Here is a 127,699-nt window from a genome sequence, read left to right as displayed (position 1 = left end):
TTTTATATTTTTTCGATTTTAAAAATATTAATATATAATTGCACTTGGCACTAATTGAAAAACATATGTCGATTTATAAAGTACATATATGAAATAGATCAGCCGGCGATTTAATTGACTACAAATACTTTTATAAATTTACAGCCAAACTCTTGCCACATAAACTTTAACAATTGCCAAAATATAGAGCGTTATGCAATTTATATTTAGATTCATAAATTATAATTAGATAATTATAAAATTATTTCTAAATATTTTTAAAACAACTATTAATTTTATGAGTCAGAAATTCCAACCTTCGTCATGTATATACATTTTTTTATCTAATTATTACAATCAAAATGCTTTTTAACTATGCTAATTTACCAATAATAAAACTACATAAACTTGAATTTTTTATTAAAAAATCAATTAACAAAATTATATTATTTAAAATTTAATTAAACACAAAGGCTTTGAAATTTTTACATATCACACATATATATATATATATATATTTAATTATTATATTAGAAGTTCATTTCAATAATGTTTATATTTTAATTTAACGCCAACAATCTTTTTGTTTTCGTCACAAGACAGAACTAATATTCGCGTCCCAGTATTTATCAAATATTATTTCAAAACAAATTGTTAATTAAATACAAATGCATTAAAGTGAAATAAATAAAGACATGTCTTTGTGAGGTATATATTTTTTTTTATGTAACGTTACCTAATTTACAAAATTACTCATAATATTGCATTGACGTTGTAAAAAAAGTATTATCATATTCATAAAAATCAACACTTTAGTTATGAATGAAATTTGGTAGGTAATTCTTTAAATTATAGTTTTTTTTTTTTTTTATACGACCTTAGCTCACCAAAATGACCATTTTGCATTCATGTTTATTTCGTCATTTTCATTCAAATTTTATACACCTGTTCACGTACTATGTACCGTTGAAAACATAAAAGCAATATAAATGTCTTGATATCTTGTGCAACACGTATTTCTTTATTAATATTGTATTTTTTTTCTTGTAAGATAAGAATAATTTTTTTCATGGGTATATACGACAACGTAACATTAAAATTCAAAAACTAACAACGAATACGATAAATAAATTTAAAGAACGGAGACGAAGTAAATATTTTGGCAATGTATTAAGTTTAAATTACATTGTTACTTTTGATAAATTTTAAATATTCTATGATTTATTTTTATTATTTACGTTTTTAAAATATTATAGACTCTATAGAGGGTTTTAATCAAACTTTTAATTGAAAATTATATGAACTATGACATCGCAAATATCTCCCACGTTATAAATACTCAAATTCAGTTGTATTTGCAATACATACATTTAGTACTCGTATTTACTTTTAATCAAATATATTTGAATATTTGAATTGAATATGTATTGCGGAAGAAGTAGAAAGTTGGACAATTTGTTTGTTTAAATTTGAATATTTTAACTGTTAAAAATTATTTCGAAAATAAAAATTGATTAATTATGACCTGAATAAATATAATTTTTTACAATTTATCTTAAGTTATATTTATAATTTTTAAATTGTAATAAAGTAAAATTATAAAGAATCCATAAAAAGCATAAAATATGATATTTAACAACAAACAATTTTCTATATTTGAATGTAAAATTTGTAACTAAAATATGACATTGACATTACAAATTGTTTACTAGGTAATATTTTCACTTAAAATGATCTATGCTCAAAAACAATAAATTCAAAAAGTGTAAATAGTATATGTATACCCCATTATTCCAACACCAGATTTAATATTTTAGTAAATATTTAATTCATTCAGTTAAATGCATCGGTTATTAATTTAAATTTATTTGTAAATTATCGACATGTTTAAATAAATAACTTGTAAATATTATATATTAGACATAGATTAAATTTGAAAAATTTATCAAATCTGGCTCTAATTGTCAAATTTAGATTATCAATTATTTTTAATGATACTTTTATTTTTTAGTAAAAAAAAGTTATGGTCTGTATTTTGGGATAAGGTTCGAGGCTCTCAATCTCTCTATAATTATATTTCTAATAAATATGATATATTAACTTAAAATCAACGTAAGTAAAAATGAAAAATAAGTGATATTGTTTTAACATTTTATCGAATCGTCAACATTCTTCAAATAAATTATTTAAAAAAAATTTTTTATTCTGTACGTGGTTAACTAATTGTAGTACTTTAACACTCTGGTAAACATTAAAGTCAAAATTTTTAAAATAAAAATAAAGCCTTATATGTTTAAAATGATAAATCCTTGAAAAAACTAAATAAATTTTAGAATTAAACACGATTTATGTAATTTAAATAAAAATTCTTTTAAAATGTGTCGAAAATGAAAAGACGAAAAGATTTGTTTAAACAAATGATTTTTTCCTTCTCTAGAAATTTTTTTTTTATGATTTAATATCTCTTCCATTTTATCACCTCATTTACTAGGTAACTCATTATAATTGCAAATCAATGGAAAAACTAGGGTAAATGGAGATATATTCGAGAAAGATTTTCGTTGCCTTCTTTAAACGAAAAAAATTATATCATTACCATGTATCTCTAATACACACCTCTAAAATATATATAAGTAGTTGTTGAACTCAAATCGAGTCCATAATTATATAACTCTTTAACTGTCATAAAAATTGCAAAGCCAAAATAAAAAACGGAAAATGAATAATATTAAAAAAATAATTCTTAGTAAATTACCGCGGGAATCCTAAAAGGTCAATGACGATCATGATGGAAATACGTTCCATTACAGTAATTTTCTATTTTTAAGAGTAATAGGCATAGGCATACTTGTTTCCAAACAGTGAATAAGCTCCCAACCCTCCATACCAATTTAGAGAGACTTGTAACAGGGTAGTAAATTGAAAATAAAATTGAAATTTAAAAATCTCTAGGGTCCCGAGGAACTATTACAGTACCGAACACTGCTGCGATAGACCTTTCTTGACTTTTTATGGAGAATCGAAATACGACAAGAGAGAAAAAATAATCTTTTAAAAATCAGGAATTCAATTAAAGTTGATCTGTAAGAACAAAAAAGTAAAAACTGCTTCTTAAAAAATCATTAGATAATTTAAAAACCTTAGTGTTAGGAATGACACATCTAATAAGAATCAGGTGCGGACTGACTAGGATGCTACTATTCCTTATTCTCTCAGCATAAATGCTGTTTTAATTAATCTACTTAAAATTATTGTGAAAATTTAATAAAAATCTAGTTATACTCTAATAGAGATGTAAATCTATTATTGTAAACTTACTGTAATCATCGTAAATAATAAATTTGTAGTAAAATTAGCTGTATCCCGTGCCGATTTTTGCCAGTCAACGCCTGATTATAGTATTAGTGATACACTTTATGAGAAATCAACAAGTAGCTCAAGGTAGATAAATCTTAACCTTTTGGGTATAAGAGTTAAATGATCAATTGAAATACCTTGTTAACTAATCACATTACATTCCCGTGAAACACTGATTTATATTAAAAAATATGCGTGTAGAGTTCGTAAAATGGACCACAAAGACTAAGTACATGAGCAATGTCTATGTTCATTTTTTAACTACTTAAATTAAGTAAAAAGTATTACTGCAATATAAATTTATCTATTATTTAAAACATGTATTCCAGTACAAAAAATTTAAAATTTTCACTACTTAAATATATTGTGTACCGGATAAATAAAGATTAATAAATTAAATACTTGATATTTTTAAATAAATTTTTAAGCAGTTTTAAAATAAAATAATAAAAAAATTATAATTAAAAATTAATTCTTTAATTAAAATTAAATTTTACATTAAATAGCTTTTTAATTAATATTATACTAAAATTTAAATGAACACCAAACAGCTTTTCATACGTAATCTATGTGTGGCTTAATTCTCACGCTTAAATCAATATCATAAAAATTAATTAATACGAAATAAAGAAATTAAACATTAAAAACTTGACCTTTGGTAATATGAACATTTTTGTCATGTATTCAATGAAAAATACATTTACATACATCAATTTTGTTTTGATTATACTTTAAAAATATCAGATTAAAGAAAAATAATTTTTTTACAAAGTCATACAGAGAATAAATATTGATAAGAAACTTTATTTTTAAAGTGAGCAGATTGTATAAAAAAAATTTTTTATTAAAAAACAATATGTAATAAGTTTCTCATCTAGGAGTATACATTTTAAGTTCCTCTTTTTTGCTTAAAAAATACGAATTCATAATTCTATTAAAAATAAAAATCAATTTGATCAACAAAATATTTTATTTCATTATATTAGCTAAAAATATTTTGTTAAAATAAACATATTTCAAGTAAAAAGACTAGAGATAGTTGACACGCTTAAAACTTTCTTTATGCTCAAGCAATTATATTTCATATACAGCGATTAAACTCTACAAATAGCTTTAAAAATGCATAGGCTTTAGAGTAACACATTTATTTTTCTTAATTATTTGCTTTTTAATATTTACCTTAAATGTATCAAAATGTGTTAATCTATCTTATCTATCCTACTGAAATTATCAGTATTTTTAAATAATCATTGTTGATATACTAAAAAATATTTTAATACTAGTATGCTAAAACTAATTTTTTTTGCCTTGGTATCCTCAATGAATAACATACATTTGAAATATAATAATAATATAATAAATTAGAGTGAAAAGAAAATTGAAAAATATAAGGTATATAGTGAAAAATATCAGTAATATTTTTTTTATTATACTATAATAATTATATAATTACTATATATAGTTCTATACTATTTTTTTTGTTTGTCAAACGATTGGGATTTATATATATTTTTTCTTTTAGTTAATTATAAAATACATCAGCTTATCCAACTAGCCAATCTACATTAAAGTTTTTTTCATGTTTCTGGTTTTGTAAATTTATTTAAATTACCAGAATTAACTGATTAATATTTTAAAATGTTTAATGTTCCTTTGGTTATTAGAATGGATAATTGAAGGCCGCATTTAGAGAAGGTTAAAATATATAAGCGACTTTTATTTTAAAAATCACAAATTTTATTAAGTAATTTTGTAACTAGTATTTTAGAAAAATTTTATTAAACACTGTTTACCATCCAGTATGAACGAAAACAAACAGTGATTAACATAATTATCATATTAACAGTATTTAGTGCTCAGATTTATATGCATTTATAAATTTTATTAAGTTATTCTAATCACGCCAACAAGAGTCAGTGCAAATTTTTATTGACTTGAAAACATAGTAATAATTTCTTATCGAGGTTAAAGTATATAGGACGATTAGGGGAGATTATCCCCTGCCAACCTAAAAACAAAAAATGTTTACTATATCCATGTGCACAACTTTTTCTTACTTCCCAGGATATCAAAAATAAAAGTTATTCTCTGATTACATCCTATATGTATATCAATTTTCTAAGTATTTTAATTTAGATTCAAACCAAATTATCAATATTTCGATGAAAATTATTATAATAAGAGTAAAAAATAAATATAAATATATAATAATCTCAAAGTTGACTATTTTGCGTTACTACCTTATTCGTTATACATAGCGATATAATCCTATGACAACGTTGCATAAATTTGGAACCGTTCAAAATGAACCAAACAAAATCTACAAATGCAAATAATTCTTATCCCTACTAAAAGCCCAAGTTTTGATAAAAAAAAAAGTTTTATTTTATTTGTTTATAGATTTGTGAATACACAAATGAATCAACCGAAAAGTAAAACACACAATTGCAAACTTTATACGATATCATAGATTAGTATCTTGTTTTTAAACATTGGAAATAAACTGAAAACACCTAAAATAAAACTATAAAATCTATTATTCAAATTGTTTTAAATATAACACAATTTCATCCACTACTAAATTTTTTTTTTTTATTTGAATTTGCATATTAATTAAAAATGTTTGTCCTCATGTCCATTGAAATAGACAAATTTTCAATACATTGTTGCACTAATCTATTATCAAAAATCATGATTTAAATTTTCTTTCATTTCTGAAGAAATTTCATTATTCCTTTAATTTTTCTGAACATCTTATTTTTTATACAACTCATTACTAAAATATCAAAAATAATTAACTATATATAATAACTATGACTTAACTTAACGTTATTTGTAGGGAGAGGGCTTTGCACATAATGTTCAACTTGATATATAAGTGTTCAGTAAGTAAGAAAAAGGGGTTCTATTGTTCTTGTTATTTGTAACAATTTACCTGTTTCCTTACTTTATAAACACTCTATATAAAACAATATATTATAATGAGCAAAAAAAAATTGTATCTTGAAAATTTTCCAACTATATTATAATTGACAAAACAGCTTGCTACAATAATTCAATCAGTAAGAAAAAGGAAAAATCAACTACACGTCCTTCCATCGTTTATGTATTTTCCTTATTATCTGAGTGATAATAATATTAAATTATATATTTAAAAATATAAGTTCTCAACGAATGACTGATTGGCCAATAAATTGTTAGAGGAGGCCCTTTTCTATTCTAGATGTTTTCAAACATAATATGAGATGCATTTTATATTAATATTTATACTATGCATGATACTTATATTATAAAAAAATTTTAAGTGCAGTTGTTTCCGGGGAACCAGCACTAAGGACAGTATGAAAATCATCTACAGCATTATTATATTCTAATATTATTAGAAATAGTGTATACCCAGAAATTTTTATTAAAGAGACGAATCTTGTCTAATAATTAAAAAAAAAAAATTATTTACAATCGACTGTAATAATTGACGATTATTTCAAAAAACCCTTTTTATGTAATTACAGTTTAAATTGAAAATATTTAAGACTATTTTTGCTAAAAATAAATGTTTATACGAAACACTATTATTTAATATTGTATATTGTATTAATATTAGAATTATTTTTTAAATTATTTTATGTAAATAAACAAGTTCATAATGGTGCTTAAATATATTAACTATTACGCTTACTAAAAAATCTACGTCTAGTATCATACCTCGTGAGAGTGCAATATAAACCAAGAAAATCTAAAATATTTACAAAATTATGATATACTTTTTGACTTCAACTAATTTATTCTAGTCACAGCGGTTTCATTAAATAGATTAATATTTATTTTTTATCAAACATTGATTAAGTTAGTTCAGTGTTTCTTATGATAATTTAATGAATTTCAATTATAAAAGTAGGTTTATACTAAAAAATTAACAAAAATTAAAAACAAGATTAAATAAATTTTCTTTTTTATGTAATTATATTTTTTTGTTTTAATTTTGTTTGTAATTAAATCATGAATTTAAATATAAAATTCATTGTTGAATTTTACGATTAATCGAAATGGATAAACCGGTTTTCCTAATAATTGTTATCTAGCTAAAAAAAAGGTTACTGACCTAATAAATAACTTAACCAATTTTAACGATAGTTTGCATTTATTTAAAATTATACCTATATTATTTATATTTAAAAAAAATGTAGGTTTTTTACAAATTTTTATTTTTAATATTTCGTACTCAAGTCTTACTATTTTATTTTCTTATAACTTTATATAGCCAAAAATAACGTAAGAACTTCTACTTTAATTGTCCATTAATTGTAACAATGATATATAATGAATCGTTTATCTTTGGGTCATAATAGGGTTTTTCGTTTCTGTGGTTCACATTCACTTTTGAAATTCGGTATCACATAAGTCATATAATCTACTTTATATCTAGTGCAAAACTATCATCTCGCTTTCGACAGTAGATGGTCAAAAAAAATTTTTAACAGCATCCCCAAGGATGACTCCTTTTTTATACCTACAACATAGTGGTTACTGACCTTGTATTTAAACAAAACAGCACAAATATCTCACAAACGCTCATCTGTTTTCTCTTTTATAAAACATCACACTTAAACTGAATTTAAAAGAACAGACTACAGCTGCATAGGATACAAAATCGTTATATTTTTACAACGTTACTTTTCTAATATGCGAGTTGGAAAATATTTTTTTCTCGATAGTCTTAAAACTTAAATCTATTAACGAAAATAAATCAAGTACACGTTTTGTCTGTAACCAATAACTTCAAATTAATTAAATTGCAATTAAAAATAAATCCAATTGACATCGCTTTCGAAATAGACACCATTACAAAGAAATAAAAAATATTTAGCATGTAAAAATCATATAAAAGTGACACATATATTAATTAATAAATCGATTTATCATTTTTTCTATAGTTTAAATTATAGAACTTAACAGAATTTTGTTGTTATGAAAATAGAAAGTAGGAATTGGACTTCTGGTATTACTCTCATACAAATAAGTTATTATTATAATGTTTAATTAATAATAAGAATAATATTTTTAACTACAGAAATTAATTGAATTTTTTGTAGATAAGTGAAAATACTATCTTTACCTATGTTTATTCAATGGTCACTTACAATTTATCGATGTGCATTTTTTAAATTAGATCATATTCTAATTAAATGCATTTAATTACTTTTATCACATAAAATATTTCCACGGATAGGATAGTATGGTTTATAACAAGCACACTATTCATTAATGCTTAATCAAAATACATTTTTCTGTCTGATTATGAGTTTGATGGCGCCCATAACTGCACTAAGAACAAAAACTATAAATATCTGAAGGTCTCTGTTAACCAAAATGTAACCTTGCACTAGCACAAGATATTGTTGCTTGTCGATAGTATGTGCTCTATCTATGATCTCGTTGCAGCGGTGAATTGAAAAAAAATTAGAAGAAAAAATGGCTCACGACCATAACCAGACCGATTGAACAAGTACTCCGCATTAAATAATATATAATAATGATAAAAAAACAGCACATAAATGTGACTAAAGGCATTGTTCCAAGAAAAGCAAGTTGGATGCCCTCGAAAAATTTAATGCAAAATGTTGACTGCAATAAATTATAAGAGCAAGTCTTGAGCTCCCAGCAAGTCTTATTTTAAAACGTTACCGTTTCGGATCTTCGAAAATTTATGGTCTGAACGCATATAATAGTTACCCAGTGAGACCTTGTTTTGACCTCATACCCATCATGTGTCTTCCATCGGAGCTTTTCATTGTTGCTGTATATACATTCGTAAATTACCCAACAATACATCGCAAGAATCAAGCCTTACTTATGAGTATTATCATTTTTTAAATATTACCTCACTCAGTCAATTACAGTAACATCATACAAACTTACGAACATGAATTTTTTTTTTACATAAAAATTAAATTTTGAGCCGTTTAGGTATTTTCTATTACGCGTACCAAACTCTGGATACGAATCATAAATTACTAAAAGGTACAACAAAATAAAAACGATTTATTTACAAGTTACAATCACTCCGTTTTTTATAGTGTCCAACGTCGTAAAAGTATAAAAGATGATTGTGTTTTCAATTGTTCGCAGTTTAACAATTCACCAGTTTTTATAATAACTATAACTGAAACGATTTACGGAACGAAGTCGTAATTGGTTATTTTAAAGAATACTTCTTGTGAAGTTATATGACTTATTATATACACCCTTTCCACTAGAATAAAATTTAAATAATCATTAAGCATAAAAATAAGTAATCAACTGGACAATAACATTTTACGAGCTTATTTTTTAAAGATAATTGATAAAACTAAACGTCGAGCTCAACATCTTACAATGGCGTAGACTAAACAATATTTTAATTGATGTGTAAATAATTTTTATCTCGTATTTTCGTATAATGAAAATTAAAATTGATACATACAAAGGCAATTCTTAGAAACAGATTTTTTCAATTTCACTACTCACAACACCAGTCATTTTTTTAATGCTTAAAAAATTATAAAATTCGAGACTGGTATGACAAAGATAGCACATGCCATAGAGACTCCGATGTTGAGTGAAATCGTAATTAAAAATAAATCTAAATTCTTCAACATAACTTTTGTATGTTTAAAGTGTAGTTATTTTTTTACGAAATAATAGAATATTATTTGAGGGTTTCAAAAATGTAAAATTCAACAAGCTGAACAGGATTTGAGCAATAAACTATAAATAAATAAACTATAATAAATTATATATAGTTTTAGAAGAAAGACCAAATATAATTTAAAAAATTCTTAAGGATGAGAAAAATGAAATTTAACACCCTTCCCCATACACGCATAAACAAAATCTCCTATCAATGATAGAGTATACATATCTGTTAATAATTTTAATATTAACTAAATAATAAAATATTTCTCTCACAAATTTATTTTACAAGTAGATTGCGTACAATGGTTCTAGATTATACGATTATTCATAGGTTTGGATAGATTTTTACATAATAGATACTACATCTATTCGCTGAAAAAATATTTATCAAATATTATTCAAATTTAAGAACCATTAAAATACAATGATGTTTATTTTATTTCGTAAAATACAATCAAAACTATACTTAATATGAAGTTATCAAAAAAGTAAGGGAAAAAGATTCATAGATGAGATTGGACTTGATGAACTTAGTCTCCCCAAATAAAAATATTATGTTTATTTTTATCGCATGCTAGCTCACTAATCAATTAACTTTGATAAAATAAACTTTGGCCAAATGATAATTTTATTGCTCCAATATTTTGACTGAGTAATATAAGCCCTCGATACCGGTTCCGGCGCCACTTATGATTCTACCTTATAGAATCATGATGTATATGTGTACTACAGTACACTTTAGTTAAGTATACATTTATATCAACTTGTAATAAATTTTATAGGCAAGTACACATTGTACTGTCAGATAATATTCTCAGAAATTTTCAAAGAAGGATAGTATGAATCATTATTTAGTATAAATAAATTAGTACTGACAGTCAACATGACAACTATTGCTATGCCAGATATCATTCAATAGGTAAGAGTGGGGTGTATTTTGTTTGCAATACTAAAAAATATATAGAACCTACAAATCTACACAATTTTTAATGGCATTATAACTAGTTGCTTAAATAGTTTACAAAAAACTAACTTATTATATAAACTTAAATTTAATTATTATTGATATTTATAATATTATAATATTTAAAATAATAATTAATAATAATAATTATTTGAAAGAAAAATCCTTAAAGATGAAATTTATGGATGTATGCTATTCGGCCACTAGGAAGGCTGGACAAATTCTTTGAGGACTCTACTCTTATTTAAATATACCATGTGAATAATACATTGTAGTGTTCCATTATGATTTTTTCCAAAATTTGTTACTAATATATACCACATTTTTTTGAATATAATAGATATTATAAAAGATAAATTAACCCTTTCATATATAAGGTTATTTACATAATCCTTTATTAACATATATTAAAGTGCACACAATGTAATGAACTTCTTCGAATGTTAAAGTTATTAGCAGTAAGTTATTTAAGAATAATAAAAGCATTGACTTTCCCAGGTGCTACTGGTATCCGAGACCAATCTAATAAAACTTCAAACTATATAACTCCATTCGGAAGTAAACTTATTTTTGTTATATTCTAATGTTGTCATAAACCTTAAAATTTTTAGAAAATCAACACTTATCTACACCCATAAAACATTACGAAATACTTTCTTATAAGTATAAACTATTTCGCAAGTCCAAAAGCCTAAGTTTCTGGAATCAAAAATATTTTAATAGTCAGTATAATACATTCAAATTTTTGGGGATTTGGTATTTTTTACTTGAATTATACTGTTTTGACCATTTTTAATTGTAAAATTATTATTAATTGACAAAAAAGCAAATAATATGTTAATAATATTTGAAATAAATGTTCTTTTACTCAAAATATTATGTACAGTAAGATATTAAACAAGATTACATCTCAAAGAAAATTCCATTGATTTCATGAGAGCCACTACTGTGGCCGTTCATTACAATGACCCCGAAAGCAAGATTACTTTGATAGTAAATATAAAAAAAAATAGAATGTATACAATAGTATAAAAAATGTACACGGTATTTTATACATGTATAAAGAACACAAAAGTTAGCTGCGCGCGATCAAAGATGAAAATCGAACCATTGAATTACGTATCTATATAAATGTCAAGTTCGAAGGTTATTATTGCTTGGTAAATAAATAAAAATAAATTCGATTCTGCATAAATTAGTAGGACAAGTAAATTTGTTCTTTATTTCAATGTAAGTAGGTAGGTACCTTCTTATTTTCTTTAGCTTAATACACAAAGGGTCCGCATAAATTGAGTGTCAGAAGCAAAAATCCGTAACTGATCGATTGTATCTTGTAGACAATGACATTATGTTTTACAGATCTTTAACACATTACATAATTTGTACCGAAATAAAAATTGTATGTATGCCATTGCGTCGTACAGTTCAAATTCACAATGGATCAATAAACGAACCGGATTTGAACTGCTGCCCATCTATGTAACTTTAAAACATATTATTTCGTTCAGCTCTATTTGAATTACAAATTTAATTCCATCAGTCAATTCACATTACGACTACGTTTAGGTTTCATTATTTTACTCACCATGTCGTAAAACGAATCTTTCACTGTATTTAACTTTTTAGTCATAATATTTTTAACACAAAATACTTATAAATAAATCATATGATGATTTATTAGCACTAAAGTAACACGAGTACAAATTTATATTTAAAAAGAACGGTCCATTCCACTTTTATTAGGTTTTGAAGTATTGTTATACATATTTGGCCACGTATCTTTTTATCGAAACTTCTTTAGTTTTGAAGTACATTTGACCAAACTAGCTTACTCGGGGATAGGACTTCATACATAATACGAAGTGTTTACATTCGCGTACCTAAAATGTATTATCATTTTCGGTCTTTAACACAACGGTAATTTCCCTGTTACCACCAAGTCACTTTTTTTTCCAATTAAAAGATTGGTTAAATAATGAAATAGTTTTCCACTTCTTTTATCTAATTTTTTTGCTTTATCTGTCATATTTTTTTCATTTACGAACTAAGGCAGTCATATAGAGTAAGACCAGGGCAGTCTTTCTCTTCCTGGTTGGTTTCCCATCAACCTCTCCTTCTATTATTGTAGCTATCCAAGCGTTATTTCTTATGAGATAACCTATCCACTTCTTTCTTTTTTCTAAAATTGTTTCTCATATTGATGTTTTTTATTTTTTTTTTTGATATACCTACCTTTTCATATGACATGTTCTATCCAAAAATTTTTTAAAATTCTACACCAGACCACGCTTTGAAAGCCACTGTTTTTCTGCTCTCAACTCTTACAATTTTTAACCATTCAGCTCTATTTAATATAGCATTCCATACAAGATTTTTTTAATGTTAATATTTATTGTATTTGTGGTAAATAGTTTTTTCTTTTTATAAAATATATTTTTGTTTGTTACCATTTCACTGATCCTTAAAAATATATTGCAGTCTCTGCAATATCTCTAAATTTCAAAAAAAAAAAATTAAGAAGGCACTTCTGAACCCTTATAGCAAAATCTAAACTATTCATAATTGAGATGATATTCGATAAATAGATAATTTGACTAATTACTAATAATATTAATAAGTCATATTCAATAATATATAGCCATAGTCAATAATTATGCCTTAAAGTAGCAGGTAATGAGTACGTTCTATAAGGCAAATGATAATTTAAAATTATTAATAAACATATTAAAGAGGCCAAGCTATCAAAAATATGCAGAGACAATTTTTTATTTGCGTAGTAATATTATTGTCTCTCAAAAACAGACAAAAAATAGAAATTTTACGCCAATAGAGGTACTGATTGGATTTAGTTCATAAACTATTTAAACACGCGTATAATACAAACCGAAAAAAATTATTTTCAAAGCTACTTGAATTAAATTTAATTTATTAAGTTTTTTTAAAGACATAACTTTGTAAAATATTACACCATAAGAAATGTATGCGAAAATGGATTCCGTAACCGGAGCGATTTCGCAGAATGAATAAAAAAGGGATATCACATCCTTATAACATTTATTAAAGTCATTCCATAATTGTGAATAGTTACGCCATAAATAAATAATTAACTACCTGTATTTGTAATCGCTCTTTTATAAAAGATGTATATTAAACTCAAAGATGTAATAATTTAAAGTTTTATATTTAACTTACGAATATAGTTCTGTTAAAAATTCAATTTTCATTTCTTTTAGTTACTTATTATTCTTTAACTATTAGTTATGTAATACTTTTTAAGTTAATGCCTCATGCCTTGTGAAGGTGCCAATTTTGTATTTTCAAATAGGAACACATATTTTGAATTTAATAAATTGTGTTAGGTTTTATTTTAATAGAAAATGACAATTGAATTTTTAACATAACTATATTCGTATATTAAATATAAAACTTTAAATTTTTACATCTTTGAGTTTAATATACATCTTTTATATAAGAGCGATTACAAATACAGGTAGATAATTATTTATTTATGGCGTCACTATTCATAATTATGGAATGTTTATTGTTAATTATTACTATGCACAGATATATTTTCTGTATTGCCAGTTGGTATATTTATAATCTCACAACAATATGCCTTAATACCACATATTAATCATATCTGTTGATAAAGATAAATAAATTAAAGTTGACATCACTTTAAGACATAAGGGATGAGCCTAAAAATTATTTTATTATAGATAAATGGAACAACATATGTAACGAAACAAAAAAAATTATTTTTTTAAGAGAAATTGAGTGGCTAACATTAAAAGAATCATCTTGTAAAAAAAATGTGTGTAGTATTTATTTATGATTCTCTATTATATTTATATTTAACTTTTGTTTTATTTATATTTATATATTCTAATTTAAATATATCATTGTTAAAAATATATAAGTAGTCTATTTTTTTAAAAATTACCTTTTCTCTAAACTAATCAAACAAACTAATTATTAATGTGTATTCCTGTTTGAAAATACAAAGTTAACCTCTTACAAGGTATAAGAGTATTACATAGCTAATAATTCAAGAATAATATGTGACTAAAAAAAAAAAAATTATTTTCATTCTATAAGTAATTGAATGGGATTTAAGATAAATAAAACACTCTATATACGTATGCAGAAAACGATAATGATTGTATTGCATTGTATAATGATTATAATTTTTGTCTTCATTAAAAATACCTATGTTAGCGATACCAATGTTCTGTGAATTATACCTCTTTACAACACTCTGAAATTTTGGTTTAGTTGCATTTATATATACAATTGATATTTTTAAAACAAAGAAAAAGTTATATTCTATACATTAAATCTAATTATATAATAGAACTACGATAATAACATTAGTATCAACATTTTATTTTAAAGTATATTATACTGTTATTGAATTTAATAGTAAAAACTAAAAGGTGATCAAGAGATGAAGACCTTGTTTATTTTTCAAATTAAAAAAAAAAAAAAAAAATTGTTGGATAAAAAAAAAAAAGATTTAAACAAAATTTACTCCTTATTTGAAAACCTCTTATTATTAGTAATAATTATAAAGTTTGCATTTCAACATTTTTACTACTATATACCGTATTTAATATCTTATAATGGACTAGACAATTTGACTACATTTTAATAGAAACAAAGAAATTACATACAAATTTTTCATAAAAGATAGTCTTAAAACGTTAGTAAGAATATTTTAGACTACCCCCACAATAAAAAAAATTAGGTTACGTCACTGCACATAACTTAAAATCACGTAATATCTAATATTTTCGATATATTATACTGGAAAGATTATATCTATTAAATACTTGTGTCAGTATAGAATTTGGGTAAAATTTTTCAATTTATCTGAAGACGATAGCGTCTTTGATCTCAGATCAATACTAGCTTTATATTTTATAACACTCACAAAAAACATAACTATGTAAAATATATTCTAGTATTAGAATATCTTTCTAAAAAAAAGTATGCCTATTAAAGTAGTGATATCTACATTGCGGTCAAGTCTGTTTATTTTTATTTAATTTATAAACTTACTTTATACGAAGTTCGATAAGCAATAATGCCCTTTTATTTGTATCGCTTAACACTTGGTCAATTTTTGACTAATAGACTTAGCCACAATTTCTAATAAAACCTATTAAGAAGAAAATCTTTTTTTTTCTGACTTTTTTATTCTTTCCATCACTTGTGTAATACCTTAGTGTGTATTGAGCCAATATTTGGATATAAACTGGTTAAGTGTTAAGCGATACAAATAAAAGGTCAGTGTTGCTCATGGAAGTACGTAAAGTGAGTTTAAAAAAATCAAAGAAAAGAAACAGATTTCACTGCAATGTAGATACACTTCTTTGATAGGCGTACTTCCTTTTAACAAAAGGATATTCTAAAACGTTTGCCTTTTTCACAGTTGTTTTTGTGGAAATATTATTTATTTTTGTTTGTTTTATCGTCTAAAGCGATTAGATTAGATTAGAATTTTAATTTTTTACCAGTATATTATACATTATAATTATATACAAAGTGTTCAAAAAGTTAGGGAATAGGTTAATTGTTACAAACAACGAAAACATTTGAAACCTGTTTCTTTACTTACTGAACATTCTATATATATTACATATAATATCTAAAACATAATTTCAGAATTAAAATGTTATATGAATTGAATGTTGAGTATGGTTAAGCTTAGAAACCCTAAAGCTTTGAATACGATAAGATTTCAGATAAGAAACAAAACATAAAAGAAATGTTTAAAAAATTTACTAGCTTTTTAATATGAACATGCAATTCCGACTTTAACGATGCACAAAGAAATACTAATATTTATAAAAAAAAATATCTATATTGATAACGAAAAATATTTTTTAAAAATTAACACATAAATATGAGGATATTTATAAAACGCATTACTACAGTTCCATTTAAAACAAAAATTTACCTTTGAATACATTATAAAATTTAGATCATTGGATATTTATAGAGGTCGTTAAAGTAAATTCACGACCCTTAAAAAAATTTTGTCAGCGGTCACAAGTGCGACTCTATAATTACGCCTACACTTGTAAAAAGTGCTTGAGACATGGTTAAATAATATAACATCTTAAAAACGTTTTTATAACGATGTAATCAGAGGCTTATTTGCATACAGTATAGGTAAGTGTCTATACTGGCTTCAGAGACAAATATTGCAACTGCGTCATTTTTTTTTTTATATAGTAATTAGCGTATTAGAGATACTTTTTTTATTAACAATGCAAAAAAAATAAGGTCGCGCAGAGGCAGGATCTTTTGCCAGCCACACTATAAATGGCGTCGATTTCTACACACAGAAAATAATTAAATACGCCCCTGGTTTTTAAATATAACATTAAAACATAAATAAGATTTTTTCTGTAATATTATTTTTAAAAAATCATATTCATTACGGTTCACTAATAAAAACGTTATAAAAAACAAGTAAAAGGTTAAACGAATTAAAATAATTATGTAAAATGTCATTCATTTATATTATCTTACAGGTTAATTCTATTAAAAAGATTGCAATTAAGGTAACATGGAAAACTTTTCTTAGCTCACGTACACACAAATAAAATAAATGTCATTTTTTAAGAATACATGCAATAAGAAGTATAGATAAAGAGACTGAGTTATCAAGTCCAGAAAATTAACTTGAAAAATAAGTTTGAAATAATCTGGAACATTTATTTTGTAATTGTGCGAGTAAGAGTAGTAACTGTTGTTTATTACTTACTAGTTATTATTTTTAGTAATAACTTAACTATAAAATACCAGAGGCGGCTCGTGGCTTGGACGATCGCACCCCCTACTAAAGTTAACTAAAAGAAGAAAATTAATTGTTTATTCTTAATTCTACATTTTTATTAAAAATGCAAATTTTTAAATAGTAAAATAATAATAATTTATAATACATTTGTCGTATGCGAACATTAAAGTTGTTTACCTCGGTATATGCGGGCACACAGTGTTTGGACGACCAACAGCGTCGCCCAAACAATATGTTGAAACGTTTATTTTGAACGAAGCACCAATGGACAATTGGCAATGGTGTACGTGCGGGTACGGTTTAGCTGCAATCTTATGTACGGTTTTTGAACGACAGGCATAGTCGTCCTCCATACGGTAACACATTAGTATACTACTATGTTGGGTAATTTATTTTTAGAATTAATACGTGTACGCTCGTCATTTTCGGTTGCCATAAATAGTATAATCGCTATTATTATTATTTTCATTTCTATTTTCTACTGCAACCTTTAAAATAATAATATGTGTATTATGTTTTATTTTATTATATTTAATTTGACAATTTTTTATACCTATAGCGGTATTATATTTAAAGTCGCACCCCCATCACTAGCAGGCACGTAGCCAGAAAATGTTTATTAGAGGGGCCAACAATTTTGGGCCCTTGTATCATTTTCCATAATTTGTTTCCCATGAAAAACTTGTGGGGGGCTCCCTCCACTCCTCCTTAGATAGTATCCCATACTTTGAATCTTACAAGTCCAAAATTTTACCATTGGTTGGTCAAAAACAAATTGTTTTCGTATAAAGTAAACTAATTATTACAGTATTATAAAAAATGCATGGTACCTATAATTAAAAAAAAAAAATACTTTCATTTTCACTATCGGGATGAATTTTTCATATGGTGAAAAATAAATAAAATAATGATGTGAACATAAGCTGATTTAATTTTTCAACTTTTAAGCTATTAAGAAAAAATAATTTATACCTAAATTCTAATAACAAATAAGTTATAAATCATTTTTAAAATAAATATAAATTATAAACAATGTAAAATTTATTTTATTTTAAATTAAAAACAATTCTTGCCTTTTTTTAGTCATATTTTTATTACTATTATTTAGAGAACGCAAATAACAAAAACAAATAAATTACCTATTGTAACTACTAAATTATAAAAAAGAAACAGATTAAAGATAAGATTTATCAAAAAATATTTCATAGAGTATTACTCAATCGAATTTTGTAATCAACTAGATTCTAATCAATGCAGATACTTGGTAGTTTGTTATCATTTTTTGAACCAGAATTAAAACAAATTTACCTACAACCACATTTGGAGTAACTGCTATTCCATTTATTAACGTCTAGAACGTTATATTTTTCAAATAACGTTTTCTATAAATATAAAAATGAAAATACAGCCATAATAATAACTGTATTACCCAATAGTAATCACAAATTAATAATAATTTCAATGTATATAAGGCCTAGCACGTTTTTAATAATTCGTAAAAATAATTGAATTTTAAATTTGGGGGGGCCGGCCCTGGGTCACATTCAATCTAAGGGGCGCCAGGCCCACCCATATCTACGTGCCTAACCACTAGCACCCACGAGCCGCTAATGTAAAATACCCAACTTTTATTTATATTTATGTAATAAGGTTAAACAGGAAGATAATAACTTTTTACAGGTATACTTAATGAACAATGGCGCAATTAGGGTTTCATCTTAGAAGAGGGGTATATATAACAAATTTTTCACTTCCCCTACGAACGAAAAACAATTTTATCTTCGTCGTATAATTTTATCATAGAGGAAATTTAATACCCTTATCCTTGCATCAGTGGTAATAAATGACCATTGTATAATATATAAAAAAAGAAATTACTAAAAGACGACTAATGTTTTGTATTAGAAGTAGTGAATAAATTAATTAAATTGTAGATGAGTAAAACCATCGGATTTTCTCGAAAGCCTCTACTTAGTTAAAAAATAAATAATGGAAAAAGAAGACTAAAAAAACATTTTAAACGTTTCATAATACAAATTTTAATATCCTCCCTATTTATCATTTTTAATAAAATTTGAATTACTTAAATATAGATTAATAAATTTCAGTAAGATATATAAAATTACTAAATTTACCTGAAGTCTGAATTATTTTAGTTTAAAAAATCTATTTTGTGATATAAATAATTTTACGATAATGAAGTTAATATAATTTTATATAAATAAAGTTAATGATGTATAGATAACAAAAAAATTGAAAATTTGCATTGTTTACAAAAATAATTATACATATAATAATTAATATTAACATGTGTATTTTTTAACTTAATTTTCATTTTATGCACCTGCCAACTTTGCCCTTATGTATAATTTTTTTCTTTCTTAATATTCTACGTTTACGATTCAGAAAAAAATGTATTGATTTGTTTACAGATATGTTAAAATTTATATTGTTTATTCATCAGTAATTATTTATTAACGAAAAATTAGTGAAATTTGAAAATGTTAAGCGCAAAAACTATGCTTAAGATTTTAAATATAAGTTTTTACCCTAGTCTCAGAAAAATTGTAAGCAAAAATACTTCTTCAATAATACAAAACTGAAAGTAACTAACTTAAGAATAAAAAAAACCCATAGTGGGACGTTATGGCATAGTGGGGACGTTGCATAGTTGGGTCCAGTATAGATTTAATCTGACAGTGATTAAAATCACTATCATAAGAAACGCTTCGATGCAAATCAGTAGATAGTGTTTAATTCTAAGAAATTGGTGGATAATTACAAAAGCTGCATGATCTGCTAGTTCCTTATTAATACCCTGATTAAGATAAAGAATGTCGAATGAAAAAGGGATTATTAAAAAATATTATTTCTCATAAAAAAATTGTGTTGATTCATACACTTTTCAATGAGTTATAGCATTATAAAGTTAAAAATGTAACCAACCCAACCCAACATCAACTCCTATTTCCTTAATTATATCCAGATTAGTAATTAGTTTAATTATATATTATATAATTTTTATAATTAATTATTTTCAAATTATTATTGATTTTTAATATGTTAAAAGTAATCATTTTGAACCTACTTCTTTTTGTTCTTTAAAGTGAAAGTTTTAATAAAAAAAAAATGAATTTATTACCATAACTTTTAACTCAACTTGCAAGTTTGAAATAAATATTATTAAATAGAAAAAAATGAAATTGGTAGATTATTTCAAAAACAACAATAACACTTATTCCCTTAATTTTACCCCGATTTATAACTATAATATATGAATACATAATAATTACAGTAATTAAATTGAGTATGAAAGTGGTATTCAATAATATAATATTGTAATTTTTACGGAGATATTATAAAAATAAAAAGGAGTTGTATATTCATATACTTTTAATGCGTATACAAATTTAAAGGAATTTATGCAATACTTTTTAATAAAAAAATTTTGTTACTTATGAATAAATACACTAAACAAAAGGAACTTTCATCAGAAAAAAAATATACTTTTCTAAATAAACTTTTCGTGATGTTTTCAAATGTGCAATTAAACTTTTTCTATTACTTCTAAGTTTTAATATTATTACTTATTATTAAAAAATAAGTATTTACATATAAAAAAAAATAATTAAGAACAAAAAAAATTGTATTAAATTAATACTGATTTTGATTTTTAATATGTTAAAGGTAATCATTTTGAACCTATTTTTTATTGTCTTTTAAAGTGAAAGTTTTAATGAAAAATACCTTCTCAGCTTCGAATCAAAGCTAAAAAATTAATTTGTTACCATAACTTATAGTTCAACTTGCAAGTTTGAAATTGACATTATTAAATTGAAAAAAATGAAATTTTTAAGATTAATATGCAATCTGGAAATTTTATAATTACTAATTACAGTACATTTGTCAGAAAAATTCGATTTTTTTACATTTTTATCGTAATAGATAACTGAAATAGAAAGAATAGTAATCATATCCTAATAACTTTTGGTGTTTAAAAAAATTCTGCAATTGAAATATTCAGAACTTAATTAATTTTAATAATTTACTTTAATTAAATGAACCAATCAAACCAAAGTAGTTAAAAAGATTTACTCAATTGAGCATATTATCAAAAATATAATTATAATTGTAAAACTCCATCGTTAACTTCAGGTGAAACTAAAAATCATTTTTTTTTTAAATTTATGATTTATATAGCAACATATTACAAAAAAATTTGGCATATTATAGACTGGTAGTAGCACACATAAATAGAGTTAAAAAATTAATAAATTATAAAGTAAAATTATTTACTTTTGTAGTTGAATACTTTTATCATATCAAATCTAATTCGACAATAAATACTTTAAGAATATTAAAAATTAATGATTTTAATTGTTTGTATGGAAAAATCTAGTTAAGCTACTTTTTATTTGAATAAGGAATATTTTTTTGATTTTTAAGAGTAATAACTTAAACTAATCATTAACTTAAATATCATAAACTTAAATGAATCATTTGACGTATCGTTGAAAAAAGTAGGTCTAGTGAGGTTTGGCAAAATAAATTGTAGCCACAAAAAGAACCACATAGTAAAATAATATTAACATGAATATCAATTTCTTCTCACGAGGGGAGACTATAGTGATAAGATCCCTTATATTTATTGAATCTAAATGAGATAAAAATCAAATGATTTGAAAATTCTATTCTAACTAAAAAAAAAAATTCAAAGTTTTGGAAGCCACAGACGGATGTGAACCTCGTACCCTAGGCGTGAAAGATCAAGGTGTTACCCATTCGGCAACTATTCGTTGCTTATTGTTGCATGATAAAATTGGCTATTTAAGCTAACTCAAATTTAAAATTACTTTTTCAACTTTAAAAAAGTAAAAAAATTTTAATAAGTATAATTTCATATGTCTTATGAACTTTATTCTATGTCAATGAATTATATAATATTCATGAAAGTTAGTTTATTCCCCTAATAAGATATTTTAAAATAAAATAAAATACAAAACCCAGAATTTTAATAAAAAAATAGCATATTTTTAAATACGGTAGCCTTTTGCGCATAGAAGATAGGTCGTCGGGACAAATTTTTTTTTTTCATTTAGTAGTACATAAAATAAGCTTTAATTTGATATATGTTTAAAGGACGCAGTATTTCCGGAACATTTTCAAAAATTAAGTTGAAAAAGTTAGTTTTTGTAAAAAAGTTGCTATTTTAAATCCCCCCTGTGAGCAGAATAAGTGTTAGATTTTCAAAAAAAAATGATATCAAATGAAAGAAAATTACCTAAGGTTTCAATATAAAGAAATATTATTTTGATTAGTTAATATTTGAAAAAATTAAGGGAGTTTTAAGTACAAAAAACATTCCGATAGGAGGTGATTTTTATCGTAAATATTACATTTTTTTTATAATTTCGACTGCCATTTGCACATAGAAGATAAGGTGTCGGGACAAATTTTTTTTTTTCATTTTATAGTACATAAAAAAAGCTTTAATTTGATATATGTTTAAAGGACGCAGTATTTCCGGAACATTTTCAAAAATTAAGTTGAAAAAGTTAGTTTTTGTAAAAAAGTTGCAATTTTAAATCCCCCCCCCATGAGCAGGTTAAGTGTTAAATTTTCAAAAAAATTATATCAAATGAAAGGAAAATATCTAAGGTTTTAGTTAAAAAAAAAATTATGTTGATTTGTTGATTTTTGAAAAAGTTATGGAAGTTTTAAGAAAAAAAAGTGAAAAAAATGACAAAATTTGTCGATTTTTAAATTTGTATTTTTTTTGGATATTTCCCCCATTTGCGGGGAACGAGGGAAAATTTATTAATTTTTAAGGGTAATGTCTTCAACTATATACAATTTGTGATCTTTTGACGTATTGTTAAAAGAAATCGGTCCAGTGAGAGCTGAGAAAAAGTAGTAACAGACACAAAAAAAAAAAAATAAATAAATAAACACATCATGGTAAAATTAATACCTTCTTAGCTTCGCATCGAAGCTAAAAAAACAATGCATTTTATGTAGTCTTGCAGTTTAAAATGAACAGAAATTGAGAAGTCACAAAATAAAGTAAAATTCAACAAAAAATTTAATAATGCGATTATTAAAAATAATAATTTATTATAAAAAATATGATTGATAATCACTAAAATCATTTTTCGATTAATCACATAATATAGACTTATTAGAATGCTTTTTTAGTCTTCAAGCGGGGAGAGCTTATAGTGATTTAAATACATCTAAAATAATTATGAAAAGAAATTATAACTATTAAACATTTTTTTTTTTAATTTATAAAAAAAGTATACTTTAATCATGCAAGTAGTAAGAATTACGTTTTGGAAAATCTCAAAGAAAATGTCACCTCTTTACACAAAATAAAAAATTTTTAATTTTTCAGAGATGGCTAAGTTCCATTCCATATACATCTGCAATTAGTATTTTAATTTAAAAAGAAATTAGATTATCTATAAAAAATACTACTTCAAAATTCAATACCTAACACTAAAATATAATTCATTTAAAAACTTATACCATTTTTACTATTTTCCTTTTAAAGAAAGTGCTTCTAAAAATTAACTAGTTCAATAAAGGTTATTTAACGTATGAACTAATTCATCATAATAAATTTTTCTTTTAAAATTAATAGCAAAATTTAAAAAACTTTAATAAAATAAATTATAATATAATACATTTTATTTATTTTATACTGGCAGTGGTAATTACTATCTTATTATGATTATATAATTTTATATAATTATTTACAAAATATTCAATTTATTTTATAAATATTTATTTTTTATTAAAAAGTTAATTAGTAGAAGCTAGATAATTTCTTATAATTTAAATAGGTTAACATGAAAGTATTTTTTCTAAAACTAGAAATAAATTGTAAAAATATTTTATAATTGTTAATTATACTTTTTATTAAGTACAATGTCTCACAATAAGTTAAGATTGAATAAATGATAGTAAAATAGGTTCAACTTCATATGCAATACATAAGTTATTAAGAAGTACAATATCAAGATGTGATCTTTGTTTCACAAGTTGCTGAATTGGCAGCCAAGAAACTAAGGCTAATTTTGATCTTGTATAAGAATCATTTCTAGGTAAAATATATTTTAACACTTCACTTAATATATTAAGCCAATTTTCAAGATTTTTAAATCCAAAAAATGCAAATGCATGACCAAAGTTTCGATCAGGCTTTATTATTGCAAATGTATCAAACATACTAGCAATTACAAAAAAACATGCCACAGCTATTTGGGTGTATAATGGATAACCAATAAGTAAAAAATCTTCTGATTTTTGTTGTAATGTTTCAAGAATATTAAATAAACAGCTGTATTGTAGGATAACATTATTATTGCGATTTTTAGCATATGTGTCTGTGAGATCACAAATATTTATACCATTCTTTGAATAATTTAGTTTGGTTTTAAAGTATAATATTCGTGATTCTGAATTACTCAAACTATCAATACATGGGAATTTGTTAATTATCTTAATGCGGTACTGAAGTAATGAGTCATTACAAAATTTTGAGCTTCTCACTTGAATTACTGGTTTTCCCAAGCAATATTTTACATTTGAAATATTTAAACTTACTTGATCACATCGTCCCCATAAAATTTCATGACACTCATTGGTTTTACTATTACTGAAGTTCACTATTTCTTGGTATAATAAAACAGCTTCTTCTTGTAAACATAAATCACGACGACGCAATTTTTCTGAATATGATATATTAATTTTCCTTTTATTATTACGAGCTCTTGACCAATTACTCGATGAAATAACATCTTGATCCCAACGAATTGGTTTTAATTTGTACCTGTTTACATATTCTTGACATATAATCCTTTGAATTTCATTTATTTCTTTATATGATTCATTTTTATTGTTCCATGTAATAATATTTTTTTCTATAGTCTTTATTTGTAAATCACAGAAATAACTAGAACAGTTATATAGTTCGTCAATAAAATTATTAGGTATTTGACTAAGGGGTAACAATGCATTGTCATGATTTTTACTTTTAAAAAACATTTGGATGTAAGGTGTTGCTAGTGATCTACCCATATAACCTTTACAAACTACATAAACTTCTGAATTACCAGATTTACTAGTAGCTGGTTTTTGGATCTCTACTGATTGAAATAAACAACACAATAAATAAATTCTACAAATAGTATTGCACTCAAAAATTGTGAACATTTTAAGGACAAATGACCCTCCATTTTGTATAATATTTAAAGCTACCATCATTTCATAATTATGCAAACTCATAACAATATTTTCCTGTTCTCCTGGATCATCTGAGCAATCTATACTACCATCAGCAGTTACTAAACTTGCACCATTATCAAATTTTTTTGAAATTGTTTCATATAAGTGTTCATGATACCTAGGCTGAAAAATATCTCCTGTATAGTCTGGCCCAAATTCCCATTTGTCAATTGTACTAAATATTAATCGATCATCACTTACAGTATCAGGATGGCCATTTGACTCGTGATAAGGATTTAATGTCATTGCTAACCAATCAAATTTTATAGATTGATGATTTAGAGCCATGAAATGATTAAGTGCTGAAATGAAGGCTCCAGGAGCTTCACATAAATGAACAGAACACATATTACCTGTCAATAATGATTTTTGTGAAACTAATGAAGAATTACACATTATTTCATAAAATTTACACCATGCTTGAGTCAAAAAATCAGGGTGTATATGTTTTCTAACATGATTTACAACTAATCCAGATGGATTCATTTTTGATGTGTGCTCATGCCATTCTTCTAGAATAAAATCATTTAACTTATGTTTAACAAAGTTCAACTTTGTTTTCAAATTTTGGAATTGATCTAACTTCCAGGAAGTTTCAGAAAAGATAAATTTTGGATCAGGGAATTTTTTTGAGGTATTTAATACCACTTTTTTTGAGAACTCTATATCTTTTTCAAAATGTATTATGTTAGATGCCATTTTTTTATTTATTAACAGTTTTTGATTTATTGACTTCAAAATACATAAGATAACTTCTTGTAAATTATTCTTATTAAATAGATTTATTTGATTTACTGCTGATCTAGAAACAAAAATAAATAAATATACATGTACATGTTAAAAAAAAAAACAATTAATTTATTAATTTTGACTACATTATTTAAAATTATATTATAATTTTGTCTTACTATATAAAAAAAATTAATTTGTATGCCTGAGGTCAAATTTTATTTCTTTTTTCATATTGTAAGTTGAACATTTTTCACTGTGACATTAGAATATGAAGCTTAGTATTTTCAATAAAATTCCAAAAATATCATAATTACAATTACAAAAAAAAGGTATAAAATATGCCTTATGAGAATGTTCTAGATTTTGTTATGATAAATTGAAACATCCCAGTTAAAACATTAGTATACTTTTGTTAGATTATTACCATCTTAGATCCTTTTTAATTTTATTATTTACTAATAATTTAAATTAATGTTGTCAGTAATATAAATAATATAATTCCATATAATGAATAGTTTAACAATCAATTAAAGCTTTTATGACATTTAAATCATAGAAAACTAAAATTATTAATAGAAAGAATATTCAAGTTTAATGAAATACATATAAAAAATTTGAGCAATAAATTTGAATTAAAAAATGTATAATTACTGATAAATTTAATTAAAATAGGCCAACCATTAAAGAAAATATGTTAGCATTTTGTTAGATTAAAACAATTTTCTGCTCAATAAATTTTTAAGACTTATAAATGTCAATAATTCATATATTTGATATAAATGAAAAAATAAAAAATTGCTCCATTTAATTTGCTTTTCAAATAAATTTTATGTATTTCAAAATTTTTTAAGTTAAATATTTAAAAATAAAATTATACGTAATATTTTTATCACTTGAGTTTAATACATCACAGAAATAATTAAAAAAAAATTTCTATACTAAAATAATGTACACATTTTCATTGCAAAATTATTAAATCTTATTATAATTTAAACTAAAATGAATAAAAATACTTAATGCAAAATTCATAATAATAACTAATATTAGTATAAGTAAAAAATTATCACATTACTTATTTACTGATAATTTATCAGTGGTCATTTTCAACAATTTTTATTAATGATAACATGTCCGTAGCATCATTAAAATGTGACATTCAAATTCATCTTATTTAAAACAAAGGTTAATTTTTAATATTATTATATGCTTCATATTGTGTGAAAAGTTTAATCTAAATTATTTCTGAAATTTAAACTATAATCATTTAAAATTAAAATAAAAACCTAAAGCACCAGATTTAATTTACAAATTTATATTTTACAAGTTAAATAGTTAAATTATGTATAATATTTAAATTTGAGTAATTTAATATGAAAAAAAGGCAAATAACTGAATCTAATGGCTTTGAAGAATGGGTGAGTATTTATATAGTAATAACTTTTGAATATTTATTGCCTTATATTTTTTAAACTATTTATTGTTAATAGGGTGGTTACATGGAATCTAAGAAATCAAAACTAGAAGAACAGTTTTTAAGTAAAGTTAATAGTGATGAAAACAATGTAATAAGTCAAATATTTAGGGGCATCTCTATATTTGTGAATGGTTATACATGTATGTTTTATGTTTAAGTTGTTGATCTTATATAACTAATAGGTGATTTGATCTTTCATTACTTAAGCAGAATGTTTAGTAATGAAATATATGAGATTTTTAGTTTTTATCAACTATTATTTAAATGTACTATACTCTAAATTTCAAGTTTATTGAAAGAAACAATTATTCCTGGATTTTATATTATTCTATTAACTTTTTAAAGTTATACAAGAACCTAATTTTTTATTATTATTAAATGGAAAATGGTCTATATAAAATTTTAAACACGTTGATAACCAGTATTTATATTACTGTATGATAAAGTACAGGTTGTCAAATTTGAAAATTTTAGATATAAACATTTAAAGTTTTAAATTTTTAAGTTAATATACAGGTATTATACACAAGGGATTATAAATACAGGTAGCTAATTAGATTTTTATGACATTGCTGTCAAAGTTAAGGATTGTTTATTATCAATTATGACTATCAATAGATATACTTTCTGTATTGTCAGTTAGTGTATTTATAAACTCGCAACAATGTCCCTTACTACCATTGATAATAACATTGCTGTGTACCTGCTAATATCAATGTCATAAAAAATCAATTAGCTATCTGTATTTGTAAATCCTTGTGTATTATAAATGTATATTAACTCCAAAATTTGAAACTTTAAATGTTTATATCTAATAAACGAATAAAGTTATATTAAAAATTCAAATGCCATTTACTATTAAATAAAAAACTCAAACATTTTATTAAATTAAAAATATGTGTTTCCATTTCAAAAAACAAAGTGGACACCCTTACAAGGCATAAGGGATGAACTTTAAAAGTATTACATACTTAATAATTCAAGAATAATGTGTAACTAAAGATAACTAAAAAAAAAAAAAGTGTAAATATATTTATTCTGTAAGCAATTGAGTGGGTTATGATAAAAATATCACTCTGTATATAATTTTTTTTTTTTAATTTTAGCACCTTCTGCTGATGAACTTAAACACATTATGATGGAAAATGGTGGCGTTTACCATCATTATCATAGACCTGGTCTTACCACTCATATTATTGCAAGTAACCTACCCAATGCAAAACTTAAATTACTTAAACAGTATAAAATAGTAAAACCAGAATGGATATCAGACAGTCTTAAAAAAGGAAAACTTTTAAACTATAGTGAATACTTGCTTTTTATTGATAAGCCTGACCAACCAAAATTGGATTTTCCTTTACAAGTTAAAAATTCTTCTGAACCTTCATTTTTGTCAGAATTTTATAATAATTCTCGATTACATTTAATATCTACTATGGCTACTACGTTTAAAAAATTGGTGAATGAAACTAGAAAAAATAATAACACACTCTTTCCTGGGAGATTACGGTTAAAAAATTCATTAAACCATGAAGAATTTAATTCTTTTTCACAAAACAAAATAGAAATAACTAACAAAATAATTATGCACATAGATATGGATTGTTTCTTTGTATCTGTTGGATTATTAGAAAGACCAGAGCTTCAAGGAATGCCTATAGCTGTTACTCATGCTAAAACAAACTCATCATTAAAAAGAGATGGGGTTAATCGTGAAGCAGAGATAGGGTTATACTATAAACGTTGGAATATAAATGATACAGATCAAATTGAGGACGACCATTTTAAAACTAAAAGTTCTAAAATAACCAATAAATTAGATGGTATTAATACTACTGATTCGATGGCTGAAATAGCTTGTTGTAGTTATGAAGCAAGAAGAGCTGGCATTAAAAATGGTATGCTAGTAGGTCAAGCTATGAAAATTTGTCCTGAATTAAAACTTATACCCTACAATTTTGATCAGTATAAAAAAGTTGCTCATATTCTATATACGCACATAATGAATGAGTAAGTAGAATGTTAAACAAACTAAATTAAAATATGTTATTTTAAATCGGTGGTAGGTGAGGGTTCTCCCAATTCTATCATAGCCTCTTTAAAAATTAAAAAATTATACATACTATGTAATAGAAATATTTTTATAAAAGTAAAATATCAAATTAAATCTTACCCAAAAATATTCAATTCTCTAATACTGTGAATTTTACCAAAATGATACTTAGTAGCCAAATATTACCAAAATTATTAACCAAACAATGAATTCAAAATATATAGAGTGATTTTTTTATTATAATCCACTCAATTACTTATAGAATCTTTTCTTCTTCTTTTTCCTTGCCTTAATACCAACTACTTGGGGTTAGCCACCCTTACCCTAAACTTCCACTTGACAATTACTTACAGAATAAAATTAATATAAACATTTTTTTATTTAATTACAAATTATTCTAGAATTATTAGCTAAGTAATACTTTTTAAGTTCATCTTTTATGCATTGTAAGGAGTCAACTTAGTATTTTCATGCAATCCTCTGATATTTTGGTTTAGTTGCATTTATGTATACAATTGATATTTTTAAAACAATGAAAAAGTTATTTTCTATACATTAAATCTAAGTATGTAAATAGAACTACGATAATAAAATTAGTATCAACATTTTATTTTAAAGTATATTATACTATTATTGAATTTAATAGCAAATAAAAAACTAAAAGGCAATCAAGAGATGAAGACCTAATTTTTTTTTCAAATTAAAAAAAAAAAAATTGTTTGATAAGAAAAATAAGAAGATTTATAGTGGCATTATTGAATACCTCGAATGGCATAATTCCTATATTCAGCCCTGTTATGACTTGGAAATCAATATAACAAACTTAAAACTTTCTTTGGTATCAACAATAGCCATAAAATTATGCTATAATGCAATATTATTGCATTTTTAAATTCTAAATCCAAATTAATAATTAAATTTAAATTAAGAGTTTATTACATTCAAATGATACTTCTGAAAAGTGAGAAAAATTGACTTTCACTAATTTTGCTCAAGCCACACCATTGTTAATATCTACAAAAATATTAGAAACAATTAATTGCAACTGATAATGGTATCTTTTTAGTATATTTTGTGTATTAGAAAAATAATTTGGTATTATTTTCAAGTTAATATGTCTTAAAAAAAAAAATCTCCGACATTATATGCTACCTTAAAAAAAATTATATTATTTATTTTCATTCTACATTGTTCTAAAATTGTTATTTTTTAAAAATTACCTTTTCTCTAAACTAATCAAATAAAATACTTATTAATTCACATAAGTTAAATAATAATTATAGTAAGATTTTTATGATTTTTATCAAATACTTTATAATTTATTATAAAAAAAATTATAACTTTGTAAATAAAAAAGGTTAAAATTATATTTATGTTTAAATTTCTTCTAAAATAATATAAAAAAGAAAAGTTTTTATAACTTTTTAACTATTAGTAAACTTTTTATTTTCATTTTATTTTTTAAATAATTATAACTTTCAATATTAATGTATTTTTTTTTATAAAAAAAAAGGCTTTTTTTCTTTTTGGAACTGTTAGGTTCGTTAAAACCAGTTGAATTGGTGATATCCTGGAAAAAAATTTCGGTAGTAGGTGCGGCTTGACAATAGAGTTTTGTCAATAATGACCATGGCCCATCACCATGCGGTACATATTTTTTACATAAAATGTGAGAACACATGATTTTTCCCTGAAATTATAACTTACAAAGTGAGGGTAAATATTTTTCGAAAATTTAAGTTTTTAAGTTGGTATTTTTGTACTTGTATGAACCAACTGTAAAGATACAGTTGAAAAATATGAAAATAAAATAAAGATTATGGTCCACCATAATAATATTAGATTGTTTCTCTAAAATTTTATTTAAAATTCCTTTCTTTTTTTTTAAAGGATACAAATTAAATTTAATCTATGTAAGTATTTTAAAAATAAATATTTAATTATGTTTGTGAAAATTAGACATTTTTTGTATTTACCAATATTTTATTTATTACTTAGATGAGAAAATTAAAAAATTTCGGAAAAAACATCTTTTTTCTTTTAATTTGTAATGTATTTTTAGAACACTAATAAAATTGTTATATACAGATAAATGATATAATCTCATTGATGCTGAAGAGAATAAAATAATTATGTCTCAGAAAAATTATATTTTTTAGCTTTACAAAAATAAATTTTATTAAATTATTAACCACACTAATTAATAATGAAAAATAAAAAATATATACCAATCTAAACTTATTTTTTTCACTGATATATCTGTTATTAGAGTTTTTTTTTAATATTTTCTTTTTTTCTTAGTTATACTTTAGATGTTGAAGCTGTAAGCTGTGATGAATTATACTTAGATTGTACTGAAATTTTAGAAACTACGAAAATTTCACCTCTTCAACTTGCTCATGTACTTCGAAATGAAATAAAGGTATTCTACTTATTAATATTTTCAAATGTTAATTATTTTATAATTTATAGTTATAAAAAGTATTTGTAATTCGAAATGGATTAAATTAAAAAAACCTTTATTGTTGATTAAATAAAATATAGGATAAATTTTTTTTTTTTGCTTTTTTGTGCTCATTAAGAGCCATAGTGGGCTCCCCCAAAATATAAGATTTCTTAACCATAGATACTCTGGGACGGGTGGTTAAATAAATTACAAAAGTAATTTATTTAAAATTAATCTAATGTTTCTTAACCATAATATTTAATAGTAATATTAATTATGCCTTAGTTTTAAGGTTCTTTACTGGTGAACATTAATTATATTTTTAATATGATTAATATGATTTTAATTAATATGATTTTTCAACAAAATTATTTTTATAAGTTTAGTTACTATAATAAAATTTGTTAACTATAAATTTTATTTATTAATACCATGAAAAATAAATTTTACTATTTATGGATTACAAATATCAAATATTGAAAATTAAAGGAATATATTGGGGAATAAATTTCTTAAAATTCAAATAATAGCATGAAAATATAATAATTCTCTAAATTAATGTTAAAGAATAAAGCATTCAAACCAGTAAACTTTTTTCAAAACTGTATAAATACTTGATAGCTAGTTCTTTATTACATACTAAATGAGTATATTTTTTAGGAAAAAACCAATTGTCCTTGTTCTGTTGGAATAGGTCCTAATTGTCTTTTAGCCAGATTAGCTACAAAAAAAGCAAAACCTAATGGTCAATTCTATTTAGGAATAAATGATGTTATGGATTTTTTGGCTAACATAAACATTTCTGATTTACCTGGTATGTTATCAGTTTAAAATCTTTACTTAAAAATAATATAAAGAAATTATGCTAACTTTTAATTAAGATTTTAGTATTTAAAAAGAATATTATTAAAAATACTACTAATACTATACAAAAAAAAATTCTTAAATTTCTTATTATTTTAAGAGAAATTTAGTGGTCAATGATAAATTATTGACAATGATAAATCAACCATATATTGATAAATCACAGTAATTATCATTTCCATAGGTCGAGTTCAAACAAAGTGTTTTGGCGTTTAGCTTATAAAAACATTATTTTAATACTATATCCAAGATATTTGTATTCTTTGTTTTTATGCATGTTATTATTTCTACCCATATTTATAAGTATAATGTGTTGATTATTGTCTTGAATTTAAAATACTTTTTTTAGGAGTAGGAAGAAATACCAGTCACAAATTATCATTACTTGGAGTAAACACATGTTCTGAATTAAGATCATTATCTCTAGAAACGCTTCAAACAGAATTTGGAAAAAAAGTTGGACAATCATTATTTAAGTAATTGAAGTGTAAATTATTTCTAAATTTTTATGATATGTAATTATAAAAAGTTTTTTAACTTGTCATCTGTGGCTTTAGTATTTTTACTGACAAATAATTAATTTTTGAATTACGTATGTTTGAAATTGATTGCCACTTTAATTTCTTTTAAATAATTTGATATAGATAAAATATATTACTTAGCAAATTATTCTAGTGAATTTTTAAGAAAAATAATACATTCACATAAAAATCAACTTTTTTTGAGTATTTAAATTATTATTTTTGTATTTTAAATTTATAAAATTTAAAAAAAAACAGGAGATTGCTAACTTTGCTATGCAATGTCTTTAAGCAAAATACGCTGATACCTTAATAATACAAATTATACTTTACTATACTACACAATTCTTCCACGTACTGTTGAAATATACACATTATACGAAGCATTATTATCTTACATTGTAAGAAAAAAAAATAGCTTTGGAATTACTTACAGTACACATTATTATAAGTGATTTTCTCTGTACTCTTTTGTCATTATTAAACCCCTTTCTGATAAATGAATTAATCCAACATGTTCAATAATACACATTCAGCTAAAACTAACTGACAACTTGCATGTGGGTTCTCTCATATGTCAGAAGTACCTTGTATAAAAAAAACTATATACCTGTGAACACAGTTATCTTATCCACGTCATCTTAACATGTAGTATAAAAGTAGTAGAATATTGGCAATCTTAGTCTTGTTCTTTTAAACAATTTAAAAAAAAATTTTAAATAACGTGCACAAATTAAAGTCCAGCACAAAATGTAAAGGAAGACACTTATTACAACACTTGCAAATAGGAAATTTCTACTTAAACTGATTCCTTACTTGTAAATGAGAAACAGAAACCAATTAAGAATTTATATTAGATTCATCTGTTAATTAAACATACTATACTTTAGTGCCCTGAATATTAAGACAAATGTTCAATACTCAAAATTCTTTCAATACTATTTGAATACAACTCATAAAAATATATTTATAGATAGAGTAGGTAGTAGAGTACACTAATAACTTGTGTTATTAAAGCCTTTGTATAATTAAAAAAATTTTCCAAATCCAAAATTATTTAGTAATGATCAGTTTTACAACCTTCTATTTAATGGCTCTATTTCACATGTTAGGGAATCAAAGATGGATTTTGAATAGACAAATGATGGTATTATGGCTGACTTACACTAGAGACCAGACACCACTAATATGAAAAATCTCATTGGAACCCTGGGATCAAACCCAAGACCCTCTACATTAAAACCTAGGTTTCTACCCACTAGGCTAGGCTAAACCATTCAGTCCAAAATCAATTAAATTTATATATGATTAATAAATATGTACATGTCAGTTATATTAGACATTTAATTAAATTTAACTTACATAGGCATTCTCGTGGAGAAGATGACCGAAATCTCAACTATGATTATCGACCAAAATCTGTGTCTGCAGAAGTTAATTATGGAATTAGATTTCAAAATAAAGAAGAATCTCAAAATTTTATCAAACAGCTATGTGAAGAAGTTGAAAAACGCTTGGATGATGTTGAAATGGTTGGAAAAACAGTGACACTGAAACTAATGGTAATGGATTGTCCATTGAATCAAATTCAATCTAATAATAATAAAAATTTTTTATATTTAATTTGTTTATTTAATCTCGATGCTAAGCTGAAATTTTACTTTAATTAAATCAAAGTTTAAATATTGTACTTAATATCAAAAAAAAAAATTTATCTTGAAGACTTCTTTTCTATGTTTAATGTGTAATTTTTATGAAAAAAAAATTGTTTTTTTGCTTATTGTTATTATAATTATCTTATTAGTGACTACACTTGTATGAAAATATTCTAATAAGAATAAAACTTAATTTATCCTTTAGAGTTATCTGGAAAAAATATGTTTTTACTATTTTATTACTTATTTTATAGATTCGTAATGCTGAAGCTCCAAAAGAGTCTGCAAAATTCCTTGGTCATGGTTTTTGCGATCATATTACTAAATCAAGTTCGTTGATGAAGCTAACATCAAATTCTAATGTAATATTTCAGTAAGTTTGTTTATTAAAGAAACTAACAAGCAAACAATAATAAAGTGTTGAAAATTTATAAAAAAACTTAATAAAAATTCTACTAACTTTAACCATAGTTTAATTTCAACACCTTGATCAAATTTTTCTTTATTTATTTACATTTCTTTTCATTCTCATAAAAGATAGTACTTATTTTTCTGTCAAAATTAAACTCCAGTACCTTTGCTTTAAAGTACTATTAATTACCAAAGTGTTGAGTAAGAGACTTTATACTTTAACAGTTATTACATTTTAAAAATATATTTTTACCTTAAACGAAATGGATAATAAAAAATGTTCTTATTTTTAACTACCTTTATGAAAAAATCTTGAATTGTTTCTAATTTTTTTCTATAATCCTGAACGCCCAATTTATTATAAAATAGATTATAAAATAAGAAATATAAAATCGTGGTTTCTTTTTTATTTGTTCATTGAAATAATAATTGAAAATGGAAATTTTGAAGTTAAATAAAACTCCCTCTAGATTCCCACTTATATATTAGTATGTTTCAGTACTTGAATGTTTAATAAATTAACACTTAACATAAATGCTAGTTTTTTTCTTTTTAAAGCTATTTAATTTTTATTATTAATTTATAGAACTATTATGAAAATAATTGACAAATTAAATATTGATCCAAAAGAACTACGTGGCATAGGAATTCAAATTAATAGGCTAGAAAGGCGTACAATAAAAAAAGGTGGTCAGATCGAACATTTTATCACCAATATGAAAATCAGACAAGATCACAATCCTTTAAATAATATACAAATAGAATTTAAGCCTCCAAAAAGTGCAGATTTAAATGACTTTGATAAATTGTCATACAAGTTTAATAAATCAACTAGCTCAATTTCAAGTGAAAAATCTAAACCCATTGTCAAAATGTTTAAATCCATAGAATCAAAATCAAATAAAAACTCTTCTCCGCTCTTACATTCTAACACTTATCAGTCATTAAATAATATAAATGTATCTCAAGTGGATCAATCATTTCTTGAAGCTTTACCAGAAGACATACGTTTAGAGTTAGAAAATGATCTAAGAATTTATAAAAAAAATGAATTATTTAATGGCAATAATAACTTAAACACAAATAATATTTTTGAAGATAGTTCAAAATTATACCAACAAGTTAACATAGATCAAATGAAAGAATTTATGGATGAATGGATATTAACAGAACTTGAACCAAAAGATTGTGATAATAAAATGGTTACAGAATATCTTTGTTGTTTAATAAAAGATAATCGAATGGAAGATGCATATGAATTACTAAGAAGATTGTATAGGTAAATACTTATAATTACTTAATATGAGTTTTATATTTCCTTAAATAACTGTTTTTCATTTAGATTAGTGAAAATAAAAGATCAATATTTGTGGAAACAGAGTTATTTTTTTATTGTAAAAAATATGCAAGAAATAATGCTAAAATTGTATAATGCAAAATTGAAAGTAGAGACTGTATTCTAATGAGAATAATTTTATATAATTTAATTTTTAATTTATTGAATATAAAGGATGGTAATTTTCATTATTTAAAATACAATATTGATAGCACAGTTAATTATTTTGTTTTTTTTTCTAAAGTAATTTTAATATGCTTCAAGTTTTTAAGTTGTTTCAACGTAATTGTATTATTTAAAAAAAAAATTTTTCTTATCCAAACGAGTTTATTTTACAAAACTTACATGTAAATTAAATATACCATCATCTGGTAACAAAAATGTATCAACTAGTAGAATTTATATCTTGCAATATAATTATTATTTCAATTCAACATAGTTGAATTCAGTACACTACCACAACAGAAGTAATGGATTTATATTATTTTAATATTATGATATAATACTTTCAAATTTACTTTCACTTATTTATTTTTAATGATGTAAGTAAGTATAGTGGTGTAAAAATTAGATTTATTTTGTTCTTTTAATTGTTGAACTAAATTAGAAGCGACATTTTGAAAGTTATCATTAAATTGATTTAGTAATATATCTGACAGTGTATTGTTTTCTGGCTTAATATTAATTTTGATTATAAAGGTTTTAAAATGATGTAATTTAATATTTTTCGAATGATATCTTTAATTCATTCCTACTTAAATTTTGCATTATTTTTTGAAATTTCTAGTTTTATTTTGTAGTATGGAATTTAGCTACTCTTATTAAATATAATAGATTCTTCCTAAATCTTAAATATTAGTTTTTCAGTGTCATATTTAGAAGGTATTTTTTAAATTTTAAGTGCTCTAGGTTCTTATTTTTTTATTTAAGAGAAAATGTTGTGATCTCACAAGAAAAAAGTTTTTAGTTCATATAAACTATTAATTAAATAATAAGTGGCGTTGTTAACATTTCTAATTTTTGTTATTTCAATTCTATTATATATAATAAAGAAGCTTTCCAAACCTAACCGAACCTCCATTAAAAAGATCAAATTAATGTTAATGTCATCTAAAACAATACATAGTTAATTAAAATGAATTAATAAACATAAAACACCTTTACTATACATATTTTGCATATAAATGTGTATATATTATGTAATATCCTTTAAATACATTATTTTTAACGTATTAAATTGTAAAGAAATAATTTAAACAGTATATATATATATATATGCTATAAATTTATAAGGGAGAATTTATTTTGTACAATAGGCTCTTACTTAAAGGTTAAGCAATATGGTATTAAATATATTACTTTATGTAAAATGAAACAAATATTTTTAAGGATCGACATGTTAATAAACACAAATATAAAAAATAACAACCAAGACTTTTCATGTCTCGTTACAAATAAACAATAGTTTAATTTAAAACCAGAAGATAGTACACTAGTATAAATATTAAATTTATTGGGAAACCAGTACAGAAAGTAGTAACAGTAATAGAGATGTTAACTGATTGAAATCACCAGTGAGCAAGTATTATCTTAAGATTTTTTTTTTATATAATTTGGTATCTTTAAAACATACATTATATAAGTATGTTATCAAACAATTATCAAAAGAAAAATTATTCCCATTCCGTTGTGCCAGGAGGTTTTGACGTCAAATCATACAGTACTCGAGATATACCAGATATTTCTTGAGCAGCAGCCATCATTTTTAGAACCAACTGAAATATTGCCAAATATAAATTAATTAAAGAAATTTATAGCAAAACTAATTTTATTTTTATTTTATTGCAAAAATAAAAGTTATCTCATTAATTAGTACATTTTTTTGTATGGAACGAAAATTTATAGCGATCACAACTTAATACAAAATAGCATATGAATGTTTTGCAAAACAAACCAAACATAAAATATGGAATGAAGAGAAACTTAGAAATGAAGATACAAGGTGGAATTTTCAAATCAAAGCTCACAATAAAATGATAACCGCTAGTTACTTTAGTAATCTTTTGTGGGAAGAACTGGCTAGCAAAAATCAACAATCTTCTAAGAAATCTTTTAGATTCAGGAAATTAAATCCAAAGAATCCATGGATAACAAATGTGATAATAGTTTCAATAAAATATCACAATAAACTAATGAAAACTGATAGTGAGATGTATAGAATAGTAAAGAATCATACTACCCAAAAGTGTAGAGAAGGAAAAAATGGATGGATACAACACATAAAAGCATTAAAACAAATAAGACTACAAATAGAATGGATGAAGCATATAGAATAATTATAGAACTAACAAGCGTCCTAAAACCACAAAGAAAAATTGTTAAGGATGAAAAGGAATACTAATTTTGTATAGAAGATAATGAAGAAATGAAAAGAATATATAGAAGACCTTAATGAAGGATCGATAGAAGAAAATGATATGATTATGAATTAACACTGAATACAAAAATTATAGAACAATAATTCTCTTAACACATGAATTAAAGATATTTCTCATTATTATGAAAAACATGATAAAGAAAAAAATCGAAGAGGAATTTTATATATACTAATTTGGTTTTAGATAAGGAATCAATACAATAGAAGCAATTCTCGCCCAAAAAGTGTTAACGTGAAAAGGGGTAAATGTTAACATATTTATAACCTTCATTAATTTGAAGAAATCATTTAACACAATTAACTTAAGTTAAAAAGAGTTAAATAAGGCTGTTAGTTGTCACCTTACCTATTCATTTTATTTATAACTAAATATTGCAGAAATAACAGATGAAAATAAATGCAAATAAAACATAAAAATAAAAGTTAGTCCTTTAGTAAATTTAAGAATAGATAATTTATTTATTTATTTTTAATTTAATTATCTAATTGAACAAACTAAGTAATTCAAGTACCTAGGGTGTACAATAACTAACAAAGATAGATGCGCAGCAAAGATTACCAAACAAATAACTATAGCAAAAGAACATATATGTAAAAAAAGTCAACTAATTATAAAGAAAAACTTATTAAGGTAAGAAATAATTTTGCAAAATGCTAAATGTATTCTATAAAATTATAAAACATGGACAATGAATGAACATAAATATGTATTAAACCTAATAAATGAAAAAGAATTCTATTAAGCATCATATAAGAAAAGAACAGAATTATGTTCGGTAATTTATTGAGACAAAACCTGATCTAACAAATATATTCGAAAGACATAAACGATCATAAAAGTAAAGGAATATCAATAAAGACATATTTAAAATAAATGATAAGACAAGCCAGCTGTAATCAATACGTAGACATTAACAGGGGGAAAAGGGAGATACAGATTTGCAAAGACAAAGGTATGGCTTTTAGAGATGAAGAGAACATTTTTTACAATCACTGTTATAAAAAATTATTTTTATTCAATTTTATGTTTACTAAAAAAAATATGTTCTGTACATAAGTCCCAAAATATATTAATAAATTATACATACTGCAGCTGGTATATGTTTGCCGGGTAATGCAGGAATACCAGTCATAAAATCTTCTGTAATGAAAGGCCTAATAACAATTGAACGCTGGCAAGAAGGATGACGATAAGCTATATCCCGATCAAAATGAACAGGAATCAAAATTACAGGCATTTGACTAATTTTACGCATACTTATAGGACATTCTGCTAACACCTAAGATAATAAAAATTAAATTATTTGAAACAACAATAATTTAATCAATATCAAATATAAATACCTTATTAACAACATGATCAGCTTCTTTAAGTAAATTAACAACACTGCTATTTAAATATGTGCTTGTGATATCTAATACTTGATAATTAACTGGTGGACCAGACACATAACACACTCTATTGACATTGTGACACACTCTAGGTATAATTCTGGCTAGATAAAATAAATCTTCCCAGATAGGTTCAGGATCAGTACAAGAAATAGCTACCACATAGCTATAAGTACGTTTGTCACCCTAATTAAAGTTTAATTAATTACCTCTACAAATGTAATAAAAATAAAAAACCTAATTAAGTTATTACTTGCACTCCAACACTTTTAATAGGTAGTAATGTTGCAGTCATTTTTTGTTTTTTTGATATTTCTACTAACATATTTCTCTCATTTTCAGATGTAGCATTTTCTATACGATTTAAGAGTGCATGACTCTAAAAATATGTAATACTAATATAAAATCAATTCTATTACACAAAACCAATTAATAAGTCAAAATATAAAAATTATTTGAAACATTTATCATTTTTAAGTTGATAACATAGTTAAGATTTAATTCTGTATTATTGTGACAAAAACTATTATATGGCATTTTTATAATTTAAATGGAATATCTTTAAAAAAGGATAACTTTTTACAGTGGCCATTAAAAATTGATTTTTAAAATTTTATTATTAAGACTTAGGTTTTTTTTTTTTTACATTTTAGAAGTGAAACTTTAGAGACCAACATGACAAAATCAACATGTGCCTCAGTCTCTTAAATTGAGTAAAATAGTTATATTAAAAATAAAAATCTGAGCATTTCACTATAACTTTTTTAATAATAAACATACAGTCTCAGAGGTTTAACTAACATATAGAAAATGTTATGAGGATATCACATGGTATTTAACGATTCTCTTAATACACATACACCACATCACACACATCAGCTCCTTTTTTACAACCAGAGTCTGGTCTATAAAATTAAAACTATTTAATATTGAATATTTCAGGAATGCTGTATGACCTTTTAAAGAGAGGTGATCTTAATTCAGAGACAGTGAAGCTTTGGTTTTTTCAAGTGATCATTATAAAAATCTTTAATTTTTAAATTCACTTCTAAGTTTTAGTCATTTTTTATTTGTGTGTTTAATATCTATATATTAAATAGGTTTTAATTTTTTGAAAGTCCAAAATACTTTTTTTTATTATATTTATTTAATAATAATAAAATCATAATAAAACAATTACCAGTTAAATCTAGAACTTGTTAATTCAATTGATACATTTTTTTTAAATATATTGTCTATATATATATATATATTACTATTTATCTTATGTATGCTTACTACACCTTAATTTAAGACCAACATTTATTTTTAGGGGGTCTATGTAATAAAATTAAAAAAAAATTTTAACAATCATAATAACTTGCGTAACACTTTTAATAGTACCGTTTAAAATAAAAAAATAGTTATAAAGGGGAGTTATATACACTTTTTTTTTTATTATTTATAAAAAATAAAAAAAAAATTTGTGTTTGAGTGCAAATATTGTTTAACGTGAACATTTAAATTTTTTACTGCAACAGTTTGTTTATTTTAAAATACATAGTGTACAGAAAATTAGTTATCTATAATGGATGAAACAATAAAAATAAACTAATTGGCGCAATTAGTAATAATGGAAATTTCAGATGAGAGTCATAATGACTTCATGTAAAATATTTAATGTAACTACTGGTTAAGTAAAGAAACTGAGTTTAGCAAGATGAAGTGATGGGACTAAAGATGATGTTTGAAAAAAATATGTAGATTGTTCAGTATGGAAAAAGACAGACAATTAGGCTTAGAAATACATTGTAATGTCGGTGGATAAGCAGCTGTTACTGTATATAATAAATTGTGATACGGCCAGAGATATGTAGGATTAATTGCTTAGTATAAGAGCAGAAGTCAGCAACCAACATTTCTTTGTTGCAAGAAAGATTCGACAAATATGTTATGGATCCAGCAGATAGCATGGCTCATCATATATCAAAACTGTAAAATTAGAGCAGACAATTGAAACAGACAGGTGAACCAAAATCAGTTAATGCTGATGATCAAGATTTTTAATTAAATTTTAGAATTCAATGCTAGATGTAAACAAACATTTGAGAATTTGATACTGTGACTCATGATTGAAGATGCTAGATTAACTCAAAAAACTAGTTCTCCAAATAAACAACTGAAAATTATGCACTTGCAGTAGAAAGAGTACAGCAAAAACAATTTTCAAACATTAAGCGTGAGAATTTTAACAAAAATAAATGACTTGGAAACTGCAATTCCTATAAACGTAACTGTCTTGTTTATAAAAAGGCACAATAAGATAAAAATGGTGAATTACAACATTTAATGAGTAACACGTTGATAGGATGTTAAATAGTTATTGAGCAATAAAAGTAAATCAATAAATGATATGTGGATTCGGGCGCCAGTGACCATATATCCAGACATATTGAATGGTTTGTAGATTACAAACAATTTAAAACTAATGGGGAAGTACATACTGGAAATGGAACTACAATTACAGGTTACAGCAAAGGTAATATAAAAGTATTTTATTTAATATATAAATATTTGTAAGACGTTCTATACATTCCAGAAATAAAATTTAATCTAGCCTGATACGTGTTTCGACAAAAGAATAAAAATTATGTCCGATGTTAAATGCGTAAATTTATTAAAAATGCTATTAGAACAGAAAATCATACTGGCCAATTTAGTAAAAGTGGTTGAAACATTGCATCAGTAGCATCAGCAACTAGAACTTCAAAATTTTCAACATCTAAAAAATTATTTAACTCGTATGCAATTACCATTTAAAGAAACGGGCAAAGTGTTGTAATATCCATGCATATTATATTACTTTTAAATAATTCATAAAATATTTGAATATAAATTATAATAAGTACAATGACACAAAAAATTGTATTACTTACCAAATTGATATCATAAAATAATTTGTAATTTAAATATATATATTTTCACGTAATAATTATCCAAGTCATGATTACCGTGTAATGAATTATAAAATGATAGTAATAAAACAATCTAAAAAGACAATATGGTATTCAAGATTACCAAAAAAAAAATAAGAGATAGGGACTATCAACTATATAAAGTAAAAGGGCTAAGAGCATCACTGAAGTAGTGCAGTGATTACTGAGTAGAACATAATAGGGTACAGCATGGAACATAGTAGTGGAGTTAGTCAACTATTTAGCACATGGTGGAAAAATGAGTAAGAAACAATCTTGACTTCTGGATGCTTCCTGACACTTACAAATCATACTTTGGTGTTCAAATTATACCTATATAACTACAATCTATTTTAAGAGATTAAATAAGAACAACAAAAGGTGAGTCAATTGTATTAATCCATTGTTTTATTGACTAGAAGAATGTTAATTGTTTTTTAATAAGGTTTAATGAATAGTCAAATTCATTAATATAACAGTGATTAATTTTTACAATCTAACATATTATCAAAATAACTTTATACATTAATTTATATTAATAACCTTATTATTTTAAACTCTCGAACCATGACCCCGATAAAATATTAAACATAGTAATTCACTCATGCTCTATCGCGCAATCCAGCCCCTTTCTTATAATATTATTATCCTTCTTTTTTTTTTTTTTTTACATTTTGAATGACTACAAAGGACAAATTTTGTGAAGCATCCATTTATAGAAAACAACATTCAAAATAGTTTTCATTGAGAAAAATAAAAACAACAGCACCAAGTGAAATTATACATAGCAATGTATGTGGGCAAATGGAGTGAAATTCATTAGATGGTAAACGTTATTTTGTATTATTCAAAGATAACTTATTTTTTGATTATACAAATTATTGTTATGTGTATTTCTTGAAAAATAAATCAGAAGTAAAAGAAAAATTAAAAATTAATCTAAATTTGATTAAAAATCAAAGTTATATCAGTAAAATTTTACAAAATGACAATGTTTAGAGTACATGAATCCCGATATAACACATAGAAAAATTAGGTATTCAACATCAAACAAGTGCACCATAAACAGTCACGAGAAATCAACATCAGGTGCTATATTTATGATGGGCAATGGAATAATTGCTTGGGGTTCACAAAGGCAAAATTCAGTGCCACTATCAACAAATGAGTCAGAATATATAGTTTCTTAGTCAGGCAGTACAAGAAATTTCATGATTGTCGCTACTAATAAGTGACCTGTTGAAAACACAGGAGAGTACACCAATTATATATGTGGATAACCAAAACTCAACAGGGTTAGTAAAGAACCCAGAGTTCCATTAGAGGACTAAACACATAGATGTAAAATATCATTACACACAATGAAGGTTTGTTTGTGTTAGAGTATATATGCAGTAAAAAACAGCTGACAGATATCATGACAAAGCCATTGTCAAGGATTTATTTTCAATACCTCAGGTCACAAGTGAGAATAAATAAATTGAATTAATATTGTTAAAATAAAACAAATGTTATAAATTGTAATTCTAGAGGAAATGTTGAAAATAAAATAAAATTCAGTGTTATCATTTATTTTACTATTAAATAGAACATTTATAATTTATGCTATTGTAGTATTACAAAATAGCAGGCAACTATGTGAATTTTTTTTTTTTTTGCGGCGGTCAGTGATATTATCATTGTTGTTGCATCATAATTACTGTCTTATATTATAATTTTTGTCTATTTTACTTTTACTGAAATTAATTATTAAACAAATACTTTTGTTTAAACAGTAGTTAAATATTATTTTTAACTTCTTCCTTTCAATATTAACAAAGAAATTTTTAATCATTTTATAAACATAAAAATAATAGCATAATTTTCTATTTAAGATTGAGATTAAAACAAAAAAATAGCATTATATGTTGTAGAAAGTGATATGAAAACAGATTAAATATACCTTTAAAACCATGTCATCATATTCTACTACAATTTTTACTAAAACTTGGGTTTCAGAAAAATCTTTTTCAATATATGGTTCTTCACCACAAATCACACGTATAGCTAAGCCTGGCCCTGGAAATGGATGCCGATATACAATACTTTCACTAAGCCCTAAATCTATTCCTAATCTTCTAACCTGTAAATATTATAATATAAGAAGAATGCATACTATATTCAAATTTGAAAGACTCTGATAAAACTAGGTTTGCTACAAATGTTGATTAAACTCACCTCATCTTTGTGGAAATCTTGTAAAGGTTCAATAACACGTCCTTTATCTCGCAATTCCCTTATAAGTTTACTATCATTATGATGTGTTTTTATAGTATCAGCATGATTACTAGCCAGTCGTGAAGCTGATTCAATTAAATCGGGCCGAAGAGTACCTTGGGCCAAAAGTACATCATCAGAGGATAAATTTAATGATTTCAGGAACTTGTCTGCAGTCTAAAAATATTTAAAAACAAAGAAACTAACTGTAATTAAACAGAAACTTATTCATGTTAAATAAATTTGATATTTCTAAAATATAGAATATTTACCTTAACAAAAACATCACCAATTATTTTTCTTTTCTCTTCTGGATTATTAACTTGACATAATGGTAATGAAATTCTAGTACGATTGGCTACATGTAAATCTGGTAAAATTGTAGTTCCATACTTAAAATCATACATAGCATTAACAGCTGTAAATATAAAATATTTATAATTTAATTACATTATCTTAATTTGAATTATTGTTACCTTTAACATCAAGTCCTATAGCTGTTAGAGATTGCATAACTTTTTCACTCTCGTATTTTCTCATAAAACCATTATCTATATGAACAGCTATTACTTGTTGAGGATTTAAAGCTTTATGCAAAAGTGCAGCACAAACTGTAGAATCAACACCCCCACTTAAAAGAACCAAAACTTTATTTTGTCCAACACTCTCTTTGATATATTGAATACATTCTTCTTCACGACTTTTAACTGTATAGACTCCATTTAAACTAGCCACTTCATACAAAAATGTTTTTAACATTTGAGTACCATGTTCAGTTAGATTAACCTAATACATCATATAAATTTTAAACCAAATGTTCACATTATAAATTTAAAATATACACTATGATGACTAAAAGTCATCAATAGATTACAGTATAGAATAAAACTATATGTATGTAACTATAACAATGTATTTAATTCATATTTCATGTGAATTTTATTATGTTATTCTGTAATCTGTTGGACAAAATAAGTAGTTCTAAAAATATTCTTTTGGAAATATATATTGTTTAATCTACTTCTTTATAACCTTAAGTATTTCATTAAAACACATTTGTTTGTTCAATTATTAAATTTACTAAGTTAAAAATATTAAGAATATAATACAACAAATTACATTAAAATTTTAATTTTGATACTCTAGTATTCTAGTATTAAATTTTAGTATTCTATGGGTTAATTAACACAAAAAAATATAAATAATTTCTTTAATAATAATAATTATAATAAAAAATTATCTTTATTTGAAAATGTATTATGTATCAATAAATATACATTTTTCTCTTATCTAACTTGAAATTTTTTAATACCTTTCAGTACCAAAAATATATATTGATTTAACACAAAATTGTTATGATTATCTGATAACACTGAACAAAGCCTAGTTTAACTAACTAAAAATGTATTAACTGAGCTTTCAACCGTATTTTTTTTTTTATTATTATTGTGATACAATATATAAATTAATATTTATGTTGATTATCTAGAATAATCAATAATGTTGAAAAACCATAATAAGTAACACGCAAGTATTTTAAATGATTTTTCACAGTATATGGCGAAGAAAAGCTAACTTAAAAATTATAAAATTAACTATAAGATTATTTAATAAATGCTTAGTAATATCAATCAATAATAATTTTGTATTATTACATTAATATGAACAATTGATGTTTACTTATAGATAAATATATTTTATATTTGTTTGTTGTTATTGATAGACATTAAGTATGTCATGAAACATAAAATGATAAAACAAACTAACTGGTTTTATTGTTAGATTAAATAAAAACTATAGAATAAATTAATATTTAATTTTGATATTAACAGTTATCTTATTATTGGTAAAACAGTTTTTCTTTATTATAATAATATTATTTAAGATTACAATTAGTTTAAAATTAATCAAAAACACTAAAATATGATATAAGTCTACATATTACTTTTAACATGAAAAATAACATAAATATGTAATAACCTTTCAATATTTTTTTTTACAAAATCACAAAAAAAAAAATAGATGAATATTAATGTTTATTAATGTTATAGAACTTATATTAACTTTGTAATGACCTCATCAATCAGTAGCAATTGTAAAGTGAATAAGAAACATTAAATATTGAATTATTATTAAAAAAGTTTGGTATAAATCATTTTTTTTTTTTTTATGTACAACATATGTTTTTTTTTTATTCACTGAAAATAGTATATATCTTAATCCTCTTTTCATAGAAACTGTCCATTTGTATAAATTGTAATTAAAATATTTTTAAGTCTTATATTTTGCTATAAATATTTATTTATATTGTTAATATTTAATTTTTTGTCATGCAAAAAGATAAATAATAAAATATTTTCAATACCTCTGGATGAAATTGAAGTCCATATAATTTTTTACTATCGTTGCCTATTGCAGCTATCATATTGTTAGATGTAGCTATCACTTTGAAAGTATCAGCTACTTTTACTACATGATCTCCATGAGTTAAAAGGACACTTTGTGTTTTTGATAATGATCTATAAAATTTCAAATTTTAAAATTTAAATTACAAGAAACATTAAAAAATAAAAACTCACTTAAACAGTAAACACTGAGGGTCAATATCAACATTGTAAATTCCATCTTCCCGACCTACAGTAGGAGCAACCTGCCCACCAAATTCTTTATTCATCATTTGCATACCATAGCAAATTCCTATGAAGTAGAGAGAAACTTCAGTAAAATAAAAACAGCTCTAATTTTCTAATTACCTAAAACGGGTAATCCTATTCTAAATATATCTGGATCATAATTAGGTGCATCTGAGTCATTAACTGAATTTGGCCCGCCAGATATAATGATAGCTCTGTAATGAATATTTAATTAAAAGTATTTAAAATAAAATTCTAATTACAAAATGATAGAAAAAGATGATTACAACAAATAATTATAATACCAAACCCAACATTATTAAGTTAAAACAATAGATTAATTTTCCAAAGCAGTAATATAAAATAAGAATAATAATTTCTAAGTTCAATTAATTTTTAAATAAAAAAATTATAAAAATAAAATAAGAAGTTCATAAGAAAATAGTATAGGATTTATTTTTAAAAACTATTGTATTAAATGATATATTTTAAAACTTACTTGTATCCTTTTTCTTTAATTGTTAATGCAGAAGTTTGTAATGGTAAGATATCACTTTCAACACATAATTCTCTAACTTTACGATCAATTACTTTTCCATATTGAGCACCAGCATCAAGTATAATTACTTTTTCAGATACAATATTATTTTCAGAAGAAATTTCCATAACAGGACCCATTATCTTACTGCCGTTTTCTTGATTACTAAAACATTTTAATTTTTTTTTTCTTATTAATTATAAATGCACATAAATATTAATTTAAAATTTTTTATTTTTTAATAATATAACTTAATTCATCTTCATTTGATTAGTGTTTAAAAAATATAAAACTATGGTAGAATAGAATAATTTAAAACACAAACAAGAAGCTAAGAGTAAATTATGCAATTCATACATAACTAACAACAACATCAAATAAAAGTAAACCGTTTTAATTTAGTAATTAAATTTCCTTAAATCAGAGAAGCTAAAACTGTACATAATGGTTTACCTATGTATAATTGATACCTATTTGGTTTTGTATAATTGTAGGTAAAGAAATTAGGTTGTTTACAACTTACTATCTCAACTGAGGTGTCGGACTGGAAGGTTTGTACCGTTTTATCGGGTTCTCATCGATTTTTGTGGCCATGTACAAGATTGTGGATTCATACGTTTATTTCAATAACACTAACTGAATGACCAGTCGGGGTTATAATGCCAAACATTAATTTTACTGAATCTGCAGAAGATTTGCAACTAATGAAATGATCAAGTATAAATAAGAATAACTCAAATAACGAATATATGTATAGTATATACATTAAACTAAGCCTTAATCCAATAAATTTGATCATCATATAAAATTTATAATCATACAGTAGCATTAAAATAATTAAAAAATAATATTAATAAGGAAATGAAAATGTTTCAGTTTTTTAACAACATCAATCATTATTTATCTTAGTTTCTTGTTTAAAAGTTTTACTGTAAATTTAAAATGTCTATTTTAGAAGCTATACATATTTACATAATGAACTAATCAATGAATAAGATGATTTAAGAATTTTCAATATAACCATTTAATTTTATTACTACAACAGCTATTGTAATAACATCGAACTTATAAAACCTATTAATAACCTCTCAACATGTATAATAAATGATTATACAAGTTTATACTTAATAAAATTAAATTTAGAATAAAAAAATTATAATAAAAGCTATTAATATTAAAAATAAGTTATCCTCAGAAAATTGTATATAAATTTTCTTCTTTAAGGCAACTATTTTAAAAAAGATAAATCAATTTTGAACATTAAACAAAATATAAATTCAAATCTGTCATACATGTAATTGAAATTAATGTGATGAACACATATTTTTATTAAAAACAGTTATAAGATTTGATTTTCATTCAATTTCTACACTAAATCAAAAATAACATAACCTTTTTTGATACTTTACATTTTAAGTTTAAATAACTTAAACAATATTTTATCAATTGAAGGATTTTTACTAAGAGTAGTTGATAATAAACATGCATAGCAATCAGTTTTTTTAATATAAATTGAAACGTCTTTGTGGTCATATTGATAATAAGGCAAATCAAAAAGACTTAATAGTTTATTAATAAAAATGAAAATTATTTTTTTATTTGTTTACTATAACCTTGGTAAGTTATAATTTAAGAAATTTTACTCTATGGTATGGTAGCTCTGCCCTCATAGATATTTAAGCATAACATATTTTCAGACCTCCTCAGAATTCTGTGGTGCTCAAGAAAAAAGGTTTAAGTACAAAAATTGCTTAATGAAGATATAAACATCATAATATTTAAAATGAAATACTCTTTTTAATTGTAAAAAGAGCTATTATATGATTAATTTTCAACTTACCCTATCACTTGAGTACCACAGAACTTTTACTATTATATTAAATATAATATGTATTACATTAATTTTATTACATATTATTCTATATATTATGTTAAAAATTTTAAATTTATTTTCCCAGTATATATAATTAGAGAACTCTATATAGGAAGTACAACTATATTAATAGTTAGAAAATTTAAACATGAATATATTTTTTTTTAATATTATTTAGCAAAATTAAGTTTTAATACATTTTCTTTAAGTTTAATATTTAAATAGATAAATATTTATATTTTTAAATTAATATTTTAAATAAAGTTTCAATTTCAAATACATCCAAAATTTATTACTGAAATAGTTAAAAAAGTAAAATTCTAAAAATGCTTTATTAATTAATTCTAAATATATCATGGAGTCAAAATACTTTTCACTAATGTAAATGTCAATAAATAATTTGTTAGATAAATCAAAAAACAAATGTGTAAATATCATTCAAATTCGATAAAAATCAAGTGACATAAACAAATTTGTAAAACAGAAAAGATATTTATTCACAAAAAAGAATAAAACAAGAAAAAAATAGATAAATGAGCCCTAAAATATAGCTCTAAATTTCTAATTAATTTAAACAAAAAACATGCAAGCAAAAAAAAATTAAGAAACAATTTCACTTCCAAAGTTTAAAATAGTAAGGTATATTATAAGGCGATAACGTTAAACACAACACATTTTATTGCCAAATTCGATAGGAAAAAGTAGCACTCTTCATCAAAAATTAGAAAGAAAGCATTTTAACCAACTAGCAAATAATAAAATTGGAGGGAAAAAAATATTTGATTCAATTAAACTTGACAATCAAAATACTATAACTTACTTAGCAATCGTTCTGAGTAATAATAAATTTGACTAATAAATAATAGAATAATGAAACGTGTTTTTTAAGATTTTACTGTCGTTTATATATATTTTACATGGCACGAAAAATAATTATCAAATGTGACTTAATATGTCAGATAATCAAGTTATAATAGCCAATAAGCACAAACTACTGAAATAAATAACACAGGTCGTACTAAACTCAAAAAGCGCGATCGTTATTTTCGGCGATAGTCCATTCGGAAAAATTATCAGTCGATTAGGTAGATTTCCATCTCACGGTGACGAACAAGAAAACACCGATCGCTGTACTTCTTTCCAACTCAGAAAACCAATACTACCAACGTTAACTTAAATAATGATATAGTAACAATATACAGTGAGTATGTGTCCACGCAAATGATACAAACATGTAATATTAGATATTAAATTACTAGTGTCAAATGTATTCATAAGTATCAAATTTAACCTTTAATTCTTATATTTAAAAGGTTTCTTTTGGAATCCATGTAAATTCAATCAGAAAATAATAAATCCTATGTAAAATTATTTTAAATTCAACGTTAAATTTATTTTAGATGAAGTTACCTCCTCTAGTGGATCTATAAATAAATTTGTTTAGGCTCAAATTATAATTTTTTTTTATTAGTTAACTGAAATACTTTAAAGTTTTTTTATAATAAACTGCAAAAATAATACTTTGAAATCAATTAAAAAAAAAAAAACTATTTAGACCGCCTTGTGAAATTACCTTATCAATTATTATAATAATACATTGATAATAGAATATTAAAATTTTCAAATGTAGTCGCACTCATCAATTTTTCAAAGTTAATAGTCACATTTAAATTTGTACGTAACTACAGTTTCTTATAATAAATCGAAAATATGGTATGTATGATTTAATTATATTAACGTATTATTATTTTTGAATAATTGTGTACTGTAGAATAATTTCAGATTTTATTAGATAAACTAAATTTATATTATATAAGTAATTTTTTTATTGCAGAACAAAAAATTATCATTAAATAGACGGTTTGTAAAATATATACATCCATTAAAATCTATTGTTGATTTTCTTGAACAAAAGAAATGTTGGCTTCATCAGATGAAATACTTAGTTGATGATTTTAAAATACTTCTCAACTTACCTCATATGGAGTAAATTATTTTTTTTCATAAAAACTATTATCCAATTGTAGCTTAACAATATTAAAATTTTTTATACAATTTTAATAGATTTTGGTCAACTATTTTATTTAATAAAAGCTCTATTGTTGGTTTTCATACATTTATTCAGGAAGCAACTCCGTCATACTTATTGGATCATTTTTCTGAAGATGTTGATATGATAACAATTTATAATGAGATAGAAGAATTAGCATATTGTTTATTTAAGCGTTTAACAACTCCTTTAGAAAATGAGGTATTTGTGTATAGTAATTAAATTTGAATTTTATATTATCTACAAGACTGCACTGACCTATTTAAATATATTTCTTTGAGTTAATAATCATTCAATCATTTGCTATTTTAATCCAAAGCATACTATGTAACATTTCCTTGTATTAAAGAATATTCCTACCAAAATATTAATTTAATGTTATCTTTGTACATTCATTTTATATAGTAGTTAGACTTTATGATCTTAGAAACAAAGTATTCTTGCCTGAGCTATTCAAATTCATTTCTATTAACTGTTTTATGCTCAATGTTATAGTATAATCTCACTAAATTATATTGTTTAGCTGTATAAAACTAGTTTAAATAATTTTAATTTATAAATTGTAGTATTCTTATTTATTTTTTTTCTAATAATAATTAAAAATTTTATTTTTTACAGAAAATTCCAGTAAATAATTTATTGAAACTATTATGTGAAAATAATATTTTAAATATACCTATATTATTTGATGTATGTGTACTTTATGGACAAGAACATACTGAAGAGCTAAAGACATTAATAAACATTCTTTTTTCAAATGAAAATGTATTTAGTGATAATTTAAAAAGCACTATACAGTACATGAATAAAGTAAATTAAATTTACTTATATTGAATAGTTACAATAAATTTATCAAATTTATGTCTGATTGTAGTGTTTTAATCAATTTCAAATAAAAATTGAATTTGATCTTGCTTTTGATAATCAATCTAATCAAAACCTTTCTGTTAAAAGTTCAGCTATCAAAGATAAAGATAATCTCATGATAATTGATGATATTATAGATTTCCTTTTGGATATTTCTTATAGTATAAATTCATTTATAGAAATTTATCCTATTTCTTCAACTTTATTTTATAAAGAAAAGTTTTATACTAAGTAAGTGTAACTATTAAACTCTACACTTTTTAAATTTCTCAAAATAATTTCCTTTCTAGCATTGCGTCATTTTATCATAGCATAAAACCAATTGTTTATAAAAAACTAATTATGATGAATAAATTAGAACAGTTTAATGATAAACTGCATGCATCGCGCTTGCTATTATTGAAATGTGTCCACCAGTGTTTAAATAATTTAATAGAAGGAATAAACAATAAAAAGTAACTATTATTATTATTATAAAGAAAAATTATTATTCATTTACTTTGCGATTTGAGTTTATCTTATATATGGCTACAAATATTTTTTTAGAGAACCTGAATTAGCTGTTGAAGAATACTTAGAAGTCATACAAGAACTATTAACTTACAATGAATTTATAATTGATTACAATTATTTATACAACTTAACTGAGGACTTACAAAAATGTAAAAAAATGACCAAAAACAAGTGAGATAATATCAATAATACTCTCATTATATTATTTTTTTAAATGTATTGGTACCTGTATCTTATACATTAATCATATTTTCCATTGCTAAACTTATTTAGGGACATAACTCGATATACATATTTAGAAAATTCTCTACTTTTGCTTAAAGTCTCTAATGAAGATTACAAAGAAAAATTATCTGAAAGTCAAGTTGAGGTAGTTTATTTCAAATATTACTTTAAAAATATATATTTATTTCAATATTTTTAAATTTTAGAAACTTACAAATAATAGCTTCGAAAATGCAAAGCTACAGTCACTTATTAGTGATGTAAAAGATTTATTACCACATTTGGGAGAAGGTTTTATACAGGTTAGTCATTATATTTGTCAGTTGATTTTATCTTTGTGATTTTTCTATTAGTTGTGTTTAGAATATTATGATATGAATTCTGAAAAAGTAATAAGCATGGTTTTAGAAAATAGCCTCCCTCCAGAACTTACTAAGTATGATTTTTCATTATCATCACTTTCTTTGGAAGAAAATGAAATTGACAGTAATACATCAGTTAAATTGTAAGTATTTTATACTTATATAATGTTTTAATTTAAATGTTCTTATAATTTTAGGAATAAAAAAATTAAAAAACTTAAAAAAGTGTTAGACGATAAATCATTTCGTAATGAAATGAGGCCTTTTTATGAACAGTATAACTTCACTGAAGTTACAAGTGCTGAATTAGAATCATATTATGATGATGAATATGATGACACATATGATGAAGTAGAATATATTATACCTGAACCACTTGATGAAAATGAGAAAAGAAGACCTAATGTTATACCTAGGGTATTGTTAGAAAAAAAAACTTTAGAATGTTTTGAAGAATATTTATCAGATGATAATCAACAAGAACAACCAATTCTAAATTTCCAACCATTCTGTGAAAATCCAGAAGATTTAAGAGAGAGACAAGCAAGAAAATATGATGCTAAACAAAATAACCGAGCAAATCGAAGTAATAGCCTAATTGTTTTTCTCCTTAACCATTAATTATTTAAAATAATATTTGTTAGAGCAGTAAAAAACTTTAATTGTAAGGGCTTAAGAAGTATGACACTTTTTCAAAGCTTGCTTATTGAGTAATATGATGTTTGAATCAAATTCCGATTGTTTGGTTTGGTTCAATAAACTTTTTTCCTTAATTTACATTGGTGTAAACAACAAATAACATGCTAAATTTTTTTAACAATGTTTTGCTTAAAAATTAATCAAATTAATGTTTTATACAATACTTAGATTATTTATTTTGTGTTCAATTTGACCTTAAAAAAATCGGGATTTGTTGTGACATTACTAGTTAGTAGTCAACAAAGGTCTATAAAACTAGTTACAAAATTATCATTTTGCACTTCTAGTAAAATAGATACCCCAAGTCTTATTCTACTTTTTTCTTTTTAGTTAATATTTGTAAAGCTAATGTTAAAATGTTTAAGTAATATGAAATATAAATCTACCTAATACAATAATTCTCTGCTATTTAATTTAAAATATTCTTAAATCTAAATAATTTCAGATTTTATAATAAAATTTATATGCTTAAAAATAGTGAAAATCATAAATTCTTCCAGATAAAACAAAAGTACCTACAAGTAGCATATCAGATTCTCGAACAGAATTGGACAGACAAAGAAAAAATGAGAACAAAGCATTTCATGGTAATCATAATAGAAGAAATGCAGCTAGAAGTAAACAACAAAAAGGAATGTTTTGATTTAATTAAGAGTTGTACCACTTACTATAAAATCAAAATTTTATTTAAATAAAAATATTGTTAATTTGTTTAAAAAATTTACTTATAGTGTTATGATTATTTTCTACATTTTTAGCTTTGATGAGAAGCTGAGAAGGTATTGGTTTTACTAAGATGTGTTTATTTTTTTTTGTGTCTGTTACCACTTTTTCTTAGCTCTCACCAAACCGATTTCTTTCAATGATACATCAAAAGATCACAAATCGTATCTAGTCGAAGACATTACCCTCAAAAATTGAAAAAAAACCCAACCCTCGTTCCCCGTAAATGGGGGAATCCTCCAAAAAAATTACAAATTTAAAAAACTAATTTTCGAAATTTTTTTTACTAAAAACTGCCGTAACTTTTTCAAAAATGAACATATCAATATAATTTTTTTTTTTATAGATGCTTGATGTCTTTACTTATCATTTGGTATATTTTTTTTGTAAATTTGACCTTTTTTCTGCCCACAGGGGGGAATTTAAAATGACAACTTTTTTACAAAAAATTAATTTTTTCAACTTAACTTTTGAAAGTGTTCCGGAAAGTCTGACACTTTTATATATATCTTAAATTAAAGCTAATGTAATATACTTTATCGTGAAAAAAAAAATTTCGGACTTTATTTTGTCTTCACGGTGAAAATGGCTACCAAATGCTATTATTGTGTGAAAATTCTCAATTTTATTTTTTACATTTTTAACTTTATAATGCTATAACTTATTGAAAAGTGTATTGATCAATATAATTTTTTTTTGGGAAATACTATTTTTTAATAATCCCTTTTTCATTCAACATACTTTATCTTAATTAGGATATTAATAAGGAACTAACAGATCATGTAGCTTTTGGAATAATCCACTAATTTTTTAAAATTAAACACTATCTAAAGATTTGCATCAAAGCGTTTTTTTTTATAGTGATTTTAATCACTGTCAGATATCATTATACTTGATCCAACTATGCCGCGACCCCCCTGTGCTGGGGTTTTTTTTTTTTGTATTTATGAAAGATTTTTTCTTTAAAATTTGAGATATAGTTACAATGTAAAATCAACAATCAATTAGAATAAAACATTTTACTAAACAAAAAAAAACTTGAGAATACAGTATATTACACTATATTCCAAAGGGAATTTAAGACATAAACAAACTTTTCATATATATTCACACACATTTTTTTTCTATAAATAAAAAAAAAAGCTAAAATTCTAATCTTAAATTGGGACAACTGTTTAAAAGTGTGAGATTTAAGTCACTGAATTTTATTCACTACAAAAAAATAATGAAATTATAGAATTTAAAAATTAAGTATTAATATATTAAAAATATACTTGAATTATTTTGTTTAAACATTAATTAAATTTTTGTTACTGTTATATAAACTAATTACAGCACAAAAATGTATCAAGTCATTAATGATCATTTTTATTCAATAAGTTTCTTTGCCTTAAAATATCTTCTTAAATACAATATTTGCCAGACACTAAGTCCAATTAAACAGAAAATACTAAACATACTAAACCAATGAACTCTTTTACTGGTAGATTCATTTGTATTTCTCATTTCTTCAACGCGATGCTTCATATCGGAAAAATCATTCACAATTGATGATGACAAATCTTCTAATATCTTTAAGTCTAATTCCAAAGGCTTAAGTTTTGCAACTTCACCAAGTCCTTCATATTGTTTAGCTTCTATTCCAGTTTTAATATCTAATGATACTTCATGCAATACTCCTCTTTGATAACCTGGTACACGTGATGTAAAACAAATTTCAAACATATCATAATTTTCAGTACTAAATGTGAATTTTCCCTTAGTTATGTCTTGCTTATTGGCTAATATATGGCCTTTAGAATCTCGAACAATATAATCCATGTATTGTCCTTCAATGGACTGAGTTTCATAATCACCTTTTACTAATACATTTTGCTTAAGTTCTTCACGCAAACATTTTTGTGTGTTAGGTTGCATATACCAGCGAATAGAACTTACACAAGTTACAATAAATAAAAGGATAATTTGCATACTCATAAATTTATTCATTTTGAACTGATATCTTCTTAATTGTATATTGAAAACTATAAGAAAAATAAATTATTTCATCAAAACTAGAAACAAAAATGGCTTTAATTTTTCTAATATGAATATTTTTTATCAGTACATATGGTTTGAATGAAATCATTTTTATTTTATTAAGTTTGTTTTATTTCATTTAATTTTTATTAAAAAGTCTAGACAATATGAGTCATTAGATAATTTCACATGAAAATATGTTTACCATCAGATATTTATAAAAATCTAAAATATAAAAAAAAGTACCCCATATAACAAGTTGGAATTATTATTCAAAATAATGTTTGATACCTGCTCAGAGTGCTAAAACCTATAAATATGAATAACATTTTTATTTTATATTACCTTTCTATTTGGTTTAGTAATTTAATATATTTGATCTTAAATTATGTTTGTGACTAATAGTTTTTAATACTTTGGCACTCAAGAGAAAAACTTATTGCATAAATTTGGTTTTTAAAACCATTAATTATCAAAAATAATAACATATGGTCGTAACACTTTTATGGTTGAGTACACGATTAAAAGGACAAACTTAAACAATTTAATTCATAATAATATGAAGTATGCAATTTACGAATATAGTTTTTTTTTTCGAACATAGCATTAAACTTTTTATCAAAATTATTCTTTTGGTGATATTTACAAATATGAAAATATGATAGTAAAATCAACATGTGGCACAAAACAGCAAACAATGTGAACTTAAATAATAGTTTATTGTAAAGTCAGTGTTGCCAGACCAAAAAAAGCTTAATTCCCTCTCAAACTTGTAAAATTTTCCGGTTTTTAAAAAAAATTCCCTCCTTAAATTTTTTATTTCAAATAAATGTAAATTCAATTTTCTTTTATTTCTTGTATATTGACTATTGTAAGTTGACCATTATAATATGAAATCCTTAAATAATATTGGTTTTGTCGATTGTTATTCCCATAATTAATAATATTTAAAAACAAAATATGTTATAGAATTCATAAGCATATCGTTTCAAAATACATTTTTTAAATAAATCGCTATTTTTTGCATATTATACCATTGTAGCCTCTTTGAATGTAAATATTCAAAGTAATAAAAATTNTTACCCACTCCCGGAACATGGAGGTAGTGACGAAAAATGACGATACGGGAATCATCCCTCGTAATCGGAATGAATACTTTATATCTCTTAATTAGAATAAATCGTGTTAATATATAAATTTTAATAGTAATTAGAATATATATACAAATATTGCAACTTAAGTACGTAAACGTATCATGCACTAGGTATAACCGTATTTTGTGGGCGGGCGGGTCGGACTAACGTTATACCTGAGGTATAAACGATGGTAGGAATATATAAATATATATACGTAAGGCGCATTAGACGCGGGCGGTATTGGTCAGTCAAAATAAAAATTTGTTTATATATATATAATATTGATGACAAGCACGCGTGTACGGGTACGATAACTAAAAATAAATTTTTATAGGAATAGTGTGCCGTCGTGTGTTGAGCGAGGCGTGAGGAGGGGTGAATGCGTTATGACAGTCTAGTTTAGACGACGGAATATGCGATAACGCGTGGCGTTTGGAGTTACAAACATACATACATACATACATACATACATACAGGTGAAACTAATATAAGCGTGTTAAAAATAGTTAGATTGAAGACTACAGTCCTCACTCCTCTTAATTATATAAAATAAGGAATATCATTGTTTTTATTTACCTGGCAAGCAGAACAACGAGCTTTGAAAATATTTTTAGGAATACATTCCAACCATTCCTTAAATTCAGAGCAATTAAGCCAATTATTATTAAAACATTTTGGTCCTTTAATTTTTTTTTTGGTGGAGTACTATTAAATACATCATTTTCTTCAAAATTATCCATGGTTAAAATAATGGAAAATGTTAAGTATAAAACATCTATGAAAATAATAATAACTTATAACTTAAAAGTTAAAACTAGTTGTGACTTAAGAATAAAACGTTAATACATTTTTTTTTGCTGAAGGACAATAGTGATCATATCAGGTACTGCAACATTGATAAGTAAAATCGATTTATTCCTAATGTTCATAATTATTTCAACGCTTGTAGATAGGATCCAAGGACCGATTGTGATATTCTTAGACAGTATTATCAATAGGATTTGTTAATATAAAAATTAATTTATCTATGCAAAAATAAAAATTGATCATTTTTTTGTGAAAAAATAACATGTATACTTTTAAATAATTTTTTTTATAAAAGTAAAAATATCGATTAATAACTGAAATTCCTAAGTTTCCCTTTTTTAGTACAATTTTAAAATTTCTTCCCTTTTTCCCTCCAATTGATTACGGTCCCATATTTTCCCTCTAAACGGGAAATTTCCCTCTATCTGGCAACACTGTTATAAAAGTTATTTTAAACAACCATGGTTATTAACATTGTTGCCTACGATATCTTTTCTTTCATTTAACACTTTTATTATTATGTATTATCATTTTACAATTTGAAAATATTCTGTTTATTTTCATTAAATATTTTTTGACATAATTATAAAATGATTTTATTTATTTTTGACTTTGTTTTAAGCGATACTATTAAAGAACTACATTTGAATAATATTTATGATAAGTGTTTGTAGATTTTATTAGGTCCACGATTATGTGTCTATTGTTAATTGTACATCGTATTCTATCTTAGACATACTTAGGTAAGATAATACATTTTATTGAAATAATTGATAGAAGTTGGTCTCTTTTATATGACGGATTGTTGTGATTTTCCGTTTTTATTTTTATTGTTGTGAATTTTAAATTTAATAAATAGTTTTCAAATATTGTTTTTTTTATTTTTATTAAGTATACCATACCACTTCTATAAACATAAAAATCCTTTCCAATTGCTAATTTGGAAAATAGTCCAAGAAAAAATTGTTATGCTTATGATCAAATATTTATTTATACTACTATTTTTTTATATTATTATTTAAGTTAATATAATATTAACAGTGTTGTGAATATTTATTATGTTTTAATTAATGAAATTTTAAAAATAGTATTTTTTTTATATAAATTAGTATACAAATTTAGTTACAGTTAAAAATAATATGTATTTTTCTTTAGAGAAAACAAACGTTTAACTTGGAATACTGATCACCAAAGTTGTCTAGAAACTTTGTTTAGTTAAAAATAGTTAATTCAATGTTGAATTTCACAATCAAAGTTAGTTTAATATTACATACTAGAATTGCAAAATTAAAACGTTCTTAAGTCGAGCATATTTTCAAACAAATTTTAATAAATCTAATAAAACTTTTAATTTTCCCAAAATTACCTAAGATCTCTAAAGTTAATATTTTATTTAAAAAAAAATTAATGTTAGATGAAGCTATTAACATATAAAAATGTAGAGTTAAATTATGGGACATAGTTTTAATATTTTATAACTTATCTCTTGTAAACAGATAAAGACATTCTCAAATTTCATAAAATTAAATTTATATGAATAGTGACTTAAAATTGTATAATGTGAAGACAAAAAAAATTTCTTTGGACAATCCTCATGAAAATGTTTGTTTATTTAATTATTATTTTTTCAAATTTTGACCAAAAAATATTCATATTAGCCTTGTTTCTCCAATAAAGAGAGCACATTCATTCCTCCATATCCTACATCTAAATAACTACTTATTTGTACTAATATATATGTTTTTATGTGTGCAAATAATAAAATCATATTATATTAATTTAAAGCATAATTTTTAGAGATATTTTTGATTCTCCCTGTGGATAGGGGATAAGAATACTTCCACGGCCCCTCTGCCAGTCGTAAGAGGCGACTAATGAGATTGTGTCAGATCAACAGCCGGTATAAAATTTTTGTCAAAAAGTATGAGGAGAAATATTTTTGATATTAGATTTTAAACTTTATAGTTAAATTAATATAATGATTCAGTAACAGTTTTGAAAATTCTTATTTCTTATTGTTTTGTTATTATCATAATTAGAGTCTAGATTTATATGTATTTATAAATTTTGTTAAGTTATTCCAAACACATTGTCAGCTAGTATACATTTAAATTAATAGACATGAAAACTTAGTTCTTTGTTCTAAATGGTACTATAGTGTTTGGGCAGAATAGAAGGAGCATTATTCCCCCTAAAATGTAAAATATTTCTACACTACTGTCTACTTCAACAATAAATGTTTACAAATTTGGGTTAAACTTTTTAAATGCATAATCAAAAGTAATAAATTTAGAATCTAGTCATAATTTTTTTTTTAAATTGATCAACGAATTATAATTAGTTAGAATATAATATCCAGATATTTTCACTTTATTAATTGAATAAGTCGTGATTAGTCAATTTAATTGTATTTACTAAAGTAAATAAGTAACTTTAAATACACACATATTAGTTCATGAATGTCTTAATAAAATATTATTTAATCAAAAAATATGTTTAAAGCTATAAAATATGTTAAACATGCTTTAAAAAGTTTAAAAAATACCTCAACATATACAATTATTCAATACACAATGTCCAATTTAAATTTGTTTTAATATAGAGCAAATTCTGTCTAGGTGGCCTATTTTTATGTATGCACAAAAAAAATACAAATTCTTAAAATTCTGTACTCTGCAATAAAAATCGGGGTTCTTATTTGAGAAAAAAACAAATAACATCCTTTCTTGTTTAACATTGCATAATTAGGACTATTTGTGATATTAAATATATCGCAAAAAATGATAATTTAGCTCCTGTAAACTCAAATTTATAGTTACGCATATGGTTTTCACACATACTTAAATAACCAACTTGATTTATTTGAGAATCTCCAATGATCCAACAAATTGTATTTTTAATACAAGTAAAAACTTTTTTGATTATGTTAACAGTTTTATTTTAAGATACTTTAATGTATTTATGTATCTTATGACACTTCGTCCTTTCTATGTAAGTATAGGAAGTTTTATATTTCTCCTGTTAAATTTTCTTTTAGACTTATAGAATTTCTTGAATTACAGATTCAAATAATTCTCTATATTTGTTCAACAAAAATAAAAAAAGATCATGAAGAAACAAAAATTATTTATCTCCCTCTTGGTAATTATCATTTTTGGCGTCCTTGTTTATTTTACTATGAACTGCAGGGGAAAACGCTAATTTCTTCTGTTACTTTTTTTTGTAATATTAATGTTTTTAACTCTTAAATATTAAGTTGTTAAAAATATTGATTCAGAATTATCATTATTCTATAATAAAAATATGCATTTAAAATTTTGCGATAAAAATATAATTTGTTATAAGAACTATTAAACAGTAATTATTTTATTTCTTTTTTAATGTAAAACCTCTTTCTTAATTAATTTTTAAAATCTCGTAATAATTTACTTGACCATAATCTGTGTTTGGCTAGATATTGTGAGTTTAATCTAATACATATAAAGATGTATTTTGGAGGAACTAAAAAAATTCTTGTATATATCCCTACAAGAAAAAATTCTGAGAACACTCCAATATTTTAGTAAAAACGACAAAACCATAAAATAATAAAGTGTAATAATTTTAAACTGTTGATTTATATTTCGCTTAAGAACCAATATTTTTTTAGATACATTATTATTTTCAAATAATGCACCAAAAAATTTGCAAATCATAATTGCAATAGCGGTGAATTGTTTATCATAAATTCTTTTATTTAACTATTGAGCGAATTATTCAATCCTTCATATTTACAGTTTTGCACTATACATTCATTTTGAATGGTATGTTAAGTGAACAATTTATTTCATGAATAAATCGCTGAACTATGAATGGACGCAATGAGGTAACTAAAACTATAGTTGGGACCGAGGACTTTTTTTTTAAATATCACATACTCTTACTAGACCCATAGAATAGAAAAAATCTTATTTATTATGTGCTAACACTCTAGTCATGTACTGTTCTAGCATAAATATCTAATAAAATTCACTCCTCCCACCGAGGTACAAAAGAAATTTTTAGTAATATAAAATTATTTTATAACGGATAAATAGAATTACATATGTAACTAACAAGATTCAATAATACATTTTCAAAAAACTTATTATTTTAAAAGATATCTAATGGCTAGTATTAAAAAAAATCATTCTATAAAGTATAAGTTTGACGAAAGCGAACGCATAGGCAATGGAACGAGGATAGTAATGACAATAAACGAAGACGCGATAGGGGAGGTGGAAAGTTTTGAATATTTAGGATTATTTGTACAAAAGAATGGTGGCATTGATGAGGATGTGATACATATGATTAAATGCTGGTGGATCAAATGGAGAAAATCGTCTATTGTTTTGTGCAATAAGAAAATTCCAATGAGATTAAAAAGTAAGTTCTACAAAACTATAGTGAAATCAACTATGTTTTATATGTCAAAGTGACAAGAAAGTAGAGCAGAGATGAGAATGCTGAGATGAATAAGTAGAGTGACGAAAGACTGTAGGATAAAGAATGAAATGTAATAAAAATAACGTTGATTGTAGATAAGATAAGAAAAAATGTCAGCTTAGATGATTTGATTATATTATGAAGAGAGAGAAATCGGAAGCAGTTAGAATGATTATGTCGACTAAAGGTTTTAGGATACGGGTGGCCCGAACCCAAGTAGTTAAGATAAAGGCGAGAGAAAAGAAGAAAACACAAACAGGCTTTAATTATTGGCCAATGGAGGAAAGATTCAGCCTATTAGCTATGCCACTGATGAGACAAATTGATTCACTAAAATGAATAATTTTCCCTGATCATAAAATTCCAAAAAAAAATGAGTCCAAAATAATAAGAAAGAGTAACAGTTACATCTTTCTTTTACTATTTAAAAAAATTGTCTCTGTAAATTATATAAACTTTTACTATGGATAGATGATTGTTAATGATTAGTGGTTGGGTCAATGTTTAGTTTCGGTCTACCCTTGGTCAAGACTACAAATATTTCATATTTAAAATCCATTAAGTTTTATTTAAGTAGTTAAGTTTGGAATATTCTTTTAAATACTTTAAACTTTATAATTTAAAATACTTTAGCTACTCAAAAACACATAATCTTGAAATAATGAATTTGAGATTAATTAACTTTCTAAAGAATGAATAGCTTTGAAAATGAGTACTAGATCAACATTATTTCAACTAAATGTTGAAAGAAATTGAAATGAATACATCCCTCTTCTTAAATTTTTATATTCAATTATAAATATAATTTTAAATTTAAGAAACAAAGAATGTCTTTAAACTATGTATGTGATTATTATAAATATAAATTGTATTTTAAAAATTCGTAAAGGATTGTTACTGATTTTTTCTAAGATTATTTTATTATCATTTCTCAAATCTTTCCTTGACAATTTTAAAAACTTTCTGTTAAATATAAAAATTATGATTTTGTACTAATTGCAAACTGATGTTAAAATTATATGTTATAATTTCATCATATTTATTTATAAATATTTTATTTAATTGCCTAATGTATGTATTAAAGTGTTAAAAAATTAATAATAATATTAATTAAAAGATTTAACATTAATCCATTGTCCTAGTCCTATACTACAACAGTGGGTGGAATTCTTAAAATGACGTCACCTTCTATTCCTCGCTTGTCGCCTAATCTATTGATTTTCACCCTTGGTTTTATTTGCCCTGCAAAAGCGCCACCCAAAGAATAATACAATTAGTCTACTATTCGATTCTCATGAGTAAAGAGTCATTCTTAATAGGAATATTTCACTATGCGGTGATACATAAATGACACTTTATTTAACTATATATTCATTAAAAAATGAAATCGTTTTAATGTTTCATATATCTACAGGGTAGAACTAAACAAATTTAAAAAATTTGCCCATTTCAAAGTAAAATAAACGTAAAACCATGTCATCCGTAAAAGTTGCTGTCCGAGTACGGCCATTTAATAACCGTGAAATATCAAGAGACTGTAAATGTATCATAGAAATGGCTGGATATACTACTTGTAAGTAACAGTGTGTTTGGATAAAGCATATGTAATTTCTCAAGACTTTTATAGATTTCAAATGATATACAACATAATAGATTTTTTTTCGATTATAGCTATTACTAACCCAAAACTTCCGCCCAACGTTAAAGATGCTACCAAAAGCTTTAATTTTGATTACTCGTATTGGTCTCAAAATGTAAGTGCTAAAATAATCCTTAAATAAATAAAATCATATAAAAATAATTGTTTTATTTACTAGCCATCTGATCCCAATTTCGCATCTCAAACTATGGTGTATAGAGATATTGGTGAAGAAATGTTGCAACATGCCTTTGAAGGTAGTATTTTCCTTTTTTCAGTCAGAAATACATTACAATGAGTAATTTTAGGTTATAATGTTTGTATATTTGCTTATGGTCAAACGGGAGCTGGAAAATCATACACTATGATGGGAAGACAAGAAGAAGAAGGCCAAGAAGGTATTATTCCTTTAATTTGTAAAGATTTATTTCATAGAATTAAGTCAACTACAAGTGAAGAATTACAGTATTCTGTTGAGGTACAATATAAATTTTTATGTTTATTGAAATATAATGATATTATTTTATTGGAGCTACGTTTTTTTAATTATTAAATAGGTCAGTTATATGGAAATATATTGTGAAAGAGTTCGTGATTTGTTGAATCCAAAAAATAAAGGTAATCTTCGAGTTAGGGAACATCCGCTATTAGGACCTTATGTAGAAGATTTATCAAAGCTTGCTGTTACAACTTATCAAAATATTCATAACCTTATAGACGAAGGCAATAAAGCTAGGTAATTATAAGTATCTTTCAATGAAGAAATCTTTAATATATAAATATAACCATGATATATATATATTATATAATTTAGAATATTTATAAATATTCTATTTTTTTTCTGATTGGTGGTATCAAGTCTCTGATGCAAGCCGTCCATAATAACCGTTCCATCCATCATTGACTTAGCCTATAACCAACTTTGACTCCCTAACATGTAAAAGAGGCCATCACCCTCTGTAGCATGTTAAGTTCAGGAAAGAAAAAGATGTAAAACTGATAATTTTTTTTTCCATATAATATAATTTAGTGAAAGATAAATTTTTAATAAATCATTTTTTTTTAATAGAACTGTTGCTGCTACTAATATGAATGAAACATCCAGTCGCTCTCATGCTGTTTTCACTATATTTTTCACCCAAAAACGATTAGATCAAATGACACAACTAACTACTGAAAAAGTCAGTAAAATATCATTAGTTGATTTAGCTGGTTCAGAACGTGCAGATTCAACAGGTGCTAAAGGAACTAGACTAAAAGAAGGGGCCAACATTAATAAAAGTTTAACTACTTTGGGGAAAGTTATTTCTGGATTAGCTGAAATGGTAAATATTTTTTCAATTTAATAGCACCTTTTAATACATAGAATTAAATTTAATTGTATATTTGGATTAGTCAAATAACTTTTGGTAACAGAATCTTAAAACTATAAATTGTTAATATAACAATCATATATAAAATAATTGATAAGTCATAAGTTATTTCACTTGTCAAAATATGTTAAATTATTCAGCATTATAATTATTTAATTAAAGTTCTCAGTTTGAGGAGAAATTATTGCAATGAATTGGTAATTATTTTTCATTCTTTTTTTATCATGCATGGAAAAATAGTCAGTAAGTATACATTTTTATTTTATCTTAAATTATTATAAAAATTGCAAATTTTAAATTAAAAAAAAAAAAGTTAATTATTTTTTATCAGTTCAATATTTTTTTATGTTAAATTTGATGAAATATATTTACTTATTAGGCATCTAAGAAAAAAAAAAAAGGAGACTTTATTCCTTATCGTGATTCTGTATTAACGTGGCTCTTAAGGGAAAATCTTGGAGGAAACTCTAAAACTGCTATGATTGCAGCTATTAGTCCAGCAGACATAAATTATGATGAAACCCTTTCAACACTAAGGTTGGTATATTTGATTTTGTAATAATAATTATTTATATAGAAGTATTTTTAGTTCAAACCCATTTTGATATTGAATATAATTTTTTAATTTTTAATATTGATTTACAAAAGTTTCTCATTATAGTTTTCTTTTATCCTTTCCAACATATTTATCTATACATTTATATATTATCAAAATTTGGCATCATTTTCTTTCTTAATTTTGACAAATAACCATAAACATATTTTATAAATTATTTTTTGTTTGAACTATACAGAACGTTCCATTTGGTTTGGACATCTTTTTTAAGTTTTATTATAGAAAATTATTCGCACAACTTTTTTAAAAAAATAATTTTTATTATTTGTTTTTAAAATAAGAACAAATATTCTTTTTGTTTTTTCAACACTTTAAAAAATCATTTTTTGTTTTTTTTTCTTGCAAAAAATTTTTATAAATAATTACTTTAGGATAAATATTTGTTGAGTTACAAGCATTTAAAAACATAGAACGGATAAGTAGCATGAGTGGATACATCTCGTAATAGTATATGTATACTCTGCCAACGTTTCATATCAACTTTATATTTAAATGCTTGTAATTTAATACTTATCCTAAAGTTGTTATCATCCCTCCAAAATTGTTTGTAATAAAAAAACTAAAAATGATTATTTTGACATTTTAAAAAAAATTGTATTTTATTTATTTTTTAACAGAGATAAAAAATAACAAATATGCTTTTAATTTAGTACAAAACTGTAAAAATTAATTTAGAAAAAAGTAATGTAAACTATTTGCTGGATCAAAATTTATCAAAGATGTAAAACCGTTGGGACACTATATATTTTATAAATTTAGCTTTTTTTATCATTTACATAATAATGTTTAATATATATTTTTAAAGTTATTAATTTATTTTCTAAGATATGCTGACCGAGCTAAACAAATTGTTTGTAAAGCTATTGTTAATGAAGATGCTAATGCTAAACTTATTCGGGAACTCAAAGAAGAAATCCAAAGACTACGAGATTTATTAAAAGCTGAAGGAATTGAAGTTCAAGAAGGTAAATAAAAAATAAGTAACTTCTGTTGACGTCTTTAGGCTTAGGTTTTTAATCCTAGTAATTTGGTTACAATGGTATTTCTTTTTATGAATAATAGATGGTAAAGTGGTTTATGGAAAAATTAAAGAAAGCCGTAAGTAGGGATCTGCTTTCATCCTGATTTTTTTTTTATAAGATTGCCTGGCTTAATCAATGATGTATTTTTTTTTTTAATAAATAAAAAATAAAAAACTTGCTTGCCTAACATAATTTAAGATACAGTTTTAATAAATTTTAATTGTTATTTTTATTTTTAGGAGATGATGGAGTTAAGATGTTGAAAGATGGGGAACAAAAACCAAATATTCCATCATCAATGATTGCCGAAGAAGCTGTTGAACAACTGCAAGCTAGTGAAAAACTAATTGCTGGTATGAAATAAATATTTTTAAGTTCAGTAAAATTTGTTTTATAAATAATCTGAATGAAATCTTTTTTTTTTAAGAACTGAATGAAACTTGGGAAGAAAAGTTAAAGCGAACAGAAGAAATCAGAATTCAAAGAGAAGCTGTTTTTGCTGAAATGGGAGTAGCTGTTAAAGAAGATGGAGACACAGTTGGGGTTTTTTCTCCTCAAAAAGTAACTCTTATTAATGGTTTTATTTTAATTCTATTTTAATTTTTGTTACTATTTTAAGACTCCACATTTGGTTAATTTAAATGAAGATCCATTCATGTCAGAATGTCTAATTTATTATATTAAACTTGGAGTAACTCGTGTTGGTTCTGCTGAATCTAATGTTACACAAGATATACGATTATGTGGATCTTATATCCAAAGAGAACATTGTAGATTTGAAAATACTAATGGCATTGTCACTTTAACCCCAATGAATGGTGCATTATGTTATGTCAATGGAAGAGAACTAACTGAACCTATAATACTTAAAACAGGTTCTAGAGTAATTTTAGGGAAAAATCATGTTTTCCGTTTTAATCATCCTGAACAAGGTGAAGAAATTATACATATAAAAATTACTTTATTATATTCAATAATTAAATTAATTTTTTTTAGTAAGAGAACACAGGGGATATAAAACTAAACCAGAATCCACAGTGGAAAATATTAAAGAAAGTAAATAAATTATAAAACAAATTTTTGAACTCAATTTTTTTTTTTTTTTAATAAAGGCCGTAGCAACAAAGGCCATCGTTAAAAACAAAAAATAGAAATTTTTTAATTTTTTTTTTTTTTTCAAAAAAATTAACAATTTTAGGATAAAAACTAATGTACTTGTATTCTATATATTATAATGTTTGTAATTTAATAAGTACTTATCCTAAAGTAGTTCTTGATTCATGAACATTTTTTGTAAAAATAGTGCTAAAAAATTGCTTTTTTCAGATTAAAAAAAAAAAAATTTTATTTATTATTTTTATAGACAAATAATAAAAAATATAATTTTGACATAGTCTAAAATTGATCATTTATTAAATTTAGTAATATCAAAACCAGAAAAATCCTCTCCTGTAGAAACTCCTATTGGTAATGAAAATGTTGATTGGAATTTTGCGCAAATTGAGTTATTAGAAAAACAAGGAATTGATCTTAAACAAGATATGAAACAAAAATTAAATGCACTTGAAGAACAATTTAGAAGAGACAAGGAAACAGCTGACCAAATTTTTGAGGAACAACGAAAAGTATTGTGATTAATGTATACATTTATTTAGTATATCATAGAAATAATTTATTGTAGAACTATGAAGCTCGAATAGATGCCCTTCAAAAACAAGTTGATGAACAAAGTATGACTATGTCAATGTATAGTTCATATACTCCAGATGACTTAGTGCAAGAAGAAGACATATTTGGTATTTTGTTTTATTTTATTTTTAAAATTATATTAATTTAATTTATATTTTTAGTAAATCCATTATTTGATGCTGAGTGCAATTGGTCAGATAAAGAATATCAGTTAGTTTTAACAACATGCCGCAAATGGAAGTACCATCAATTTACATCATTAAGAGATGATTTGTGGGGAAATGCTGTATTTTTAAAAGAAGCTAATGCTATATCTGTAGAATTAAAAAAAAAGGTAAGTTATGTAATTATTGAATTTTTTATGCAACTAAATAGTTTTAATATTATTCAGACTATCAAGTAATTTTGACACTATTTGAATAGACTATCGAATAGTTATTAAATGACTGTTGCATAGTTTGAGTTATTATTTGATATTTCCCATCAATTTTAGGGTAAAAACTTATGTACTTGTATTCTATGTATTAAAATGTTTGTAACTCAATAATTACTTATCCTAAAGTAGTTATTGATTCATCAACATTTATTGTAAAATTAGTGCTAAAAAATGGCTATTTTCAACTTAAAAAAAAAAAAAATTATTTATTATTTTTATAGACAAATAATAAAAAAATTAATCTTTTGTCTAATTGAACAATTGTTAGGTTCTATGTAAAAACAATTATTATAAGAGGTAAGATAATTCTGAAATTTTTCTGGTTTTAAAACTATTGATAATTTTCAGGAAAAAAATGTTCCATAAAAATTTGTTTAAAAATATTTAAATAGCATGTTATTCCTTTCATAGCTTCAATTAGTAATAGTTGAAAAGTAAAAAACTAGAGGTTTTTGTAAAGTTTTATCAAAAATTTTAATGTACAATATATAAAACATTTTTGTGCAAAATATTTATTGTGACAGAGAAAAATATTGTTGTTGATATGTATATAAATATAATTAAATTTTTATCGACCCGTTATTTTCTTAATTACATGCATTATCTTTTAATTAAGCTAGTTGTTTATAAATGTATTCATTTGAAAAATAAAAGTTGACACCTCTATAAATTACAAGGGACGACTCTAAATTGTAATTATTAGCTGATAAACTAGTGGTTTATGATAAACCGATCATGCTTTAAAATTCATCACTATCTATCTAGTATCTAATTTTGTTACTTGCTAATCAAGAAGTAAATTATTATCAATCTAGCTATATAAGATACCCCAAACTTCAAGTATATATTTTTATTTAAATAATTTCTTACTAAATTAGCTAAAAAAATAATACAATTATTTATGAAATTTAAATATTATACTAAATAGTTGATGTAATATCAACTGCTTAATTTTTCTTTAAATAATTAATTAATTCAGTTCTTGTATTTAATATGACGTCTAATTTAATATAATTAAAAACTTTTAAGGTCCAATTTCAGTTTACTTTATTGACTGATACATTGTACTCACCATTACCCGTTGATTTCATTACTGAAGAAGATGAGGTAGATCGACCATTTCCAAGAACATATGTTGCCATTGAAGTATTAGATACAAAAAATGGGGCTACACATTATTGGACATTGGAAAAATTAAGGTAATAATTATGTAATAAATTTTTAAATAATTCGGGAGAGAGTTTCTAACGCTTTTCTTTGTGTTAGAACTAGACTGGATCTAATGCAACAAATATATAATTGGGAGATTGAAAGTCCCCAGAATTCGCCTTGCAAGTTCAAGGATGATTTCTTGCAATGTTTTACTACTTGCACCCTTAACAAGTCTTTCTCCTATTTAATACCTTCAAGGTTAGTGACCCTTGTGTTAGGTTTGTTCATAAATGTTTGATTGCACTTAAATTAACGATAAATTTTTTTTTAACTTTAACTTTATACAGATATGTAAAAAAAAAAGTGATAATTCTATTATCTGTTGTAATATAAAATGTTACATAAATAAAATCAAGAAAATTCTGATATAGAGAACTCAATTTCTAATAATAAACCTAATAATTCATAACCAAAAAAAATTTCTTTTACCTGTGGTAAACAACTTCAAGATAGAAAATTTCCATATTTTATTCACACTTACATAAATAATAAGTTACCTTGAAAAAAAATTAATTTTATATTACAACAATTTCAATTTAAAAAATATTATACTTCATATTTTTAGTCCTTTTATTTTTTTTGAATATTAAAATCATAATTATTTGACTTTTTTATACATTTATTTCATTAATAGCTTTTTTTAATAAATAAGGTTTATTAAAGCTTAAAATATTTTGCAACTTGTTCATAGTAATAAATACATTGTATTATAAAATAAATTAAAAATTATATTATTTATTTTAATAAAATTTATTAACTAGGACCATAAATTAATATTGAGGATATACATAAGAGGTCTTTCATAGAGTTTTTAAATGCAAGTATATTATTATGTATAGTCATTATGTAATGCTATAAGTTCTCTTCTACCCTATTTATAACTATTAAATATTTTAAAATGCAAACATTAATTAGTATTTTAAGAATAAATTTATAATTTTATTTCAAAATACTTAAAACCACCTTTAAAGTTATAATTAATTATTTATTTCATTATGAATAACTTCTACTATATTACCCTGTCAAAGTTAAATGTAATAACTGACAATTTTATTAAAATGATGTAATAAAAAGACTGTTGTTCTTTATAAGTCATCTAAAAATATCAATATATTATTATAATATCATTATTATTAAAGAATTTGTACAATTATTTACAAAAAAAAGGATAATTAATGAAAATAATTCTTAAAATAATTAACTCATGTTAAGTTAGGTTAAATAAGAACAATGTCGATGAATTAAATATTAAATTGATAAAAATTATAAACTTAATTCAGTTAAAAAAATCAATCTACTTTTTAAATCAGTTTGAGGACTAAAATTATAAAATGTAACATTTTTTCTTTTTGATTTCTTAATTTATGTGCAACATTAATGCAATAGTAGAGACTAACTCACATGTTCAAAAAAAACTCCACACCTTTCACAAAAAAAATTTAAAGAATTATATTTATTATTTTATAAATATATTTTTTAAGGCGGTGTCAAAGTCAATTTAGTTAAGCTTCATCCTATCACCTATAATAAATATTTGTAATAAATTTTTCATTATAATCGATGGTTGTATGTACAATAAGTTGTACAATATATCAGACCTTAGAATGAATAACTTTGATTGTTATAAATTTAAAGTTCATCTTTATAAATGAAAATGAAATATCATCATGTGATTAAGGATTCAGCTACTTTTAAATTAAGTTCTTATTTTTTAAAAACTAGAATTTGTTTTAAAATAAATTTGTTAATGATGTATTAATGAAAATTGACTAAAGAAGATAGGATAAAGAATGAATAATTAAGAATGATTATAGGTTTAGTGTCAATCGTGAATAAAATGAAAGAAAATAGACTTAGGTCGTTTGGTCATGGTATGAGGAGAGAGGAACAGAAACTGTGAGAACAGTTATGGAAATGAATTTTAAAAGAAGAAGAGGTATGGAGGTATTATTTGGAAGACAAAAAAGAGATGAAGCGATGTTATTGAATACAATATAAGGACGGCTGATGTGGGAGATTGTATCAAGTGGAAGTTTAGGATAAGGGTGACCGAACCCAAGTAGTTTGTAGAAAGGCAAAGAAAAAGAAGAAGAAGATGAATTCTTGAAAATGTTAATACCAAGATCAAGATCTATAGACCTGTATAAAAGTATAAGGTTTACAAAACAATTAGTTGATTAATAATAACCTTATTAGTGCTAAAATGATATAAAAAATTTTGGTAATCATTAATCAAGGTTTAAAAATTATAAACTTATTATCTAAAAACCTTACTTTAATGATATATGAAGTTATTTAAATTTTTAAATACTATTTGATAACAGTATTTTTAAAAATAGCTAAGTGTCAATATTATATGAACATTGTAAACATTAATCCCTTGTCATCAATAATTAGTGTAGTGTTATACTATACTAAAGTGTTTCACATTGATAAAGCAGTACACATATATAAACTATTCATGCTTTTTAATTTTATGTTTTACACATATTTATTTTTAAGTTTAAAATAAAGTATTCAAAGTAATTCTTTTATCATGAACAATATGATTTAATTGATAAATAAAAATATTATTAATCATTTTTTTTTAGTTTCATGTTTTTTTCGATTTATAAATTATAAAGTATCTGTATATTCATCTCCTATATATTATAAGGGTATGAACTATACATAATTTTATTATGATATATTTATTTTAAATTATTTATTAAATTATGATCTAATTAAGAAAATGACTGGTTAATAACAACTATTGGACCAGTGTTTTAAGAGTTATTTTTATACATATGTGGGAGGAGGAGTGAGGCTGAAAAAAGTCTAGTGAAATAGTAGCACTTCCCTCTTTTCACCTTCAGTCAGAATTTTGAACTGTTAATTTCTGAAATACTGTTCCAAAGTTGTTATCAACCAGTTCTCAATTAGATTATAATCTATTATATAAGCTAGTTAATTATGTATGTTGTCATTTAAAAACAAAAAATTACCATCTTTTTTAAGTATTAAAATGAACATAAAAAAACATCATGATTGTTAAATTGAGAAAAACATGAAACTAAAAGAAAAAATTATAAATAGTATTTTTATGTTTTGATTAAGTAAGTAGTTGGTTCATGATTCTCACAATGAAAATCATCTTTATTTCAAGTATAGTTGTAATTTATTGAATGAATGTTTTTCAGTTTTGACTTGATACTTTTATAAAATATGATTTTATTAAATTAGAAAAATAATATCTGTTTATGATTGTTAACTATTAAAAAAAATAAAGTTTCATTAAAATAAAATGTATAAATTTTATTATGAGTAATATTAAACATTCATGGTATTATGAGAACAGTTAACTGATTTTAAGTGTATTAAGTGACTTAATTATATGACTTATATTTGAAGTTATGTATATATTTTTGTTTGACAGACAAAGATTAGAACTAATGCGTGAAATGTATCAAAATGAAGCAGAAACATCACCAACATCACCAGACTTCAATATTGAAGCAATCACAGGAGGTGATCCATTTTATGATCGATTTCCATGGTTTAGATTAATTGGCAGAGCATTTATATACTTGAGTAATCTTATGTATCCAGTTCCATTGATTCATAAAGTAGCAGTGGTTAATGAAAAAGGTGATGTTAAGGGATACCTTCGTGTTGCAATTCAAGCTGTTTCTGGTATGGGGAATAAACTATAAAAAAAATATTAATTCATTTTAAAATACTATCATTATTTTTAATTTAACAGAAGATGAAACTGGTGATAATTCATGTGGTGTTCGACAATTTGCTAAGATTTCTTTTAATGATAAAGAATTATTAGGTCGCTTATCATTAAAGAAAAATTCAATTTTGAATGAAAGAATTATTGTTGGAAGATGTAGTTTCAAAGATGAAGGTACATAATTTTTAAATTATTAAGGAGAATTGGAAATTTTATTGTTATAAAATACTTAAGTATGGGTGTAAAAATTTCAATTGTATGTAAGCTTATTGGTGTTAGTGACATTTGCAAAATTGTTAAAATTTGTTTGATTAGAAGTATCCATTTTGTGTTTTTAGCATAAAAAAAAGATTGAAAACTGTATCACTTATATTAATTAACCTACAGATAGTCAATATTATTAAAAAATGAAGTATGCATTTACATTAGGATAATAAACAAAGCCAATAATAATAATATATTCATGTATTATACATTTTTTAAATTAATTAAAAGTTTAATGATAGTATTTAATTTATAATAAATTTATAATTCAAACTAGTGTTGTGTAGGCCCACGTGGTAAAGGAATTAAACTAAATAAAAAAAACGAAAACACTCACTTTTCAATAAAAATGTAGAATATATAATTTGATTGAACAGTAAATAATACAATAGAACGTTAATTATTAATATTAATACAAATGAAATAAAATGATGTAGAATGAGTGTAACTAGCGCATACTAAACCACGACTGACTGTAGGGTACCTACAGCGGGAATCCTTTGCCCATGGTTACCCTAAAACCCTTGGTCAGCACATTTTTGTGTCCGACGATAGTCGGACGACCATGTATTCTATACTCTACTCTATTATAAAATAATATTCAGGGCTCCTAAACACTAGTAATTACCAGTTTTTAGTTAATATACTTCTGGTTTAAATTAGTTTTATTCTATAAAAAATACACATAAATTCAAAAAGTATATTTTGATACTTTAATAATATTTGCGACATTATATTAAACAGAAAAGTAAAATTTTATTAATCTCTATTATTCTGCTCTTTGATCATAATAATTCAAAATAACTAAATTATAAGTTTAAATTTTAATTATCTGATGTTAGAGAATGAAGGAGATAATGACAGTGGGCATGGAGACAGCTCTGTATCATCGGATATAAAAGATGAAGAGCTACCCAGTCATTTAATAATTAACAAAGAATTTACATTCAGAGTTACCTTATTACAAGCTGTTGGAGTTCCTAGTGAATACGCTGATATTTTTTGTCAATTTAAGTAAGAAACAATTATGTATATATATTTATATTACTTTTTTTTTTTAGATAGAGCTTTGACAGATAGATCATAAGCTTATAAAACAATTTTAAACAGAAGAATTCGAAAAGAGCTAAACGACAAGTTTGACGTTTAAAGTGTTAATTTAATTTGTGTATATATTTTTATGTCTATGTCACAGTCCTACCAACATGCTAGAGTTCTGAATTTTTAAAGTGTTTTAGTAGATCTATTATCGGTTTTAATATCAGAAGTAAATATTAAACTATGTAATATAAAAAAAGTGATATTGATCCAGTCCTAATTTTAAATATAATGATATAAAATAATAATATAAACCAAATCAAACTCAACATGTATAATATTTATTCTAATATGGCCTGCATTTTAATTGTTTTAATTCTAATAAAATAGATTTAATTGCTTATTATATTTAATATTTAAAAATGATTAAATTTATAAATTTCAATTAAAAAGCGTATAATAAATCAATGTAATTATAGTATGAAAATTAAGAGAATTTTTTATTTAAAAAATATATATAACCCAACAAGTTTAAAAAATATATCAAATCTTCAAGTTTTTCATCTTACATAATTATTTTTATCATGGCTATTAAAAAAATTTTATATGCTTTTTCAGTTTTCTTCATAGACATGATGATGCATTTTCAACTGAACCCGTAAAAAATGTTGGAAAAGGTACTCCTGTTGGATTTTATCATGTTCAAAATGTAAGTTTTTTATAGATAATATTTTTTTCATTTCTTCGCCAATATTTGATTTTGTATAAATTTATTTTTATTTCTAATTTAAAGATAACAGTCTCTGTTACAAAATCGTTTCTTGAATACATCAAAACTCAACCAATTGTATTTGAAGTATTTGGTCACTATCAAAAACATCCATTACATAACGATGCAAAACAAGAAAGTAGTTTGTAAGTTAACTAGTTAGATTATAAAGTATATTTTATTAAAGAAATTGTTTACTTTTATTAATTTTTTTAGTATTAGGCAACCTCCTAGACGAATGTTACCACCATCTATACCTATAAGCCTACCAGTACGTTCACCTAAATTTGGTGTAATGCCTTCCTTGTGTACATCACATATTCATGCAAAACATGATTTATTAGTTTGGTTTGAAATATGTGAATTAGGTAATATTTTTAATTTTAATCCTTATAATATATTTATTTTAAACAAGAGACCTTTTTTAGGGCCTGATGGAGATTATGCACCATGTGCTGTTGATCACAGTGAGGAATTGCCATGTCGTGGTTTGTTTGTGCTTCATCAAGGTTTGCAAAGAAGAATACGCATTACTGTAGTACACGAAATTGCTCCTGAAATACGTTGGAAAGAAATACGAGAATTAGTAGTTGGTCGCATTCGGAATGTACCCCAGTCTGAAGATGAAGATACTGATAATTCAGTACTTTCATTAGGTCTATTTCCGGGTGAATATTTAGAGATACCTGGTGAAGATCGTTGCATGTTTCGATTTGAAGCTGCCTGGGATAGTTCTTTACATAATTCAGCCTTACTTAATAGAATTTCTACAGGTGGAGAACACATATTTATGACTATATCAGCTTATTTGGAGGTAAATATTTTATTATTGCTTTAATTTGCAATATACTATACATACATAGACTTAAAATCATTCATATTTTATTAATAATTTTTTTCAGTTGGAGAATTGTGGATGTCCAGCTATTATTACTAAAGATTTGAGCATGGTAATCTATGGCCGGGATTCCCGCACAGGTCCCAGATCATTAAAACATCTCTTCAGCAGTGTCTATAAAAACAATGAAGCGCATCGTCTTTCTGGAATTTATGAACTTGTGCTTAAGAGAGCTTCAGAAGCAGGTAGTCCAGGTAGTTTTCGTGACAAAAAAAAAAAAAAAAAAAAAAAAAAAAAAAATATAAAAAANAAAAAAAAAAAAAAAAAAAAAAAAAAAAAAAAAAGCAGTAGAAAATATTTGCCAGCTTGTGTTGTAGAAGTAGTAATTTAGTAATATTTATTTAAATGAATTTATATTTTAATATATGACACTTTTTAGGTGTTCAAAGGCGACAGAGACGTGTATTAGATACTAGTTCTACTTATGTACGAGGTGAAGAAAATCTTGAAGGTTGGAAGCCACGAGGTGACAGCTTAATATTTGATCACCAATGGGAATTAGAAAAGCTAACTAGACTTGAAGAAGTTGGACGTACTAGACACATGATTCTTCTTAGAGAACGCCTTGGTCTTGATAAAGTACCAATTACAAAATCAGAAAAGGTTATTAAAAATTTTTTAAAACACAACCATTTATTTTAATTCTTTAAATTATTATAAGTTACTATAAATAATAATTTAATTAAATAATTACTGTAGGAAGTTTGTAATATAATGGCAAAAGCTTCAAGTTCTATCAAAGATATTATGAGACCTCCTAGTCCAGTTGCAATAAGAAATATTGACCCAAGTGTTTATGAACCTTGGGAAATGACTGAGAGAGAGCGGTATTTAGCAACCAAGTGTATTAAATTAATTCAAGGGAGAATACCTTCTAAAGTAATTTTACTATCTTATTATAAGTTATATAACTATATTAAATAATTAATACTTTACCTTACTTTCTATAAAGAGTGATAATACTATCAAAATCTACTCAATTACTTACAAATAAAAAATAAATTCAGACATTTTTCTTTTTTATATTGTTAATTACATATTTGTGGCAATTTATAAGTAATTAATTTTTTTTACTTTTCAATCTTTCATTATACAATCAAATGTTTTTTATAAATATTACTTACAATTGAATATTTTCCAAACCTTCAATAATATTTTTTGTATCAAAAACCCTTTTCATGATATTTTAAATGTATTTAAAAATATATAGACTCATACTTGGAAATAATTATTTTTATACTCATATTTTATTTTTTGAAGACTTAAATTTTTTGTTCTTACTTTTTTATCTCGATTTTTTTACGTTTCCTTCAAATTTAATATTATTAATGAATAACTAAATAAATAAATTAAATGTAATTCATTGTAATTTAAAAGTTAACTTTTGCGTAATATATAACAAAGTGTATTTATTAAATAGAAAAAAAGTTATTATCAATTAAAATTACTGAAAAAATGTTTTTTCTTTCGCAAAAAATGATGTCTACTTTAATAAATATACATGTTTAATATAAATATATTTATATGAATTTAAATTTAATTTTTTCTTAGGAGAATACTCAAAATCAATACAGTGAAATTCTCTCACCAAGTGATGAAAAAATAATTAATTTGCATAATAGTAATTCAAGCAACACTATTAATATATCAAATCACGAGTAAGCTAATTTTTTGTTTTTTTATTTCATATTTTTAACCTCAGGTGTTACATAATATATATTTACAATAACATAATTAATTATTTTAAATATAAATATTTAAAAAACTTTTATGCTTTTATTTAAGATTGTTCTCTCCTGATCGTAGTTCATTGCGAAATTCACTAATTGGAGAGTCAACTTTCCATATTCAAGATATAATAAATTTGTCTCAAATTTCATCTGAACCACAACTTGTTTTGTATGTACCAGAAGTTGAAGAAATAAGAATCAGTCCAGTGGTCTCGAGAAAGGGTTATTTAAATATACTAGAACATAAAACTAATGGCTGGAAAAAACGATGGGTGGTAAGTTTATAAATTTAGGTTAAATTTTAGTTAAATTAATTAATTTAAAATTCAATGTTCATTCAATATTCTATTTCAAACATTACTTTTCAGACAGTTAGACGCCCTTATGTGTTTATATTCAGAGATGAAAAAGATCCAGTTGAAAGAGCTTTAATCAATTTGACTACAGCTCAAGTTGAATATTCGGAAGATCAGCTTGCCATGGTCAAAGTACCCAACTCGTTTAGGTAATTTAGTTATAACTAGGAAATAGATTTATATGTATTTATTATAAATATTTTTAAGTTATACCCAGTAGAAGAATTTGAAATTTAAATTTTGATACATTTTACCACCTCCTTATAGTACTTTCATCTCTTAGTAAAAAGAATATCTTTAGGCGATAAAATTAAAAAAAAAAATTTTAATTACTTAAGAATGTTTGCTCTAGATTTGCAAATGGCTGCTCTGCAAATTAACAAAAATAAATTGAAATATATTAATAATAAAATAAAGCTATAAAAATTAAAATGTCTTTTGTTGAAATTATTTATACATTTAAATGTTAGCATTTTTATTTAAACTAGAATTTATTAATACATTTTACTCTCATAATTTTTTAAGTGGGTTAAGTTAATTTCTATGTTAAGAAACAATTCATTTAGTTTTAATCTAAATTGCCATTTTCAATTGTCAATTTGTTAAAATTGTCAAAGAGTAGCCTATGAAATAATTTTTGTCATACAAGTTTTTTGGAAATTATTACTTTACATATGAAATCTCATTAATCAAAGCCCTTACTTTTAAGACACATTTTTACACACGGTTTAATTAACACACCTATTAAGGTCAAGTTGTATCTCCACACATAGAGTTGATCCCAAATTATATTTACTGATACTTGGAACTTTTGTTGCAAAGTAAAAAATAAATAAAAAAATTTCTGATTTTATTTATATGAATAGTATTTTAAATTTACTTTTAAATTGTTAAAAATAAAATTTTTGACCTCCAAATATCATAATATAGTAAAATAAATAGCTTCTCGGCTTAACATTTTAAAAATAGGAAAAAATATAATAATTATTTAATAGAGTAATTTTAAGAGCTTTAAACGGTTCTTCTTCTTCTATAGTGACCCTAAATACTTAAAACTTTCCACCTCTCCAATAAAGTCCTCGCCTTTGTCACCGATCTCCTCATTTCACCTACTTCGTGTTCTCCTTTGTCAAACTCGTACTCTATATACTCTGTCTTACTCTTACTTATTCTTAAACCCTTTTCTTCAAGAGCTGATCTCCACACCTCTAGTCTTTGATTAATTTCCTCCCTATTTTCTCCTATTAACACTATTGTCAACGAACAACATGAACCACGGTACCTCTTCTTGCATTTCTTTAGTAATTTCATCCATAACTATAGAAAATAAGTGAAGGCTTAAAGCAGAACCTTGGTGCACTTCTACTTTTACCCTAAAACCTTCTGTTACTCCTCCTACACTTTTTACCCTGGTACAAGTGCCATCATACATATCTTCTATTATATTAATGTAGTTTTCGGGACTCCTTTCTCATTAATGCCCACTTTAAAACCTCTCTCGGTACTCTGTCATATACTTTCTCCAAATCTATAAATACCATACACAGTTTTTTTTTCTTTTCCCTAAACTTTTCTATTAGTTGCCTCACACAAAATAATGGCTTATTTATGGCCATACTTAACTATGGCCTACCATTGTTGACTTACCATGCATTAATCCAAACTGGTTTTTAAATACCAATGTCTCATTTTTTATTCTCTCATCTATTACCTTTTCCCAAATATTCATACTATGACTCATAAGCTTTATGCCTCTATAATTTCCACACTCCAGTATATCTCTTTTACCTTTAAAAATCGGCACCACAATACTATTCCTCCATTTATTTGGAATTTTCCCTTCTAATAAGATTTTATTTAAAAGATCCTTACACCACCTAATATTTTCCATACTTCTACTGGCACTTCATCTGGTCCTACTGTTTAATCTTTTTCATTGATTCTACAGCCTCCCAAACCTCTTTCTCACTAATTAAATCTACCAGTTTCTCGTTCCACGAGATATCCTCTGAGTCTCTTTTGGATACTCCTCATTCAGTAATTTTTTAAAATACTCTTTCGACTTTTTTTCAAATCATCACTAGATAGTACCCTATTATGAACACTTTTTATACACCTTACATAATGATAATCTTTAGACCTTTTTTCTCTTACTTATGCAAATCTTCTCTCATTTTGCTCTTTTACCATACTTTTAATTGCTTTTTCTTATTTTCTGTGTTTTTTTTAATGTCCTCATCCCACTACCATGTTTTCTTGTTTCCTGGAATTCTACTTCTACTCTCACCAACAATCTCCTTTGCAGTATTCTTTACACAACTAGCAAATCTATTCCACACATCATTTATGTCTCCCTCGACATTCCACGCCGCCCTCTCATTTGCCGTCTTTATAAACTTTTTAATTTTCCCCTTTCAATTTCCACCACCGGATCCTCGATTTTTCTCCTGTATTCATTATGTTTTTGCATATTCTCATCCCACTACACCACAACTTGACACGGAATTGTTAAAGGGGTCAATAAACTTTTTCCTTTTAGGAAACAAAAAAAAAATACGTTTAAACAAATAATGTCGCTACACTAGCCGAGAGAGAAAAAAAAAAAATTTTAAATAAGAAATATATATCTATGAATATATATTTATTTAAAATTAAACAGCAAAATAAAAACTGAGAATGAATATACTAGTGCAATAGAAATATATATAAAAAGGAACTTAGAAGTACGTCGCGAGAAAAAGGCGGGTAGCGTTAGTTCACGTAGGACGTTGAAGACAAGATAGAGCGTTCACCGCCGGCGCTCGGTGGTCGATCGCGCTCCAGTAGATAGACTTTGTACCCTAGATAGATAGCGGGGGTACTCTAATCAGGCTGAGCTCGCGATGTATAAGGCGACTGATGGATGAGACGAGGTGACTGTGTATTAAACGTATCACAAAATATACGGTACCGTGTCAAACTTCATTATCATCAGTCTATATTGTGTGTAACTACACAACATAACTCTCACTTGGTAGAACTTTACAATCTTTTACTCGTTTTACGCTCTCTCTCTTCCACATAAAGTAATCATTCTGTGATCTATTATTCCCACTCTCATAAGTTATATAATGTTTTTTATTTCTAAAATACGTAAGATCATACAATACTGCGAAATTCAGGATTCTTTCTCCAGCCTCATTCTTCTCACTAAAACCATACCCTCTATGTACTCTTTCATATTCTCTCCTCTCATTGTTTACATGTCCATTCATATATTCACTTATCACCACTTCCTCATTACCAGGTAATCTTTGCATCACCTTATCAATCTCTCTTAAAACACTTCCTTGTCTTTTTCATTATATCCTACTTGTGGTGCATAGTCACTTATTACATTCAACACTTTTTCCTCGAAAATTAATTTTACGACTATAATCTTGTCACTTTTCCTAGCTACTACTTTACTTTTCATATTCTGATCCATTATTATCCCTACACCATTCTTTGTATTAGACTTATCTGAGTATATGATTTTATAACCCTCACCTATTTCACTTGCTTTCTATCCCTTCCACTTAGTTTCCTGCACACAACAAATGTTCACTTTCCCTCTTCAATATTTCTACTTCTACAAGTTAATGTTCCAACATTCCAAGCACCTATTCTTTTTTTCTAAAAATTGCCATAACTTATTGAAAATTGAACAAATCAAAATAGTTTTTTTTTTCATATTTAAACCTTAGTAATTTTCCTTTCATTATGATATCATTTTTTTGAAAATCTGACCTTTTATTTGCTCACAGTGGGGATTCAAAATAGCAACTTTTGCACAAAAATTTTAATTTTTCAACTTAACTTTTGAGAATGTTTCGGTAATACTGAGTATTTTAAATATATGTTAAATTAAAGATAATGTTATTCACTATAAATTAAAAAAAAAAAATTTGTCCCGACAATTTATCTTTTATGTGCAAATGGTTGCCGTAGTTAAAATACATACAATTTTGGTGTTAAAATTTATGATTTCAGATTTTTTTAAATTAAACACTATGTACAGATTTGCATCGAAGCGTTTTTTATGATAGTGATTTTAATCACTGTGATTAAATCTAAACTGGTCCCAACTATGTCACGTCTCTACTGTAACCGCACTGTGCTGGTTTTTTTTATTTTTAAGGTATCAATGCAATCATAGAAAACAAGAAAAGTACAATGAGCAGAATAAATTGTGCCTTTTCTAAACAACCTTTTATTATAAAATTAAGTAGACTATTTTTCCAGGAAATTTTCACTTATCGGTATTAAATGATATATTAGTTAGTCTTAAACTTAGCTAATCTTTCTCTATTTCAATTTAACTTGACAGTTTAAATAAAATATGTTAAATTATTTATCCTTAAAAATTTAATTGAATATAAATACTATGTAGAGTGTTCAGTAAGTAAGGAATAAGGTTTTCCTTATTTTTTGAGCACTCTGTATATTGCACACGTATATAATAATAAAGAATCAAATAATAGTGTTCAATTAAATTATGTTTTAATTTTACATTTATTTCATTGTTATATTTTTATTTTGAAATTTAATTAAATGAATCTAGTAAAAATCGCGTATTCATAGACAACACATTATGTGCCCACCTCCATCTACAATAGTGTGCTAATATAAAAATGTTTTTGGCTCAAAATTAGTAAAACATACTCGCAAAAGTTATTATGACATATTTTTAGTTGAACCTTTTGTTATCGCTCCCGCCTTACTATAAATTTCTAAATTTGCCTTTTAATAAAATCTCATTAAAATATTATTGGTATTGTATAACTATTATTACTGATTTAATATAAATAAATTTCATATTTAATGACTGGACTTTTTTTGTGATCATTTCAGCACATACAAAACTACTGTTTATCTATTTTAAATTATGGTTTAGTCTCTTTGTTTTAAATGTAAAAAACAATATAAATAACTTTTCCTAATTATTAGGTTTCATTAATACAAAAATTTCAGCCAAATATATTTAAATTAGTTGTTGTAACTATGGATGTAAAATTCAATTTTATGTTGATTCAAAGATATTTTAATATTGCTTATTATTTTATTTTTTTTATCAATTATAATCTAATAACAATAATAATAATTTGTAATTTACATACAGTGTCGTAACAAAACATAGAGGATATTTAATGCAAACCTTGTTGGATAAAGAAGTTTATGAGTGGCTCTATGCTATCAACCCTCTTTTAGCTGGCCAAATCAGGTATATAATTTTTTTTTTTCATTTCTCACTGATTTTTTAACTTATTTTCAGGTCAAAAACTTCTCGTCAAGTTATGCCAAATGGACAAGTTCAAAAACCAGCTTTTGTATCAAATCCTACTGACACTCATTAATACATTTATTTGCTATTTATAGAAATAATTGATGTATTCTTGTGTACAACAAATTGGATGGATAAAAATTCATTTTTTGCTATGTATAAACATTAATGATAATAAGCACCATAATTATTCAATTTAATTTGTTTTATTTATGTGCCATTAAAATTTAAAGCTTTATTTTAATGCTGCCAAAAACTGAATAATTGCTTTTTATAAAAATGGTTGTGAATACCATATCTATTGGTTGATGTCAACATCTCCTCAGTTAATACTTATTATTTAAAAGCCTAAAAAACAATTTTTCTTTCAATGATCAATCATCAATGTGATATTTATTTATTAAACATGTTATTATTATAATTATGTATATTTATATTAAGAATATTGTTATATTGTATCTAGTCAAAAATAATTCAGTTAAAATAATATATAATTTTAAATATTACATGCCAATTTTTTTTTTATTGCCCATTTTTAATTAAATTTTATCCTTTTAAAAAATCATGTATAATTTTTTACTATTTTGTTCTATGATTAATTTTATTCTGAGTTAATATAACAAATAAGTTAACTATTATTATACTGCTATCAGATAACTTCATTCATAATAAAACCCCATTTTTTCTTTGGTAAATAATGCTTAAAAAAAAATCCAATATACAAAACTATGTTTAGTCTCAATATCCAGATATATAAATTGAATCATTGATAGAACTTCTTATGATAATTAAGTTAAAATTTTAAGAGGTAAACTATATGTAAATCTTTAATATTGTATATTTTTTATTATTGTAAAAAAATAGGCATTCCATGAAAAATTAAATTTGCAAATAAGGCCAATGCAAGAGATTTATTAAGTGTGCCTTAAATAAGGTTCCACACATAATAAAACCTTACAATTACAAAAATCAGACAAATCTTAGAAAAAGATATTTCAATACTGCCAAATCAAAAAAAGAGCTGAGAAAGATAATATCCAATATCCTGAACTAAAAAACTTAAAATATTTTATCAAATTTAAAATTTCTCCAAATTTTTTTTTTTAATAACAATATTTTGAATATATTATATAGCATTGAGATTTTTAAATTTTATTCAATATTACAACAAATGTTCGTTAATAATAAATAATTACACTAAACTATTTACAAATATACAACAATTGAAATTTTAAGTAGAAAACTTAAATTAAACATGCAGGAATATAACAGAAATTTAACAAATTGAAAGTTATAAGTTCAGCTATTAAAATGAGGAGGTTTTTCAATAACTGCTACTCCAGCATAACTACGGCCAATATTCATAGAAGTTGATAACATAGACCAAGTGTTTGTATTTGGGTTATAAACTTCGACAGAAGATAAGTTACAAGCTCCATCATCACCACCAACTACATAAAGTAACCCAGCTAATGCTATTACCCCTAAAATAAAATAAAATGGTAAATACCATTGAAATAAAAAAATCATTTAAAATATTTATTTACCAGCGTTTCTTCTACACAAATGCATATCTGCTATTGGTGTCCATACTCCAGTACTTGGTCTATATGCTTCAACACTGTTACGAACTTCAGGTCCATCATGTCCACCAACAGCATACATAACACCATCTAAAACTCCAACACCAGCACCACTACGACGAACACTCATTTCAGCAACTGGTGTCCATGTATCAGTACTAGGATGATAGCATTCAACTGATTTTAAACATTGACGAGATAGTCCATCATAACCACCAACCTGAAAGATATAACTAATGTCTAAGAAATATTTAATAAAAATTATTACATTTTTTACTATTAAGTAAGAATAAAGTAAGAAATTTATTTTAAAGAAGTAATTAGTGAGAAAAACAGTATTAAGTTAAATTTATGTCTGAGTAATAAAAAGTACTAGGAAAGATAGTTATTATAACTTTAATACGAATCGGAGAAGGTAATTATTTAACAGTAATATATCTTTATTTTATATCCATTACAATGATATTTCAGTTTTTACTGATCTTAGACCTATCTAAACTTCTTTAAAATACATTAAAAGATCATTAACTGTATCTGGTATGACACAATTAAAATATTATAATTTGGACATTTTAGCTCAATTTCCTTGAATGGGAAAAATTTGTTTTTTGATAGATTAAAAATATTTCTACTGTGATTTTTCTTTTTTTGTAAACAATTTAGTGTTAATAGAAAATAATTTTGATTTATCCTAAAATTATTTACAGCTACGAAAAATGATTTAAATTATCTACATACAAATTTTCATTGTGTTTTATGATAATCATTTAAATCACTATCAAAGAATATAATATATAATGTTTTTATTTAAAAATATTTATTTATTGATACTTGACAAAAAGTAATATATATTTATTTACCGCATATAATAAATTGTTTAATACTCCAACCCCAACGCTACTTCTTCGTGTTGACATACTCGATATCATTCGCCATTCTTGTGTATTACAATCAAATACTTCAGCACTACTTAATCCATTAGTTCCATCAAAGCCACCAACCTATACCAAAAGTTTATTTAGACTCGTTCTCCATTTAATATTAAACTAATTATAATAGGTTTTAATTTAACTTTCAAAAGTTACCCCTAAAAATTATCTCTAGGCATGGTTATTTTGCAATAAACTTGATATATTCAATGGATCATAAAAATAAATTAGATTTTATTTAGAACATTTTTATAAACATAACATTGTTTAAGAAAATAACTGTGGGTAGCATTTTTAATAAATCATATTGTATATCTCTGTGTAAACTATAAAAAAAAAACTTACTGCATAAATACAATTTTCTAAAACAGCTACCCCTAATGTGCCTCTTCTAGTTAACATAGCAACAGAAGGGACCCAACAAGGTGATTGTGAAGATAAATCTAACATATCAACAGTACGGACTCGTAATGAACCATTGAATCCTCCTACAGCATACACACGACGATCTTTCATTACTGCAAGACCAGCTCTACAACGCCGTGTACTCATTTCAGGTCCAGATTGCCATCGGTTGTTTTCTAGATCATACCATTCAACACTACGAATGGCTTTTGGAGCTTGACCACCTACTACAAGAATAACCTAAAAAGAATTAATAAAAGTGAATCATTTATGCACATATTTTACTGTGCTCAAGAAAATTGCATCAAATTATAAGAATGTTTTCTGTACTATGAATAACTACTGAATAAAATGATAATATACAAATATATATAGAGTATCTATTTTAACGTTAGCCTTTCTATTTCAATAAAAATAATGATTTTTTGTTCTTTTTGTTATGTCGTCTAATAGTTACATATGCATTTATATTTATCTGTTATAAAATAAGTTTTATTTTTATCCTTTATATAAGGGTGACAACTAAATTTTTTTTATGGCAACATAAAAATGTATTAAGCTTATAAAATAGAAAATTATGTAATTGAGAAAATAGCTGGTCAATAAAAACTTTTAGATCAGTATTTCAAGTGTTATTAACATTTTTATACCTAGGTGGGAGGACAAGAGAGGTTAAGAAATATGATATAAATAGCAGCACCTGCATCTTACCTCCGGTTATTACTTTAAGTTGTTAAATAAGAAACTAACAATCACCAAAATAATATTCACAAAAAATTTTTTAAGAGAAATCAAGTAACTAGTGATAAAATAATCACTCTATATAAAAATAACATGATTTACTTTATGGAGAATAAATGTTTTTAAAAGTTTTTTCTTTTAGAATATGGTAGTTTGTGTAATTATTAAATGTAGTTGTGTTACATTAATGATCATAGTATCCCAAGTATATTTGATTTAAAATAAAAATTTAATAAATTTTTCGATACATAAAAAATTAAGAGAATAATAACTATTTTAAAGTTACAAAATATCAGTTGAAAAATTGATACTTTGTAACTCTAAAATAAAAGTTTGAAAACATTCACGAAGTAAATCTGATATTTTAATAAAATAATAACATACTTTAGGTAAACCTACTGGCTGTCTAGGCTTTGTACGAATTGTTTTGGGAATAGTACCAGGTTGTTCAGACTTCAAAAGATGAAAATTCAATGCTTCTATAATGAAATCTTTACCTGGAATAGTCAAAAGTGTATATGTATTAAATCAAAAAACTATTTTTATGCTTTATGCAATAAAAAAAAATTTACTTACATTGTAAACTATTTTTTAAAAGGGGTTCTTCTTCAACTCTTTTTAATAAATAATCTTTAGAAGCCAGTGGTAAACGAACATGTTCCATAAGTTTTGGTAAATATTCTTTTCGTGTATTAGGACTATTGTTGACCCAACATATAACACATTCAAAAACCTAATAAATATTGAAAATTAATAAAAATTTTAAAAAATGTTTTGATGATGGTTATATTTTCTTTAGGTTTTAGGTTTTTGCATAAATATACTTCAAAAATATAAAAACATTATTTTTTAATCAATTTTATAAGTGAAGATAAATGAAACAAATATAAAATTTTATTATTATTTTTAACTAATTAATTAGTTAATTAGTTTTCTTTTTAGTCACCAATATTCAGATGTAAAAATTTACCTTTCTTACTTATTTTGTTAAAGTATTTTTTACTATTATTTGTATTTTTAATTATTAAGAGAAAAGTTTTGCCTTTATCTACATTTGAGGAATAATCTATCAGAGTTAAATAACCAAGTATTTTCATCTTTAGGATTTGTCTTTAAAATATTACTTAATTGATAATTAAAACAAAAAAAAATATGTATTTAAGTATATTTTTCCCAAATTGTAGATTTAAGATAAAAAAAATAAAATCCATAATAACTATATAAAATATCTACATACTAATCTTTCCATACATGTTTCAATTCTTTCTGTATTATAGAAATATTAACATTAGCATATTTACATGTAAAAAATTACCAAGAGTTTTGTAGTTATTAGTAAAATAAACTTTTGTGTTTTTTGTAGATTAAAAACCAAAAGTATTCAAAATACATAATTCTTATTCTTTCACGACTGCTCATGTTGATTATATTATATCATGGTTAAGTTGTATTTTATAAATTTGATCAAAATAACTATGTTACTAATTAATTATTTAATTAAAAAAATATAATTAACTTTTTAATTTATTAAATTATTTTAATAATTTGATATTTAAGCCATACATGTAGAAGACTATGGTGGGGTTTATGTGTATTATCCTAGTTGGTGGTTTCATACACTTAAAACTTTTGGTATAAGAGTAATATTATAGATATAAAAATTAAAAATAACATAAAAGAATTTCAGAAAATATAAATCAGTCATAATATTTTGACTTCTTAAGACATTATTTTACTAATTGTTTAACAGATTCAAAACTATATTATGTGGGTGCCCAGTTATTTATATTATATTCAAAAATACAAATAGCAGAAATGTTTATTTTTGGATTGACTCATTTTGATAAAATAATAAAATACTTCTCAAATATTCTTTATATATCTATATAATAAATTTAATTTTAACTATTTAATATCTAAATATAATAATACATTTAATTTATTTAATGATTAACTACTATAGTTTTTATTAAATTCACTTTTTACCTTTTCCTCAGAAGGAACAGTAAGCTCATCACTTGATATCAATTTAACAACTTGCTCAGAAGATAATGAAAGAAATTCATCTCCTTCGACAACCTCTCTATTATTAATACAGATTTATTAGTTCAATTTAAAAATATATACTTAATCAACACATACGAAAAATGCTGTTGTATATATGATTCAGAACTTGATAACAATTCCATACAACTGTGGAGATCAGCAAATGCCTTAATTCCAAGACAGTTTGTAGGATGCAGTTGGGATTGTAAAAAATCACAACATGCATCTTGAACATCATGTAGTTGTAAAAGGTTAGCAGCAGGTAGTAATACCTTAAAATTTTGAATATTTCAAATAATGAAATAAATTAAAATTACTTAATTTTTTAATTACTTGAACATTTTCTTCAGTTACCATAATTTGAGCTGTGTAAATAAAATCGATTAATAACTTTAATGCATTAGAATCTAGTTCTCTGATAATAACATGATTTTTATTGCTCTCTCCAAAGCTGGAAAACATTGCATGGAAGTATGGACTAGTTGAAGCTAAAATTATTTTATGTCCACAAACAATTGTACCATCATCTGTTTCTAACTTAATATCACATAGTACTTCATCTCTAAAATTGAAAAATACAATTTCCATCAATTGTTCTTCAAATTAAAAATTTTCTGATACATATTACTTTCGTAAGGACTGTAATACTTCAAATGCACGAACTATATGAGAATTATTTCTGTAAGGAGTTCGCTCAGTTCTATTCGACCTTGGTGTTTGTTTTTGAGAGCTTTCATCTAAAGAATTTTGACTAGCATATCTCAATAATAAGCCTCCGCTAATAAACCAAAAAAACAATGATTCATATACATATTCAAAAATGGGAGTTATAATCTGATATCCTTACCCTAAATTACTCGAAATACCAATATCACTTTCCATTAGACTATATTCATAAGTTATAAATAATAAGATAAATTAAGTTGATAATTAATTATTCAATATAATAACCAAAATATTTTAAACAAATTGTTAGATGTTTGTTTAAATGTGTAAAACATTAGGAATTGATAAATATTTTAAATTCAATAGTAATTATATGTTGTAATTGACATAAAATGTAATATTCAATGGCAACACTTACAAATATTTTTATAATTAAATATGATAATTTGTCAATTTTTGTTCGCACATGATAATGAAAGTAATATTATTAATACACCACTTTATATATCAGCTGTTACTCGACTATATGAATCGTTGATCTAGTTTTTGTTATCACAAATTGTATTCTACATCACGTGCTCTGAAATATCGTATAATACTTTTTGTTTATTTATAATGAATCATGAAATTGAAACACTACAACTTTTTCTGAATAAAAAATTTACTAACTTTAAGTATTTATTTGAATTAAAATCGAATTTGAATTTAAATGTGACTTAATAAAATAATTTTATAAATATAAATTTGTATTATTATTTTTTCATCTTACATTCTAGCTAAAAATTAAAATGAATACTGTAAAAAACATATTTACAAAAAAAAAACCTTTATTGGTTAATCGTACTAAAGAAATTGAAGAATCTAGATCAAAACTTCCAATTATTGGTGAAGAACAAGTTATCATGGAGGCTATCAATGACAACGATGTAGTTATAATTGTTGGAGAAACTGGTAGTGGTAAGACTACTCAGCTACCACAATTTTTGTATGAAGCTGGATATTCAAGGTATCAAATTTGTTTGTAGCTTATACGATTTTAATTTATTGTATATCTATTTGTTATTATAGTGAAAATCAAATAATTGGAGTAACTGAACCCAGACGTATTGCTGCTATTTCAGTATCACAACGTGTTGCTGAAGAACTTAATGAATCATCTGAAGTTGTTTCATACTTAATACGTTTTGAAGGAAATACAGGGCTGAATACAAAAATTAAATTCATGACTGATGGTGTATTAATTAAAGAAATCCAAAGAGTAATTAGAATTAGTGAGTCAATTATGATTTTTTATTCTAATTGATTTGATTTTTAGGATTTCTTATTAAATAAGTACTCAGCAATTTTACTAGATGAAGCACATGAACGACGTATATATACTGATATACTTATTGGAATATTATCTCGTATAGTCCGTTTGAGAAGTAAACGAAAAAATCCACTTAAATTGATTATCATGTCAGCAACTTTAAAAATTGATGATTTTTCTAAAAATGAAAAGCTTTTTTTAATACCACCTCCCATTATTGAAGTATAATAGTATATTTATTATATAGTTATTGTAATAATCAAATTTTTTATTTTTTATTTCCACTTGATTTTATAATTCATAATTTGATTTATTTAGTTAAGTTCAAGACAATATCCAGTAACAATACATTTTAATAGACAAACTCCAACTGATTATTTAACTGAAGCTTTTAATAAAATATCTAAAATTCATACAAAATTACCAGCTGGAGCAATTTTAGTTTTTGTTACAGGTAAATAATACATTTGTTAAATTTTATATTCTTATTAAACTTAATAAAGTAAGATAATACTAGTTTTTAAATAATTGTATCATTTTATTTTCCTCTATTTAGTACTTATTACATTCTATAATGATTAAAAAAAAATGATTTATTAATTAAATAAGTAAATAAATAAATAATCCTTGTTTATCTCATTATATCAATTAAAAACTTGTTTTTTGTTTATTTTTTTTAAATTCTCTTGAACAAATATATTCTACACCAAACTATAATTAACACCTTTTTTTATTAATATTTAATTTAATTATGATTAGTATTAAATTTTAATGTTGAAAAATGAAATATTTTATTAATAAATATTTTAAATGTCTTTCATATAAATGTAATTGTCAATAATATATTCATTTAACAATAAAAAACACCAATAATCTTGCTTTAATTGAACCATATTATTTATAGCAAATAATATATTTATATACATTTATATAATAAATAATATATAATTTTAGGAAAGCTTGAAGTGAAACAACTAGTATCTAAACTCCGTAAAACATTTCCTTATAATGAAAATGTGCCTGGAGGAAAACAAAATTCTAGTAAAAAAGCAAAAATAAAAAAAAAAATTATAACTTCACTTCCTGATATCAACTTAGATGATTACGATATTGAAATTCATTCAGAGGATGATTTAATACTTTCAGATAATTCTACTGATGATGATGTAGAGGAAATACCTAACAAATTTATTAGATCTAGTTATTGCCCTCTTTGGGTATTGCCTTTATATTCAATGTTACCAGCACATAAACAGAAAAATGTGTGTATTTTTTGACAATTATATCAAAACATACTTATATTTTTAGCTAAGATACGAAACTGAGAAAGTATTAATTTTATAATGATGTTTTATGCCTTACGTCACTTTTTCTCAGCTCTCACTTGACAGATTTCACTCAACGATACATCAAAAGATCACAAATCTTATCAACTTGAAGATATTACCCTTAAAGTTACAAAAATTCTCTCACTCTCTGTAAATAGGGAAATCCCCAAAAAACTTACAATTTTTAAAATCATTAAATTTTATTATATTCATGACGTTTTTACCTATCATTTTGTACATTTTTTTACAAAAAATTAACTTTTGATAGTGTTCTGTAAATACTGACACTTTTATATATATATATATATATCTTAAATTAAAGCTTATGTAATATACTTTATTATGGGAAAAAAAAATTCGGACTTTACTTTGATTTTATGGTAAAAACAGACATCAAAGTTATCAAAAATAATAACAATTTTGTAAAAAATTACAATATTAAATTATTAAATATCAATTTCATGCTATATTTAATTGCTATAATAAATATTTATTCATATATTACACTTATAAATCATAAAACTTGTAATTAGGATATAAATCAGAAAATAGGAAATCATGTTGCTTTTGGAATAATCAACCAATTTCTTAAAATTAAGCACTAACTACAGATTTGCATCAAAGTGTTTTTTTAGGAAATTAATTTTAATTACTGTCAGATATCATCTATACTGGACCAAACTATGCTACGTCCCCACTGTGCTGGTTTTTTTTTTAAATGAATGAATCAATATAATTTTTTTTATCTAAAAACCTTTAGTATTTCTCTTTTACTTGATATCTTTTTTTTGAAAACTTGACTTTTTATCTAGCCACAGGCACAGAAATTTTGAAAATGTTTTGGAATTACCACATCTTTTAAATATATACATTAAATTAAAACTTATTTTACGTATTATAAGTTAAAAAAAAAAATTTTCTCAATATTCTGTCTTTTATGTGCAAATGGCCGTAAAAGTTGAATAAATTTATTAAATATTTATTCATGTATTATATCTTAAATTTTGTAATGAGAATATAAATAAAGAAATAGGATTTTCTTTTTCTTTTGGAATAATCCACCAATTTCTTAAAATTAAACACTAACTACAAATTTGTATCGAAAGGTTTCTTATGATTTTTATTTTAATCACTGTCAGACATTTTATTTATTTTATAAAATTTGAAGATGAAAATTTTTTTTGTTTTAATAGATTTTTGAACCTCCTCCTGATGGTTGTAGACTATGTGTTGTAAGTACAAATGTTGCTGAACTATCTTTAACTATACCAAATGTAAAATATGTTGTTGATAGTGGAAAAACAAAAATTAGAGAATATGATCCTTTAACTAGTATTTCAAGGTTTTCAATAGTTTGGGAAAGTAAAGCATCTGCAAATCAAAGAGCAGGGCGTGCTGGAAGAACATCACCTGGTCATTGTTATAGGTAAACACAAATCGAGGATTCAATCAATTTTTTAATTTTCAATAGAGCAAAATTAAGTTTCCATTCTCCATTAATATAATAATAGTATACCACTTTCACATTAAAATATATTTTATATTTTGGTTCAAATAAAGTAATAGTTGCAAAATCTCAATTTTGGTTGATATGTTGCTCTTAAAATATTTCTTATTACTTTTATATATTTATATATTAACTCCTATTGGTATAATTTTAGGTTATTTTCTTCAGCTTTATTTAATGATGAATTTCCAGAATGGAATTTACCTGAAATTCAAACTACTCCAATTGATAATGTTATCTTACAAATGAAAGCTATGAAAATAGATAAAATAGTTAATTTTCCATTTCCAACGCCACCCAATAGACAAACTATTATTGAAGCTGAGAAAAGATTAAGTTTACTTGGAGCTTTGGAAGCTGACACAAATATCACTGGTAATGTTATGATTTTTCAAATTATTAGTTAAACAAATAATTAAAGACTATTTTTTTAATTTTTCTACTAGAAATAAACAACATTACACCATTAGGCAAAAGTATGGCTGCTTTTCCATTATCTCCCCAATATGCCAAAATGTTATGTTTCAGTAAAGATCGCAGTTTATTGCAATATATGTTATATATAATATGTGCGATGTCAGTTCCAGAATTTTTACCTGGAGATAATGATGAAACATGGAAAAAAACTAAATTTTCATGGGTTAACAATGGTGAAAACTTACGCTTGGGTAATTACTGTAATACTTGTATTATATAAGAAATTTTATTTTAACTATTTATGAAGTTGGCTTTTCTTTTAGAATAGTTTAATATCTTAATTATAAAATTCTATTATTTTTTAGCTTCAATGCGAAGCTGAAAAGGTTTTAATTTTACCATGATGTGTTTATTATTTTTTTTTTTTGTATCAATTACTACTATATCTCAGCTCTCACTGGACTGATTTTTCTCAATAATACGTCAAAAGATCACAAAACATTAACCTCAAAAATTGAAAATTTTTGTCTCGTTCCCCATAAATGGTGGAAAACCCCCAAAAAATTACAATTTTTAAAATGTGTAAATTTCGACTTTTTTTCCTAAAAATTGTCATAACTTATTGAAAATTGAACAAATCAAAATAATTTTTTTTTTTTTTTATTTAAACCTTAGTAATTTTCCTATAATTTGATATCATTTTTTTGAAAATCTGATACTTAACTTGCTCCCAGGGGGATTAAAAATAGCAACTTTTTTACAAAACTCAACTTTTTCAACTTAACTTTTGAAAATGTTCCAAAAATACTGCATCCTTTAAATATATGTCAAATTAATATAAATTTAAATATGTTACATACTATTAACTAAAAAAAAAAAATTTGTCCCGACAACTTATCTTATACTTTCAAACAACTGCTGTAGTTAAAATAATGCTATTTTGTGTTCAAATTTTATTTCTTTTTTAAATACCTTATAAGGGTTTGCCATAGTAATGAATCCATCAATAAATATAAAATTTACATGAATCTAACTTATTTTAAGTATTTTGCGTCCTCAAAGCTATGAAAAACTTTTTTGAAATTGTGAAAACTTGTATAAAAATTTCCTGTGTAAATAGTGAAAATTCCTCAAAAAATTACGATTATTAAATTCGGTAAATTCGACATTTTTTAAACTTTTTTTTCTAAAAATTGCCATAACTTATTGAAAAATGAATAAATAAAAATAATTCTTTTTTATATTGAAATCTTAGATATTTTACTTTCATTTGATATAAATTTTTTGAAAATCTGACCTTTTAATCTGCCCACAGTGGAGATTCAAAATAGCAACTTTTGCACAAAAATTTTAATTTTTCAACTTAACTTTTGAGAATGTACTAAAAGTTCAAAAAAAAAAATTTGTACCGACGACCTATTATCTATGTGCAAATGGCAGTGGAAGTAGAACAAAAAATAATAATTAATCTTGCTTTTGGAATAATCCACCAATTTCTTAAAATTAAACACTAACTACAGATTTGCATCAAAGCTTTTTTATGATAGTGATTTTAATGTCAGATATCATCTATACTTGTCACAACAATCTCATTGTGCTACGGTTTTATTTTTAAGAAGATAAAAATAAGATTTCATAGCTACACCTTTTTAAATTTTATAACAATGATGTTCAATTATTTGTTGTATTAGGTTTCTTAATCTTCCTTTATGTTCACCTCAAAAATCAATAAAAGAATAACTTAACTTTAATAAATTTGCTAATTAGGAAAATAAAATTTATTTAAATATTTCAATGTATAGTAAGTATTATAAACAATAATAATGCTTGATAATTTAACTATATTTTACTATCTTAGATTATAGTAATACATTTAGAATATTTAATTTGGTATCATTATGTTTAGGCGATCCAATGGTTATTTTACGTTCAATGGGAGGAGCTACACATGTCATGAAAACAGTTGGATTTAATGGACTTTATGACTATTGTTTGAAAACTGGATTACATCAGAAATCTATTTTAGAAGCATGGAAACTTATTAATCAATTGCGAAATCAGTTGAATATGAATGTTCCTTCTTTAAAATTAGATTCTGACTATGAAATGGAACCACCAACATCTATTCAAGTATAACAAATATAAAAATTTTTAGTGCACTGTTTTATTAACAGCTAGTGACGTAGTAGTCAAAGATCAAAAGGTCCTATAACCCCTAATTTGCCATATGCTACTATAAACAATATATGACTTGTAACAGTATATAATAAACCAAAAAGAGCTCTTAGCTCTTACAGCAAAAATCCTAGCTACTGTACTGCTATTATATTTTTTTTTTTCAATGTATTTTTAGGTTAAACAAATGAGACAAATAATATTATCTGGTATGGTCGATAAAGTTGCTAAGAAACTGTCACCTGAAGAATTAAAAAGGAATGGTATTAGACCAAATAAAGCAGCATACTATACACCTAATATAGCAGATATTGTTTATATCCACAATAGTAGTGTAATGAAGAGAGTTAAGCCAGATTGGATAGTATATCAAGAAATGTTTGAAGTGGAAAACAAAATGTATATTAAAGGTAACTTTTTATTCAAAAGTTTTTGAACTGTAAATTAATAACAAATAAAATGTATCATTCTTTAAAAAAAAAATTTACTATTAATTTATTTAAAATTAAATTGATATATATTCATTGTGAAAAACTATATTTTTACTAAGATAGTATTTCCTAAACTTTAAATTCAGGAATTACTGCAATTGAACCAGAATGGTTGCCAATATATGCTACTAAGTTATGTAAAACCTTAAAAATATTAGATGAACCAAAGCCTAGGTACTGCAAAAACACTGAGAAGATTTTATGTACTGTCAATGCTACCTATGGTAATTTTATAGCTTACGTCATTCATAATTTTTTTTATTTAAGAAGTGTATTTATGTTAATAAATATATAATAGTTCATAATTATTATATATCCAATTAATAAAGAAAAAAAAAGTACTTGGTATATTCTTTTAATTTTTCTAAAACTGATATTAAGTAAAGTACAACCTCTATGAGTGAGATAGAATACATACTAGTTTTAAAAAATTCAATCAGAAAAATACAATTAATTTTTTTTTAGTTTATATTTACACAAACATGAACTATATTAAAAAATATTCTATCAAATGTGGTAAATGTTTATAAATTTTTAAAATCACTTATATTTAATAAAAGATAAATAGATTAATAGATAAATAAATCTATTCAGCATAGATATTTTTTTAGATTAGCCTTAAGTTATTTCAGTGTATTATCATTAAATTTTAAATTGTACCTTGTTGAATCCAACCCTATAATCCACATTACTTTGAAATACTCAAATTTTTTGGTTATTTTATATTTTATTTATATTGTAAATTAGGGCATGCTGGTTGGAAACTCCCACAAGCTGAAATTGAGCTTCCAGAAATGGATAAAAAATATTATTGGTTAGCATTCTTTATACTTAATGGTGAAATATTTCCAAAATTGTCAAATTTTACTCAAAATTTATTGTCAAAACCTGAATTAATATTAAAACCTTGGATGAGATTGTAAGTTCAATATAGCTAATGGGTATTTTTGGTATTAAATAAATATAATGATTGTTTACAGTTTAAAAGAATCATTTTATTTCATCACACAAATATTACAAAAAAACCATGATGATTCGCCCAAAAAGATTAAAGAAAGATGGAAAAATAATACTAAGTGTAAGTTGTTAATAAAAAACATATACATATATATTTGTTTTATGAGTTTTATAAGAATATTTAACAATGTTTTTAGATTTGTTAGAGGAATATTTAATATGGTTACCCCAGACAGCTCATGATGAAGTGAAACTATTATGGCCACCAAATTAACATTTGTATATCGTAAAACAATTTCAAATATTTTGACTTTCTATGTGTGCATCTTCTTCATTTTCAACAATTTTGGAATCACATTTTTCTGATGTTTTAGATGATTTTTTCTGTTTCATAAAGAAATTTTAAAATTTATAAATTAAAATTACTTGACACACATACCTTTTTATTTACAGCATTTCTTAAGCCAGTTGTTTGAGTTTGACTAATTGATGTCATTAATGATAATGATGTTGCTGAAAGCTCTAAACTTTTAAGTTCATTTAACATTTCAGATCTCTAAAAATAAAATAGGTTTCTAGCACAAATGAAAATTTTTATTTTATAAAAAATCAATTTCAGTAAAATAAATATCTATTATTGATGATTAAGAATTAAAACAACCCTTATTCTAGTTAAGTCTATTTTTAATAACTTTACTAAAAAGAATTATTTTTTAGTTAATCTTAAAATTTTTCCAATATTTCATTTACTTGGGGTAAAAATTTATCATTATCATGAACCTTTTTAAAATACATGTTTTAGTAGCACTAGTAAAAAATACATTTTTTTTTTAAATTTAAATTATTATATTTAACATTACTACTTATAAATAATTGTTATTAAACATTTATATAATGTTAAAAACAATCTTTTTATTAAAATGTAAAAATTAATGATCGTTAATTTTATATAAGATTTATTATATATTAAAATTTTTAAGCATTACATTATTCAAAGTAGCACTGTGTGTGTCTTCCATCTTCTAAAAAGTAATAATAGTCATAAAAATTAAAAACTAACAAAATTTAAGTTTGGTTTGACTGATACACTTTGGTAATATGATGCTTTGTGTATGCTTTAGGAATTTACTGAAAATACAGCACGGATGAAATTAATGATAATAAATGCCTTACGTAGTCATATTATAATACCATTGCTATAATAATATAAGTAGCCACGTAATGTGTATATTGTAACTATATTATATATACGTATGAACTGGACATAGCAAACAATATAATTAAACCCAAATTAATCATTGAAGAAATTCTATTTATACACTTATTTATAATTTAGTATATATAATATAATTATTTAATATACTTATTATAATATTTAGTATATGTACTGAACAATGTAGATATACTACTTATCCGTCAATAATTTAACAAGCATGTGAAGTTTACTAGGATAAATTTTTACATTGCAAAAGTAGTATGTGGTTAAAATAAACACGTTTTTTTTTAAATAAAATCTATAAAAAAATTTTAGAGCAAAAAAAATTTACCAGCTAAGTTATTACACTAATATCTTCAATTATAATGTATCATAAAATATTTTTTTTATAATCTATTTTAAGTTCAACTTGCATATTTTTCTTTTAATATGCTACAGTAAAAAATAAAAATCAAAATAATATTTACTTTTGATATGTTTAGGCGATTTCATGAGAAGGTTGTCAATGCAAATTTTATATAACATTTTTTCTGCATTTAAAGGTATCAATAAATTTTTTATTATAATTTGAATTTGAGAAGATCTATTGACCACCATGTAAAAATATTTTGTTATCGTCTTCTGATAAATTACCTTTTATGATTTGACCCCTTTGAATAAAATCTATTCATTTATTTAATGATACATAAATTATTCCATTGATGCCTTGATAAAATATTTATCTATACTTTTATTTTTGATTTATTATGATAATTTTAATAACAAACATAGCTATGAAATTAGATAAGTATAACTATATCATTAACTAGTTACCTTAAAACTCTTTTGTTTTTTTTCCAAAATTTTTGTGAGTGCTTTTCGTTGTCTACTAGTCAATTTTTTCTTTGTAGGATTCATAGATGATTGTTTGTCAATTTCTTTACTTTTATTATTCTACAATAAACAATTTTCAAACTGTAATCACTTTATTTTGACATAAGACAACGTCAAAAAAATATAATTTTGAGATAACATAAATATTTGACCATTTTTAATAAATCATATATATTTTTTGATGTAAAATATTTTTGAAAAAAAAGTTTGTTTACTTTCTTAGATGAAATATGCATCGTTAGGTGTAAAATTATTAACAGAATTCAGTGATAGTAAAATATCATGAATTGTGATTTTAATTGATTATAAGTGAGTACTTAAAAAAAAATTTGTGATAGCTAAAATAATGACTGTACTAGGAAATGTAACTATTTCATAATTTATTAAAAAAAATACAGTAAATTAAATCAAAATATTCATAATTTCATGGCACTTTTCCATGATAAGAAAGATTGTCAAAAGTAATTTTAAGTCTTAAAAGCAATAGTCAGTATTTAAGTTTTAAATGTTCAATAACTTACAGAATTTTTATTTTTTTTCTTTGACATTTTTAATAACGTACTAAATCGAAACTCTAATTTTAGAATTTATAAAATTTGAATTATGATGTAACTTCGTATTGCCAATTATGAATATATTTTATTTAACCAATAATACAGTAATAAATAACAGTAATAAAATCATTTTTTTATCACAGAAATAATAACGTGTGTTGCATACAACTACAGTTATCTATGTTGGATCACTTTTATCATTTGTCGAAGTGCCGACTACAAGTACTAATAATATCGTTAGTTTCATTTGGTCCTATATTTATTAATTAGTTTAGCATGAAAATTTATCAAATATATTCTATAAATTAGATAAATTATCAAATATTTCGATTTATAGTTTACAAGCTAAAATACAAATATTTTCTAAAACTTATTGTATACCCGTAGCTAAGTACGTGTTATGGAAATTGCTATGAACTAATCATTCCTCTGACATTTTTAAGAAAATCCTCTAAATATATTTATTCCGATAACAATTGCTGCAAATACCTAATTACAAAAATTTGAGTTTTACTTCGAAGATAATTACTACGAATAGGACAATTAATTGATTGCTTCGAATGAAATTTACTCTGAATGTCAATAATTCGCAAAATTGATTAATAAAATTATCAAATTTCGGAGTGGATAAGTATTGTAGCCATATAAATAACTAACCCTCAGACTTTCGAAATAACAGGTATTTTAGGGTAAGGAAGAGGGGTTTCAACTAAAACAATCCCTGTTATAAAATTGGTGAGCCCTTAATTTTTTTTTTTTTAGGAAAGGAGCGATTTTAATTAATGGACTGAAGTGTTTTTTGCTTCTCCTTATTAGCGTTTATTATTATAACCTCTAACATTTTGTTAGTTATTGTGTTCTTATTTGTTTATTGGTAAAAAATATAGGGGATACGTGTCACTAATAATAGGATTCGGCATTAAACAGATGTTTTATAAGGGCATTCGGTATCCCATTCTCTAAAATTATCACTTCAATTAGTCTTATATGAAAACAAATAAAAATATGTGACTTAGTATAATTTCATGGTGTAGGTGGATTATGAAACTAAATAAATCCAGTCTGAATTTGATCTTATGATTGGTTGCAAACAGGAGAGACTTGAGAGGGCTTAGTCTCCTAAAATTCTGTCATGGCCCCCTGAAAATAAAATAATATGCATTTATTGTTGTATAGAAATATTTTTTTAAAGAAAGAGAAAAAATTATGTAAGTAGAGCTCCCAAATAATTTGTTGCAATACACCTACATTCCAGTCAATTTAAGTGAACATAAGATAATTATAACTTAATAGTTTATGATTATGCAAACACTTACTTAACTTTTCTTTTAAAGTAATTAAATTTTAACTTGAGTTAAAAATGTACAGTCGATTCATTAAAAAATTGTTGAGATATTTTTTTTATTTGTATGATGATTACCTGAAGTTTTGTCAGTTGTACTCATGGTTAAATATTTTAATTAATAATCAAAATTGGCAATAAAACAAGTATTCATTTTTTCTTAATAGTTAGAAATCAAATAAAATAATGTAATATTAAAACAGTACGACTTTTTTTAAAAGATATACATTTATATAAAAATCTGGCATTACATTTTCGTAAAACATAATACATTACATTATTATACATATAATAAATTAAAACATTTATCCTATTGAGTAAATACATGTTATTCCCACAGTGGGATCTGTAAGGAACACGGGCTTAACAACCCGGTGGACCCTAGATAATTCAGTGGGGGTGGCAACACATACCACTGCTCATAGCCGGTCATGACTGATTAGTTGAGACCGGTAGGCCTGGGCATACCTACCACACTGTGGACTTACAACAGAGAAAGACATGGGGTTTTAAACCAAGAGTTATGTATTAGCTGTACACTTCAGTGATTAAACCTATGATATTGTATGGTGCCCTAGTCTGGTGTACCAGAACAGTATTTGTTATAGCTAGGAATGAACTTAGTCGCATACAGAGAATGGCTGCCATAACCATCACTGTAGCAATAAGAACTACACCAGCGGTCGCATTAAAGGCACTAATAGGATTACCTCCGCTGCATCTAAAGGTCAAAGCTCATGCCAAAGCCACAGTACTAAGATTCCATAACTTAGGTACTTGGATTTTTGAGAGCGACAAAACAGAAAACGGTAAAACAATAAGAGATTGACTAAGGCTTTGTGGAACGCCCCTTGGACTATATCAAACCGGTTCTTAAGAATAACATTCTCTACAAAGTGAAAATCACTATACGTAGAGAATAGAACATTAACCAACTGACTGAGAAAGGAGGATTTGTAATATATACAGATGGATTCAAAAAAATAGGAAAGGTAGGTGCTGGCATTTGGGGTCTAAAGCCTCGAATTAATATCAGAATGCAATGGACATAACACTCTCTGTTTTCTAAGCAGAGGTGATGGCGATACTGGTAGGGGCTCAGAACCTGCTGGTATATAAGAAAAGGAAGATAACTATCTTAAGTGATAGTCAAGCGGCTCTAAAAGCACTCTGTAACGACCAGGTTAATTCAAAGCTTGTCCTCGAATGCAAAGGAACTTAAGAATCACTATCGAGGTTTAAAAAAGTTATACTAGCGTGAATACCAGGACACAACGGTGTCACTGGAAATGAAAAGCTGACTTTCTAACTAGGAAAGGAGCAGAGAACATCTATGTTTGACCAGAACCAGTGGTAGGACTCACTGAACAATCGCACAAAGCGCTACCCAAGAATTGGTGCAGAGAACAACACACGAAAATCTGGAAGTACTGAGTAGTACTTAGACAATCTAAAATGTTCATTAAGACCCCCGGTCTACTGCTAGGTGATCTTAATAGCACGACTAGACATCAAAGAAGCACTGACTGGTCTACTAACAGGACATGGTCACTTGTTTAAACATCTTTACGCAATGGGGGTATCGGAATCACCAAGTGCAGGAAGTGTGGAGTAGAAGAGGAAGACTCTTTTCACATAATGTGCGAATATGAAGCCTTGTCCACACTAATATCAAACTACTTGAGTAAACCTTTTCCTGGAAAAGAAGATATTAAAAACCTAAGACCCCGCTACGTAAACACAATGAATTCCTTGGTACTTGTTATCTCATTGTCCGCCAGAGCACTCTTATTAGTCTGATGCACGGTGTCTATACTATCATAATAAATTGTACTTGTAGATTATATCTATGAGCATAGTATTGTAATTATATTTTAACGACAATGGTAACAGTATAATTAAGCATGAATTTTATTAACCATCGTCATATACAAGTTCAAATACGTAAAAATCCTTGATACTTGGCAGACAAATATATTACTAATTAAATTAAGGATCTAATTGTACATTTTTACAAAATGCGCTTTTTTATACTGAAATGGTTTATCTTAGCTATTTGATAACGTGTTAAAATATTAGCTATAAATGCATACTAATAAATTGTGTAATCTACAGAATAATTATATTATAAAAAGGACCCAACTATTCTAGTTGAGACATTATATCACTCAAATATTGAATTTTTATTGGAATAATAGCCCAGTTTAGCTTTTCCGCATTAATTTTTGATGAAGTTTTAAACTAGTTAAATAAAAATATAGTATATCAGACATGAACATATATTTTCTTATTTATTAATTATAAATTTAAAAAGTGAATAAAATATTTATTCGAATAAGGCTCTAATTTTACCATTTTAAATTGATTAACTCTAGAGTTAAAAAATTTGAAAACGCATGTATTACATTTATATATATACACACATATATATAGTTTTATTTTCTTTATCAATAAATTATTGATAGAGAAAATAAAATTAATAAATAAAAATTATTAGTATTAATTATTTTATTATAGAATAATATAATAAAAACCACGTTATTGTAAAACAAATTTGAAATTTTATATGGATGCTGAAAAAATCAGTTCATTATTTTTATATAAACAAAAATAAAACAAATTTAAAAAATGTTCGTATAGAGTAAATAATGTTGTGATTTTTCATATAATTAACATAGCTAATATTTATTTGTTTTTTAATTTAATACCTAGTTATAAATAAAAAATTGCATCATTTTTTGGAAAATGAAGGTTATGCCTTATGTGTCCTTCAAGTAAACAAAAAACAAATAGAGGCACCAGATTTTTAACACCCCCCCCCACCCCCAAACAACAAAATATTACTTTGCCAACTTTCCCGCTAGTTGCGCTACTGGTCTAAATCAACTCGTGTCGATAATACTACCAACATTGGTAATTTTGGGATATCATCGACTGAACATTTCAAATAAATTTACAGTAAGTATTAAATGTTTAAAAACTTATTTTTTTAACGATATATTCTGTAATTTAAAAAAGTATCAGAATAAATACATTTTTTTATTAAAAAAATTGTAATGAAAATGTTCGAAATAAAATATTTTTGTGAAAAATATGTTATTTTTCAAATTGATACCTAAAACTTAGTTGCATATTTAAATTGAATATTTTATTATCAATAATCAAATATTGTAATTCCGCTTTTCGAGAACTTTATATTACTAATTTATCCTAAAATCGGTAATTTAGTTAAGGAGATAACAGAATATAATAACCTGCAATATCTTGGCGAATAATTTAGCATAACGATACTGGAATATTAATTTACGGTTAACATTTTGGTTTTATCAGTTTCTTGTCTTGATACTTATCTGTGGATTAGCGTAAAAAAACAGAGGTCATTATTACGTCGATAATATTGAATATTTTATAAGTCAACGCCGGCATATAAAATTTACTAATTATACACTTGAGGTTAAAAATAATATCTTATTTTGAAATATTGAATAGAAGAATAGAAATACCCAACAACTTTATTATTTATTTACACTTTTATTTTTCTGAGAAAGATAATTTTACCAATGTTTCACTTTAGACCTATTTACGAAGCTCTTCATAAATCATTACAGAGTCATCCAGTGAATTCGGTTTTTAAACGACTTATAAGCACCAATAATTATTCAAACATGCCTGTCAAAGTAAGTGATTAGAAACTTGATACATTTTTTAATATTTAAAAAGATTATAAGAACTTGTAATAATTTTATTTTCATTTTTCATTAGAATAATATTTGAAGTAGTTTAAAGAACAAATTATAATTATTTATATTTTAATAAATTGTAAAGTGTTAAAATACAATAGACTAGAAATTTTTAAATAATATTGATATAAGAATGTGTTGAATATTAAAATTATTGGAAAATTAAGATGTCAAAATTACTATTGTATATTTTTTTTAAATTATGCCCATCAATTAAGTTGGTTAATTAATCAATCATTATGCTTTGAATTTTACCGTCAGTATACTGAAGTATATACATAATTAGTTTATTTAAGTCAAATCTTCTTTTAATTATTTGACAATTTTTTTTAAGTTTACACATTTAAATGCAAAACTAAAAATTTCTTTACTTTACCAATAATACTGGTAAAATATGACTTACTAGATTTTGTTACTTCATAAATAACTGAGGCATTTATGAGTAACAAACCTTTATAAAAATTTTAGGTTTTGTAATTTTATATGATCTGTAATTTTTTAATTTTTAGAAATGTTGAGCAATTTATTTTAAAGATTAATTTTGAATTGCAGTAGTAACTCATCCTGCCATATAATATTCTAAGTATTAAAATTAATAAACCCTATGAAATACCATCTTATTCTCAAATTATATCTTTTGGAATACCATAAGTTGTTCCAGAATAGTATTAAAAAAAAATTAAAATTAAAAAGATTAATTTAACCAGTTTTTTTTTTTTTTTTAGAATTTGTGAAATCTACTCTTATTGAACACTAATTTGTTGTATAATATGCTAAAATATTCTATATAATTAATTAATTAAATTCCAGCAATTTATATTGTTTTTAACTGATAATAATAAAATTCAAAGCCATCCTATTTTTATCATGACTTTTTTTTTTATTTCATAATTTTTATAAAATATATTAATAAAAAAATGATGCTACTTAACATTATAATAGGTTGGAGATATCATTCCAAATGTTGAACTAACAGAAAACAAACCTGATAACAAAATAAATATTTTTGAACTGTGTAAAGGAAAAACTGTAGTGTTATTTGCTGTTCCTGGTGCATTTACTCCTGGGTGTTCTAAGGTACATTTTATTTCAGTTTGAAGTATTAAAAAAAAAAACGATTTAATTTTAATTTTTTTTTCATTATTTTGTAGACACATTTACCTGGTTATGTAGCTTCAGCTGATGATTTAAAAAAAAAAGGAGTTGATGAAATAGTATGTATTTCAGTCAATGATCCTTTTGTCATGGCTGCATGGGCTCAAAATCAAAATGCAGAAGGAAAAGTATGCAAAAATTCAAAAACTTTAAATTAAAAATTTAACATAAAATTTTTTTTAGGTACGTTTGTTAGCTGATCCAAATGCAGAGTTAACTAAAGCTCTTGATTTAGCTATTGATTTGCCACCATTAGGAGGGATCCGATCAAAACGTTATTCAATGCTTATTAAAGATAGCAAGGTTGTACAGTTGAATGTTGAACCTGATAATACTGGTCTATCTTGTTCATTAGTTAATAATCTTACTTTATAACTAATATTTGTTACAAAAAAGATTTTTGTTTTATGTTAAAATACTATACTTTATTAAATGATTTCAACTTAAAATGTTTTACTAAATATCAATTAATATATTCAAAAAAGTTTTTTTTATTAAATACATAATTATTCATAACATTAAAATTGATTGGATTTATTATTTTGATGATTTCATAACAAGAATAAACTTTTAGATTCTAATCAAAGGGTCAGCAGTTGGTTTCTAAAGTGGGCCATTTATTTTCCATCCATAGAAGAGGTCATATTTGGTTACTTATAATAAGTTAGGGGTTCAAGATAAATTATTATGTATAAAGATTATTTCAGTATATCATTCTCATATACCCTCTAAACTTGTACCAAACATTTCTACAAACCGTTTTCTAAAAATAAACATTAATAAATGATAATTCTTGAGCTATAATAATATAATATGAATGACCTCAAAATGGAGTTACCTCTTTTTTACAGCAAATCCTTAAATTATTGAACATAAAAATAAGGTTGTCTACAAAAATTTGTCTAGATTGGGGGCAAAACATTTTTTTTTCTCAATATTTGGTAAAACTATATCCAAAGTTGATATAAGAATAAGGGAGGCTTTGGTCAAAAAATTACGCTTAAATTTTTGAAGTAGGTGCCAAATAATTATGTAAATTTAACCCCCAAATTTTTGTTAAACTTTTCTGATGGTCTTTGAAACCTTATTCAAGACAACACGCTTTAATGGAACCTAAGAATTATTGGAAAAAGTTGTAAATAATGTGGTAGTATACTGTAGGGGATTGTGTATATAGCCATAATTTTCATTTAATTAAACAACTTTTATAATGAAATAATATATCTTTATGTTTTAGTATTATTTTTTATATAGCTTCTTCTTTAATGAAAATGTTTTTGAGATAAAATGTATATTTTGTAAAAAATATAAAGTCCATCTCTGAATAAAATATTTTGCAGAAAACTCAATATGTACATTTTTAAATTTTTATTTAAGTAATACAAATAATAATAACGTAACTACATAATTAATGTTTTTAAGGAATTATTTTTTTGTACCTTTAATCGCAAATTAATATTATCTTATTTTTGAAGTAGAAGTTTTGATAATTATTGATTAGTAAGTTTTATGTTTATTGAAAATTTTTACATAAATCGATTATAAATATACTTGTAACATTTTAATGTTAAATATATAAGCAATAAATTATTGGATTATTAAATAGTTAATTTTTGTTGAAAATGCTCTTTAATTCAAAGATTTATGGTTTAACTAAAGTAATTTTGAACCATAATTAATAAATACAGAAGTTGTTGATTTTTTAAAATAAACATTACATATAATGAAGAGATTAAATCTATTGCAGCGAATAATGGTATCCTATTTTAGGTACTTAAATAATAAATAATTTGTTTGTTATACCTAAATGTAGGAAGTAGTGAAAGAAATAAGTGATTGCAAGTAATGTGATAAATAAATTTATCTCCCCCCTTCACCATTGATTTGACAAATTTCTACATATGGTGTTTGTCGGGAAATTTGATTATTCTGACTCTCATGAATTAATTATAATATTAGTTGTACTTTAAAGTAAACCATAGATACCTGGAACATATTTTTGAAAAATACAACTCCTTTTTAATCAACGTAATAAATGATCATTAAAAGCAATACAAATATATTGTTTGATCTAAAGTATAGATATAAATAATTGAAAAAAATTGAAGTAGTAACTTTACATGGCTTTTTTACACTAAAATAAATTTTTATGTTTAACTTCGGTGATTATTTGCATAAAGAAGACATTAACATATGTTTAGAGTTATATCTAGAGTATATCCAGAACACCTCCAAAAGTTAAGTTGAAAAAGTTCTACTATGTATGTTTCAAATTTTGAACTTTCCATGTATAAAGGAAAATGGTCCGTTTTAAAAAAATATATTTAATGAAATAGATATGTATAAAGTACTTATTAAAAATTTATTTTGATTCATCCATTTTTCAAAAAGTTATGATAGTATTAATTAATAAAAATGTTTAAATTTATTGATTTTAATAATTGTACTTTTTGGTGGATTTCTTATATTTATGAGGAAATGAGGAATTTCTAGCAAACATTTTAGGGGAATGTCTTTATTTTTAGATACCATTTGTGATAATTTGACGTATCGTTGAAAAAAATTAGTTCAGTAGAACTGAGAAAATGTGGCAACAGACACAAAAAAATATATAAACACAACATAGTAAAATTAATACCTTCTTAGCATCGCATTAAAGTTAAAAAGAAATATATTTGATAGATAAAAGTTATTAGATTTGTTAAAACGTTGTAGATCACTATCTCTCTCTCTCTCTCTCTATATATATATATATATATATAAACATTATACGTACATATAAAAATTAAAATTTACTCGCATCTGTAAATAACGCAAGTTATTTAAAAATGGAGACTACTTTAATTGTTATTCTTATGTCTATATCATGATTATTATAAATAATCATGGTCGATGTAAAGGTGGATTGATCCTTTTTACCATTTTCTCGCGCAGTCTAATTTATTTTAGTATTAATGTTTTAGAACAAGAACATTTTTCTATTTAACAAAATAAAACATTTGTTAATTGAAATACCTCTTTAAATATACTTGAAGTATAAATATCCATTTATAAGAAAAATTTTAATCGACTTCATGGGATAGGATTAAAAATTTCCAGTTAAAACTAAGTACTTTTCATAATTTACTTCACTAAGTATATGATCTACAAATATCATGCCTAAACTTGCAATATTAATTTCAGTGGTTTACACTTGTGCACATATTATTTCTTTGACTTATGTTATTTTATCTGGTCTATGTAGTTTTATTTCCACAATATGGTTAGATGTAAAAAAGTAATTACTTGAAAAGAATAAATCTTCATTGAGATTTATATATGTGTCTTTACCACAGTATCAACAATAGGTAAACAAATGTGTCTCTAGTAAATATGTTATATTTTACAATCATGCTATTTGTCACCTACGAATTTTATATGTAAAAAAAAAATATAACGTTAATAATCATTATAAGATCATGGAAGCATCTACCTTGTTTTTTATTTTTTCAATTACCGACGCTTAGTTTTTAGAAACTCTTTGGAAAATCGATGTTTGATGTGAACAAAATGTTGAAACCGTTACTGGAATGATATCTGAGGCGCCGGTGCGAACAAACTATGAAACGTTCAAAATGTTAATAAAATTAGGGGTTAGGGGCCAGAATACCTCTTGATCAATGAAAATTTTAACTTTTTTTCAGTTTGATCCGATAAATTTTTCTAGAGACCTACTAATGTTGACTTACTGATTTACAAACATTAAGGCTCTAACTACGTTGAGCGATTGACGAATTTGTATTGAGTTATTTAATATAATCATACTTATAATTAAATAATGAATATTCTTAATAGTAATTTTTTAGTCAATATATTTCTCTATTGTAACTCTATCATAAAATTAGCAAAAAATTCAAAAGTTTCTCAGTGAGTTATGAAAACAACAAAATGTTGGTATTTATTAAAAATTGACATAAATTTTTGAAAATATTTGTTTTTTAATGTAATTTGGTAATATTTTTTTATTTTACAATTTTAAACTACGATTTAAATGAAAAATCACGAGTTACATTATTTGATGATTTGTTTGATCAAAACTGTTTAATATGAAAATTAAGTTCTCTTTATCTTGAGTTACGTATTTTGATAAAATTCATTATACACACTTGCACAATCTTATCGAAATGTTTTTTTAACAATTAGTTTTTTTTTAAATAAAAGTGATAGTAAACTTTTATCCGCTTTATACAAATCAATTAATCCATTAATTATTAACGAATCTGTCTTATTTTTAAAATAATAATGCTAATAAAAAACTTTAATTGTTATTACATTATAATTTAAAAATGGGAATTTTTAAAATTTGGATTGTCAATATGTGTTCTATTTTTATGACGGTTTTGATATTTATTTGAGAGTAGAAAATGTATGATTTATTTAGGAACCGTTCTATAATTATTTGGTGATACTTAAAAAGCTAATTCTTATATAATTAAACAATAAAGAATTTTAAAGTATTCTTGTTTTTATAATTAAAAAATAAATAAAAATACAATATATGTTTATGATTGGTTCAAAAACGTCTTCTGTGGCATATTATTGTTGTTCAATATTAACGTTAAAAGCGTCCGTCATTAGCGCTGTTGTCCGTTTTAATCTCATCACCATTGTCAGTGCTCGTCGGTTTTAATCTCAAACCCCTCTCGTTTATTTTTTAATTTAATATATTATTATTTTAAAAGTAAAATACACATAAAAAAGAAATTTTAAAAATTATTTAAGATTTTAGAAAAAATTTCTGTAATTTTAAAATTATTAAAACATTAAGAATGAACAAATAAAAATTTGACGTTGGACAGCCCCACCAACACGCGCCATCTTCACAAACAAAGAACACCGCCAGCCAGGTCCGTATTCGTTATACGTTAGCCTGACTGTACGTATGTTCTGTCTGTTTCCCGTGCCGACTCGCGTGTAATTTCGATTCGTCGTTTTTACACGATAAGTGTTGAAATATTACAGGTTCCTGCTTTTATAATTTTTATTTCAACAAGCTCAGGCGCAGTTGTAATTTAATTGTATTTTATTATAAATTTCAACCAAAAATGAGTACTAAAGAAGCGAAAAACGATGTTGCTGTAGAAAAAATCGCAGAAAACGACGACGTAGACCCCAAGGCCGACATTAAAGGAACCAAAAGGCCGGCAGATGTAAGTAAAATAATTTAGAAGATAATTTTATAATTAAATAGTATCTAGACTGTGTTCTACGATTATTGGCCTATTTTGAATGAATGAGCTTTTCTGTTTGTCGTTACACAACCGGCGTCCTACCGGCTACCGGTAAGCTGTCATACCCGCCATTTTAACCCCGGCACCGTGTACGGTCGGCGTGTATTCATACTATCTAACTAGTCATTTATGTGATGTTAATTTTTCAGTAAAATATGAGTATGTTGACCAAATTTAATCAACTAGCAATTCGTTATAATTTTTTTAACATGAATAGATGTATGAGTATTTGTAACTTGAAAGATTTCGTGGCGTCCCGCGCTGAACATTTTCGGCAGACCGGCACCACGGTTGTTTACCGGTAACCCCCTCCTTCATATTCATCTACTCCACTCATTTTGGCGTTGGGAAATTTACATTTAAAAAGTTGTCATTCCTGTAAGATTTCGATGAATATTTCTATCGTTATTTTCTATAAGATAATTGACTGATAAACTGCTTAATATTTTTTTTCGTGTTATATAATGAAGTCATCACTAACTTCAGAAGAAAGTGCGTTATTATTGTATAGATCTTAGTATGTAATAATGAAACCAAATAATTAAAATCGAATTTACATTTCAAATTGGTTTATCATTTTTCTTAATTAAATGCAGCATTATTATTATTATTTTATTTCAAATAACGGAATTATTAAATAATAGCTTTTTAAATAATCATGAATGTGTCTGTATTCAACTTATGTATAGTATTTAATCTTTGCAATATTTTAATATGGTTAAATTTTAAATTTCTACTATTAAACTAATAGTTTTTGTTATGAATAATTGTAAATAATTTTTATTTAAAATGTATTTTTTATGTTCTCCTTTGTAACTTAATACTTGTATTGAATACGAAAAAAAATTATAATCTTCACTATTGTAATAAAGTAAAATCCCAGTAACAGAATAGAAAGAAATGGTACTGACTGAGCTATATATTATAGATTTATTTTTACTATAAATACTAGATGTGTTTTAGTATACATGGAAAAATTAATTTACTTTTTTCCTTAGGATAAGTCTGATGAGGTGAAGAAACAGAAAAAAGAGGAGAATGGAGAAGAAGACCTTGATGAAGAAGAAGAAGTCGAAGGAGAAGAAGATGATGAAGAAGAATTAGCAGAAGGTGAAGATGATCTAGATGAAGCTGATGGTAATAATAGTCATCAAATTACATCTTAGTAATTTATTTTAAATATTTGTTTTCTATTTTTATAGTTTGTTCAGAAGAAGATGAAGATGACATTGATGGTGTAGATGAAGACGATGATGATGTGTAAACTGACTAAATGTACAATTGAACAAGTCTCTTAATTTTATATAATTTTTACATAGTGCGCATGTACTCGATGTCTCCCGTTTGATAGAATTTTGATTTCAAAATGTAATTTTTTATACAAATATGCCATCAAAGCTTTTTTGCTACTGAGTGACTTGGACATAAATGGTTTTTTTAAATTTAAAAAACACGTGATTCCTAATAAATTTTTCTGTGTACTTGTTCCAAGTCTTAAGTCACTCACTATCAATTAAGTTTTGTGCATGTTCCTTGTGGAATAAGTTTTTAAACTCCTAACTAACAGTTGATTGAAATATTTAAAATTAACTCGACCACTCAATGTTTTTTTTAATTATTGTAACAAATTACAACACAATAAATGTTTTTTTTTTTTTATTGATTTTACCTATTTATAAGTAAATAATAGTATAAATATTTACAATAATCAATCTTGGAGATACTGAATTATAATTAAGTTAATAGGTTTGATTTCTAAAAAAAAAATGTATGTATATATACATTTATTATAAGTATAAATAAATAATTAAGTATATATACATATATAATATGTATATATATATATGTTCACATTTATCATTTAAAAATTAAGTTACTTTTGTATAAATATTGATTAAATGATAAGATAATCAAAGAAAATTCTCAAGTTGGTTTTTTAATTTTTTTATTTTTGGTGTGTTTAAGTTTTAGATAATTTTTGTTTCTTTTTCAGCTATAAATGATTATATTTTTAAGAACTAAGCTACTAAAAATATGTTTGAAGTAAAAAAATTTAACATTGCACGCTATTACAATGTCAATTGATCTTTATAATAACATACTTTATAAACATGTATGTATTGTTGTCTATATTTGTTGCTTAGACAGTATTATAGTTGATAATTTCACTGTAAATAATTCTAGTACAGTAAATATAGAATTGTTGAAAATTCTTAATACATATTGTCAGTTGCTAAGGCTCAATTATTTTATTTATATAAATCCAAGAAAGAAAATTGCGTTATAACCTATATTGAGAAAAACAATTAAATGGTTTTGAAGTATGGGATACGACCTAAGTTTTTTTTTTTATTTTTAGAAAAATATTTCTGATTATTTTTAAGTTATTATAATTCTGATCATAATTAATAGAGATTAGTACCACCGAGTAACTTTGGTCGAAATGTTAAAATTATTGAATTATAGCATTGCAAAACTGACTTTTATAACTTTCTAATGTTTAATTAGGTAGGTAGGTATTATTTAGTAGTAAAGAATAGGGCTTGTTCCATTTCCATACAAAATTTATAAAGAACTTGGTTTTCTAGTTTGATAATATTAGTTTTCTTACTAAATACTGCAATACATATAAATATTATGTTTTTTATTGTATTAAAAATGTTAACTATAAATTGTAACTTAAAAATAAATTATGTTCCTTTAAATTACTACAGTAACAAAAATTAAATATCTTTTTGGTGCTCTATTTTTCATTAATAATTGTAAGATGATTTTATTAAATTTTCAATTTTTTTTCAAACATAATCGTTGGTTGTTTTGTAAACTCATTTGACTTTCGAGGTTTTTTAGTAATTTTATTTTCTCAAGACGATCAATGCATAACTTAGTTAAAATTTGATTTTTAACTCTATATTTTTTAACCAATTCAGTTAAACATTCAATCTGAAATTTGTAAAAAGAGCATATAAATTTTATGACATTCCAAGTTAATTGTATAATTAAATAATATTTAAAAGTAATTTGTGTCAACAAATGCGAATTCTTGGTAACGCAATTATTAACTTTTAACAGTGTTAAAGTATTTGAGTAATATGATATCTAGTACACTCGGCGTTTGTGTTACGCGAGTTGTGTCGTAACCTACTATGTTGAAAAATTAAATTCTACAGTTTAGGATTAAAATGTTTTCACTCTAGTCCACGCAATCTCAGAGGCGGTACTGTGAACTTGTAAAGTGTGTTTGATGTAACGTATTTCCAAAATTCAGAAAATGTCTACCTTAGTAACTTTAATACAGTTATTGAAGTTAGAAATGTTGATTACTCATTTCTATAAAATTAATTTTTCGATTAAAAATAATAGTTTCGTTTACATGGATTGATAAATGATACTATAGTATCTTGAAAGTATTCCCAATTCACGTTACCGAGAGGAAGATTCAATCTAAATGTTATTTAGATTTAATCAGTGCTCGAATTGGCCAAAAATAAGTAGGGGAGCTCAACTTAACAATTTGAAAACTGCGTCCCTAGTATTTTGAAGACCTTTTTTTTTTTACTCATTACTTTATTTAGTATTTATTAATAAATCATATTTCATTATCATACTAATATTTAAAAAAAGAGGTGGTATTTTCCACCGTCCTCCCGTCTCAATAAAAAAAAGTAGTTGGGGTGCGCAAAAAAATTGAAAAAAAAGTTGAGGAGCTACGTCCCCCTGCGCACCCCCCCCAATTCGAGCACTGGATTTAATCTTAAATATATTATCTTTAAACATCATGCTAAGCATATATTTTATTGTACTCAGTGGTTTATGCCACCCTTATTCTGTTCTAAATGAGAGCAATTCTTGAACTTTGGAGAGTGGTGTTTTCTCAAAAAAATATTTTATTTTATTTTAAGGTGTACGCTGATTTTTGAACACACCTTTAAATATAAACAAGCCATAAGTATTATTTATCTGGAGTATATGTAAATTAGCAAAATTGTTAGTGGATATATGCCCTTTACACTCGTATACACGCCAAAACACCACTGGCCTTATATGACCCATATTTTTTAACATTCGGTTAGTTTTGAACATATTGTATTGAAAAAAACTTTTAACATGTGTTTAAAAAAAAATTCTACTAGCGCCACTGATTTTATTAGAGCCAACAAATTTATCATAATTAACACTTTACCTGAGTATCACTTTTGTAATATTTGCAAATATTCGTGTCCTGTAGACATTTTTTTTCTAATGTTTCCAGTTTAGCTTTTGTATTTCTTAATTCAATCTCCTATGTAATATTACTAGTATTAAAAATAATAAAGAATAACAAATTTATTAAAACTCTCCTCTACTCTTGCTATATAAGTTTTAAAAATTAATTATGACTTACTCAACTCCAACGTTTATCACAACTTACTGGCGTAGTAATTAATTTTTGTAGAGTAAAATATTCGATTAGTGTCTGCTCACTCTTTTACCTCCCAAATAAAGTATTGTTAATTAATCTAATCTTAAATAATTAAATTATTATTTAAAGTACAACATTTTTAAAAGTCTTCATAATAGGAAAATTTCATTAAAATAAAATTTCTTAAAGGTTCTTGCTATTTTAACAAGAATTTTTCATATTGACTGAAAAAGAGGTTTTTAGAATTTTACAGAAATTCTTATTTTAAAAAAAAAACATTAATGTTAATTTGAATCATCTTGAAACTTGATTAAGAAGTGTGCAAACTGATGAATATTTTACTAGTCATTATTTTTTAGTGCGATGATAAAAGCTCGTTTAAATTTGTACACTGTATAAACAAATTAAAAAAATTCTAATCGTTTCTTTTTCATTATAAAATTATTAATATTTTTAGAATATTAATTAACTACGTAAAAGTTTTTAGAAAAAACAAGTCTTTGACATTCAAAAATTAAGTAATGGTAAACCATTTATATATTTATACAATTCCACTAGTGTAATTTGAAAAAATAATTAGAGGATTTACTTAGTTTCTCTCCTCAAATATTTTTTATAAAAATTGAAAATGTTAGAAATTCTCTAAATGCTCATATTGAGGATTTCATGTTGTAAGTTTCTCGGTTGATAAGTATAAGTATATTGTACTTTAGCGAAAAGAAATCCACAATATATTTTAATTTAAATTAAATTATAAAAAAAAACTAATTTATTAAAGTATTTTTTTTCATTGTAACAAAATTGATAAGTAACAAAAGAATATTAATAAAAATGATAAATGGGCAGCAAAAAAAAAAGGAAAATTGAAATAATGAGTAAACGTACTTGATACTTTTTATATTTTTCCAAACTAATGTTTGTATTGGTGGCAGCTCTAAGTTGAGATTGTGCTATAGTTTCCACTATAGTGATTTGATGATCTTTTGCTTCCAATTTTTGTTTTAGACAATTTATTTCTTCTTTAAAAGCAGCTTCTTTGCCTATATATATATATAAATAAATACCTTTATTTTTTATAAAATTTTATCCCGATTATTTATTTGATTTAGAATTATTATATTTGAATAAGTAATAATTATAGTAATTAAATTTAGTATAAAATTGATATTCAATATTTAATGTTTTAATTTTTACTGAGATAAAAATAATAAAGTAGTTGTAGTAGTATATTTCAATAATTTTAACTTGATGCAATACTTTTAAATAAAATTTTTTTATAACAAGGTTATAACTTATATACTGGACTACAAGGAACTTTCATCAAAAACCAAAATATACTTTTCGTGCTGTTTTCAAATGTGCAATTAGACTTTTTTTATCCGTTCTAAGTTTTAATATTATTACTTATAATTAAAAAACAACCCAAACCAAAAACAGTTCAGAGGAGTCGCGGCACAGTGGTGTCGTGGGATAGTTGGATCAAGTATAATGATATTTGACAGTGATTAAAATCACTATCAAAAAAAAAAATGCTTCGATGCAAATCTTTAGATAGTGTTTAATTTTAATAAATTGGTGGATTATTCCAAAAGTTACATGGTCTGCTAGTTCCTTATTAATATCCTGATTAAGATACAGTATGTCAAATGAAAAAGGGATTATTAAAAAATATTTTTTTTTTTTAAAAAAATTGTGTTGATCCATACACATTTCAATAAGTTATAGCATTAAAAAGTTAAAAATTAAAAAATAAAATCAAGAATTTTAACACAAATTTTCACCTTGAAGACAAAATAAAGTCCAAAATTTTTTTTTTTTAATATTTAAGTATATTACATAAGATTTAATTTCAGATATATATAAAAGTCTCAATATTTCCGGAACACTTTCAAAAATTAAGTTGAAAAAGTTCTACTTTCTATATGCATTTTTATGTTTTAAACCCCCCTCTGTATTAAGGAAAATGGTTCGATTTAAAAAAAAAGTATGTCGAATGAAAGAAGTATATTAATATTATTACTTATAAAAAAATTGTATTGATCCATACATTTTTCAAAAAGTTATAACATTTTAAAGTTAAAAATGTAAAATATAAAATCGAGAATTTTAACACAAAACTAGCATACGGTAGCCATTTTCACCGTGAAGACAAAATAAAGTCCGAAATTTTTTTTTCCTTAATAAATTATATTACATTAGCTTTAATTTAAGATATATATACAAGTAAAAGTGTCAGACTTTCCGGAACATTTTCAAAAGTCAAGTTGAAAAAATTATTTTTTTGTGAAAAAGTTGTCATTTTGAATCCCCTCCTGTGGACTGGTAAAGGGTTAAATTTATAAAAAAAATATACCAAATGATAGGTAAAGCATCTATAAAAAAAAAATTATATTGATTTGTTCATTTTTGAAAAAGTTATGGCAGTTTTAAGTAAAAAAAAATTTCAAAAAGTATCGATTTTTAAATTTGTAATTTTTTTGGAGATTTCCTCCATTTACGGGAAACGAGAGAAATTTTTTCAATTTTTGAGGGTAATGTCTTCGACTAGATACGATTTGTGATCTTTTGACATATCGTTGAAAGAAATCCGTTCGGTGAGAGCTGAGAAAAAGTGGTAACAGACACAAAAAAAAAAACACATCATAGTAAAATTAATACCTACTCAGCTTTGCATCGAAGCTAAAAACAACAAAAAAAAAATTATTTTGAATTAATATTGATATTGATTTTTAAAATGTTAAAAACAGGAAAATGATATATTTAACCTATTTTAGCTTCGATGCGAAGCTGAGAAGGTATTAATTTTACTATGATGTTTTTTTTTTTTTTTTTGTGTCTGTTACCACTTTTTCTCAGCTCTCACTGGACCGATTTTGATGAACAATATGTCAAAAGATCACAAATCGTATCTAGTTGATGACATTACCCTTAAAAATTGAAAAAATTTCCCTTGTTCCTCGTAAATGGAGGAAGTCCCCTAAAAAATTACAATTTTTCAAATCGGTACATTTTTTTTTGTCATTTAAGCGGTAATTTTTATACATTTTTCTTAAAACTTCTATAACTTTTTTAAAAACTAACAAAACAACTTAATTTTATTTTATTGAAACCTTAGATATTTCCCTTTCAATTGATATAATTTTTTTTTTAAATCTAACATTTTATCTGCTTACAGGGGATATTTAAAATAGCATATTTTTTACCAAAACTTAACTTTTGAAAATGTTGCGGAAATGCTGCATCCTTTAAACGTACATCAAATTGAAGCTTATGTCATGTACTATAAAATGAAAAAAAAAAATTTTTTCTTAACACCTTACCTTCTATATGCAAACGGCTGCCGTAGTTAAAAAAATGCTATTTTTGTGATAAAATTTTCGATTTTAAACTTTCAACTTAAAATTGCGATAACTTTTTGATTAATGTATGTATCATCACAAATTTTTTTTTTAATACTTTATACATACCTCTTTCATTTAACATATTTTTTATTTAAATTGAACAATTTTCTTTAATACAGGGGGCCTTCAAAACTTGAAAAATACGTATAATACGTATATACGTATTGAAACTAGGATTTTATAGTTGGACTTTCACCTGGTAGAACTTTACAATCTTTTACTCGCTTTACGCTCTCTTTCTTTCAGATAAAATGATTAATCTGTGATCTATTCCTCCCACTTTTATAAGTTATATAATGTTCTTCCCTCTTTCTAAAATAAGTATTACCCTTACTGTGGTCACCGCATACTTGTTGCTAGGTACCCCTTGCATCACCTCATCCATCTTTCACCAAAACACTTCCTTGTCTATTTCATCATATCCTACTTGTGGTGCATAGGCAATTATTACATTCAGCACTTTTACTACTTTACTTTTCATCTCCTCATCCATTATTACACCATTCTTTGTACTAGACTTACCTGAGTATATTATTTTATAACCCTCACCTATTTCCCTCGATTTCTCTTCTTTCCACTTAGTTTCATGCACACAACAAATGTTCACTTTTCTCCTCTTCAATACTCCTACTAATTCTCTACTTCTACCAGTTAATGTTCCAAAATTCCAAGTATCATTCTTACTTTGTATCTATCTTTCTTCCTTATACACGAGTCCAGCCTAGAGTTAAGTGGTGATGTCTCTACACTGTTGACAATACAAGCGTTAGGTAGACCTATACATATGACTGGTGAAACAGCTACCGCACAAGTTGTCCAGCTAGTATCGAACACTTTATTCCTTAGGCCTTCTCCGTTTTTAACTACTTTATTCCCTCTCACCTGTTGTCCCCGCATTCATCCGAGATGGGAAAATCCGCCTAAGTTTTGTTTAGAACACCTCATACTATTTGACAACAATTTTACGCCGGCTGTCGACCTGACGCAACCTCATTAGTTGACTCCTACGACTAGCAGAAGGGCTGTGAAAGTATTCTTATCCCCTGTCCACAGGGGAAAATAACTAACTCTTAAAGTTAAATAACTAACTATTAACTCTTTTTAACACTTACTTTTACTTAAAATATGAATATGACGCTCTTCTAAATTTTCTTCACTACATTTTTGATCAACTAAGTTTTGTATGCCATTAATTACATTTTCGTATTCATTAATTTTATTTTTAAAAGTAATCAGATAGTTTTGAAAAATATTCAACCGATCATCAATAATACTTAAATTTTTTACTACACTTGTTAATTGTGAAAAGGATGCATCTTGTTGTTTATGTTTAATGTTTGAATTTTGTAGTTCTTGAATCTTGATATTTTTATCGTTCAATTCTTCTTCTAAACAATTAATTTTTTGCTTATAGTTTTCAACAATATTTTCTGATAAAGTTAGTTCTTGTGTAAGTTTAAAATTGTTTTCTTTCAAAACTTCTATTAATTTTTCTTTTTCTTCAAGTTGAGAATTAATACCCGTGATCAGCTTCTTTTTTTTAATTTCATCATTTTGCCACTTTTTTTTGTCTTTGTTATACATCAAATGAAGATTATCGTACTTATCAATCTGTTCAGCAAGATTCGACTGTACGATAGTATGAAGCTCTACTGCATCATTGTATCTAAGTTCTTTTTCCTCTAGTTTATCTTGACATTCGTGCATTAATAACTTACACGAGGTTAATTCTTTAAGATAATCATCAGATTGAGCTTGTATTTTAATAAAATGTTCTTTAAGCTTTAAAATCTCTTGTTCTTTTATGGAAAAAAATGTATTCGACTTTTTATAGTCTTCCAGCTCATTAAGAAGTTTTTCATTTTCATGTTCTTGGTGATGTTGCCATTGTTTAAGCTCTTCGATTTCTTTAAGTAGTTGAAAATTATAGTTTTCGACATCATGTAATTGTTGTTTGTTTTGATATACTAAATATTCTTCTTTTTCCAATATTGTTCTAATTAAAATATTAATTAGTTCACTTAAATTGGATTCTTCAATATTCGTATAAATATAACCTTCTAATTGATTTATTTCTTCAACAATAAGTGATTTCCCTTCTATTAACTCTGATTCAGCAAGGTTATGACCTTGTGTCTCAGATGATTGATCAAACTCATGAGTTTCGCGGACATTTTCTTTTAATAATTGAATTATACAATTTTGCTTAGAATTTTCTAGCTTGAGAATAGCTATTTCTTGTTTTAAAGCAGTCGATTGTTTTTTTTGATCGATTAATGTATTCTCAATTTTTTCAATGTCTTCAAATATTTGTTCACACATAAATAAACCTTGAGCAGTTAATGAATTAAAATTTTTTTTCGCTATGAAATTCAAGTCATTGTTTTCTTCGGGTATAAAATTCTTTTCATTTATGTGTGTTACTAACAAACTATACATATTTTTTAACTGCTCTATATTAATATCCTCATCAATATGACAATTTAGTGTTAAACAAAGATTTTTTTTACGAGTGTCCATAAAGATGTATAAATTTGTTTCAGAAATAGATTCTGTTATTAAATTCAAAATAGGATAAGGTAAAGCTTTATTGTTTTTTAAACTGTACTCAACAATTTTATTATTTGAAGCATTTAAAGAAAAACTTTTAATCGAGCTGACATCAAAATTTAAAGATATAACCTATAACGAAAAAAAAATTATATTAAATAAGTTAAAAATATATATACTTGGACATTTTACCAAAAATCTCGTAGTTACATAATTTTCATTATAGCTTAAATAGTTTTTTAACTTCTTTGTATCACGAAGTAAAATAATAATATTGTAAGATCTGCAAGTAGCTGGATTATTATTTGGCTTTTAAAGAAGCAAATCAAAACAAAGATAATTGTGTCTAGTAGTAATAGTATGTTATAGATTTTTAGAGTAACAAATCGATTTTAGTAACAAATTACTTTAAGTTTGAATAACTTTAAGTACGTTTTTTTAAAAAAGTATTTCAAAAGAAATACTATTGTTTTTAGTAGCTCATATGAAAATCTGTACAAATCTATGAATTCTTAAAAAAGATAGTTATTTTAAAATGTAAAATACTTATAAGTTGCTCTTTCATTAATTCATAGTCCAATACATAATGGGTCATTCATGTGAAATCACCTAATGTGTGTGCTGGTATAGTTAAAAAAATTATGAAATTTATATCATAGACTTCTTAAAGGTCATTGACAACAAAAATAATATATATATTTTTTTTTATTGTTTTTTTACCAGATATCGCATTTTTTATAATTAAAAACATGAAAAAACAGCCTATGTTGTAGAACCTATATCTTCTCATCCAAATAAGCTATCACTGTGGAACTAGCACTGTTTTACTCATATTAAATAGTACTTCAATTTCATTCTTAAGTTTATAAATTTTGAATTTTTTTGAACATCGAAATTTTGATTTTTTTAATTTTGCAGTATTTTAATAGCAAAATTTGAAGGTCAAAAATTTTTTTAATTAAAATTTTTTTTTTCTTTTTAGAAACTTTTAGTAATGTTCTTTTAACCCATATCATATTTGAATAGATTTATAATTTTTTTTGTATCGTTTTACGGTCTTTAACACGC

General features: G+C 24.6%; 12 protein-coding genes across 36 annotated transcripts; 6 read left to right on the top strand and 6 right to left on the bottom strand.

Moving 5' to 3' along the window:
• Positions 1-24,605: 24,605 nt before the first annotated feature.
• Positions 24,606-27,699, bottom strand: LOC126895162 (cap-specific mRNA (nucleoside-2'-O-)-methyltransferase 2-like). Of its 4 annotated transcripts, none has more exons than XM_050666719.1 (3): positions 26,981-27,472; positions 26,274-26,874; positions 24,606-26,195 (listed from the first exon to the last, which is right to left on the bottom strand). In XM_050666719.1, the coding sequence occupies exons 2-3, from the start codon at positions 26,769-26,771 to the stop codon at positions 24,729-24,731; spliced, it is 1,965 nt and encodes a 654-aa protein (XP_050522676.1). In that variant the 5' UTR covers positions 26,772-26,874; positions 26,981-27,472; the 3' UTR covers positions 24,606-24,728. The 4 variants fall into 4 exon arrangements, with proteins under 4 accessions (XP_050522676.1, XP_050522675.1, XP_050522674.1 ...); XM_050666718.1 differs by having other exon boundaries at positions 24,608-26,425; positions 26,486-26,874; positions 26,981-27,469; XM_050666717.1 differs by lacking the exon at positions 26,981-27,472 and adding an exon at positions 27,682-27,699 and having other exon boundaries at positions 24,608-26,874.
• A 249-nt stretch (positions 27,700-27,948) lies between these two features.
• LOC126895155 (DNA repair protein Rev1) lies at positions 27,949-37,785 on the top strand. Of its 3 annotated transcripts, XM_050666696.1 has the most exons (10): positions 27,950-28,219; positions 28,292-28,418; positions 29,385-30,288; positions 32,633-32,753; positions 33,438-33,591; positions 33,991-34,117; positions 35,529-35,724; positions 36,072-36,190; positions 36,815-37,507; positions 37,571-37,785. In XM_050666696.1, the coding sequence occupies exons 1-10, from the start codon at positions 28,175-28,177 to the stop codon at positions 37,689-37,691; spliced, it is 2,607 nt and encodes an 868-aa protein (XP_050522653.1). In that variant the 5' UTR covers positions 27,950-28,174; the 3' UTR covers positions 37,692-37,785. The 3 variants fall into 3 exon arrangements, with proteins under 3 accessions (XP_050522654.1, XP_050522653.1, XP_050522655.1); XM_050666697.1 differs by lacking the exon at positions 28,292-28,418 and having other exon boundaries at positions 27,949-28,219; XM_050666698.1 differs by lacking the exon at positions 27,950-28,219 and having other exon boundaries at positions 28,365-28,460.
• A 1,208-nt stretch (positions 37,786-38,993) lies between these two features.
• LOC126895160 (GMP synthase [glutamine-hydrolyzing]) lies at positions 38,994-52,616 on the bottom strand. 3 transcript variants are annotated; one of them, XM_050666708.1, is made up of 14 exons: positions 52,468-52,616; positions 50,298-50,475; positions 49,736-49,939; positions 49,357-49,451; positions 49,183-49,300; positions 48,969-49,122; positions 47,080-47,389; positions 46,876-47,021; positions 46,565-46,780; positions 46,290-46,469; positions 41,647-41,772; positions 41,346-41,579; positions 41,090-41,281; positions 38,994-39,339 (listed from the first exon to the last, which is right to left on the bottom strand). In XM_050666708.1, exons 2-14 carry the CDS (start codon positions 50,366-50,368, stop codon positions 39,238-39,240), a joined length of 2,148 nt encoding a protein of 715 aa, XP_050522665.1. In that variant the 5' UTR covers positions 50,369-50,475; positions 52,468-52,616; the 3' UTR covers positions 38,994-39,237. The 3 variants fall into 3 exon arrangements, with proteins under 3 accessions (XP_050522665.1, XP_050522666.1, XP_050522667.1); XM_050666709.1 differs by having other exon boundaries at positions 50,298-50,458; positions 52,468-52,615; XM_050666710.1 differs by lacking the exon at positions 50,298-50,475 and having other exon boundaries at positions 52,468-52,615.
• A 107-nt stretch (positions 52,617-52,723) lies between these two features.
• LOC126895165 (activating signal cointegrator 1 complex subunit 2) lies at positions 52,724-57,087 on the top strand. Of its 2 annotated transcripts, none has more exons than XM_050666723.1 (12): positions 52,724-52,848; positions 53,482-53,633; positions 53,712-53,898; positions 54,316-54,507; positions 54,572-54,795; positions 54,855-55,019; positions 55,111-55,248; positions 55,351-55,447; positions 55,509-55,604; positions 55,656-55,807; positions 55,862-56,250; positions 56,864-57,087. In XM_050666723.1, exons 2-12 carry the CDS (start codon positions 53,581-53,583, stop codon positions 57,004-57,006), a joined length of 1,836 nt encoding a protein of 611 aa, XP_050522680.1. In that variant the 5' UTR covers positions 52,724-52,848; positions 53,482-53,580; the 3' UTR covers positions 57,007-57,087. The 2 variants fall into 2 exon arrangements, with proteins under 2 accessions (XP_050522680.1, XP_050522679.1); XM_050666722.1 differs by lacking the exon at positions 52,724-52,848 and adding an exon at positions 53,185-53,360.
• A 1,344-nt stretch (positions 57,088-58,431) lies between these two features.
• Positions 58,432-59,713, bottom strand: LOC126895197 (transmembrane emp24 domain-containing protein bai-like). The gene is made up of 2 exons (XM_050666800.1): positions 59,451-59,713; positions 58,432-59,110 (listed from the first exon to the last, which is right to left on the bottom strand). Exon 2 carries the CDS (start codon positions 59,073-59,075, stop codon positions 58,455-58,457), a length of 621 nt encoding a protein of 206 aa, XP_050522757.1. The 5' UTR covers positions 59,076-59,110; positions 59,451-59,713; the 3' UTR covers positions 58,432-58,454.
• A 1,895-nt stretch (positions 59,714-61,608) lies between these two features.
• On the top strand, positions 61,609-88,080 carry LOC126895150 (kinesin-like protein unc-104). Of its 11 annotated transcripts, XM_050666681.1 has the most exons (35): positions 61,609-61,791; positions 62,204-62,302; positions 66,927-67,085; positions 67,184-67,266; positions 67,330-67,408; positions 67,460-67,629; positions 67,709-67,887; positions 68,221-68,476; positions 68,904-69,061; positions 69,966-70,105; positions 70,203-70,238; positions 70,402-70,515; positions 70,590-70,723; positions 70,782-71,094; positions 71,159-71,218; positions 71,585-71,787; positions 71,844-71,958; positions 72,013-72,185; positions 73,317-73,486; positions 73,554-73,697; positions 76,915-77,171; positions 77,242-77,391; positions 78,324-78,495; positions 79,138-79,228; positions 79,313-79,434; positions 79,505-79,656; positions 79,717-80,102; positions 80,191-80,380; positions 80,566-80,789; positions 80,886-81,065; positions 81,738-81,844; positions 81,972-82,191; positions 82,285-82,421; positions 87,413-87,514; positions 87,566-88,080. In XM_050666681.1, exons 3-35 carry the CDS (start codon positions 66,986-66,988, stop codon positions 87,645-87,647), a joined length of 5,199 nt encoding a protein of 1,732 aa, XP_050522638.1. In that variant the 5' UTR covers positions 61,609-61,791; positions 62,204-62,302; positions 66,927-66,985; the 3' UTR covers positions 87,648-88,080. The 11 variants fall into 11 exon arrangements, with proteins under 11 accessions (XP_050522638.1, XP_050522636.1, XP_050522639.1 ...); XM_050666679.1 differs by lacking the exon at positions 62,204-62,302; XM_050666682.1 differs by lacking the exons at positions 61,609-61,791; positions 62,204-62,302 and adding an exon at positions 64,111-64,189.
• Positions 88,081-88,355: 275 nt separating this feature from the next.
• LOC126895169 (ring canal kelch homolog) lies at positions 88,356-94,369 on the bottom strand. Of its 3 annotated transcripts, none has more exons than XM_050666734.1 (11): positions 94,126-94,369; positions 93,907-94,056; positions 93,612-93,840; positions 93,375-93,550; positions 93,219-93,315; positions 91,809-91,965; positions 91,632-91,729; positions 90,432-90,731; positions 90,018-90,158; positions 89,122-89,377; positions 88,356-89,058 (listed from the first exon to the last, which is right to left on the bottom strand). In XM_050666734.1, the coding sequence occupies exons 1-11, from the start codon at positions 94,158-94,160 to the stop codon at positions 88,874-88,876; spliced, it is 1,824 nt and encodes a 607-aa protein (XP_050522691.1). In that variant the 5' UTR covers positions 94,161-94,369; the 3' UTR covers positions 88,356-88,873. The 3 variants fall into 3 exon arrangements, with proteins under 3 accessions (XP_050522691.1, XP_050522694.1, XP_050522690.1); XM_050666737.1 differs by having other exon boundaries at positions 88,361-89,058; positions 91,617-91,729; positions 93,633-93,840; XM_050666733.1 differs by having other exon boundaries at positions 88,364-89,058; positions 91,617-91,729; positions 94,126-94,367.
• Positions 94,370-94,534: 165 nt separating this feature from the next.
• Positions 94,535-102,566, top strand: LOC126895154 (probable ATP-dependent RNA helicase kurz). 2 transcript variants are annotated; one of them, XM_050666695.1, is made up of 14 exons: positions 94,537-94,950; positions 95,013-95,202; positions 95,260-95,475; positions 95,572-95,707; positions 96,208-96,515; positions 97,775-98,007; positions 98,243-98,463; positions 98,535-98,756; positions 100,412-100,635; positions 100,859-101,090; positions 101,258-101,395; positions 101,919-102,090; positions 102,152-102,249; positions 102,326-102,566. In XM_050666695.1, the coding sequence occupies exons 1-14, from the start codon at positions 94,733-94,735 to the stop codon at positions 102,400-102,402; spliced, it is 2,685 nt and encodes an 894-aa protein (XP_050522652.1). In that variant the 5' UTR covers positions 94,537-94,732; the 3' UTR covers positions 102,403-102,566. The 2 variants fall into 2 exon arrangements, with proteins under 2 accessions (XP_050522651.1, XP_050522652.1); XM_050666694.1 differs by having other exon boundaries at positions 94,535-94,950; positions 102,152-102,566.
• LOC126895207 (uncharacterized protein DDB_G0280579-like) lies at positions 102,255-104,916 on the bottom strand. 2 transcript variants are annotated; one of them, XM_050666823.1, is made up of 4 exons: positions 104,739-104,916; positions 104,158-104,277; positions 102,568-102,684; positions 102,255-102,512 (listed from the first exon to the last, which is right to left on the bottom strand). In XM_050666823.1, the coding sequence occupies exons 1-4, from the start codon at positions 104,763-104,765 to the stop codon at positions 102,426-102,428; spliced, it is 351 nt and encodes a 116-aa protein (XP_050522780.1). In that variant the 5' UTR covers positions 104,766-104,916; the 3' UTR covers positions 102,255-102,425. The 2 variants fall into 2 exon arrangements, with proteins under 2 accessions (XP_050522780.1, XP_050522781.1); XM_050666824.1 differs by lacking the exon at positions 104,739-104,916 and adding an exon at positions 104,433-104,548.
• Positions 104,917-108,941: 4,025 nt separating this feature from the next.
• LOC126895200 (peroxiredoxin-5, mitochondrial) lies at positions 108,942-111,532 on the top strand. 3 transcript variants are annotated; one of them, XM_050666807.1, is made up of 5 exons: positions 108,942-109,071; positions 109,688-109,790; positions 110,796-110,930; positions 111,005-111,136; positions 111,192-111,532. In XM_050666807.1, the coding sequence occupies exons 2-5, from the start codon at positions 109,779-109,781 to the stop codon at positions 111,381-111,383; spliced, it is 471 nt and encodes a 156-aa protein (XP_050522764.1). In that variant the 5' UTR covers positions 108,942-109,071; positions 109,688-109,778; the 3' UTR covers positions 111,384-111,532. The 3 variants fall into 3 exon arrangements, with proteins under 3 accessions (XP_050522764.1, XP_050522765.1, XP_050522763.1); XM_050666808.1 differs by having other exon boundaries at positions 108,996-109,071; positions 109,722-109,790; XM_050666806.1 differs by lacking the exon at positions 108,942-109,071 and having other exon boundaries at positions 109,501-109,790.
• Positions 111,533-115,892: 4,360 nt separating this feature from the next.
• On the top strand, positions 115,893-117,937 carry LOC126895210 (bacchus-like). The gene is made up of 3 exons (XM_050666826.1): positions 115,893-116,197; positions 117,277-117,415; positions 117,481-117,937. The coding sequence occupies exons 1-3, from the start codon at positions 116,093-116,095 to the stop codon at positions 117,540-117,542; spliced, it is 306 nt and encodes a 101-aa protein (XP_050522783.1). The 5' UTR covers positions 115,893-116,092; the 3' UTR covers positions 117,543-117,937.
• Positions 117,938-118,923: 986 nt separating this feature from the next.
• LOC126895170 (probable DNA double-strand break repair Rad50 ATPase) lies at positions 118,924-126,701 on the bottom strand. The gene is made up of 4 exons (XM_050666738.1): positions 125,194-126,701; positions 121,566-121,720; positions 120,462-120,560; positions 118,924-119,221 (listed from the first exon to the last, which is right to left on the bottom strand). Exons 1-4 carry the CDS (start codon positions 126,599-126,601, stop codon positions 119,063-119,065), a joined length of 1,821 nt encoding a protein of 606 aa, XP_050522695.1. The 5' UTR covers positions 126,602-126,701; the 3' UTR covers positions 118,924-119,062.
• Between the last annotated feature and the right edge of the window lie 998 nt (positions 126,702-127,699).

The sequence above is a fragment of the Daktulosphaira vitifoliae genome, unplaced genomic scaffold, assembly GCF_025091365.1.
Source record: "Daktulosphaira vitifoliae isolate Bord-2020 unplaced genomic scaffold, ASM2509136v1 Scaffold_1, whole genome shotgun sequence".
NCBI classification, from domain to species: Eukaryota; Metazoa; Arthropoda; class Insecta; order Hemiptera; family Phylloxeridae; genus Daktulosphaira; species Daktulosphaira vitifoliae.
This window is presented reverse-complemented; position numbering and strand designations above follow the sequence as displayed.

What these genes read in the sequence shown, in the direction of transcription:
- LOC126895162 (XM_050666717.1), bottom strand. Translation starts at nt 26,771, where the DNA reads ATGGCATCTAACATAATACATTTTGAAAAAGATATAGAGTTCTCAAAA.
- LOC126895155 (XM_050666696.1), top strand. Translation starts at nt 28,175, where the DNA reads ATGAAAAAAAGGCAAATAACTGAATCTAATGGCTTTGAAGAATGG. An exon ending in TACTTCGAAATGAAATAAAG is followed by an intron (nt 32,754 to 33,437) that starts GTATTCTACTTA and finishes TATATTTTTTAG; the next exon opens with GAAAAAACCAATTGTCCTTG. An exon ending in AATTCTAATGTAATATTTCA is followed by an intron (nt 36,191 to 36,814) that starts GTAAGTTTGTTT and finishes ATTAATTTATAG; the next exon opens with AACTATTATGAAAATAATTG.
- LOC126895160 (XM_050666708.1), bottom strand. Translation starts at nt 50,368, where the DNA reads ATGGCCACAAAAATCGATGAGAACCCGATAAAACGGTACAAACCTTCC. An exon ending in TTAAAAGTGTTGGAGTGCAA is followed by an intron (nt 41,580 to 41,646) that starts GTAATAACTTAA and finishes AACTTTAATTAG; the next exon opens with GGTGACAAACGTACTTATAG. An exon ending in GCAAACATATACCAGCTGCA is followed by an intron (nt 39,340 to 41,089) that starts GTATGTATAATT and finishes GCAATATTTCAG; the next exon opens with TTGGTTCTAAAAATGATGGC.
- LOC126895165 (XM_050666722.1), top strand. An exon ending in AGTAATACATCAGTTAAATT is followed by an intron (nt 55,808 to 55,861) that starts GTAAGTATTTTA and finishes TTATAATTTTAG; the next exon opens with GAATAAAAAAATTAAAAAAC. An exon ending in AAATAACCGAGCAAATCGAA is followed by an intron (nt 56,251 to 56,863) that starts GTAATAGCCTAA and finishes AAATTCTTCCAG; the next exon opens with ATAAAACAAAAGTACCTACA.
- LOC126895197 (XM_050666800.1), bottom strand. Translation starts at nt 59,075, where the DNA reads ATGAATAAATTTATGAGTATGCAAATTATCCTTTTATTTATTGTAACT.
- LOC126895150 (XM_050666679.1), top strand. Translation starts at nt 66,986, where the DNA reads ATGTCATCCGTAAAAGTTGCTGTCCGAGTACGGCCATTTAATAACCGT. An exon ending in AATGGCTGGATATACTACTT is followed by an intron (nt 67,086 to 67,183) that starts GTAAGTAACAGT and finishes TTTCGATTATAG; the next exon opens with CTATTACTAACCCAAAACTT. An exon ending in GTTGCAACATGCCTTTGAAG is followed by an intron (nt 67,409 to 67,459) that starts GTAGTATTTTCC and finishes GAGTAATTTTAG; the next exon opens with GTTATAATGTTTGTATATTT.
- LOC126895169 (XM_050666733.1), bottom strand. Translation starts at nt 94,160, where the DNA reads ATGGAAAGTGATATTGGTATTTCGAGTAATTTAGG. An exon ending in TATATACAACAGCATTTTTC is followed by an intron (nt 93,316 to 93,374) that starts GTATGTGTTGAT and finishes TATTAATAATAG; the next exon opens with AGAGGTTGTCGAAGGAGATG. An exon ending in TTTGTGTAGAAGAAACGCTG is followed by an intron (nt 89,059 to 89,121) that starts GTAAATAAATAT and finishes ATTTTATTTTAG; the next exon opens with GGGTAATAGCATTAGCTGGG.
- LOC126895154 (XM_050666694.1), top strand. Translation starts at nt 94,733, where the DNA reads ATGAATACTGTAAAAAACATATTTACAAAAAAAAAACCTTTATTGGTT. An exon ending in AGCTGACACAAATATCACTG is followed by an intron (nt 98,464 to 98,534) that starts GTAATGTTATGA and finishes TTTTTCTACTAG; the next exon opens with AAATAAACAACATTACACCA. An exon ending in AACCACCAACATCTATTCAA is followed by an intron (nt 100,636 to 100,858) that starts GTATAACAAATA and finishes ATGTATTTTTAG; the next exon opens with GTTAAACAAATGAGACAAAT.
- LOC126895207 (XM_050666823.1), bottom strand. Translation starts at nt 104,765, where the DNA reads ATGTCAAAGAAAAAAAATAAAAATTCT. An exon ending in AAAAACAAAAGAGTTTTAAG is followed by an intron (nt 102,685 to 104,157) that starts GTAACTAGTTAA and finishes TTTTATTTTTAG; the next exon opens with AGATCTGAAATGTTAAATGA. An exon ending in GAAATGCTGTAAATAAAAAG is followed by an intron (nt 102,513 to 102,567) that starts GTATGTGTGTCA and finishes TTTATGAAACAG; the next exon opens with AAAAAATCATCTAAAACATC.
- LOC126895200 (XM_050666806.1), top strand. Translation starts at nt 109,674, where the DNA reads ATGTTTCACTTTAGACCTATTTACGAAGCTCTTCATAAATCATTACAG. An exon ending in ATTCAAACATGCCTGTCAAA is followed by an intron (nt 109,791 to 110,795) that starts GTAAGTGATTAG and finishes ACATTATAATAG; the next exon opens with GTTGGAGATATCATTCCAAA. An exon ending in ATCAAAATGCAGAAGGAAAA is followed by an intron (nt 111,137 to 111,191) that starts GTATGCAAAAAT and finishes AATTTTTTTTAG; the next exon opens with GTACGTTTGTTAGCTGATCC.
- LOC126895210 (XM_050666826.1), top strand. Translation starts at nt 116,093, where the DNA reads ATGAGTACTAAAGAAGCGAAAAACGATGTTGCTGTAGAAAAAATCGCA. An exon ending in GAACCAAAAGGCCGGCAGAT is followed by an intron (nt 116,198 to 117,276) that starts GTAAGTAAAATA and finishes TTTTTTCCTTAG; the next exon opens with GATAAGTCTGATGAGGTGAA. An exon ending in TGATCTAGATGAAGCTGATG is followed by an intron (nt 117,416 to 117,480) that starts GTAATAATAGTC and finishes CTATTTTTATAG; the next exon opens with TTTGTTCAGAAGAAGATGAA.
- LOC126895170 (XM_050666738.1), bottom strand. Translation starts at nt 126,601, where the DNA reads ATGGACACTCGTAAAAAAAATCTTTGTTTAACACTAAATTGTCATATT. An exon ending in TATTCATATTTTAAGTAAAA is followed by an intron (nt 121,721 to 125,193) that starts GTAAGTGTTAAA and finishes ATATATATATAG; the next exon opens with GCAAAGAAGCTGCTTTTAAA. An exon ending in AAAAATATAAAAAGTATCAA is followed by an intron (nt 120,561 to 121,565) that starts GTACGTTTACTC and finishes AATATTACATAG; the next exon opens with GAGATTGAATTAAGAAATAC.